At 34.4% G+C, this 144,179-nt stretch overlaps 2 protein-coding genes across 5 annotated transcripts; one reads left to right on the top strand and one right to left on the bottom strand.

Annotated features, from left to right (window-relative positions):
* Positions 1–30,232: 30,232 nt before the first annotated feature.
* Positions 30,233–95,143, bottom strand: LOC145263717 (dual specificity protein phosphatase 19-like). 4 transcript variants are annotated; one of them, XM_080120679.1, is made up of 4 exons: positions 95,066–95,137; positions 54,915–54,991; positions 43,782–44,006; positions 30,233–31,878 (listed from the first exon to the last, which is right to left on the bottom strand). In XM_080120679.1, exons 3-4 carry the CDS (start codon positions 43,996–43,998, stop codon positions 31,466–31,468), a joined length of 630 nt encoding a protein of 209 aa, XP_079976805.1. In that variant the 5' UTR covers positions 43,999–44,006; positions 54,915–54,991; positions 95,066–95,137; the 3' UTR covers positions 30,233–31,465. The 4 variants fall into 4 exon arrangements, with proteins under 4 accessions (XP_079976805.1, XP_079976804.1, XP_079976806.1 ...); XM_080120678.1 differs by lacking the exon at positions 54,915–54,991 and having other exon boundaries at positions 95,066–95,143; XM_080120680.1 differs by lacking the exons at positions 54,915–54,991; positions 95,066–95,137 and adding an exon at positions 92,813–93,065.
* A 21-nt stretch (positions 95,144–95,164) lies between these two features.
* LOC145263719 (uncharacterized) lies at positions 95,165–134,201 on the top strand. The gene is made up of 8 exons (XM_080120682.1): positions 95,165–95,401; positions 108,298–108,408; positions 120,775–120,844; positions 122,860–122,961; positions 126,254–126,343; positions 126,852–126,893; positions 128,971–128,995; positions 133,138–134,201. Exons 1-8 carry the CDS (start codon positions 95,388–95,390, stop codon positions 133,158–133,160), a joined length of 477 nt encoding a protein of 158 aa, XP_079976808.1. The 5' UTR covers positions 95,165–95,387; the 3' UTR covers positions 133,161–134,201.
* The last annotated feature ends 9,978 nt before the right edge of the window (positions 134,202–144,179 follow it).

Here is a 144,179-nt window from a genome sequence, read left to right as displayed (position 1 = left end):
TTACATCATAATTTAGGTCATAAAAGGTTAACCACTTAACTAACGTTATCTCCTGGGTGTTGTTGTTGTTAGGACATTGTTTTGGCAGTCGTCATTAGGTATATCGAAATGAAAGACAAGAAATCTCATTCTAACATTTAAAAACATCTGTATTGATTTTTACAGAGAAAGGGTTAGTATTGGGAAGAGTTCCTTGTTGAGACATAAATGAATAATTAGATAGGCTTGTTGAGAAAGAAGAGTTCATGTGTGTCTGTTGAAGTTATGGTCCACAGCCATAATGGATTGTTTGTCTACCAGTGGCTGGTCGTGCCTGGAGCTGTGGAACTGCAGCACTCCCAAGTCATTTCTACTCAATATTATCAATACACGTTAAAAAGAATATATATATATATATATATATATATATATATATATATATATATATATATAATTTAAAGGAGATTAGAACAATAGTCTAAAGAGCAGAGTGTATTTTAATGTAATAGTACAATTACTAGTTTAATTAAAATACAGGAAAGAAAAAGTGCTCGTTGTAATTTAGATATATAATAAGCTCGATAGGTAAATATCCTAGAGCTAATTTAATATTTAGTAATGTGATTGATAATTTAAAAATCAAATTATAATTAAATTAAAAATCCGTTTCATAAGAAGGAACAACAACAAAATCAATTATTTGTACGATTGTTTCAGAAAACAGTGTTTTTATTGTGGTAGACATCAAGTTACGGACAATAATTATTACATATAGTTTTTTAACAAACAAGGTTTCCTCATCAGCAGATATTGTAAAGGGTTTTTATTAAATGTAAAAGACACCATAAATAAACCTAGCATTAAAAGTAAGGCAGATGTATCTGGAAAAAATTGAAATAAAGGTATGGATTTAAACTTGATAAGAAAATTAATATGGGTTAGAGATAGAAATAAAATAGAGTAAAATATAAATTTGGTTTAAGTACAATATTATACATACATATATACAAAAATGCATACATGCATATATATGAAAAAATAGACACATATATACATATACATAGATATACAGATATATACATAAAAATATAGGTACAAATATTTACCTTTTAATTTTTCGCCTTTTGAAATCAGGAACTATGGTTAAAGTACTCATATAGATGCTTGCTATAGCTTTTCAGCTTATGAAATGATAACTTTTCAAAAAGAACGCCCGTGTAATAATTTATTTCCGTTAGCATACTTTTGATTTAAAGACACCACGGTTTATAATTCGAAAGAAATTGGAGGTTAATGTTATTTGTATAATTAAATAATGCAAGGGGGATAATTAGTCATATTTTCTTTAATTAAAGAATGTAAGGGGGATAATTAGTATCCCCCTTACATTCTTTAATTAAAGAAAATATGACTAATTATCCCCCTTGTATTATTTAATTATACAAATAACATTAACCTCCAATTTCTTTCGATTTATTAACCGTGGTGTCTTTAAATCAAAAGTATGCTAACGGAAATAAATTATTACACGGGCGTTCTTTTTGAAAAGTTATCATTTCATAAGCTGAAAAGCTATAGCAAGCATCTATATGAGTACTTTAACCATAGTTCCTGATTTCAAAAGGCGAAAAATTAAAAGGTAAATATTTGTACCTATATTTTTATGTATATATCTGTATATCTATGTATATGTATATATGTGTCTATTTTTTCATATATATGCATGTATGCATTTTTGTATATATGTATGTATAATATTGTACTTAAACCAAATTTATATTTTACTCTATTTTATTTCTATCTCTAACCCATATTAATTTTCTTATCAAGTTTAAATCCATACCTTTATTTCAATTTTTTCCAGATACATCTGCCTTACTTTTAATGCTAGGTTTATTTATGGTGTCTTTTACATTTAATAAAAACCCTTTACAATATCTGCTGATGAGGAAACCTTGTTTGTTAAAAAATTATATGTAATAATTATTGTCCGTAACTTGATGTCTACCACAATAAAAACAGTTTTCCGAAACGATCGTACAAATAATTGATTTTGTTGTTGTTCCTTCTTATGAAACGGATTTTTAATTTAATTATAATTTGATTTTTAAATTATCAATCACATTACTATATATAGAGATATTTACCTTTTAATTTTTCGCTTTTTGAAATCAGGAACTATGGTTAAAATACTCATTTAGATGTTTGCTATAGCTTTTTATCTTATTGAATGATGGATTTTAAAAGGGGGGGGGGCGCCCGTGCAATAAATTATTTCCGTTAGTGTATTTTTTATTTAAAGACGCTACGGTTTATATTTCGAATGTTGTTTGTACAATTACATGTTGTAAGGGGAGATAATTGTCATGTTTTCTTTACTTTATTTATTTGAAGGGTGTAAGGGAGATAATTAGTCTAACTTAATTTATTAAAAAAAAAAAAAATTGTAATCTATTTTTACTAATAAGTAATTTTTAATGATTTAAGGTGGTTTATATTTATTAAATTTTAACCAACATTTATGACTGCATGTAAATATAAGCTCCTGTCTTGAATTTAATAGTGTGGTTATATTTTTTATATCTTCATATTTTAAAATTTTTAGGGTCTCTTTTGTACATAGTGCATAAAATTTATCTCCTGGTTTATATGATTTGCAAGTCTCAATTATTCGGCATTTTAAGTTGAAAGAAATATTGCTATTTTTTAGTTGCCAAATATAGTTGGATAGAGTAGTTTGGTTTGACAGAGAATTATTTTTAAAAGAATGTTTGTGCGTTGAAATTCTATATATAAATTTTCTATATAAAATAAAATAAAATAAAAGTTGAAGTTATATTTTTGGATTTTACTGTCATTGGATTATTTATTTTTCACCAGACTATCCATTCACGTGTAATCACCTTTTTCTTCACCATATTCCCTCTGCTTCATTTTTGTTATCAAGTAAGATCTTTGGCCTACTTGTTGTTTCATCAAATACTTTTGTATGCAAAATCCGATCCCGCATTTTGCTAATTCCTACCCTCTGATGAGAAGGAAAGTATTTCTTCGAAACTCTGCAGATTACGGACTATCCACTTATCAAGTGTTTCCTTTTAAGATTAAATATGTTTTTAAGTCTTTTTCAAAGTGTTTTTTTAACATGTTTTATTAACTGTTTGCTCGTATTATAAGCTCTATCTCCTATTTGGTTTCATCGAGCTTTTAAATCTGGCTCAGATAACTTTATAAATATTAATTCTTTAATATTTATGATATACTTTAGTTTTACCATCTTGGATCATTTTGGTAAATTTAATTGTAATTTTTATTTTATTATAAACTCCCGCTTGATTGAGCTTTTTATTCTCTCCAGATATGTTTGAAAAGGAACACATTCCTCTGTCTGCCAAAAATATCCCTATTCCTATCCAACAACAATATATTCACAATTTTGTTCTCGCTTTGAACACTTTCCTAAAAAATATAAGGTGGAAGGCTTATCACCATGACTTAAGCATTAAAAATAAACTTAAAGCGCCTATTTCCTCTGAAGACCAACTTCACCCAGAAATCTTAACAAATGAACTCCCTATCAACTCTCATAAAGAACAAAAGAAATTCGAAAGAATTGCTGCCAAATTTTATGGATTAAAAACCACTGTCCACCCCAAATACAACCCTTACCTCGAGGAGTTTGAGAATTCCATGTTAAATTTAGTCAAAAAAATTAAATTTAAGAAACAAAAACACCATTATAATCCCTTTACTCAAAAAATAAATAATTTTGCCGAAAATATTCGTCCCTGCTGCTAAGACAAAAAATTATTATAAACTTGACTATCCTACATATAAAAAACTTTTGTATAAAGAACTTAATAAATCTTATCAAATAGTCCCTCCTAAGACTTCAGATTCCATTAATTCTGAAGCTAAACTTTTACTGACTTCTATGAATATTCATAAAAAGGGAATCGCCAAAAACTGATAGCTCAGACATTTGATAATGCAAATGTCATGAAAGGCAAAAAAGCTGGTGTTCAGGCGAAAATAAAAGCAGTTTATAGTAATGCACATTTCACTCACTGTTATGTGCATCAATTTAATTTAATAATGAGGAATGCAGCAAGCATTACACGAAATGCTAGAATATTTATCTCTAACATTTTGGCTCTTCCAACTTTCTTTTCTAGATTACCATAGCGTCTGTCCATTTTTCAAGAAGCATCTGGATGAAAGCATTCTATGTCTATCTTCCACAAGGTGGAACTTTAACATACATAAATAGAGTTCATGAAAATGTTCAAGCATTAAAAAACTGTCACTGAAATTCAGTCAACATCATATGTAGATGACACCATTGCAGAAGCGACAGGAATTCTGAAATATTTGAACGATGAAAATTTCATATTTTGATTTGAGCTATTTCATAAAATTATGTCTCATATTGAAATTATTTCTCGGGAAAATAGCATATATAAAGTCAATGAATACATAACAAATTTAAAAACTGCTATTTTAGAGATAAGAAACACCAAATACTGTGAAAATCCTTCACAAACACTCAAGGGCGAAGCTAAAGAACTGTATGGCTATATATCTGTTGATATAACGGACAGATATTCTTCAACTAAACATTTAATACTTGCTAAATTGTTTTACAAGATAAGCTTTGCTAGTTTTAAGAAAAAACTACCTACAGAAGAGATATCCTTGACAACTGAAGTATATCCCATGATTGACAAAGAAAAGTTTGAAACTGAGCTAGAAATATTTTATAGTAGGTCAGATATCCATGAGTATTGCAAAGTAATTGATCTCGTGAAATTTATTTTGGAAAACAATTTAAACGATGTTCTTAGTGAAATCACAAAATATTTCTGGAATATTATATAAAACATGTATTTCGTTATTTAACGAAAAAAATGATTTCGGCCATTGTTAAGTTTTTTACAGTTTTCAAAAATGAATTACCTCCCTCTGTGCTTTTTAAAACTTAAATTGCTAACTTCTTCGAAAACTATTTTCTTTAAAAATTTATTACCTCCTCCTGTGCTCTTTAAAACTTAAATTGCTAATTTCTTCGAAAACTATTTTCTTTAAAAATTTATTTTCTGTCTTATCATTTTTCCTAATTTTTGGATATGTTCATTACTGTGGCACGATAATTCAGTAGATACCATTGGTTTCACTTGAAATTCAATATTTCAATTTTTGAGTTTAGCTACAATTGTGGCACAATGGCTGAAAAACTTTTATATCAACCAGCTTTGACTGACAGTTATTTACAAAACTCGATTTTGGTTCAAAAATCTGAGACCCCAGAATTTGAGATGTCAAACCCAAAAGAAGTTGTCATCAGGGCCTACAAAAACTAAACAATGTCAAATGTTATGTATGCATGTCTTTCTCTCTCTCTCTCTCTCTCTCTTTCTCTCTCTCTCTCTTCTTTCACTCTCTTTCTCTTTCTTTAAGAGAGAAGAATTTAACTGTATTGAAAAACACAATGAATGTTAGCAGTTGAAACCTGCATGTGTTGGGTCTCTACAGGTCTTCATTAAAATGCTCCTGTGTTGTTAAAATAAATCTATAATAGCGGAAGGGGGGGGGTCCAGACATAAAATACGCTTAAATGTGATATTTTAATTTGTCCAGATTTTGTATATATTATTGTAGAGTCGTGATTTTAAAAGTAAAAAATAATGTATTTGGGCGCCATCAGCTAGAATCAAAACTGAAACTAAAGCATTCAAAGCTGGTGACGTTACCACTGTACCAACATGACACGCATATATACTGATTAAAAATTAAACTAAGATGAATGTACAGAATGTATAATGATTTTTTTCAATTTTGACCCATTTTTGACCCCTTAAAAACTATTTTAACCGACTAAAGACCCATAAAAGAAAAGGCCGTAAAAAATCCAATTGTTTGAGGCCCCTAGTGCCACTTTTAGTTTCGGAGGAGATAGAGTTTGAAAATATGGAGACAGACAGACAGACATATAGCTTTTTATATATTAGATATAAAAGATGTCTTGTTTGTTTATTCTATACAATTTTATTATACAGAGAAACAGTCCCTGCCATTTAATGTCAACGATGGATGCTGCCGGTAACGATGCAAAGAAGACTCGACAACAACCAGACCTGTCAGCCAATTATAATCAATGCCATATCGACCCTTTAATGTAAGGGGATGTGCTTATCATGTGATTGTGCCTAACACCTGGGGAGCTGGTGGCCATTCTAGAGACGTTCTTATGACATGGATAAACCAAGTGACTCTACCTGAGTTCACAACCTCTCGGATCACATATTTTATTATAAGAAGAACTTTTTTTCTTTTTTTTTTTTTTACATAGGCATCACCACATTATCAAGGCCAAGAGGCCACTCAAGGATAAGGGTTAAAGAGTGTACAGTAGAAATTGAACAATATAGTAATCATTAGTAATGAAAATTTGGTAAATTTGATAACTTATATGGAACGGCTCATCAAGAACTTATTTACGTTAGACTTGAAGACAACCATATTGTAGTCAGCCGGAAAGCAGGAAAACGGAAGACAATTCCACAGGCGTGCAGTTCTAAGAAAGAAGCTTTGTTCATGGAATCTACGTTTAGGTTTAGGCACAGATAGAGTGGGGGGGAATTATTGATAGTGTTTATAGCTAGACAAGTGTTTCTTGTGAAAGTTTGGCGAGGGGGGACCATAGATTGAAGCTCAGTCGAACACTTTTCATGAAAATAACGATACATCAGAGACAAACTCGCAACATCTCTTCTGTGAGATAGAGGTTGCAAGGAAGAGAAAAGGAAATCTCCTATGAAATTGTTTATAATTAGTGAAAGAATGAGAAGGGGAAAAATGAGATGTGGAACTAAATGATAGAGATCCTTAGTAAGTCTGACCTCCAATCTATGGTCCCCCTGTCCTGACTTTCATGAAAAACACTCGTCTAGCTGAAACCACTATCAATAATTTCCCCCACTCTTTATCTGTGCCTAATCCTAAACGTAGATTCCATGAACAAAGCTTCTTTCTTAGAACTGCACGCCTGTGGAATTGTCTTCCGTTTTCCTGCTTTCCGGCTGACTACAATATGGTTGTCTTCAAGTCCAACGTGAACAAATTCTTGATGAGCCATCCCCTTAAGTAATCCGATTGATCAAATTTCCACTACTAACGATGACACCTACATGTTCCCTTTGACCACTGTACATTCATTAACCTTTATCCTCGGGTGGCTTCCGGGCCTTGATAAGTAGTGACTCCTTTGTAAAAAAAAAAAAAAGAAAGATTTAGGAATCAAGATACGCAAACGTTTGCAGCTACTAAAAAACAAATGGGTCTAATTGCTTACCCTCTTTCTTTCTTAGCTTCATTTGGATTTGCTTTCTCCCTCCTTTCCTAAAGATTAACGTGTGAAGTGAAAGTATTTTCAACTGATGAAAATCGTTCCAAACCCTAAAAAGTAACACATCCATGTAAAAATAGTAAGCTGATACGAAGTTACAAAAACCTATAAATTTAGAGACTGAGAATTCTTAAGCTGTGAATGAAAGGAACCCAAGATCGTCTGCTGAACCCTATCCTTCTGTGCCTTTGAACTGGAAAAGGTGAAAAGGACTCAATGACTCACATACCAGCCTTATTCATCTTGCGCACACATTCCTACACACTAACAAGTGTTAGGCAAACAGAAACGAATTGCTACTCACAACTTGCAGTAGCAAGAACAAGGTAATCAATGGTTTCTTCTTACCAAACTTTCACAAAAACACCCGACTAACTACAACAACTATCAATAATTTCCCTCACTCTCTATCTGTGCCTAAATCTAAATGCAACTTCTATGAACTAAGCTTCTTTCCTAGAACTGCCCATCTTTGAAACAGTGTCCCACTGATTTGCTTCCCAATCAACTACAATATGGTAGCCTTCAAGTCCAATGTAAACAAGTTTTTGTTGAGCCATCTTCTTAAATAATCCAAATTCTATTCAATCTAACAATTACTACACTATCACCTTACATTTATTAACTCTTATTCTCGAGTGCCCTTTAGGCCTTGATAAGTGATGATTTCCTTGTAAAACAAAAAACGAAATAAACAACACACGCACACACACACAATTCCACGCTACTAAATACTCACATATGTATAAATAAATCAACAATCTTACATTTAAAAGGCGATAAAAACCGTGCATAGATTTGTTGAGATCCCATGGTCTTGTGGTAAAACATCAAACTATGTATCGAGCGGTGACGAGCTTGAGTCTCAACAAGTTTAGCTATACTGACGAGAAGTGATACTTTGAAACATGCGTGTCTATAGATAACTTAATTTTATGCACGTAAAAGTATTTAAATAATAAATTAATTACAGATAATACATCCCAAAATGTGGGGCGACTAGAATATAAACAAAGGGCAGATAACTCCTCTCTTTAAAGCACTCAGGGAGTGAAAATAAAGAAGAAAAAATACCACAGAATCTCTAATAAAAAAAAAATAAATCAACAATCTCACAAATGTATATTACTTACAAATGTATATGCACACTATAAACATATTAACCTACACAATTCTTAGACTTGTGACCACTAATAATTCAGTACCAAACACATACTTGCACTATGAACATTTTCATGATTGAAAGTAACTTTTATATTCTTATCTCTTGTATAAAAATGTTTTGTTAGAAAATTTTGTTTTTCTCAGCTTTTCCATTTACCAAACTCTGTTTTAGGTAACACTTACTATCTGGTGACCCTTCTATTCTTTTAACATTTCATTTATTTTCATTTTATATGTATGTATTCTCATGTATATACCCTCCATCTTCTTCTTTTACTAAAACATCACATCAGTGTGGCATTTTGGCTATACACAAAGATGCTATCGACATCCAGAATGGCTTCTACCAAGTTCAAGGACCATGTCATGCATTATTGCTATCGTAGATGTGAAATCGAAAACTTTTGAGGGTTACCTATTTTAGGGTTTCTCCTTTGGGAAAGAAAAGATTTTTTTAGGAGAGCTAGTTTCAAAGAAACACTTTTAAGGAAAACATCAAATGTAAGAGGATAAGAGAATTTTTATATGATAAACACAAACGAAATAACGAGTATAACATTACATAACTTTTTTTAATGGGGTTGCTACATTTTAATGTACCCAACACGTTGTACACTCCGTCGCAAGGAAATTTGGGCCTTCTTCCCAGTTCTGATGGAGCACTTGGCACATTTGTCCAAACCAAACTTCATTCCAATATCTCTGGAGAAGGTATGTAGAACTGCAAGAGCTGGTTTAAGTCAGCGTCTGAGCTGGCATACAGCTTGAAGTCATCCATGAAGAGCAGGTGGTTGACTCTTTTGTTTGGGTCTTGTTGGTTGCTCTGGCTCAGATTGCAGGCATTCCAATTTTTGTTGAGCAGATTGCTTAATGGATCTATTAATGGATGTATTACTGGAGTTATTTAGCTGTAGCTCAGGTATTCCATAATTTTCAAAATGGTATAGTGAAGCACAGAGGAAATGGTGCATATGAAGATTTGTGTCTTATTAAAATTGGCAGACAGTGAATGTGAGTGAAGCGGTTCGTAGAAAAGGTCATTTCAAATAAATTCAGAAAATTCTCTGATTGGTCCAAAATATAATTTTTTTTTTTTATTAAGGATAGTGTATGCGCTGACAATGTGTGCACAAACAAGTTTATGGATTTTGATTTTGGACACTAAAGGATACTACAAATTGTTATATAAATAAGTTGACATAAAAACATCTGGAGTGAACATAACTTTTGTCAGATCTCAAGTTGGTTGCAATGACAACATGGAATCTCACCTTAAAAAGGCAGTAATTTTTAAAGTTTCCAAGTGGAAAAGTTAAATTTTGGATATTCAGATCCTGAGCCAGATATTTTTCCAACCAATATGCATTATTGCTTGTACTTCTCCAAGCATTTTGTGTTGTATTTTTTTTTTTTACATCGTTTTACATGGGTGTTGGGTGTGTTAGAACTATTACAATTGATGTTATTTTAAAGTTTTTGTTCTCCTAGATAAGTTGTCATATCAGGAGTCCAGAATAAGGCTGCCCATTGCTCAATTGAGGTTTCGCAAAATTTCAGAAAATAAATTTGATTTTTTAAACGTTTCTGAATTTTTGAGATGAGGATTGGTTATTCGTATTATTTGGATTCATCGGACTACTGTTCTTATCTTCAGTGTGAAAATCACACTCAAGATGAGAACAATAGTCCATTATTGATATTTTAAGTCTGAAAAAAAAAAAGAAAGAATTCCTTCTTGGATTCATATGTCAAAAACAAGTAGCAATCAATTTTAATTTATATGCACTGACACAAGTTCTTTTGTTAAAAATCTTTATAAAAAATAAACAAGTTTTTTTTTAAATTTTAGTCAAATGAAAAAAATTCTGACCTACAAAAAGTTTGAAGAAAATAATTGTTTACTTTAACACCAGTTTTTTTTTTTATAGCACCCTTCCCTCCACCAAAAAAAAAAAAAAAAAAAAAAGCAAGAAGTATGATCAGTTCCTGGTGATCAAGTTGCTTCAATCATCTAGAGTTTATCGTACATTCTAAATTTAGTTGGACATTAAAAAATCGTGCCTTGACACGACTTAGTTGGACATAAGTCGTGTCAAGGCATGATTTTAAACAAACGACAACAACAACAACATTATGCCAGCGTGACTAAATTAAAATTCATTACTTCTTAAGAATCCCAGAAAGAATTAATTAAAAAAAATTGAGGGTTTATTTTTGAGATTTTGCCAAATATCAATTAACTATAAAGAATAGTTATTTACTTGCCTCCACACAAGGGAAGAGTTAGACACAACGTTGGTTTTAAATGTGAGGAAAATCCAGTTCGCCAGAAGGGGCACACTGGATTAGAAAAAAAATTGCCTTAGTTTTTAAGGATTTTGTAAATATAAATACTTGTGTTTATAATTGTTACAAAAATTTCTACTTCTAATTTTGAGCAATACAGGTTTAAACTTCATTTTGTGTTTGTCTCTTTACTTCCTAGGTGGGAAGGGTCAGGCGATCATGCAACTGCGATTTTTTTACTAGACGAGATATAAACTTTCTTAGATAATTGATAAAGAAAAAATAGATATAGGCGAGATATGTAATGGTGGTGTTAAAAGAAAATCTTACTTTTTTCCTACATTTCAGATATTTCAATGGTCGTGTTATTGCTAAAATAAAAAAAAAAAAAACAACAAAAAAACAAAGTGAAACTTTTTTCTCCTACAAATTGAACACTCTGTTACAAAAAAATAAATTAAAGATATTTTTAACAAAAAAAAAAAAAGGTTATTCTATGGTTGCCACTTTTATTCCCTTGCTATTTATTATATCAATAGATGAAAAATTCAGGTAATCATGCAACTGGAAACTCGGTGCTTCTTCGTTATTAAAGCAAAATTAAAATATCGAAATATTGAATTTCAAGTAAAACCAATGGTATCTTCTTAATTGTCAGATAGCAGTAGTGAACATACCCAAAAATTATGAAAAACGATAAGGTAGAAAATTAATTATTAATGAAAAGAGTTTTCGAAGACAATTAGCAAAAATTGAGTTTTCCTAAATCGACCTAAGATTTCAGATAATAATTACTTCTCTTGTTACGATTCAAACTCTCCCGTTCATTTTATTTTCTTTTGAAAAATTAAATTTTTGCTAACTGTCTTCAAAAACTATTTCCATTAATTAATTTTCTCCCTCATCGTTTTTCGTAATTCTTGGATATGCTCATTACTGTGACATAACAATGAAGTACCATTGTTTTTTTTCGTTTTTTTTGTTTGTTTTTTTTGTTTTTTAAATATTATTGGTTTCATATGAAATTCTATATTTCATTTTCTGAATTTTGCTCTTATAAAAAAGAAGCATTCAATTTGTTTTTTTTTTTACTGGAGGCAACGTGAATTTTCTGAGATAATTGAAATAGGGAAAACTACATACAGACAAGATCCGCAATTGTTGTATTGCTTCTAAAATTTAAAAAAAAAAAAAAAAAAGAAGCTTACTTTTCCTACTTTTCAGATTCTACAATTGTTGCTAAAATTTAAAAGGAAACCTTTTTTTCTTCTACAAATTACAAAGGTCTTCAATTACAAAAACAAACAAACAAAAAATAGATAAAAAATATTTTCCATTAAATTTTAAAAAAAAAATTAGCTATTAATGTCAATTAAGAAAATATATTTACATTTTCCTACGCTCTTTACAACCTTTATTGCCTCTTAATGGACATCCTCCAGTAAAAATGACCCCCCACCCCAAAAAAAAACAAACAATTATGCTTCCCCAGTGTTCACATTTGTTATTAATCTAAATCAGTGGTTCTTAACCGGGGTCCACATGGACCCTAGGGGTCCATGGAATATTTCTGGGGGTCCACAGGCAAAACATAAAATTATCATAATTATTATAGTTGTTGTAGAATACTTTATTTGCATTAAATTAGTTTTCATTTAAAAATAAAGCTTAATTATATAATATTTCTTAGATTATTAAAACCTCAAAATCTATATTAGTGAAAAATAGAAGATTGTCTTATGACCAATAGTTATGAAGGGGTCCACCAAGATAAAAAGAAGGCAAAAGGGGTCCATGAGTAAAAAAAGGTTGAGAACCACTGATCTAGATAGATAAATAAATCTAATATATAAATGGCTATATGTCTGTCTGTCTGTCTCCATATTTTCAAACTCCATCTCCTCTGAAACTAAATTGGAATTTTTACAGACCGTTCTTTTATGAGTCTTTAGCAAGTTAAAATAATTTCTAAGGGGTCAAAATTGAAAACATCGTTATACATTTTGTACATTCATCTTAGTTTATTTTTAATTTAAAGCAGTTCATATGCGTGTCACATTGGTACTGTAATAACAACACCACCTTTGGATGCTACAGTTTCGGTTTTGATTCTAAGTGATAGCACTTAAATACTTTTTTTTTAACTTTTGAAATCACAACTCTATAATAATATATACGAAATCTGAGCAAATTAAGATATCATATTTAAGCGTATTTTATGCCCAGGCCGGGCAAAGACCCCCCCCCCCACCGTTAATCATATATAAAATCATAGAATTATGTCAGCAATTGAATTTTGCATATATGACTTATTATCATTTCCAAAGGCTCAAAGAAAAAAACAAAAACAGTATCAGTTGACTTTTTTGGTTGTGAATAGAGGATTTCTATATGAATTCATTTCAGGGGGAGGTAAATCTAACTTTCTATTTGCGTTCTTGCTTTTTTTCTTGACTTGAAATTGATTCTGTCCGGTCAGAAAGAGTCATATTCTTTTCTATTTGTTAACTTTAGTGTGACAGCCAGAAAGTACACATATTTTTTATATATATATATTAGTTAGCATTGTCAACTTGCAAAGTTTCCCACTTGAAATGCTTGAAGCATTAATCTATATAAATAAAATAGTAGATGCATGTGTGTCTGTGTGAAAATATTTAACCGATAAACTCTTAAACTACTGGTCAGAAAACACTGAAATTAACAGGAAATAGTAATCATACACCAAGGATGATTTATAACGAGTAAAATCTTTGTTTGGATGGATGATTAATGTATACAGAAATGTCGGCAAGTTAAAATTAAAAATGTTCATTTCAGCTTGCCAACATATTTTTATTAGTTTTACGCATGTGCAAATTTATTCATAGCTCAAAGTGGTTTAATCTTTCTTATTTATTGATAGCTCAAATGGTAGGGAATGTGGCTGGTGCGTTAAATGTTTATTTTTTTAATTCTAGCTGATGATAGCCAAGTCATTTAAAAAATTTTTTTAAATCTATATAATACGGCTTAGCATCTGTGTGTGTGTCTGTCTGTCTGTACATGAATAGGCTTCTATATGGTTTACTATTATACTAAATGGACCATACTGATAGAAGTAGTATCAAGGAATAAAAATGGGCATGATAAAGTCACCCCCACCCCTCACCAACGAGGGTGGGGCCCCAGGGAGGAAACCTTATTCACGCTCATAGCGTTTCACATAGAGCTATCAAATATGGCAGTTTAACTCAACATGGAGAGGGGAAGGCTTTGATGAGTTACAGTGCTCATCCCTACCAGGGGTGTCACTTACAAATGGGACCCTATGCACACTCGCACCGTTTGATGTAGAGCTACCGAACTTGCCATGATAACCCCACCATGAGAAATGGGAGGTTTTTATAGGTTACATCACTCACTCCAACCAATGGAGATGGGACTCCATGGAGGTTATTTATAATTGGAAACCCGAATTAATGTGCATACATTTGTGTCAATAAAGATTCCAACTAATGCCCCCTCATGTTCATTTGAAGGGGTTGATTGGCTTTAATACCCCAAAAGTTTGAAGCTATCGCTATACCCACACTCCCTTTTTATAACCTTTTAAACTTTCATAAATCAGAGTCCATTTTTTGAAGACTCTTTTTTTAATCCAGTCAACAATGGATACTTTTGCTAGTCAGTACTATATATTAGGTACAATATAATGTCCAGTAGAGAATTGACTCTAATAATAAATATGAAATTTGCACGGATTAAAATATACTTAAGCATATTTTATGACTGGGCAAGGCTGGGTGCCCCCTGCTAGTTTAAAATAATAAACATTTCATCCATAACTTCTTTGTAAACACAAAACTAAATCCTTCTTATTTATTCATTAACGGCTTGGTAATTTTGATGCAATTTTAAAAAATTTTGAATGTGACCACAAAGAAAAGAAAAAAAAAAAGGAGAAATAAAAGAAGAAATCAAAAATTGCAAAAAACAGATCACAACTTGTTAAGATCTAAACAAATTTGAACACAAATGCTAAATATTTGTTGAGGAAATAAAAACATAGTGTAAAATAAAATTATTTGTAAGATTAAAATCGAAATAATTGAATAAAAAAAACAGTAACAAATAAAAAAAAAAGAGCAAAAATGTATCTGCAGTATGATTGACCCCAACTCTTTCTTCTCTGCAACCTCTCTCTCTCTCAAACGTGATGTTACTAATCGCAGTCCTTTCTACAAATACTATTATGTTATGCCTTCTTCAAAATTGTCTGATCTATTCCCTGCTTCTTTTGTTTCAGCTCGTTTGGTCTAGTGGTCTCCATCAATTTGCTGTTTTAATACCTCATTGTAATAACTGCAAGCTGGTGAAACTCTCTTCCAGCTGACTGTTTTCCTCCTACTTACAGCCTTGGTCTTTTCAAAATGGAGATCACTATGCATCTCTTGTGTGGGGATTCATAAACTCCCAACCGGATGTTTACCCGTTGACTCTCACAGACAAAGTGTTTAAATGCATCACTACGCATAGGCTCAACACACTCATCTGGTCAAAAAGAAAAAAATAATAAAAATTAATTAGCCAATGGGAGTGGAATACGGTAAAAATAAATTTAACAACCAACGTGTCTGTTGGAGCCGGTTAAAAAGAGATAAAAAAAAAAGCCCAGCATTTTTGTAAAACGAGAGAGAAGGGAAACAAGCACTAAGAGAACAACATACAGGCACAGTCAGGAGAGAAGTCAGCCCGTTTTCGATGTTTAAGCCAGTAAACACTCTGCTTTTAGAGAGCTACAAAACCAACAAAAAGGAACAAGGAATAAGTACACTTTATGAACATTCTTTTTCTTCATTTATTCTAACGGATAATTTTGTACTATTTTAAAAGCTGATGACACTTAAAAATGAACCTTTTTGAATATGCACATTCAATCTAGTCTTTTGTTGATGATAAAAGTTATTCAAACCATAAATGTTCATAGTTTGTTTTGTGTTAAATGGAGTTCTATTTGATGGTTTACTTATGTTATGATAAACACTAATAAAACTTATACTTGTTTTGTGGCAATCATTTTTCATTCTTGTTAGTTTCTTTACATAAACTAGCTTCATACTTTGTCTGGAGCAATTTTGATTAAAAAAAAAATTAATCAACAATGTCTTTTTTTCCAAACCAATATGCAAATTAGTTAACCTTAAGGTTGATATCACATATATATTAGCAGTATATAAAAAAAGATGGTGTGTCTATTGTGTAAAGTTGAATTAACTTGAAATAGAGCAATTCGATTTTGTTGTTAGCGGGCCCAACTTTCACATTTATTCATTTTGATAAATATAAAAATACACATTGACCTTTATTATATAGTGGAAAATATGTTGCATGCAAAATAGAAAACATCTTTTCACATATTTCAAACCTAAAGTGCAAATTTAAAATTAACTAAAACCTTCTTAAATAAGTAGCTGTATTTACCTGGTGTGACCTGAATGGAGACATATTCCCAAGTAGATGGTTTAGAGAAAACTAATTAAAAATATAATAATACTTCTACTACTTATGTAACATAATCATTAATATGTAGGGACCCAATATGTTGTAGACTCCGTCGCAAGGAAACAGAAGAAAGAACAAAATTTGACATCCTTTTTCTTTCTTTAACAAAGACTTTATATTAGGTATTTCTAATAACGCATATTTTTCTAAATATTTAAGCAGTTCATTTCTCCTTTCCACGTCTTAAAAACCCACTTCTTGGAACACTTGTGCCTTGAACACGTCCCTTTCTCGCTCTTATATCTCAAACACGTCTTGAACACATCTGTAGCAGCCGACACTCGCTACAAATAAGCAGAAGCTAATTCTCACGATTCGAGATTTGAAATCCATTCCCTCCTGGCTTGTCCAATCACGAACCAGCTCTCAATCACGTGACAGAGTATATAAAAGGCAAAATTTGAAACTCTCAATCCTCTTTGATCCTGACCCTAATGAGCAGCGGACATTAGCCTGAGGCGAAAGCCGCAGGTGGAACGTGAGTACTACAAGCTAACAATGGCTCTCTTCAAACTCACATTTATTTCCACGTGCTGTACCCAAATGAACATTCTTCATCATGCTAAAGAACTGTTCCCATTTATACACCAAAACACACACACACACTTTGTCCTGTTTCTACTATTGGACGCATGCTCCCACAACAACATGTCAACACACTGAATACCTTTTCCCTTTCTTTCTCCTTTAATCAGCTTCCTTTGTCCCGGCAACTACTAGCTATAAACACGTGTGGACTGAGTTGTTCTCTCCTCAACAAGCCGGAAATATATTAATTCTATCTTTACACAAGAACACATCAACCTACTAACCTGTTTCTCTCTCATCTACTAACGCTACGAACGAATATAACAAATAAAGTTGTTCATTAATACAGAATGAAACTCCATTTCGTTGTCTCTTCATCTCTATACATTTTTTTCCGATCTCTTGTGTCTTGAACACGTTTCAAATCCTGTCTTGAACACGTCTCGAATACTTGCTTCTCTGAACACACGTGTGTCCTTTTTATCTCTACTGTGACGTCACATTATGCAGCCGGCTTGGTCATTTGCCTATGACTGCTGCTGCTGCTAACCCTGTGCCACTGGCTCTGTTACATTTATTCATGTGTGCACACCAAAGCATAAAGCCACTGAACTCAGATACAAAAATAAAAATCTTGATCTTCGATAAGAGCAAAAGACTACATCTAATATATAAGCGGCTATATGTCTGTCTGTCTGTCTCCATATTTTCAAACTCTATCTCCTCTGAAACTACAACTCGCAGAGTGGCACTAGTGGCCTCAAATATGTGAATTCTTTACGGACTGTTCTTTTATGAGTCTTTAACCAGTTAAAATTGTTTTTAAGGAGTAAAAAATGGGTAAAAATTGGAAAAAAATCGTTAAACATTTTGTACATTCATCTTAGTTCATTTTTCATTTTTAATCACTTTATATTTGGGGTATGTTGTACAGTGGTAACATCACCAGCTTTGAATGCTACAGTTTTGGTTTCGATTCTAACTGATGGCATCTAAATACTTTTTTTTTTTTTACATTTGTAATCATGACTATAATTATATATACGAAATTTAGACAAATTAAAATATCATATTTAAGTGTATTTTACGACCGGGTAAAGCCCCCCCCCCCTCCGCTAGCATGGCTATATAACATGTTGTGTAAAACAAAAAAAAGAAAAAATATTGTCTGTATTTTCCTGATAAAGACTCTTATATTGGTCAGAAATTAAAATCTATATATTAATACCGTATTACCTTTAACAGATTATGTACGTATGTCATGGTTTCCTAAAAATTATTCGATCAGGAGATCCTATTTATTAAAAAGAAGGATAGAAGATAACATATTACGAACATTAAATTAGTATATAGTCATGCTAATTTAATGTTTGTAGTATGTTATCACTTTTTATCCTCCTTTTTAATAAATGAAATCTTCTGATCACCGAAGATGCAATGTAAAAATAAAAAAAAATTAAATAAAAATAAATGATGTCGCTTTTGGGCCATACATGAAACTAAAATATACCTTCTAAGAGTAGTATCTGTTCTGTCTAAAGATGATATCGTGGGGTTTCTGTTCATGCCGGGCGTCCACACAATGGAAATATATCACAGACTCCTTTAAGAATAGTAAGGATAAACCGTAATAACCAGATATATTCTGACACTACATTAACCTGATTACTTAGATAAATACGTTTACTGTTTTAACAAAAAGGCTACAACAATATCGCAGGGTGTCCATTCACGGTGAACGTTCACAGGATGCCTAGCAACAATATATTACATATGAAAGATGCCGCTGTGGAATTTCCAAAGCCTTCCGGACAATATCACAGTGTAGTATCTGTTCTTCAGATGCTGCACTTCAATTTCTTGTTCTCTGTCAGTGGAGGAGAAATCCTTCACGACTGAGACAATTTTTATTTTTGTTCCTATTCTCCACGTAAAAAAACGACCCTGGTGTCTAACTCTGTCCCGTGGGGAGGCATTGTAAATAGGAATAAGTAAATATTTATTTCTTAGAAAAAAAAATTAGCATTTTGATTGGTCTTTAACCATTATATTTTTTCGAATTTCAACGTATTCAAACAGTGGAAATACTTTTACTACTTACTCACATGTAAACACGAAGGTACAAAGCTACTGGACTTGAACATAAAAAATCTGGATCTTCAATAAGAACAGAAGATTGTGTATAGCTATATAACATGTCATGCTAAAGAGAAAACAAAGAAAAAATATTGTCTGTATTTTTCAAATGAAGACTCTTATTATGCGTCAAAAATTAGAATTTAAATAAATATGTTTATTTTTTTTTAAATCTGCATTTTGATTGGTCTCTGAACTGTTACATATATTTTTTTTAATACTTTCATTTTTTTTAATAAGATTTAAAAAGTTCATTTAGTTTTTGATTTTATTTTTCATTTCAATAAATATTCAATTAATAGTAAATAACAAAAAATAATTCAATGTATATTTTTCCGGATTACATACAGGTGAGACGTGCAACTATGCCTGTGCCTCTGATGGACCTCCTTACCGCATATGCATGATCCATCGTTGTTGGTCTTCATCTTCTAATAGAATCTGTTCAAATGCTTATTGCATCAGTCGCTAGAATACGAAGACATAGTTAACAGTTTACATAGATAAAAAACAAAACAAAAAAAAACAGCACATACATACAGATATTGTATACAAGTTAGGAGTCAGACATGGGCGTGTGTGTGAGTGTCATTGGATTTTGCCATTAGTGTATCCATGTCCAAGCTAAACTCTCATTTCTCACCTTCCAAATCTCAGCTAAGACTAACTCTGCAACCATTCTCTATCCCTCACAGCCATCGTTCTCCCTCTAAAAGCCACTATCTCCCAAATATATCCGCTTTCCCTTTCCTGACATCCATTTCCTTCATCAGCTTGTTTCTGCAGGAAGTTAGAGGCGTCCATTTTTTTTCTTGGCTTACTTTCGCAGGAAGCTACAGAAATTCTTTTCTTTTCTGACTTATTTTCGCAGGAAGCTAGAGATGTCCATTTCTTTCTTTGGTTTGTTTGCGCAGGAGGCTAGAAATGTCTGTTTATTTCTTGGCTTACTTTTGTCAGAAGCTAGAGACGTTCACTTCTTTCTCGACTTACTTTTGCAGGAAACTATAGATGTTAGTTTAACTCTTTAGCTTGTTTTCGCAGGAGGCTAGAGACATTTATTTCTTTCTCGACTTACTTTTGCAGGGAGCTAGAGACATCTATTTCTTTCTCAGCTTGCTTTTATAGGAAATTACAAATGTCCATTTCTTTCTCAGCTTATTTTCACAGAAAGTTAGAGATGTCTATTTCTTTCTCAGCTTGCTTTCGTAGGAAACTACTGACATCCATTTCTTTTTTGTCTTTCTTAATTCTTTATCTTCATCCTTATGTTATTTGTAGTGGCCAAAACTCGCTACAATCACAGGCAGGAGCTAATTCTCGTGGCTCGAGATTTGAAATCCATTTTCTCCCTGGCTTGTCCAATCACAAACCAGCTCTCAATAACGTGACCGAGTACATAAAAGGCGAAATCTGAAACTCTTACTCCTCTTTTCTCCTGGCTTCAGCTGGCAGCAGACATTAGCCTGTGATTGTAGCGAGTTTTGGCCACTACAAATAACATAAGGATGAAGATAAAGAATTAAGAAAGACAAAAAAGAAATGAATGTCGGTAGTTTCCTGCGAAAGCAAGCTGAGAAAGAAATAGACATCTCTAACTTTCTATGAAAATAAGCTGAGAAAGAAATGGACATTTGTAATTTCCTATAAAAGCAAGCTGAGAAAGAAAGTAAGAAGTTAGTTAGTGTGTGTATGTGTGTGTGCGTGTGTGTGTGTGCAAAGAGAGAGCAGCAAAAAAAAAAAAAAATATTTTCCACAAATGACTCCAACAGAAAGACATCAAGTGTGCAATGTAGAAGGAAAAGAGACAGGAAGTCATTCTTTGATAAATCAACAGCTATCTAACTCCCATTATCAATCATTGTCTGCTTTGGTCCCAGGCAGAACAGGAGTACAACAAGCTAACATGACGACTTTCTAACTCCCATTTATCATGCTACAGAATTGCTCTTGTCGATGCATCGATACACCCACACCCATGACAACACATAAATACACTTAAGACTTCGCCCTTTCTTTCTTCTTTAACCAGCCTCTTCATCCCAACAACTACTAGCTATAAACATGTGTAAACGGAACTATTCTCTTCTTAAGGAGCTGGCAAAGTATTAAATCTATCTTTACACACAAGAACACTTCCATCTATTAACCCATTTCTCTTATGTACACATCTACTAACGAAGATGACAAATAAAGTTGCTTTTGAATATAGAATGAAATTCCATTTCATTGTTTCTTATTCTATATATTAATGACTGATTGTCATCATATTATTTTTATTTAAATATTTTTTATTATCATTCATTTTCTAGCTAATTTCTCTCAATGGTCTCTGTTTTGGAGGGGGGGGGAAGGATCATTCTATAATATCACAGAGAAACATGCAGATACAGTGACACAGAAGATCTTGTCAGAGAGTTTTTTTTTTTTTTCTTTATTGATGCAAAAAAAATTAAAGATCAGATTTGGGTAACAGCTTAGACTTTGAAGTGGCTGGTAGCAACAAGCTGCAGTAATCATGTATAAGATGATACAAAGTAAGATGGGGTGAAGTGTTGAACACTCAGACAAAATATACAGAATATCTTTTTATATACAATGAAGCACCAGAGTTTTTTGTTGTTAAATCTCAGAATCGGTTATAATTGCATGCAATATATGGCATGCACAAAGGAATTTTTTCAAAATTAAAAAAAAAAAAAAAAAAGCAATCCTTTTAGCTAATGCCACCACCTCTTCTGCAATCAAGATTAATTTCTCAAACTAGGTTGGCCACAGCCTCTCTATAGTTAGTTAGTTAGTTAGTGTGTGTGTGCAAAGAGAGAGCAGCAAAAAAAAAAACATTTTCCCCAAATTACTTCAACAGAAAGACACCAAGTGTGCAATGTAGAAGGAAAAGAGACAGGAAGTCATTCTTTGATAAATCAACAGCTATCTAACTCCCATTATCAATCATTTGAATTCTTAGCCTTCCCAGCAAAATTAATATTTTCAGTGAAGTGTTAGCCACTGAAACACAATATACAAAATATCCTTGTATATACAATAAATGTTTGTTTCTATAAAGCGCTATAGTTTTTCATTTATTTATTTTTTTTTTTTTGATAAATCTGTTATAATCTCATGTAATATATCGCAAGTGACAAGGAGTTTTCTCAAAATCCTTCTAACTAATACCCTCTGAAATCAACATGAATTTCCCAACTTATTTGACTTTATAGCCTTCCTGGTAAAAATAACATTTTCGGTTTTAAGAGAAACCTGTCATAAAAGGTGGAAAAGAAGGTAAGAGAAAACAAGAAAGAGAAAGAGTAAAAAAAAAAAAGAAAGAAAAAGTGAAGAAGAAAAAGAAAAAATCCAACTGAATAGTGACAAAAAAAAAAAAAAAAAAAGAAGGCATTATGGCTTTAACAACGATTTGGCAGACATCAACTTTTTTTTTTTTATATATATATAAAAAGTAGATTTTGACCAAAGTGGAGAACTCCCATTTAACGATTTAAGCAGAAATTCATTTTTTCCACATATAAAAAAAAAAAAAAAAAATGGAATTGCATTAAAAATCAGAGATCTTACATACTTGCCCTTCACAACTTAAAAGGTAAATTATATAATAACTATTATTGGATCATATTGACATTTTATATGACTAAACTAAATATATAGTAAATTTTTTAAACTATAAACAAAAGCCAGACGCGTATATTGTTGTAAATAATGTTTCAGGAAGCAAACATACAGCAGGTATTCCATCATTTTTTTTTTTTTTTTTACAAAGAAGTCACCACTTGTCAAGGCCTGGAGGCTACTCGAGGATAAGGGTTAATAAGTGTACAATGGTCAATGGGACAATGACATAATTGTTAGTAGTGAAAATTTGGTAAATTGGATTACTTAAGGGGAATGGCTCATCAAGAACTTCTTTACATTGGACTTGAAGACGACCATATTATAATCAGCTGAAAAGCAGGCAAAAGGAAGAGAGTTCCACAGAAAGAAACTTTGTTCATGGAATCTACAATTAAGTTTAGGCACAGATAAAGAGTGGGGGAAATTATTAATCGTGTTTTCAGCTAGAGGAGTGTTTCTCGTGAAAGTTTGGCGAGGGGAGACCATAGATTGGAGCTCAGACGAGCACTTGCTATGAAAATAACGATAAAACAGAAATAGGCTCACAATATCTCTTCTGTGAGAAAGAGGTTGAAGGAAAAAGTAAAGAGATTCCCCCACTAGGCTATGAAGTCTGTTTTGAACTCTGTCAAAGCAGGATAAGATCTTTCTAACAGCTCCTGCCCAAATGTGGCAACAGTACTCCATCCTTGGACATACCTGGCTCTTATATAGGTAGAGAATTGCATCAGCAGTGAGATATCTACTGGATCGATAGAAGGATCCCACCATTTTCCCAGCGTTCTTGGTAACAGATTTGATGTACGTGTTCCATTTCAGATCAGGAGTAATGGCCAAACCCAGGATCTATGAATGATGCTCAACATTATAGGCATAGAAACATCCCAATAAGATGCAAAACAAACAAAAAAATGTGAAAACAGCCTATAAAAATGCAACTAAAATATATGGTAATGTTCAACAATGAAGTAATTAAAACACATGGAAAATGTCAGAAAAATAAGAATGGAAATATTCCAAAAAATATGCAAAGCGGAAAAAATTGTGTGGAAATGAAAAAAAAAAAAAGAAAAAAGAGAAAAAGGTGCTTCTACATATCAGAACGAAATTTTGGAAATTGTAATACTGGATTTCACATGAAAACAATGGAATCTAGGTATTCCTTATATTTTTAAGATGATTATATTAAAAAATTACGAAAATCGATAAGGTAGAAAATTATTTATTAAAGAAGATAGAAAATAGAATTAAAAAAGAAAAACGATCATATTTGTTTATGTAAGACACATAAGAGTTCAAAATGGAGGCAATTTTCTGTTTCGATTTATTTTATTGAAACAAGATGGCCGCAATTTTTCATCTGCTAATATGATTAAAGTTGTTTTTCTTAATACTTCAGTAATATTCAGATAATTTCAATGTCATAATTTGGAAGATAACATTGTAATATATTAGAATTGACAAAAAAAAACAGTAGAAACCATTGTTTTTTATTTGAAAATTTATCGACTACAAAATTTTGTTCTAATAGTGTAGAAGTGGCAAAAAAAAGTTAGAAATATCTTCAAAAGATGCATTTAAATTACATGGAAAACTCTAAGAATCTTTTCTTAGAGTTTTCGATTAATTTAAAGATGTTTTCATGCATGTTAGTTGCATATTTTGTAGACATTTCCAACTATTTTAGTGTTTTTTTTTTCCCCTCATTTTTCTTTTTGCATATTTAAGACAATATTTCCATATATAAAAATGTTGCAAGACATTTAATTAAGATGCTTAGGAACATCCCAAAAGGATGCAACTAAAATTTATGGAAACGTCTTAAAAAAAGATGCAACTAAAATACATGGAAACGCAACAAAAAGATGTATGGAAATGAAAATAAAACAATTTTCTGATAAAAAATATAGGCGCAGCTACAATTCAAGGGAGACAAATTTTCACTAAAAAAACTTCTGATTATTCTAGAGGTTTATTATTTTAAGAAAGCAATTTGTAAGATATGTTTGAAAAAGTATTACACCCAGTCACTGTCCAATTTATCTGGAGAAAGTCATATTAGAAAAAGGGAAAGAAACAAAATCAAAAAGATTAGCATGTTTTCCCATGAAAAGAAGAGTCTATCAAACATGCGTACACAGTGTGATGATGCATGAAAATGAAACCTGGTTAGTGAGGGTAGAGGACATGTGTTGCATGGAGAGATAAATGATATGAGAATGATATGATAGATATGTAATGCAAGTCTAAAAGGCAGGCTTAGACCTGATAATTTTAGTGAAACACTAGTAGGCCGCCTGGCGTTGCCCGGTCGTAAGATATGTTTAAATATGATATTTTAATTCATGCAGATTATGTATTTATTATTATAGAGGCAATTCTCTATTGATTATTATATTGAACCTAATATATAGTAGTGAGATCAAAACTAAAATTATTTATATATATGACTTAGGAGAATCAAAATCAAAACATACAACTCTCCACCCTCATTCATAAGCCTCTGAGCACGTCCATACGCATATGCCCTTCTTTTAATGTCTCTAATATATATGTCACATGACCCCTCTCCCTCTGTCTTTAATTTTATAATATTTTAAATAAATTAAACTGTTTTTTTTTTTTCTTCATTTGAGGACTGGTTTCTTCTGTGGAAAGTAACCATTTAATAAGTTGTTTGGCAAGGACTTCTGGTTTTAATTGACCATTTGTCTTAAACGTTAGCATGTCCAGTGTTGCGACCATGTAAATTTGTTTATATTAATAAAAAATATATTTTGCTCTACTTTTGTTAGCACTCTTAATAACCTTGTTAAATTCATTCTTGAATACCTTTAACATGGTATATATATAAAATTCACCTGCCATCTTTTTTTAAAGATGGAATCGCCCAATTGTTGAAAACAAGATTCAAGCAAGCAAGGATGGCCGGACAATCCACAGAGTTTTAGAATTATATAGATTAAATCTGAACAGTTTTGGGGGATATGTACAAAACAGGAAACGTTGGTGTTATTGCTAGGTTAAAAGAATGTATGAGAGTTTTTGGATTAGTAGACGTAGAATAATTGACATACACTGCTGATCCAAAATTTAAGACTACTTAAAAATCTTTAAAAAGAAACCTTTTTTTTTTTAAGGATAGATTTTAACTCTTCCGACTTAAGGTTACTACTACGACAATCTAAAAGTTTATGGCAACAAAAAGGTACATTCCAAAAATTTTATTTAAAAATTTGCATTTTTATTAAATTATGTTTTTTACACATGATCAAAATTATAAGACCAAGGGTATAAATTGTTAGATTTATGGTAATTCTAATGTTTTTAGTTCAGTTAGACATTAGCAATCACTGTGTGAAGCTGTTATCATACCTAAAGCAAGAAAACTAACCGAAGTTGACCACTCTCGAATTCTAGGATTCCATAAGCAAGGTTTGTCACAGCGAGCGATAGCAGCTAAGGTAAATTGCAGTAAAACTGTTATTTGCAACTTTCTAAAGAAAACTGAGAAAAGCAAAATCCTTTGGTAGGCCCCGCAAAATTTCTCCTGCATTGAATCAGATGGGTTGTTATGAATGACAGAGGACTTTCTTCTAGTCCAATTAAGGCAGTTACAGATGCTGATTGCAGTCCAATAACAATCAGACGACACTTACAACAAAAAGGCATGGTAAATAAAAAGCAAACAAAATTCCTCGATTGCTTCCATGTCACAAAGTGGACCACTTAAAATTTGGTCGTGAATATCAAACCTGGGACGTTGAAAAGTGGAAGAAAGTCCTGTTTTCTGATGAGAAAAAAATCAATTTAGATAGTCCTGATGGCTTCCAGCGATATTGGCATGACAAAAACATGCCCCTTGAAATTTTTTCCACGTCATAGTTGTGGAGGGTCTGTAATGATATGGGGTGTCTTACAGAGGGGCGATAGAGCTCCAGGTGGTGCAGGGTCATCAGACAGCAGCTACAAAAAGCATCTTTGATGATGGAGGGTCATCGTTTGTGTGGGATGGATGGTTATTCCAATAGAATAATGCTGCAATCCACACTGCAAGATGGACCTTGAGCTTTCTACAAGAAAATGGAGCCATCTCTTGGGACATCCTGCATGGTCACCGGACTTGAACCCAATTGAAAATGTTTGGGGATGGATGACAAGAGAGGTTTATCGAAATTAACTTCGTGAAGCCATCTTCAGAAACTGGAGCAGGATCCCCAGCACCTTAATGGTGAAACCCTTATTTCTAGCATACCCCCAAAATTTTGAAGTCATCAAAAGCAGTGAAGGTAGAACTCATGATTAAGTTTGATTGTTGAATGTTTTCATACACTTTTCATACACTTTTTGTACAGTTTAATAGAATTTTTGTCGCTGGTCTTATAATTTTGATCATGTGTAAAAAGCCTAATCTCTATATAAATAAAATGAACTCATTTTTTCACGTCTGATTTTGACCTTAATAGGATTAAAAACCAAGATATTTCATGCAAATATAATATGCACAAACGGCAGAACAATATCTGAGGTTTGTTATAGGCTTATTATTTCTCAAATTCCTCGATAATCTTAGATTTCTATACTTTTTCTGCTGAGAAGTCACGGCCAAAATCGGTTAAGATCAATGGAAGTGGTAAAATATTTTCTCTCTTATAAATTCCTCCTCCCCCTGCCACCACTTAACACCGTTTGGGGATCGTTCACAAGGAACAGTTGAGAAGAGAACACCGGTTTGGCTTCGTAGTTCTTTCATGTGAAGTTATTTAAAATCACTAAACTAAGCTGCAGTGCTCTGTGACGTAGTGGTTAGCGTGCTGGACAATTCTCATTATATTTTCACGTTCGCGCCGACCTACCGTATTCGTTTTTTTTTTTTTTTTTTTTTTTTTCCTAAACAACTGGAATAGTGGAATGGACTTTTTTTGGTGGCCGAACTGTTAATGTTGCAGATGTTTTTTTTTTTTTTTTTTCACACTTTATTTTCCTACTTTTACTCATGACTCCGGGTTTGATCCTACCTACCATAACATTTTTTAAACCCCCCCCCCGTCCCGGAAACAAACACTCGGGCAACGCCGGGTACCCCCGCTAGTTTAATATAAATGTCAATTTTAAAAATAAATCTTTGGAATGTAGCTTTTTGTTTTCCATAACATTTTAAATTGTAGTATTGGTAACCTTTAGTCGGAAGAGTTTAAAATCTACCCTTAAAAAAACTTTTCTGTAAAAAGATTTTTAAGTGGTCTTAAATTTTTGATCAGCAGTGTAGCAGAATCAATTTACAGGGAAAGGTCAAGGAAAAGATAAGTATGCACTCGAAAGCAAAATGAATAAATGAAAGATTTAACCAGAGAAAGGTTTATAAGATAATTTTTAAAAGCTGTCTAGCACATGCCAACATGTAAAACAGACAAACTGAACATTATGAAAGAATAGCTAAGAGTGCCTGGATTAGTAGATCTAGAACAGTTGCAGTAGCAAAATCTGTGCTTATTTATTAAACAATAGTCGACAAATTGATTTATTAAATATGTCGTTTTAAGCACAAACAATATTAACTGTCATGTCGAAAATAGTGATATATCCAACAATTACGAAAATTCATCAAGTAAAACAACTGCTATTGCATTTTTAGTAAAAAGAAGTCAATCACTATAGGCAAAAACTATTGCAGCCATGACACAAGTAATCTAAAATATTCTTTTCGGAGTTATGTCCCCTGCATTTAGTCCCCTACAGCCTACTTTAGAACGGCTAAGAAAAATGTGGTTTTATCCAATTTTCCGTAAAATTTACTTTTGACAAGAAATAAATTTCGACAGACCTGTACGAGAGTGCCCACCCCCTAAAAATGTGTTTTACACCTTTTTTAAAAGTTTTTTTTCCAACGGTTATCATAGATTACAGACTTAAGTATCATATTAGCAGAAAAAATTTTGAAAAAAATAAAATTAATTACTTTTAAGAAGGGGTTTTACTTTCTTGTTATAACGTTCTACTTCATTGCTACCTGACTTACTGTCCATTTCTTTACCGACATGTCACATGATTAGAACGTTATAACGAGAAAGTGAACCCCCTTCTTAAAAGTCATTAAATTTTTTTGTTTTTTCAAATTTTTTCCCGCTAATGTATTAAGTCTGTAATCTATGATAATCGTCGGGAAAAAAAACTTTAAAAAAAAAAAGGTGAAAAACATGCATTTTTTAGGGGGTAGGCACTCTCGTACAGGTCCGCCTAAATTTCTATTCTGTGATTTTCCTAATTTTTGGATATATTACTAGTTTGACAATTAAGTACGTAATATTGTTTGTGCTTAAAACAACATTTTTAAAAAAATCGATCTGTCGACTGTATCTTAACAAGCACTGCAAAATCATTTGACAGGAGAAAGTTAAGGAAGACATGGGAAGGAGTGATACAGATGGATTTGAGAAAAAGAGGAATAAAGACATGACTTAGTTTAGCGGTCAATTTTTGAAAGCTGTCCAACACATGCCAGCATGTATAACAGGCATTAAAATAAATACAATGATGAAAGAAATGTATGAGAATGCTTGGATTAGTAGATATAGAACAGGGTTAGTTGGTAAGGTTGATTCAACCATTTGCAGCTGGAGTCTCTCCTGCCTGAGCATTGGTATGGAGAAGTTGAGTTGCCCAAATATCAATATCCTTCTCACTGATCTCACTCGTGCACTCCAGGGGAAGGGTGGGACCAGTAGATCTGGGACCAGCTCAATTGCAGTATCTGCCAGAAATAGTAGGAAATGACCTACCTGTGGGGCAACACTCCAAATTTTCTATAGGGGTTGTTTTTAATTAATAGAATGCTGTGAAAATTTTCTCACTGCACAGCGTTTGTAGTAATAACCTATCCTTTTGTTAATTATGCTTCAGGATACAAGTTCTTGTACCCCCTTGATGTAAATATTCCCCAACAAACCAAACAAGCAGCAAAGTCCCACCTCTACACAGTAGAGATCCCTAGATATAACAAAGCCTTCTACTCTAATAGTTTATTCCCCAGAACTGCTAGACTTTGGAATTGCCTTCCAAGTTCCTGCTTCCCCAACTGTACTGACATGCAGAAGTTCAAGTTTAATGTGAACAGACATCTTGCTGCTCAACTCCCTACATAGTATCCCTGTCACTTATGTCCCTGATAGTAGCCCCCTATATCAAAGTGGCACTATGCCTTGTTTAGGGTGAAAATGTAATAAAAAAATAAATAAATAAATAAAATATATATTTTGTCGTAGAATCTCGGGTTTCCATCTTAAAGTGTTATTTTTTCTTTTGCATTGATCACTATAGAATAACATTCTTAAATAATGACATTCTGATAAAGAAAAATCTTTAAAAGCATTTAGAACCGTAAAAAAAAAATGTTTCCATTTTGGGTTACAGTGGAGACCATTCCTATAACAAGCTGAGAGAGCCAACATTTGGGTTCTTTTACTGGGAGAAAGATTTCCAATCAGTCAGTATATATCTTTTTAGCTGTTTATTCATATTGCACTGAGAAAATTGTATTCTGAAAGGAAATTCTAACTCATTAAATTTAGTTTAGCTGAGATTCTATATTATATCGTAAATTACATTTTGATTATATGATTGATTTTACGACATACCAACCTATGTGGTCATTTAATGCCCGAGTCTTTTTTTTTTATATACATTAATAGTTATAAGTTTTATGTATGTATCTGCTGTTCAGTGTCTATGTTTATATAGTTAGATAGGGTATTGTTTTTCTTTTTCTTTTAAATTTTGTTGAATAACCCTGTTATCTCCAGATACTTGAGAAGGGTAGTTGATCTATATGAGTGAATATGTCCTTTACAGTTTTTTATTATATAGATTCAGTCGGTTTGTTTTCAAGTCTGGCTTTTTGATTATAAGTTTGTGAGTATATTGTAAAAAAATCAAAACTGAATTTTATTGAGAACTTTTGTTTGCTTTTGATACGAGGATTGAGTATTTATATTACTTGAATTAATCAGACAACCATTCCCATCTTGAGTGTCATTTTCACAATGTTTCGGTCAATGTAACCTCCAACTTTCCTCGATTGTATAGTATTGAACTCAGGGATGTTTCTATCAAACTCGGGAATTTGGACAGCATTTCAAACGGAACCATTTATTTACTTCACTGGAGTAGCATGTTCTCGTTCTGTCAGCCATGACGCAAGGACCTGTGGTGCAGTGGTTAGAAGATTCAGAAAAATCAATTGCAAAAAGTGATATTCTCCTGAAGATTGAAGGTTCAATTATCAGTGTGGGTGACCGAAAAATACAATCACAAATTACTTAGGACCTCTATCCAGTCATGGTTGACAGAACGAGAGCATGCTTTCCCTGTGAAGTAAATAAAGGATTCTGGTCGAAATTCCATCAAAATTCTTGAGTTCGACAGAAACATTCTTGAGTTCACACAAGCTATACCTGAAGAAGGTCAGAAGTTACATTAACCGAAACGTTGTAAAAATGACACTCAAAATGAGAACAATAGTCTGAGGAATCCAAATAATATAAATATTTTTTCGCCATTAATTAAAAAAATTAAAACAGTAGTTCATACTGTTTTAATTTCTGAAGTTAAATTCGGTGGTTTGGTTTTATATATTTTGTAAAAGTTTCACGTCATAAAATATTTTAATATTTTCTTTTCATGTGGACAGTGTTGTTTATTCTAACAACATTTGAAGTGAGGAGGGGATAAAATCTAAGGAAGATATCTCCAGAGTGCTGCTGAAACAAACTTTTCTGTCCCCCCTCCCCTTTAGCAAGTTTAAGAGGTTTGTAGTGCCGGATTTTGGAATAAGTATGTTTCGTAATCTCTCAACTGGTCAACGAAACCAGCGTTTGGATGAACCACTGGCCGTTTGCCCTTTACGAACCAAAAACTATCCGAAAAACTCATTTTCTCAGTCTTCATGAGATAGCCGATTACAATCGACGCTGCCCTAGAGATGCCGGCATTGCAGTGGACAAGAACACAGCCTGACTTCCGACCTTCATCAATAAACTGGAACGCGTTGTCAAATGCTGCCGTGATGTTTGTGTCTGGAACATCGTAAAGTTTAATGTTTTTATAAATTATTTTGTCTGGGTAGAGGTTCTCAACACCAGTAGCGACGTTCAAGACATGAGTGACACCATATTTTTCCAGAGTTTCCAAAGACTGCGCCACATCCTGGGAACCTACAAAAAAGAAAAATACTTTTAATAATCAGCATGGCATTATTTATGTATGACATAATCATGTTAGATCACCAAAGTTAAGCAATGTGGAACCTGGCTAATACTAAATGGGTGACCATTTAAGAATGCTAAGAACAGTATGTCATCTTCCCATGACCAGGACCTGCTCCTTATTTACCATATAAGAGTAGAAAGTGGATCTTCGATTTACTTTTGTCAGCTGCATAACTCTTGCTTCCCTTTTTTTTGTCCTTTAGTCCTCACATTCTAGGAGCGATGTTTCTGACAAAGAGGGAAGAATTGTTGTTTTCTGGGTCAGCATCTATTTCATCTAATACTTACCGTTGGCAAGTTTTTGACCTTGAAGTACTTCCGTTTTTTTAAAGTTTCTTGTATAAAGTGGCTCTAGATCTTGTCTGGAGTGTGTGGGAGTTGAACACTCTCAGCCTAGATCGATTATCGCCCTTTAACTCAGAAGAGCGACCTAGCTACGTCACTTCCTGTTCTCATATTTCACCCTCTTTTCTGCTGAACGCTTGACCAATCAAGATGTGACGAACACCGCTCCGGTGGAGCTATGAGCCACCACCGCGTTCCTGACTAGCCAGTCAACCGCAAGTAACGTTACTTATCTCTCAACGAACTCTCATTCTTTCTATCCTCTTTCCTGTACATTTATGCAAATAAATTGCATTTGTTTCGTTGATATTTAACAGTATATTTTCGTCTTCATTATGCGACCTTTAGTCTTTTTAATTCCTCTACCATTAAATACACCCATTCACCATTACCTACATAGGGACGGGATCGTCTAACACCAGGGCAGACCGTCCTGTCCCCAACAAGTGATTTCCAGAAAAAAAATATGGTGTGAAGCCCACTTAAGAACTCATACAGATACGCAACTCTCACAAAAAAAAAAAAATAAATAAATAAATAAATAAAAAATAAAAAAATAAAATCAGCACTTTACTTGATGTTGAAAGCCTATTTACAAATGTACTAGTATACGAAACAATTGCACCTCCCATCACATAAGAATGTAGAGCATCAATATGTATACCAAAAGGAGGCTGTACTTTATGGTGTAGATAAATCCTGCAATTTTATTCTGTAAGGGGATTCTGACCAATAAAATTTATTTAAGCTGAGATTCCTGTATCTGTATAAGCACCAAGTATATCCTAAAATGGAGTACTGTTGCCACATCTGGGCAGGAGCTACTTGGCATACCCTATCCTGCCTTGATAGAGATCAAATCCGGCTTCGAAACCTAGTAGGTGATGCCTTTTTCTCTTCCCTCTCACCCCTTTCCCACAGAAGAAATTTGCTCTATCGTTATCGTTATTTTCATAGTAAATGCTCATTTGAGCTCCAATCTATGGTCCTTCCTTGCCGGACTTTCACAAAAAATACTCGACTAGCTACAACCACTATCAACAATTTCCCCCACTCTCTATCTGTGCCTAAATCTAAACGCAGGTTCTATGAACAATGCTTCTTTCCTAGAACTGCCTGCCTGTGGGACACTGTTCTGCTGGTCTGCTTCCTGGTTGACTACAATATTGTAGCCTTCAAGTCCAATGTAAGCAAGTTCTTGTTGAACCGTCCCCCTTAAATAATCAAATTCCACCAAACTTACATCATTAATGATTACTACACTACCACCTAACACTCATTAACCCTTATCCTCAAGTGGCCTTCAGGTCTTGATAAGTGGTGACTCCTTCGCAAAAAAACAAACAAAAAAAAACAAGAAAGAAGATTTTGTATTGTATCATAAATTAGGATTATGAGTATGCGAATATATCGTAAATAGTCAAAATCTAAATTTATTGAGAAGAATAGTTAAGGAATGTTTATAGGTTTATCTACCACTGACAATTGAAAATTGAATGTCAATGACACAGACTTAAATGGGAATGGACATATAACAGTCATTACTGTACATTAATTGACCACGGTTCCACTTGATTCAGTAGATAGTGACAGATATATCAACAAGAGTCTAACAGTGCAACTGACCATTTAAGGTCCCTACTTTTCGAATGGGGCTCTTGTTGAAATCCTTGCAGTAAATTATCCAGTGTTTCTTGATGAGTGGGAAGTACACATTCTTTTTTGTTACATATACGTGTCTTCTGGCAACCAAATGACTAGCTGCAAGGAGGCAGTGCTCGATAACGGAGGCTGCACACTGGTACAATCTGCCAACCCACACTGCATCTGTAAATAGAATATACCACTAAACAGCCTGGAAACGAGGCATTGATAAAACAGTTTAGCTAGAACAGAAGAAGAGTCAACCACTTATAACAAAAAACAGAATAAACATTTTTTTGTATTTCTGAATTTTTGAGATGAGGATTGATAATACGAATTATTTGAACTACTGTTTTCATCTTGAGTGTTATTTTCACGTTTCGATCGATGTAACATTCGAGCTTCTTCAAGTTTATCTTGTCGAACTCTAGAATCTTTCTGTCTGCAAGGACTCGTGGGATAATAGATAAAGTACTTGGTAAAATTCAATTGTAAGTGACACTCTTCTAGAAGTTTATGGTTAAATTATAAGTCTACAATTATGAAATATTTAGGAATTCTACCTGATCATGGCTGACAGAACAAGAGCATGCTACCGCTGTGGATTAAATAACATTCCATACAAATTCCCAAGTTCAACAGAAAGATTCCCATGTCACAAGTCAATTGCAACAATTGCAATACCACATGAACTGCACTTAGAATTGCTTCTACACCAACCCTATTCTCCAGTTTTGATTCTAGAATCTACTGGCTGTTCGCAGACCCCAAAAGATTCTCAGGAGAAAGATTTGGCTGCAATAAAGAATTAATATTGGAAAATCGTTTTAACTTCCCGTCTGTGGAACACATTACCAGAGGACTGCTTCCTTGCAGATTGCAACGTGGTCATCTTCAAATCCAATATCAAGATTCCTGTCATGCTGATGCCTCTGTTCAATCTCAAGCGATAATGGATACCCCCTGTAAAGGTAGCTGCATAAGTAATTGTGAGGTAAGAGTTGTGTAATCCCCAACCACACCGCTCCTGAATTAACAGTGCTTAAGTCCGGTGGCAAGGAGAAGTCCTAGATGACTGGAAACAATGCCGAGATAAGCGGAGTGCACATACAGCACCTGGAATTCCTAAATGGTCACCCATTTTAGAATTGATCAGGCTCAATGATGCTTAACTTTGTTGATCTAATGGGAACTGATGTGTCAACGTGATTATGCTGTATATAACCTTTATATAATATATTCCTGCCACGAAAAATCCCCAGAAATATTCAAACTTGGATCATTCTATTAATCCTCTCATAAGTTTTCTTCATCTCTCAATTGACAATCATTTCATCTCATTAGCTCTCATCCTTGAGTAGCTAGGAACAAGGTGCTGTATCTGTTCTGATGTTGCCCTTCATCTTTCTGTCCTTGGTCAGTGAGGAAATGCTTCAAGACTGAGGCAATTTTTATTTTTGTTCCAATCCAGAATGCTCTCTTCTTTTTGGAGAGCTGGATTTTCCTCCGCATTAAAAACCGATCTTGTATCTAACTGTCCCCCATGGGAATGCAAGTTAACGAGGAACCCTTGTCCTTGGGTGGCTTTTGGCCTTGGTAAGTGATGATTCATTAGCAAAAGAAAAAAAAAACGAAAAAAAAAAAAAAAACAAAAAAAAACCTTTAACCATGTGTTTCCATTGATTATCAATTCATTTCTCTATATCGTTATAGAATATTTGTATTTCTATTCCAAAAATAAATTTCAATAATTCAGTGTATTGATTTAACAATCATCACAAGTGAGATGTGCATGTATCCAATAATGTATCTTTGCAATTGAGGACACAAAATAAGTGACTCATATAATACAAAAATGTGCATAGTTTATCATTTTAGTTGAATGTTTTTACCAAACTTCAAAAAAGGGGCGAAGTTTGTAGATGTTAGCTATTTAAAAGGAAAATTGGGTTCCAATTAACCTGAATTGGGTTAACTTGGTGGGAGGATCTGGTTGAAAAATCAGAAACTCTTAATGATCCCAGAAATATAAAAATCACTCATTAGTACAACTAAGAACCAATCTTTGTCTTGCTGTTGTATCTTCGGCCGGTGTATAAACAGCGTCTATTTAACAGATATCTCTTTAACGTTGTGATATATACAATGTGATGTCTAATGGTAAAAATGTTCTTATTTAACAGATGTCTCTTTAATATTGTAATATATAGTCATATATACAGTGTTATGGCTAATGGTTAAAATGTTCTTCTATTTAACAGATGTCTCTTTAATATTATAATATATAGTCATATATACAGTGTTATGGCTAATGGTTAAAATGTTCTTCTATTTAATAGATGTCTCTTTAATATTATAATATATAGTCATACATACAGTGTGATGGCTAATGGTTAAAACGTTCTTCTATTTAACAGATGTCTCTTTAATATTGTAATATATAGTCATATATACAATGTTATGGCTAATGGTTAAAATGTTCTTCTATTTAATAGATGTCTCTTTAATATTATAATATATAGTCATATATACAGTGTGATGGCTAATGGTTAAAATGTTCTTCTATTTAACAGATGTCTCTTTAATATTGTAATATATAGTCATATATACAGTGTTATGTCTAATGGTTAAAATGTTCTTCTATTTAACAGATGTCTCTTTAATATTGTAATATATAGTCATATATACAGTGTTATGTCTAATGGTTAAAATGTGCTTCTATTTAACAGATGTCTCTTTAATATTGTAATATATAGTCATATATACAGTGTTATGTCTAATGGTTAAAACGTTCTTCTATTAAACAGATGTCTCTTTAATATTGTAATATATAGTCATATATACAGTGTTATGTTTAATGGTTAAAATGTGCTTCTATTTAACAGATGTCTCTTTAATATTGTAATATATAGTCATATATACAGTGTTATGTCTAATGGTTAAAATGTTCTTCTATTTAACAGATGTCTCTTTAATATTGTAATATATAGTCATATATACAGTGTGATGGCTAATGGTTAAAATGTTCTTCTATTTAACAGATGTCTCTTTAATATTGTAATATATAGTCATATATACAGTGTTATGTCTAATGGTTAAAACGTTCTTCTATTTAACAGATGTCTCTTTAATATTGTAATATATAGTCATATATACAGTGTTATGTCTAATGGTTAAAACGTTCTTCTATTTAACAGATGTCTCTTTAATATTGTAATATATAGTCATATATACAGTGTTATGTCTAATGGTTAAAATGTTCTTCTATTTAACAGATGTCTCTTTAATATTGTAATATATAGTCATATATACAGTGTTATGTCTAATGGTTAAAACGTTCTTCTATTTAACAGATGTCTCTTTAATATTGTAATATATAGTCATATATACAATGTTATGTCTAATGGTTAAAATGTTCTTCTATTTAACAGATGTCTCTTTAATATTGTAATATATAGTCATATATACAGTGTGATGGCTAATGGTTAAAATGTTCTTCTATTTAACAGATGTCTCTTTAATATTGTAATATATAGTCATATATACAGTGTTATGTCTAATGGTTAAAATGTGCTTCTATTTAACAGATGTCTCTTTAATATTGTAATATATAGTCATATATACAGTGTTATGTCTAATGGTTAAAATGTTCTTCTATTTAACAGATGTCTCTTTAATATTGTAATATATAGTCATATATACAGTGTTATGGCTAATGGTTAAAATGTGCTTCTATTTAACAGATTTCTCTTTAATATTGTAATATATAGTCATATATACAGTGTTATGTCTAATGGTTAAAATGTGCTTCTATTTAACAGATGTCTCTTTAATATTGTAATATATAGTCATATATACAGTGTTATGTCTAATGGTTAAAACGTTCTTCTATTTAACAGATGTCTCTTTAATATTGTAATATATAGTCATATATACAGTGTTATGTCTAATGGTTAAAACGTTCTTCTATTTAACAGATGTCTCTTTAATATTGTAATATATAGTCATATATACAGTGTTATGTCTAATGGTTAAAACGTTCTTCTATTTAACAGATGTCTCTTTAATATTGTAATATATAGTCATATATACAATGTTATGTCTAATGGTTAAAATGTGCTTCTATTTAACAGATGTCTCTTTAATATTGTAATATATAGTCATATATACAATGTTATGTCTAATGGTTAAAATGTGCTTCTATTTAACAGATGTCTTTTTAATATTGTAATATATAGTCATATATACAGTGTTATGTCTAATGGTTAAAATGTTCTTCTATTTAACAGATGTCTCTTTAATATTGTAATATATAGTCATATATACAGTGTTATGTCTAATGGTTAAAATGTTCTTCTATTTAACAGATGTCTCTTTAATATTGTAATATATAGTCATATATACAGTGTTATGTCTAATGGTTAAAATGTTCTTCTATTTAACAGATGTCTCTTTAATATTGTAATATATAGTCATATATACAGTGTTATGTCTAATGGTTAAAACGTTCTTCTATTTAACAGATGTCTCTTTAATATTGTAATATATAGTCATATATACAATGTTATGTCTAATGGTTAAAATGTGCTTCTATTTAACAGATGTCTCTTTAATATTGTAATATATAGTCATATATACAATGTTATGTCTAATGGTTAAAATGTGCTTCTATTTAACAGATGTCTTTTTAATATTGTAATATATAGTCATATATACAGTGTTATGTCTAATGGTTAAAATGTTCTTCTATTTAACAGATGTCTCTTTAATATTGTAATATATAGTCATATATACAGTGTTATGTCTAATGGTTAAAAAGTTCTTCTATTTAACAGATGTCTCTTTAATATTGTAATATATAGTCATATATACAGTGTTATGTCTAATGGTTAAAACGTTCTTCTATTTAACAGATGTCTCTTTAATATTGTAATATATAGTCATATATACAGTGTTATGTCTAATGGTTAAAATGTTCTTCTATTTAACAGATGTCTCTTTAATATTGTAATATATAGTCATATATACAGTGTTATGTCTAATGGTTAAAATGTGCTTCTATTTAACAGATGTCTCTTTAATATTGTAATATATAGTCATATATACAGTGTTATGTCTAATGGTTAAAACGTTCTTCTATTTAACAGATGTCTCTTTAATATTGTAATATATAGTCATATATACAATGTTATGTCTAATGGTTAAAATGTTCTTCTATTGGTGTGTATACGTGTGGGTGTTTCACATATAATAAAACAGCTTATTAACATCAGTTTGTGATAACACACAGGCAAAGAACATGCCTTCACTTTGTTGTGTCTTTGTCTCTTCTCATTATTCAAGTTCATCTCCCTCCAAAGGAAACCAAACAACAATAGGTTATACATTTGATATAACTTTATTCTTTACTTCCTATCGATGCTGCAAGACATTGTAATTTTCTACATTATGCTAAAGTTGCATTTCTCCCAGCTTCCAAAACATGGAGACGATATCTTATGTTGTTGTTGTTGGGTTAGTGTCCACCATGGGTCAGTTGAGCTGGCTCCTTCAACTGAATTCTCTGTCTCTCGTATAAACACCTCTGAGGCATGTCGGTTTGAAGCTGCAGTCGATATCAAGTCAAGCCATTTGCACACTCTGTAGAGACGAGAACACAGGATCAGATCTGCATCTTACTTCACTTCACCATGCTGAGGCAGATTATCAGCTTACCACCGCATCGTTTCTTCCAACCCTATCTTTTGTGTTAACTTGTCCCACATTTCCAGTCTGAGTTCAAGCTCTAAACTAAGTTGAGTTTAAACCTTTATTTAAAGTTAAAATATTCGTGAACTGAACTGCTGAATGTATCAGGATATTTCAGTGGCAGTGAGACGTCGGTAGAAATGCTGGTCGGGAATTGATATGAACTCAGTGATGATCTGGTGTTATTGTCAGGCTGAGGCAGGGGTGGCGATGACAGGAATGTGGCTTAAGTGTTCTGGTGTCTGGAATACGGGCGCCGTGGTGGCAGCAACAGGAATGTGACTTAGGTGGTTTGGTATCTGGAATACGGGTGCAGTGGCGGCAGCAAAGAAGGAGCAATCTTAAAAGCTGCTGTCCGGTAGCACAAGGAGGTTGGCGGCAATATCGGAAGAGAAGTAATCTTAATAGCTGCTGTCGCTGATGGAGTGTTGGTGATGGTGGCTGCTACTATTGGCGGGACAAACCTTGCTGTCTGACGAGCTGTAGTGATCTGGTGGCAGCGGCGGCGGTGGCAGAAGAGGGGTAGTCTTCAAGGTTGTTGTCCAGTATCACAAGTGGGATGACGGTGGTGCGACAACGGTGGGAGCATAGTAATTTTAGTAGCTGTTGTTGCTGGCGAAAGGTTAATGGCTGCTGGCTGGTGAGGGAACGAGGTTCACAGCTTGACACGCTGAGCAAATCTGCCTGCTTGTCGAACAAGCTGTCATATTTATACTCATGTTGCGGACATAGTTGTATTTTGTATTTTGATTTTTCTTTGATGTATGGCTTCCTCTGGCGGTTTTCTTTGTTGAGGTGAGTTGTGAGTTATTATGTTGATGTGTGTACATAAAAAAATGGCCTTTGATGTTGTTGTGTGTGTTTAGTGTGTTCATTTGCGTTGTATCGACAAACAGAGTTTGTCTTAGCATCACCATCATTATCACCGTCACTGTTCCTGCTGGTTTCTGGTTTATTCATGTAAATATGGAGGGATATGCAATATAACACTATCAGAATGGCAGAGTTAGAGTTGCAGATTTTGGATTAACTAACTGCAAGAGAGATTAGAACAACAGCACTTAAAAAGATGGTTCTCTTTCTTTCTCTCTCTCTTATTTTTCTGGTAGGATGCCCATCCCCAGAAAAGACAAAAAGAAAAGGAAGAAAAAAAGAGAGAAAAGCAATTGCAGAAGACCGTTGCTTCAGGCCCTCAAAACAGAAAAGATCCAGGAACATACAACATTACAAAAATCAACTTTATATTCATTACACTAATAATATCATACTTGTTGTTGCTATCTTTGATAAGTTGAAATATTCTATTTGAGCTCAAAGTTTTTGTGAGAAATAGGAGATGTAAGTGAACCCATGCAAAGACAAATTTTACCCTCTCTTTTTTTTTTTTTTTACACAGTGATCACCACTTATCAAGGCCCGGAAGCCACTCAGGGATAAGGGTTATTGCAAGTACATTACGTTAGTGTGGAGATTTGATGAAGTGTTTAATTAAAGGGGCGGTTCATTAGGAATTTGTTAACATTGGACTTGAAGACATCCAAATTGTAGTCCGGAGGGAAGCATGCAGACGGAACAGAGTTCCACAGGCATGCAGTTCTAAGAAAGAAGCTTTGTTCATGGAATCCGCGTTTTGATTTAGGCACAGATATAGAATGGGGGAAATTTTTCACAGTGGATTCAGCTAGATGGGTGTTTTTTGCGAAAGATTGGCGAGGGGGGACCAGAGATTGGAGTTCAGATGAGCACCTGCCATGGAAATAACGATAAAACAAGGATAGGCTTGCAACGTCTCTTCTGTGGGAGAGAGGTTGCAGGATAGAGAAAAGGGCATCCCTCACTAAGCCACGAAGTCTATTTTGTACTCTGTCAAGGCAGGATAGGCTGTTTTTAGCAGCTCCTGCTCAGATATGGCAACAGTATTCCATCCTTAGACGTACTTGGCTTTTATATAGATAGAGAATTGCATCAGTAGTGAGATATCTTCTGGAGCGGTAGAAGGATCCCACCATCTTTCCAGCGACCTTGGCAACAGACTTGATGTATGTATTCCATTTCAGATCAGGAGTAATGGTCAAACCCACAAGCTTGTCAAAACACGGGGCCTCACCCAGACGAGAGACATCCATCACAATTGATGCCAGATGGGGATCAGAGCGTTGATGATGTAAGGATAGGAGTTTGGCTTTGTATGCATTAAAGGTAACCAGCCACATCTTCCCCCACTGAACCACGCGCTCGAGATCAGAGGAGAGAGAATCAGAGAGAACTTTGTCATTTACAGCCTTTGATGTGTTGCCGTAGATGGTCGTGTCATCAGCATAGATGTCAACGAATGATTTAAGTATGTGTTTAGGAAGGTCATTGATGTAGATCAGGAAGAGAGTTTTCTCGAGATAATAAACAAAATGGTTAAAAAAATACAAAAAACCCTGAAGATTTTGTGTTTCTTGGTGGCTCAATCGTTCTAGAATCCTCATCTGACATTAGCAGATGAATAAAAATAGCAACTTCTACAGTTGGACATCTCAATGAAAAGACACAGAAAGGAGCATATCAATGCCTCTGAAGTTAAGCGGAGACATTTTAAAGAGGACACTTTGCTGCTTCGGCCACGTTGCGCACTACAACCCAGGAGAGTTCATCCATGAAGCAATAGCTCTAGAACTACTCCAAGATTGGTGAAGATGTCTGGGAGGCCAACTGAAGACATGCTTACACACCATCAAAGCCAATGTTGAACCTAGCTTTGGTCCACAGGTATACAGTGTTCACCACTGGTTCCAGGACTGGCTGTCTATCACTATCTTAGCCGCTGTGGACCGTCATGCATGATCTGCATTCATCCAGGATGCTGAGTGTTCTATAGGAGAAACCGTCTCAACTCATCCTTGGTGAATGTCACTTTAAATCAAAGTCAAGTGAAGTTAAAACTTTGCAATGCATTGATAATTTCTATTGTTGTATATGCAAGCGAAACATGGACACCAGTTTTGATTCTAGAATCTACTGGCTGTTCGCAGACCCCCAAAAAATTCTCAAGAGAAAGATTTGGCTGCAATGAAGAATTAATATTGGAAAATCGTTTTAACTTCCCGTCTGTGGAACACATTACCAGAGGACTGCTTCCCTGCAGATTGCAACGTGGTCATCTTCAAATCCAATATCAAGATTCCTGTCATGCTGATGCCTCTGTTCAATCTCAAGCATTAGAAGAAACTTAAAATCTTTGAAATGAAATCTTTAAGAACTATTCTTGGAATAACTTTGCGAGAGTGACCAAGAAATGCAGAGATCAGAAAGAGGCTTAATATTAACAAATCCATCAACAACATTATTCAGAAAAGAATTTAACGTGATTTGGACATATTTCCTGGCTACCAGACTCCAACTATGTAAGGCAATCATATAAAGAAAATTTAATTCAAGAAAGATGAAGAGGATGATTATCAAAGGAATGAGCCAATCAAACAAGAGTTGAAACTGGCATGCTGCTCTTAACAGCCGAACGACTGTGATAAGTGGCAGGCTTTTGTTTTCAAGCATGTGGCGAAACTCTTTGAAGTACGCACACAATTCAAGTCAAGTTTTATGTTTTGCTCCGTCCAGTTAGATCAGCTTGTGCACTGGCATAAGCATTCATATGACAGTTTTATGAGCCTTACTCCTTCTGTGCTGGCTGATGGCAAATTGGAAGCAGGTGTTTTGTTTATGACAGCATCATTAAAAGGTGAAAATTAAATGTTTAAGAACTACACTTGAAGTTATTTAGCAAGCCAGATGAAGAAATGCAGATACCCAAAAAAAGGCTTAATATTAACAGATCCATTAACTTTATTCGAAAAAAAACAAAACAAAATAAAGATTAACATGATTTGAGCATGTTTCCTAGCTACCAAAGTCCAGCTATCAACACTGGTGCTTAGCTCTCTACTAATATTTATTATGTTACTGCTGTCTTTGATAAGTCGAAGCTGTCTTTTGAGAAAGTGAACCCAAACAAATACAAATCTTGTACATCAAGAAACTTCATATTCTTTGTCCCTCTCGAGATAGCCAGTGTTATATGTAACAATGTAATAGTGCTAGTAATAATAAAAACACGTGTGACATACCCAATACGAGACCCGATCGTATTTCTCCCACCTGTAAATCTCGTCTGAGATCACCAACAAAACCCCAACGAGACTCATTCATATTAGTTGTAACCAATCGTCCAGACTCATCCTTTTTCTCAAGCAACGTCTGACCTCCAGGTGTGGTGATGCGGGTTTCCGTTTTCTTTAGCTTGCATTTGCTGAACTTCATCACTTCCTTGTTCAGATCTTCCATATTTGAATCTGAAAAATCAAAATTTTGTTAGAATTAAATTAACATCAAAATCATCTTTATACTCAACTAATGATGTCACTGGGGAAGCAATGAATTCATTTTAATTTTTAGTTTTATTTGTTTGCACATTTTTAAAGTTAAGGTAGACAACTCTGAGTATATTCTTCCATTTAAAATGAGTTATTTCTTTTGTTGATTTTTAATTTTAGGTGATTATTTAAAAATGTTTCATACTAGCAGTCCTCTGGGCCAGAGTTTGGTGGTTTTGTTTTATAGCATATCAACACTTTTCAGATTATTTAATGCCAAATCCAGTAATTTTGGCAAAAAAGTTTTATGCAGAAAATTCTTTATATCTTCAAATATTTATTCATGGTGTTTGGTTTGGTTGTTTTGTAGTAGAAAATTATTGTTTTTGTTTTTGATTTTGGGGAACATGATTGAATTTTGTAAAGGGAACAGGAAAAAGACAATATTAATATCTGGTGCATTTTAAGCCAGGAAGCCAGTATCTTCAAACAGCCTGATATGGTAGCACCAGAAGTGCCATAGTGATTTTTTAAATAAATTTTTTTTCTTTTTTTTTTTTCACATAGGAGTCACCACTTATCAAGGCCCGGAGGCCACTCGAGGATAAGAGTTAATGGGTATACATTTGTCAATGTGATTATAGCACAGTAAACATAGGTAGTGGAATTTTTGTAAGTTGGATTACTTAGGGGGACGGTTCATCATGAACTTGTTTAGGTTAGACTTAAAGACAATCATACTGCAGTCAGCTGAAGAGAGTTCCAGAGGCATGCAGTTCTAAGAAAGAAGCTTTGTTCATGGAATCTACATTTAGGTTAAGGCACAGATAAAGAATGTGGGATAGTGGTTTTGGCTAGATGAGTGTTTTCATGAAAGTTTGGTGGTGGGGGGCACATACTGAAGCTCAGACAAGCACTTGCCATGAATAAAACAAAGCAGAGACAGGCTCGCAATGTCTCTTCTGTGTGAAAGAGATTGCAGAAAAGAGAAAAGGGCATCCCTCACTAAGCTATGAAGTCTATTTTGAACTCTATCAAGGCAGGATAAGCTGCTTCTAGCAGCTCCTGCCCAGATGTGGCAACAGTACTCCATCATTGGCTGTACCTGACTTTTATTTAGGTAGAGAATTGCATCAGGAGTGAGATATCTACTGGAGTGGTAGAAGGATCCTACCATTTTTCCAGCGACCTTGGCAACGGATTTGATATGTGTGTTAATATTATGGTACATCATAATTATACTGGGTTAAACTTGTGTTTTACATAATGGAATGTGTTTGATGTTTTAATGAATAATTGAGCTAGAATTTAACAAATCACATATTTTTATCAGTTGTAATTTGAAAGTATTTTGCCTGTTTTATTTATTTTTTTATTTTTGACCAGACAGTCTGTGAGGAAAGAGAAAGAAAAGACTTTGTACTAAGAAAAAAAAGGTATGTGCCATATCCTGTGAACCCCCTCCTTATTTTCACCCTGAGTTGATGCACGTTGTGACTTTAGTTAAAAATACTTGTCACCTGTCAACAATTTTGATCGCATATCCAATTAACCTATCTCTGGCCAGGTATTTATTCCTCTTTCTCTCAAGTCATCCTTATCACTTTCTCCCATGTTTTCCTTGACCATCCATTATGAACCGACCCTGCTACCTCAACTGTTCTACATCTATTAACTCAAAAAATTCTTATCCATTCTTTCAACATAGCCATACCATTAACCCTGGCCAGTGAGGGTTGAGGACATGCATTGCATGGGGAGAAATGATATGAGAATAATAGATGTGCAATGTGCGTTTTAAAGACAAGTTTATATCTGGTGACCTTACAGGAAATTGAATCTTGATAGTATAGAGGGATGTGTACAGAACAGGAGACTTCAATGGAATGGTCACATTGAAAGAATAAGTCAATAGATGTAGAATAATTGAGGTAGAAGGTCCAGTCCACAGGGGAAGGTTAAGGAAAACATGGAAAGAAGTGATAAGAATGGGCTTGAGAGAAAAAGAGATAAATAAAGATTGGAGATAAGTTAAAAAATCAATTTTTTTAAAGTCGTCCAACACATGCCACATTTAAAATGGACACTATAATATCTAATATGATAATATCTAAAACACAAAAAATGTCACTTTAGAAAAAGCATGAAGTCACCTGATGAAAAGTGAAAGGAGATAAAAGAAATATTATTTCAGGCCAACAATAAATGTTTGAGATTCCAACCTAGAAAACAGAAACTCTTCCTCCTTTGTCAGAAACATCACTTATGGGAGCTCAGTGAATACTCGGTGGATGGCAGTGATCAGGCTGGTTTTGGTGTTGTCGGAGGTCATGTTGGTGATGTTCTCCACATATGACCAAACGAAGTAGTCCAGTGAGTTCAGGTCAGGGGAGGAGGCAGGCCAGTGAGAGAAGGGTACAAAGTCCTAGCATTCCTTCTGAAGCCAAGCCTGGGTCTCTTTGGACTTGTCAGCCTGCACCGTCCTGCTGCCACACTAGGGTTGGCCATCAGCACCTGATTGCACCAGAGGACCACCACTCTTCAGCACATCCAAGTACACTTTGGTGTTGATTTTAAAGTCGACTTCAAAAATGTGAGGTGGCATGATGTGGCTCTCACTTAAAACCACACCAAAGACCATAACTATGGCTGGAAACATTGTTTTCATCACCCTGGCCATGTTGCTGTTATTCGTGGCAATCCAACGATGCATTTTGAAGGTGCTGACAATGGTCCTGTTGTAATAACTAAGATTGGTAGATAGCACGAGTTGTGATATATAATCTATCCCGGATTAGGCCAGAATGTTGAAAATTGTAATTTTTGCTGTGCAGGTTGGTTAGTGCAAAAAGAGTTCAAAAGATTATGATTGTAGCTAGAGTCGACGATGTCACCTGAAATGTCATTCGGTTTGTGTGAAAGAAAACGTGGAAAGAAAGAAGGAGAGCATAAAAGAAAGAAAGATATTTTTTTGCTCGCATGCAAGTGCAGTTTGGCTTCCGATTTTGTGCGAAATAGACATGTTAGGTCAGATGCAAAAATGCATCGTTGAAGAAAGAAACACAAAAAAGAAGTGAGAACAATGTGATGGCTCCCCCCCCTCCAGTTCACTTATAGATGAATAAAGTAATCCATGCCAGAAAAAAAAATCAAGCAGAAATATACCCGGTGAACCAAGTGCAAGAGAGATTTAAACTTAAAGAGATGATTAGAAACTTAAAATGATCTCTGGGTTGGAATATATGAGATAGCAAGTGAATGTCTGACATCTGGTAGGATACTCCATCCCCATCGAAAATAAAATAAAAAAAAATTGAAAAAAAACAAAAGAAACAAGTGAAGCATTCATGATCCCCCATGAGTGCACAGTGAACGACACATAAAAAACTTTTCAGATAGTTTTTTAAAAACCCAAGGCATTAATTTTTTTGATAAGCACAAAAGTGTCAATTTTAGCCATTTTAACCTGAAAGGCCTCCCTAGGGGAACAACAAGAATTTTCCCGGAAAATTCGTTCTGTCGCTTTTTTACTCATATCATGTTTAATGTTTGTGCAAAATTTCAAAAAATTTCAAGACGTAGTTATTGAGAAAAGTGCGGACAGACAAACAAACAAACGGACAAGGGTGAATTTACAGTTCCACCCTCCTTTTGTTTTAATAGACATATCTTATTTTAGGGATGTTCAACTTAGTTTATTTGCATTTTTGACTTTTTTTGGTGAAGATTGGTGATTTGTATTTGGATTCTTTGGACTACTATTCTTATCTTGAGTGTTTTTTTTCACAATGTTTTGATCAATGTAATCTTTGACCTTCTTCAGGTGTATCTTGTTGAACTCAGGAATCTTTCTGTCAAACTCAAGAATCTACATGGAATTGTAACTGACAATAATTCCACTTCATCAACTCTTATCCTTAAGCGGCTTTGAACTTTGATAAGTGGTGACTCATCAGTAAAAAAAAACAACTACAATTTTAAGAACATAAAAGCCAAACAAACGAAGCATTCTTTTTAAATAAAGTATTTATTTCAAACTTTTTCTCTTTTTAAAAATCTTAGTCTAAAAGGCCTTATTTCTAAAAAAACTTACCACCATAAAAGGCCTTATTTTTAAAAAACTTATCATAAAAGCCTTATTTCTAAAAAAACTTATCATAAGAGGCCTTATTTTTTAAAAACACTAATCATCATAAAAGTCCTTATTCATAAAAATAAACATGAAGCGAAAGTTGAAAAAAATCAAAAGTCAAATTGTATTAACAATTCCTCAAAACACGATGACGTCAACTCTATCTTTTCTCTTTTTCTCTCTTATCAGGTGTATCTTGTTAAACTCTGAGAATCTTTCTGTCAAACTTGGAATTTCAAACAGAACCCATTACTTAACCCACGCAGGGGGGGGGTAACATGCTCTCGTTCTGTCATTCATGATTGAGTAGAATTCACAATTGTATTCTGAATATCACCTGAAGTATAATTCATAATTGTATTCTGAATATCACTAAGGATTGAACCTTCAACCTCCAGAAGACTGTCACTTACAATTAAATTTTACCAAGTATGTCACAAGCCTTTGTGGACGGAGTTCGACAAGATACACCTAAAGAAAGTTGGAGGTTACATCGGCTGAAACATTGTGAAAATAACACTCAAATTGAGAATAGTAATCCAACGAATCCAAATAATACGAATTAGTTTATTTGTGTTTGAAATAGTATCTACCTACCAAGGGTTGAACCGACTCCATCCATTCTCATGACGGTGTCTCTAACGAAGGCTGATGACTCAATAATTGGATGATCTCTAGCTGCTCACTGTTTCAACAATGAACTCTGTAGAAACAGGCCAGGTTGGTTTCCATGTCAGTTTTAATTGTCATCAACCAGTTCTTCATCATCCACCACATTGTTTTTTTCAAGATTGTTGGGAAGTGGGGACAATTGTTTCATAGACTGATTCTCCTGGTTGATGATAAAAGGTATGAGTCAACCACTGAGTGGTCTTGTGAGAATGACTTGTTGGAGGGAGTTGATTTGATTGTAAGCATCTCTATAAAAGGTTCTAGCATCTCTATAAAAGTATTGCTCTTTCGTTTCAGTAACTTTTATATAGACTCTTTCGTTCCGGTTTCTTGATCTAACTTTTGTATGCACTCACGCATGCGCATAGCAATCTATTAATAAAGCGGGACACCATTATTCAGTTCCTTTCTTACCAACCAGATACACGTGTTCCAAGTTTCATCATTACACATCCATGCACAACACAGCATGACATGGTGCCAAGCGGTATTATCAACAACACATAATCTTATAACGTCATGGACAAAAAAAGGGGGGAAAAAAAGTGTAAAGCAGTGAGTAAAAAAAAAAAAAAAAAAAAAAGCGATTTTTTTCTCTTCCCTTGCTGCATGCTGAACGAATTACCGCACATTCGTTTTTTTTTTTTAATTTCTTTTTTTTCCTAACCTCCCACGCCACACAGATTGTCTGTACTTTTTTCACACTTTCATATCATAGTGTCCACAGTTTTGTTGCAAGTCCCTAGTTTTGATTGGGGCTCAACATGTATTGGCGAATCGTTCAAACTATTTCAACAACGAATGGAACTTTATTTCACCATCAAAGCTACGAAACACGAGGATAAAGTCCCTCTAATTCTTCTCACAACTGGCAGAGAAGGTTTACGCCGCTATAACAGTTGGTCGATGTCAGATGATGATTGCAAGGATCCACAAATGATATTCGCTGCATTTTTGGAGCAGCTAGAACCGGCAACAAATCACAGCGTTTGTAGACTGGAACTCAGAAAATACTAGCAGAAACCAAATGAAACAGCAGACATCTTCATCAACAGATGTCGACTGTTGGCAAAGAAATGTGATTTCAGTGCCGACGAATTAAACGAATGTCTCGTAGAGTTACTAATTGCAAGCACACCCATACCCGAACTGCAAAAGGAACTGTTAAACAAACCGAAGGGTTACAGAATTGAGGAAGCTGTTAGATTAGCCGGTTCACACGAGGCATCAGCAGTTTATGTCAACCAGCTCTACCAGTTACAGGGATTACCACAGATAGCTGCAATAAACTGTGGTACACACCAATAGCAAGGGATTGACCAAAAACACGGACAAACTTGCAAAAATTGCGGATGCAGTCACTGTTTTGGCAAAGAATACTGTCCTGCCAAAAATGACATATGCCACACATGCGGCAAAACAGGCCACTGGGCTACAGTTTGCATCTTAGGAAAGCACAAAACCAAGAGACAACAAGGAAGGCCCTGGCATAACAGTCATAACCAACAATGGGAGTTTGGCAGGAAAATAAACAGCCTCACCAAACATGATGACCAAGCCATGACTGACATAGAACCTCACCTTTAGCTCCATCACAACTAACAGCAGAAAATCAGCAAACATGAAATATCCTCGAAATGAGGCATTTGTCGATCTAAGCATCAAGCTGAAGGACCACCCAGACACTCATACCTTCAACCTGAAGGTAGATACAGGGGCACAAGCAAATACATTGCCTATCCACATATTCTGCAACATGTACCCCAGCAGTATAGACAAAGCTGGAAACCCAATGCCCGGATCACTCACCTCAACACAATGTCTACTAACAGTCTACAACAATACCAGAATAAACTGTTATGGCACCACAACTATTAGGTGCAAGTATAAAAACTCCCCATGGCTGGATACCTAATTCTATGTGGTTGATGTACCAGGAGCAGCCATATTGGGCATGCCAACATCAGTAGCTCTTAGGGAGTGACAATGAACTGTGCTATCTCAGCCCAGCACCAACCCATCAATAGTGTAGCTGACCTAATGCATCTCTACCCTGACAGATTCGACCGTATTGGTGAATTTTGGAACACTCACAAGCTTGTTGTCAACTCCAATGTACCATGCTACATAGACCCACCGAGAAGGATACCTATAGTCATGCACGGAAAAATCAAATCGGAACTTGACAAGATGGAATTGCAAGGAGTCATTTGCCGCATCAACGAACCCACAAACTGAGTAAGATCTCTCACTTATGTCACCAAACGTGACAACACAATTAGGGTTTGCTTAGACCCATGAGCACTAAACAAAGCTCTCATACGGCCATACCACCAAATTCCGACTGTTGAAGAGCTCAAACACACCGATTTGCAGGAGCAAAATTCTTCTTAAAGTTGGATGCTAAGTCTGGGTACTAGTCTATAAAGCTCGACCCTGAAAGCCAACCACTAACAACTTTCCAAACGCCATTTGGAAGATATTGTTTTGAACGACTGCCATTCGGTTTGTGTGTCAGTCAGGACATCTACCAACTCGAGATGGACAGAATACTCGAGAAATGCACTGGTGCTTGTGGCATAGCTGATGATATCACCATATATGGGTCGACAGAGCAGGAACATGATGAAAACCTAAGACGTTATTGGAGGTCACTACCGAAGAAGGCCTTACTTATACTCGGAGAAGTGCAAGATCAAACGCCAAGAAATAATCTTCTTCGGAAACCTGTACACACACACTGGATTAAAACCAGATCCGGCGAAGGTACATGACTTACAGAAGATGCCTGAACTGCATAACAAAACGGAACTACAACAATTCTTGGGTATGATGACATCTCGTTTTGTTAAGGACTTCAGCTGCAAGACTGTAGTGTTGCGTGACCTATTATGCAAGAACTCTGCTTTCCAGTGGGAACCAAACCATCAGGAAGCTTTCAAAAAAATAAAAAGTGAAGTATCTGAAACGTCCCTGCTTCACTATTCCAACCCCAAAAACCAATATACATGCACTGTGATGCAAGTTTACATGGAATCGGTGCAGCTCTGCTACACCCAGATGAGGATGGCAATCACAGACAGAACAGAGATACGCATGTATCGAACGTGAGCTACTGGCCATCGTATTTGGCACACAGAAGTTCCACACATACTTTTATGGCTACCATTTCCAAGTCGTCACCAACCACAAACCCCTCACTATGATCATCGACAAACCGCTCACCTCAGCCCTGACACGTCTGCAAAGAATGTTAATAAAACTCCAAGGATACAACTTCAGGCTCACATATAAGGGATCTGACAACATCTTGGCTGATGGACTATCGCGCCTACCACCACCTTGTAATGCGGACCCTATCGAGCTTGGTGCTCGGGTTGATACAGTTCATTTTTCCACTGATCGCATCGAACAGCTGAGACAGTGTACAACAGCGAGATCCTCTGCTTAACTAGCTGAGAAATACCATCATTACGGGATGGCCAGAGACAATCAAGCAGCTGCCCACTGACATCAGAGTGTTCTGGGATCTAAGAGATCAGCTCTCAATTGATGATGGTCTTATCCTCAAAGGACAACAAATTGTCATCCCCCAGACACTTCAAAAGGACATACTAGAACAACTTCATGCTGCTCATTTACGACAGGAGAAAACAAAACTCCTTGCCAAGGACACTGTTTATTGGGTAAACATAAACAAAGACATCAAACAGTTCACAAAGTCATGCAGTATCTGTCAACAGCATCAGCCCTCCCAAATACAAGTGCCACTTATGCAACATGATATCCCAACAAAACCATGCGACGTAGTTGACACAGACCTGTTTGATCTCCATGGAAGTCAATGGTTGATCATAGCTAACTATTACTCAAAGTATCCTATAGTCAAACGCCTACCTGATCACTCACCAAGCAGTGTCATAGTGAACATTACATGCAAAATCTTCTCAGAGTTTGGCATACCATCAAAGATAGTCAGCGATAATGGACCACACTTTTCAAGTCATCTCTACCGCAAATTCGCCAAATAATGGGGTTTCCATCATGAGACCACAACACCCCGGAGACCACAAGGGAATGGCTTCATAGAACATCAAATAAGGACTATCAAGACCATTCTCAAGAAAGCCAAACAGTCGGGAACAACTTCTGAGATTGCACTGGCGCTGCACCCCAATTTCAAGTGTCATACCAAGCCCTGCACAACTACTCATGGGTAGATGAATCCAGTCTCCACTGATCACCAAAATCAGAAATGACAACCATGATTAGGATCTGATATACAGCGCATTCCAACGTCAGCAGAACCAAAAGAGGTATTTTGACCGACATACACTCAAGGAAGATCTACCAGCCCTATACCATGGCCAACGGGTAAGGGTACAGAATCCCGCGTCTGGAAGCTGGGACCCAGCGACTGTAACATCCCAGGCAGATGGTCACCACTCCTATCTCTTGAAGAGTGTCAATGGGCATGTGCTGCGAAGAAACTGACAACACATAAGTATTCCAGTGATGCCTACCCAACAAATGTTGCAAAACCTCCCCAACACAGCTCCACAAAAATGTACAACGTCTGTGGATCCACTTGTGTGTGCAGCCCCAAACATGCCAAATGACACTCAAAAATGTACCCGTAGTGGTAGGGTGGTACGACCACCATCAAAAATGAACTTATGATGAGCACACACCATAACCTCCCAGCAAGCATCTCATGGGGCAGAATAATCACCTGCTTCGCTGCAGCTGTTCAGGCAGTCTACCCTGAACCAGCTTTTCCATTTTCTTTGTTTTGTTTTACATGCCTAAGTCATCTTTGTTTTCAGAGAAAAGGAGATGTAATGATATCGTTGCTCTTTCGTTTTAGTAACTTGTGAGAATGACTTGTTGGAGGGAGTTGATTTGATTGTAAGCATCTCTATAAAAGGTTCTAGCATCTCTCTAAAAGTATTGCTCTTTCGTTTCAGTAACTTTTATATAGACTCTTTTGTCCCGGTTTCTTGATCTAACTTTTGTATGCACTCACGCATGCGCATAGCAATCTATTAATAAAGCGGGACACCATTATTCAGTTCCTTTCTTGCCAACTAGACACACATGTTCCAAGTCTCATTATTACACATCCATGCACAACACAGCACAACACTATAAAAGGTTGAAGCCATCAATAGGTCATAACACCATCTTTAAGTTTCAAATAGCATTATTACTAGGGCTATGACAACAGAATATTCGTATTGTTTTGACTCTCGAGTATATATCCGACACAGTCAGACACAGTTAATCAATCGAGAACCACATCACTCTATATAAAAGCATATAAGATATCAATGAGTACACACTCGAAAGTCAAAACAATGAAAAGAATATGCTGTTGTTCTAGCCATAATTATTACCAATAGATTTTTCCTTTTTTATCCATTACACCACAGACCTTTGCAGACCGAGTTCAACAAGATACACCTGCAGATGGTTGGAGGTTACATTGTCTGAAACATTGTGAGAATTACACTCAAGATGTGTTTGAAATAGTATTTACCTAAGGTCGAATAAACTGGCTCTATCCATTCTTGCCACTGTGTTTCTCACAAAGTCTGATCAACTCAATGATTGGATTATCTCTAGATGCTCACTGTTTCAACAACAAACTGCAGAAACAGAAACCTAGGTTGCGTTCCATGTCAGTTTTGTCATCAGCTAGTTTTTTATTGTGAACCACATCGCTTTTTCCAAGCTTGTTGGGGAGTGGGGACAATTGCTTCATACAAACTCAAACAGACAAACTCTCCTGGTTGATGGTAAAAGGCGTGAACCAACCACTGAATGGATTTATTGGAGGGAGCTGATTTGATTGTAAGCTTTCTAAGCATCTCTATAAAATGTACTATCCATAAATAGGTCACAACACCATCCTTAAGTTTCAAATAGTATTTTTTAAAATACTTTTACTTTTTTTTTTATCAGTTACGCCATGAACATTTGCAGAACTGAGTTCGACAAGATACACCTGAAGAAGGTTGGAGGTTACATTATGCAAAACATTATGAAAATAACACTCAAGATGTGTTTGAAATAGCATTTACCTCGGCTGGATTGAACTGGCTCTATCCCTTCTCACCACTGCGTCTCTCATGAAGTCTGACCATCATCCACCACATCGCTTTTTCCAAGTTTGTTGCACAAGGGAGAGAGAGCGCCAGAAAAAAAAAAATCTATATATATATTTATTTTCACAAGTGACGGCACGGTCCTTAACAAATTCGTCCACGCAATTCCGAATACTACCACCGAATCGACATGCCACACCACAAACAATATCATTGAATCGACACATATGTTCCCAAGCAGCACCGAACAATCTCGACGAATCGACATACCACGATACGAAATGCAATAACATGAGACACGTTATCAAAGCAGTGTATTTCAACCGCCGAATCACTTACTGACTTGTTTTTCATAGCCGCTGGGCGAAACTAAATCATCGCTTTGGGGTAAGATGGGTGTAGTTCATTAGTAGATTTGATTTGTAATTGAAAGGTTCCGGGTTCGCTTTTCACCGCAGGTAGGCCCGACTCATACGTTTGTGAGCTCCCGGGCATGCTCGGAATAGCTGGGACAATTGCTTTATAGACTAATTATCCTGGTTGATGGTGAAAGGCATGAGCCAACCACTGAGTGGTCTTGTGAGAATGACTTGTTTGATTGTAAGCTTTCTAAGCATCTCTATAAAAGGTTCTAGCCATCAATAGGTCACAACACCATCTTTAAGTTTCAAGTAACATTTTTACCAATAGATTTTTACTTTCTTTTCTTCTTTTAAAGAAAGGGATGCAGTTTAACTCAGAATAAAGATAAATTAATTTTTTTTTTCTTGTCTCCGAGAAAAGTATGTTGTTTAATGTAAAATGAAACACTAAAAGTTAGAAACTAAAAAGGCAGTACTTATGCAGGGTTTCCAATAGATTTGACTTGATTTTGGGCAGTATTCACCTATGATAGGTTAAGCTGGATCCTTCCATAGAATACACAGCAACCTTAATGAATGCAGACCATATACGATGGTTTACAGTAAGATAGTTATGGGCAGCCAGTCCTGAAACTGACGGCGAACATCGTAAATCAGACATAGGTTTAACATCAGCTTCCAACAGATAAAAGAGTGGTGTGAAAAACGATGTTTCAAATAACATATTTTTCAAATAGACTTTTCTTTTTGGAAAAGCATGCTGTTTAATTTGGAACAGAGACAAATTTATTATTTATTTTTTGGGGGGTGGGGGAGAGGCCGGAAGGTTTAATTCCTGGAAAAACGTAACTTAAAATGAAAAACTAAAGATTAGAAACTAAAAAGGTGGTACTTGTGCAGGGTTTCCAACAGACGAAAGAGGGGCGATGAAAAACAAATAGACAATAAATTAGTTACTTTGGTAGCTGTTGTTTAATCTGGACAGTATAGAGGGATGTGTGCAGAAAGGAGACTTTAATGGTATGGTCACATTGAAAGAATGAGTCAGTAGATATAGAATGATCAAGGTAGATGGTCAAATTTCAAGATGCTGGTGTGCCTCAAAGATCCATCCTGGGTCTTTCTTTCTTATCTTCATCAATAATCTCCCAAATCACATTTTAAGTTCATTTATTGACATATATGCAGGCGACACTACCATCTATGGCAGTACCGCAAAGGCCATATTCATCATAAGTTACTGTTACCAAAGGCAATAAAAGTTACAGTACTTATGATGATGAATATGGACCGTGCTATTCTTTAGATAAGATATTCAAGTTCAATTTTCATGGTACCTTTTGTTTATTGAATTGTTAGGTGAAAGTACAGAATAGTTACAAAACGTAAATTTTTGGAATGCGATATTTTTGTTTTGTCACAGGTACGTACATGATACAGATTATTCTTTATTTTTGTTTTTTTTTTAATATAGGAAGAATTCTGGACAAGAACATAATATTTCAACACAGTCGATACTCTGCGAAAGTATCAAAAACACAAGTGCATGCTTGTTTTAACAAAACTTTATAACAATATTTCTCACCAATGTAAAACAAATCAAATAAATAACTGGATTCCACTAATCATTATTATTACTATTATTATTATTATTTTATTATTATTATTATTATTTTATCATCATTATTATATACTAATAACTCACCGTTTATCAAGGTTTAAAGAAAACTCTACATGGTTCTACAGACAAATTTATCTATAGTTGACCTTTGACAACAAAATATTTTCATTTACTAGCCAAACCCACGTGATTTTTGGAATATGACATCTTTGTTCCGTGATGAGTACATACATCATAAAGATTTTTCTGTATTTTTTTTTTAATTTTTAAAAACATGTAATTCTAAATATGCACCAAATTTTATGTTGAGACTTGAATGTATTAACATTCAAATTTCTTCAGATAATTTTTTTTTTAAATAGCCTTTGTTAAAAAAAAAAAAAAGAATATATTGTCCTATTAAACTTTTATTATTTAAATAATTAGACTTTGCTCGTTTTATTTAAAAAAAAATTTAAAAAAAGTAAACATTGAAAAAGCATTTTTCACTCAGTAATGAGCTTTGGAAGATTGTAAAAAAAACAAAACAAAAAAACCCCTAAAAAACTCAACACAACCTCCAAAAGATAAGCGTTTTATTATTTCTAGTCGCCACTTTGAAAAATCACTCACAAATGCGACTGTTTAACTCGCAACGTAAAGCCTTGCTCTAAGATAAGGATTAATGAGATTCTCAGTTGTCAATGAACATCTTTGAGGAGATAGGAAACAATGACTTAAATGGCTCAAAATTTGATTGTTAAAGTGGGCGGGGTCAACAAGAAACTTAACATACGATTTAAAAACGACCATAATGGACTCTCTTCTACCGAACTGTCGTTAAAATAATAATAATAATAATAGTAATAATAATAATAATAATAATAATAATAATTAGAAAAGCGTTACTTATGCAGAATACGGATCGTGCTATTTTTTTAGATAGAATTTTAAAGTTAAATTCAATACATGGTTAGCTGAAAGTATATAATGATTATAAAACGCCCTCCCTTTCCAATGTTAAGAATGAGTTTCTAAATAATAACGTTATTATTTCAGCATGGTCCGTATCCTGCATAAATACTAAAAAGGCAAGTGTATGCTGGTTTTAACAAATCTTCATAACAATCTGTACAATACATGAAGTATAAAGCTGTTGAATTTTCACTATCCTACCAATTATTTTTTTAATGCTAATGACTCATGAGTTATCAAGTTTCAAAGGACTCTCTAAGATAAGGGTTGTAACGAAACGATCGGGCACGCGTTTTTTAGTTGCAGCCGGATCCAGCCCTTATTGAAGTACGTCGGGGTAACAGCTCGCATCGATGCCAAGTGTCTGCTCGATCTCAACGAAGGATTTTTTGTCTACAACATGGAGCTGCCGTTCCCCAGGGAGGAAAGAATGATTTTCCTGGCAATCCTAGCTGTAGCGCGTATGGTGATCTGGATCACGCGCCTCAAGTTGGTCCGCGAAGGGACATCTGTTCTGGATCAGGATCTGATCGTTTACTTTAAACATTTGCTTAAAGTAAAGATCAGATGCGATTGGAGGAGGTTGCCTAGAGTGGAATTTGACAAGAGGTGGGTGCACAGCACTAGTCTGTGCATCCGTCGAGGAGCCAAGTTTCAATACGTGTTCCCTCCTTAAGCATGGCACGGGCGGTGCTGGGTCCTTCGGAACCCATCCCGCCTAGTTTTAGCATAGTTCAGTAAAGGGACTCTTGACTGGTGGTACAAAAGAGATCCCGCTCCTGATATTATTTTTTGGTGCTAGAGAACCCCTGAGTCTACCCACTCCCCTTTATCACATATTTGTTTTGGATAAATCCCGATCCTCTCCCACCACTCAGAGGTAACCGACCGACCTCTCCACCCACTGCTTTGTTTTCTCCCACTCCTAGTAAGGCTTCTCCCCCCCCCCTTAGGGATTGTCCTGCTTGTTTTCGGTTCCCCGGAAAACAGTGAGGGATCTAGCCGCTAGAATAGTACAGGGGGGTGAATACTAACAACCCAGTAGGATTTATATTTTATGTTTGAATTGAACTTTTTTCATTAGCTTTCCCCACTCCACGAGCTTATACACTCTTAATTCAAAATCTTTATTTTACCAATGAAATTGGACTTTTTTGTCACCTCACAAATGCACATACACACATTATATTTGTTTAAGAAAAAAAAAAAAAAAAAAAATGCATACACATACATACAGATAAGCCTTTACAAATTGTATATATGTTTTTTATTCTCAACGCTTGGGATTTACTAGTTAGATTAAGATCCATAGAGTGAATGAGGTATTATGGTAAATGTTGCCAGTCAAGAGTAAGACTCCAAGCTATCATTGTTTTCCTAGTCACAAAGACCCTGTACCCTTCCCCTCCCCAATTTCTTATAGGGCCTTGTGCCTAATTTTGTTGTTTTGAAATTTTTGGTTGTACTTTTTTTTTATTTTTTATTTTTTCTTTAAACAATAAAATATATAAATAAGATAAGGGTTGTAAGATTGTAAGTTATCAACGAACATCTTTGAGATGATTGGAAACAATGGCTTAAATGGTCAGAATTTGATTGTTAATGTGGACGGGTCAACAAGAAACTATTAATATTCGATTTAAAAACGACCATGATATACTCTCCTCTACTGGACTATTGTAAAAGAAAAAAATTAAACTAAAAATGTGTTGTTTATGCAGAATATGGACCATGATATTTCTTTTTTTTTTTTTTTTTTTTTATAAGATTTTCAATTTCAATTCACTAAATTGTTAGGTGAAAGTACAGAATAGTTACAAAACGCCCTCTCCAATCCCATGTTAAGAATGGGTTTCTAAATAATAACATTATTATTTCAGTACGGTCCGTATCTTGCATAAGAACCAAAAAGACAAATGCATGCTGGTTTTTAGCAAAAATATTTATAACAATCTGTACAACAAATAAAGTTGTGGAATTATTTATTTATTTATTTTCAATGTTCCTATTTACAATGCCTCCCCACGGGACAGAGTTAGACACCAGGGTCGTTTTTTAATGTGGAGAAAAGGAACAAAAATAAAAATTGTCTCAGTCGTGAAGGATTTCTCCTCCACTGACAGAGAACAAGAAATCGAAGTACAGCATCTGAAGAACAGATACTACACTTTGATCTTTGTATTTATTTGCTTCCCCACTGAGCAAATTAGGCACAAGGCCGTTTTTTAATGTGGAGAGAGAGGGAGGGGGGAGGGAAAGGGGGATCCAGCTCCTGAGAGGTGGGAAATGGGAGCTGGATAGTAACTGTGGTCGTAGGGTGATCCCTACCTTGACCAAGTTCAGATATGTGGGGTTACCCCCACATATGGTCTTTGCTAGTCATAGCTGGTCTTTGCTAGTCTTAGCTTTGCAGCATCTGCCGGAACAGATGGTATTTATTTGCTCCCCCACCGAGCAAATTAGGCACAAGGCCGATTTTTAATGTGAGGAGTGAAGGGAGGGGGAAGGGAAAAAGGGGACCAGCTCCCGAGAGATGGGAAATGGGAGCTGGTTAAAGGTCAGGCATGTGGGGTCGCCCCCACATCTGGTCTTTGCTAGTCATAGCTTGTAGTATCTGCCGGAACAGATGGTATTTATTTGCTCCCCCACCGAGCAAATTAGGCACAAGGCCAATTTTTAATGTGAGGAGTGAAGGGAGGGGGAAGGGAAAAGGGGACCAGCTCCCGAGAGGTGGGAAATGGGAGCTGGTTAAAGGTCAGGCATGTGGGGTCGCCCCCACATCTGGTCTTTGCTAGTCATAGCTTGTAGTATCTGCCGGAACAGATGGTATTTATTTGCTCCCCCACCGAGCAAATTAGGCACAAGGCCAATTTTTAATGTGAGGAGTGAAGGGAGGGGGAAGGGAAAAGGGGACCAGCTCCCGAGAGGTGGGAAATGGGAGCTGGTTAAAGGTCAGGCATGTGGGGTTGCCCCCACATCTGGTCTTTGCTAGTCATAGCTAGTCCTAGCTAGTCATAGCTTGCAGTATCTGCCGGAACAGATACTACACTTTGATCTTGTCCCGAAGGCTATTTATTTTTAATGTTAATGACTTATGAGTTATCAAGCCTCAAAAGACACTTTAAGATAAAGGTTAGTGATATTGTAAATTTTCAATGAACAGCATCTACAAGACGATTGGAAACATTAGCTTAAATGGTCAGAATCTGATTGTTAAAGTGGGCGGGTCGACAAGAATTTAACATTAGATTTCAAAATTTTAACATTAGATTTCTACTGGACTATGATAAAACAAAACAAAACAAAAAAAAAAAACTAAATTAAAAAGGTGTGCTTTATGCAGACTACAAACTATAATATTTTTTAGATAGTATTTTCAAGTTAAATTCAATTTTTATGGTACCTTTTATTTATTAAATTGTTAGGTGAAAGTACAGAATAGTTACAAAACGCTCTCCCCTACTAATATTATGAATGGGTTTCTAAATAACAGTGTTAACATTGGATTCTTGTTTAGAATTTCCCCTATATTAAAAAACAAAAATAAAGAAATATCTGTATGTATGCACCAGTGACGAAATGAAAATATTGTATTCCAAAAACATCTAAATTGATCAAGCAGTTTTATTTAAAAAAAAAAAAATTCAAATTTTATGAGTAACCGAAGAAAGACTGTCTTGCCCCTTATTTTAAAAACAAGGTAAAAAAAAGCAAAGGAAGATATCTCAATATGATTTAAACTTGTGAGATTTTTTGTTGCAATGCTTACGAATTCCCATTAATCACTTCATAATTTTCTTTACAAAAAGAAAATGTAATTACATAATTTTTGGAATATGTTATTTTTGTTTGGTCATGGATACGTACATCATACATATTTTCCTTTATTTTTGTTTTTTTAATATAGGAAGAAATCTGTACAAGAACATAATATTTCAGGAAAGTATATAATAGTTATAAAACGCTCTCCCTTTCCCATGTTAAGAATGAATTTCTAAATAATAACGTTATTATTTCAGCATGGTCCGTATCCTGCATAAATACTAAAAAGGCAAGTGTATGCTGGTTTTAACAAATCTTCATAACAATCTGTACAATACATCAAATATAAAATTGTTGAATTTTCACTATCCTACCAATTATTTTTTTAATGCTAATGACTCATGAGTTATCAAGTTTCAAACGACACAGTTGTAAGATTATCAACCGACATCTTTGAGATGATTGGAAATAATAGCTTAATTGGTCAGAATTTGATTGTTAAAGGGGGCGGGTCGACAAGAAACTTAATATTCTATATAAAAATGGCTACGATGTACTCAGTAAAATTATTTTCATGGGGACTTTTCTGAAATTTACATGCAATTTTTATCAAAGTATCTTTTGAACATTAAAACTAACGGAATGAACTTGTTTAAACGTGAAACTTTAAGCAGAAACATTTGCATGCCAAACAACACAGAAGGCATATTGAACTAATCGTGAGTTAATATTAGAACTGCACGCCTGTGGAATTGTCTTCCGTTTTCCTGCTTTCCGGCTGACTACAATATGGTTGTGTTCAAGTCTAAAGTAAATAAGTTCTTGATGAGCCGTTCCGTATAAGTTATCAAATTTACCAAATTTTCATTACTAATGATTACTATATTGTCCAATTTCTACTGTACACTCTTTAACCCTTATCCTTGAGTGGCCTCTGGGCCTTGATAATGTGGTGATGCCTATGTAAAAAAAAAAAAAAAAATCTCCGTTTGTTTCATTGAAGATTTTTATTCTATATATTTTAATAACAAAAAAAAAAAAAAAAAAAAAAACTACATGCTAAAATATTCCTTTGTTTTGGGATTAAGTTCTGTTGAAAAATAAAACCATTCAGACAAAAACTGAAATTGACTTACCAACTCAAATGTTTTACTGTGTTTCAGTCTGTTACTGTCACCAACTCTCACTCTATATGGTTTTACCTCCAGTTCTAGTTTTATATATTGCCTATTCACTCTCATTTTTGTGATTCGCTCTGTTTATTATTTACTAAAAGTATTAAAGATGACTATAAATAGACATCACAAGCCAGCCAGTTTAATGTGCAACAATGGATATAATTCTCTTCAATTTTCAACTTTGAATAAAGAAAGCAAAATAACTATTATAATATGATAGTGTGTGTGTGTGTGTGTGTGTGTGTGATATTTTGCGTGTCATGCTTACATCTTTTTTCTTCTAAGTGGCTGCCGTTTAACTGTTATGATCTTTCATTTCTTGTAATAAATAATTTTAACAAGAATTCTTCAGAAGTTTTGGTTTCAGTTTCGATTATAGCTGATGGCACCCAAGTCATCTATTATTTTATAAAAAAATTTTATCAAGAATTTCTCATAAGTTTTGGTTTTAGTTTCGATTATAGATGATGGCAGTCAAGTCATCTATTTTTTTTTTTATGAATAATTTTACCAAGAATTCTTTATAAGTTTTGGTTTAGGTTTCAATTCAAGCTGATGTACTCAAGACATATAGATATATTTCTTTATTTTTGTAAATCACAACTTTTCAATTTCAATTCACTAAATTGTTAGGTGAAAGTACAGAATAGTTACAAAACGCCCTCTCCATTCCCATGTTAAGAATGGATTTCTAAATAATAACATTATTTCAGTATGGTCTGTATCCTGTATAAGTACCAAAAAGGCAAATGCATGCTGGTTTTAGCAAAAATATTTATAACAATCTGTACAACAAATAAAGTTGTGGAATTTTCACTAGCATACCAATTATTATCATTTTTTTTAATGTTAATCTATAAGAATCCATAGAAAATTGACTCTATAATAATATATACAAAATCTGCATGAATTAAAATATCATATTTAAGCATATTTTACAATCGAACAATGCCGGGCATCCCTGCTAGTAAATATTATTAGATTTCACAAACTGGGCCAGTTTAGTATCAATGCTGCTGTTCCTCAGGGCTCTATTCAAGGTCCAACACTGTTTCTACACTATATAAATGACCTTTCAGAGAATATTAATCAGGAAGTTAACACCATTCTCTATTCTGGTATTGCTTCGCGCCCATCTTTCTCGTATCAGTTGAAATATGCACTTGATCTAGAAGTTGATCTGGGTTCAGTTATGGATTGGGGTAAGAAATGGCTTGTTTTGTTTAATCCAGTTAAGACTCAGCTATTGTATTTTAATCACAGATGTGTCCTTTTCCTTCCTAAGATTCTTATGGACGGTTCAGCTCTTGATGAGAAATCGACTTTAAAACTTCTTGGTCTTTCTTTCTTTCTCATCCAATCTTTCTTGGAGTCCATAAATTTTCCATTGGATTTTCCATTGCTCTTTCTGCTGTGCTGCTCGTAAAATCGGTTGTCTATCGATCTAAACACTTTCTCACACTGGAGGCTATTCTTTATCAAATCTAATATCAAACCATGTATGGAATATTGGTGAATAAACAAGAAATTGCCAAAAGAAATTATCGTATTTTTAGCAAAATGCGCAGTTATTTATCGATTGATGCAAAATTTGCTTTAATTTCAAGTTTGATTCGATGTTCCCTTCAATCTCGAAAGACAAAGGATACCCCTGTAAGGGCAGCTGCGCGTGTAATTATGAAGCAAGGGTTGTGCAATCCCCAACCACACCTCTCCTGAATTGGCACTGCTTGAGTCGAGTGGCAAAGAGAAGTCCAGGATGACTGGAAACAATGCTGAGATAAGCGGAGAGCACATACAGCACCTAGAAGTCCCAAATGGTCACCTATTTAACTTTGGTGATCCAGTGGGAACCAGTGTGTCAACTTGAATACAGAAAGCAAAACAAACATTATTATGGAACTAAATACAATACTTTGTTTTTTTGTTTTAAAAAAAGAGTAGAAAAAGGTATTGCGGATACATTTTTCGACAGCCCAGAAACGCTCACCTCCTCCGTTTTGCCCTTCAGTCCTCGTCTCCAACGAATTAGTAATGTTTCTGACAAAGGGGGAAGAAAAGCTACCTACTTGGTAGACAGTTTTTGTGTGGCAAGTAGCTAGAGATGACTAAATTGTTTCTATTCTATTTTTGTAGACATGCCACGAATAAGGGTGCTGGTAGCAAACGTTTTTCTGGGCTGATGGTCTCCGTCTGATTGTCAGCGACCCAAATCTTGAATTAACTCCTAAGGAGGCCATCCTATCAGCAGGTGCATAATACCGGGCCTTCTGCATTGCCATTTGGTGAATGGCGTTTGGACTATGCAGTAGTTTCTGGTGGGGCCTCTCGATGCCATATTAGTGGGAACTGTTATGGCTTTTCCCTTTAATTAGCATACAAAAGTCTTCCTTCTTCACTTTCTTCTCATTCCCTAATCTCTCTCACTTCCCATCAGCCTTGCTTTAAATCTGTTGACCTCTTCCACAGACCCTTCAACCTAACCATGAAAAATTCAAACAATCAAAACATGAGAAAACCAGAACCACAACTTCCAATGTAGACTTCTATTACAAGGTCTCCTTATGTGAACGCCAGGTAGAAAGCATTTATTCAGTTATCAGTTTATCTATCCATCTAATTGTCTATCTATCTAGCAGAGTAAACAATAGATTGAATTGTGGTAAACAATAAAGTTGAGGGATGTGCAAGTGAAGAAAGGGTCAAGGGTAATGTTATGACAGGTATCAAACTGGGTGACTGATCAAGTTGTACCGGAATATCTGAATGGGTTCCAGAAGTGACATGTCAAGGGTTCCGGTTTGAATAAGCCGAGGTAATTTTAGTGAGTTGGGTTTTGAGACGCTAAAGAGACAAGATGGGTTAAACAGGTCTCCCTCTAAGGAGGCAACGGTTTCCAAATGGATGCAGAGAAACCACAAGCCAAAGATTGTCATTCACTCCAGTTCTGCTGTGACAAAATATCTGGAAGCAAATAAAAATATATATAAAAAACACTCAGTCGTTCTGGGTCCGTCTTGAAAGTGTCTTTGTTAAAACAGGTTCCAGCTCTCCAAAAAATGATCGACAAATCTCCCAGAGGCACCAGGTATGTAGTCAATGTTTCGTGTATTATATAGGTTCTGACACACATGCACCCACACACAGACACAGACCAGTCACGGCCTGATAAAAAGAGTTGGTAAATGTTACCTTATGCTACCAGCGCTATCCCTGCCACCCCGCACCCCCTCCCCAATGTAAACAGACTTTTTGTGAAATGTTAAACGATATTCTACTCGGTAAATGCCGGCACATTATTTACAGAAAAATGGTTAATTAAACTGCAGAAGCACCTGTTAAACTACACAAGTTCTACCCCCCCTCCCCCAAAAAAGAACAAAAGACATAAAAATGTTTTTGTAAACCGCTTGTGGAAACTTTATTTGTTAGATCAATTAAAAAGCATTAAAAACTACATAAGACAAAAAAAAAAAACACAAATGAACCACATATTTATTTATTTTTTAAAAACTTTCTTATTTCAAATGGTCGCTTAAAGATTCCTCCACGATGTGATAAGACACTTCACTACGCCTATTCGCATGCAAACGTATCATGTAAGAAAAACGCTACCGAAGACGGTGATATGGCGCAAAATAGTCCCAATGTCCAGGGGTTCATACAATGCAAATGGTAAATTTGCGATGGGTTTGATTATCAGATTCATTGTCAGTGACCTTGAATACCCCCCCCCCAAAAAAAACAAATTAGAGTGGTCGGGGTTCTGTTGTAGCGTAAGGTAACATTTACCAAAGAGTTAAATAAGACCGTTAATCAAACTGTTAAATAATAGAAATAAACACACAAATAGATAAGAAAAAGACTATCGTTTATACATAACATCCTTCTTTAATGCCAGGGATTGTGTTCCAATCTTCAAGAGGTTGAAATACAATTATAGGAGACCAAATCTGACCGGTTGTTCTTGTATGAAACTGGCATTAACTGAACTGTCAAAATTTATGAAAGGAGGTTGTCTCTATCTTTTATTTGAGCGACTTTTATGTTATAAAATTTTTTTTTTTTTTTTTTTTTTTTTTTACAAAGGCATCACCACATTATCAAGGCCCAGAGGCCACTCAAGGATAAGGGTTGAAGAGTGTACAGTAGAAATTGGTCAATATAGTAATCATTAGTAATGAAAATTTGGTAAATTTAATAACTTATATGGAACGGCTCATCAAGAACTTATTTACTTTAGACTTGAACACAACTTGTTTGGCTTTTTTGTATAAAAAAAGCGAAACTGAATCAGGAGCAAATGCGTCTAACTGGCACTCATGCCAGGGACGTTCAGAAAAGCAGTAAGCTTTGATCAATGTCGGGAAAACCCTTCATATCAGATAATTGCTAATCATTTGGACACTCCCCTTTTTGTAATGAGCTGGTTTTTCCCAATATAGTGGGGAAACAAATACGCAGAAATCTTAAAGCCAAAGTTAAGTGCGTGATCTCATATGCACCTGTGTGAACTCATTCACTTAACTTTTTAATCGTTTAATTTCAACCATTCTCACTTTTCACTATTAGCGTCGCAGTAACATATCACGTTTTCTTTCACTTTCTTTTCTGCCTTCGCCTCAAGGCTTCGGGTTCAAGCCTACCTGCCTACTAACACTTTTTTCCCTACACACACACACATTGATAAACACCCGGGCAATACTGGGTACCCTCGCTAGTATATATATAAATCTCACCTGTCTGTTTAAATGTATGTATGTATGTATGTATGTATGTATGTATGTATGTCTGCCTAAAACTTTTGACAGAGGCGACGGATTTTCACGAGATCGTTATCATTTTGAAGCTCGACCCTTCGGACGACAGATGGAATGAAAGTGGCAATATGGTGTTTGTGTCATTTTTTATGTGTTCTGAACCAAATCTTGCCTGACTTTACATGCCTGACTTCTGAGCTTGTTGCTTTTGGTGTCAGGGACAAATATGAAATCTGCATGAATTAAAATATATTTAAAGGTATTTTACAATCCAGCAAGGCAGAGTGCATGCCCCCATTAATTATTATAATTAAGTATCAAATTTAAAATATCATATATCATTCAATATCCCCTCCCCACACACACACATATCCATTATCATATGTATTATCACCATATCTTACCATTAATCAACCCAAATAAAACTTACATCCCAACTCCTGTAAATTCTAAATAAAAACAAAAAATAAATTTATGTTGGATATTTGGCAAGTTACCCTGTAAAGAGAGGCATTCGATTGGTTGCACACAAGCAAATTAATTTCATTTGAAGAATAAGAGGCTTACTACCATTGTCTGTTGAAATGAATAATTTGACCAGAAATATGTGAGAGAAATATCGGTCAAAGAAGTAGAACAATAGACAATGGGAAATATTAAGTATTCCAGAATGAAAGAATGTTTATATAAATCGACAACAGAAAGAGAACTGTTAAGTGTTGAGACATTATGTTGAACAAAGATGACGGTAGTAAATCAAATCAGTAAAGAACAATGCAGTCACGATCTTGTATGTTGAGTAATTCTTAATCACAAAGATGGCAGCGAAGAATCAATGCAGTCACGATCTCAAGTGTTGATTAATTCTTAATCTTAATAAAGATGGCGGTGAAGAATCAATGCAGTCATGATTCAGTCATTTCAAGACAAAGGTAGACAGTGAACTGATTGACTCCAAAATTCGATAGTTTTATAATAAGGTTGGAGACTTCCCATTGGTTCATTGTCTTAACCGTAAGTTATGAATAAGATCATCGAAATCATTGGGATCATACCTTCATTATTAATCAAAAACATTTTAACCCTCCCCCCTTTTTTGATATAATGAAAAAGTCCTTTTGGACTCAATTTGGTTTGATAGTGTAAAAAAAAAATAAAAAATAAAAATTACAAAAAATATTTATTTTCTTATTTTTCTTTTGTTTTATTTATTTTTGGATCAAAAAATATATTGGTATAATGTGTGCAAAAAGAAGACATTTTTAATCACTTTAAGTTTTTTTTAGTACATATAAAAATACAGATATACATGCTTTTCAAATATATATATATATATATATATATATATATATATATATATATATATATATATATATATATAGCCAGTAGAGTTTAGTCCTAGAAGTACATCCAATGAAACAACATGTGTCTACCAAAATAGTGCTCAATGAGTGAACAGAGCAGGTATATTAATTTTATTTATACAAACATTAATGGCTACATATGTGCATACATGTTTCTGTAATCCCCCAACGTGGGTGATTACAGAAACATGTATGCACATATGTAGCCATTAATGTTTGTATAAATAAAATTAATATATATATATATATATATATACACAAATATTTTATAAATGTTTATTTTTGAAATATTGTTAATTTCAATGTATACCGTTTTTGTTTAACGGGTGGAGACTGTTATGATAAAAACTGAATCACCGTTAATTTCGAGTGAAGCTCAATGTATCTATTTTATAGGTGCAGAGCATATATAGTACAAAATTTTGTTGAAATTCAAAGACTTACATTTTTTCTTTTTTATAACTTTTGTTTATTTCATCTTGGATTTCTTCATTACAGCCGTTTCGTTAATGGGATGGCAATTTTAAACAAAATTTATAAAAAAAGAAAAAATGTAAGTCTTTGAATTTCAACAAAGTTTTGTACTATGTACACAAATATATATAGATATACATACTTTTCAAACATATATACATTGAAATACAGATATACACATTTTTTCAAATATGCAGACTATTTTTTTTTTTGTTGTTAAACAAAAACTCGAAACATTCTGTTAGATATTTCAATTTGTTAATTTTGTTAGGAAGACAAGAAAAAAATGGTCATAGTTTAGCATTGTACCTGGGACAATTTACAATCTATTATTATTAATTTTTTTTTTGTGGTTTTTGACTTGTCATTTTTGATTTCTGAAAATAGATTTATTCATGACTAAATTCCAAAAAGTTTAATGATAAAATGTTTTAATCTTATCTTTTTTATAGGTTTAGTCAAAATGTCAGCTATATTATTACATAATTAAGGGTAATAGATTTTTTACAAATTTAATTCCTTATGAAATGATATCCGATATCAATATACTTCGACCTTTGATGAATCAGAATTATTTGCTAATAAGATACTATTCTGGTTATTACAATGAATTACTATCGGTTTTTAACTTAGATCTGGTTTTAAAATAGACTTTAGAAGGGTGTTTAGAAAAACTGCTTCCTATGCTGAGTGCATAAGTGCAACAAACTCTGCCTTACATGTAGAAAGGGCAACAATTTGTTGCTTTTTACTTTTCCAGGAGATCATAGGCCCAGTCTTTGACAGTCTAAAACAGTATTCCATTATACTTTTTTGATCCTCAGAGTTACCCCAATTGTAATCTGAAAAGCCTTCTAAATTTAGGGAATATGTCGACTTTTTAAATACTAAAGATTGTTCCTTGGTTCCTTTTAGATAATGAAGGACATGCTTTGCACAAGTCCTTAATTGTCGGTTTTGATAAGTTTTGAGATAGCTTTGTTACAGTGTAACATATATCAGGCCTAGTGGTTACCATCAAATAGATTAGACTTCCAATAATTTCTCTGTATAATCAATTGTCTATTAATTTAGTTTTGGCCTCTATATTCTTATTTATATTAATCCAAGGAGAGTTATACATGGTTTGCAATCTTGCATTCCAAACTTTAGCAGAATTTTTTTCAATGTACTGTGATTGGTTGATTCATTTGTACAGGCAAACTTTATACCAAAGAACCATGACAATTGTCCTAGATCAGCCATTTAAAATTTTTTTTATTTAATTTATTTTTAACATCTTTTAAAGTGTTGTCACAATTTGAGACGAATAATACATCGTCAACCTAAAAAACTAAAATCAACAATTTATTACCTATATTTCTGATATACATGCATGCGTCTATGGGACACTGCCTGAATTCTTATTCTATTAAATAATTATAGAGTGTTAAATCCCAATTGTGAGCACTTTGTTTTAGACCGTACAGTGACTTATTCAGTTTCCATACAAAATTTTTATTTTTCATTTTAAGTCCCTCGGAGGGGGGGGGAGGGGAGGGGAGGTAAATATAAATCTCACAGTCAATCGGAGCATTTAAATAAGCATTTTTTTTTATATCTATTTGATGTATTTTTAAATTGCATTGAGTGGTAAGTTACAATAAAATTCTAATTGTTGTTAATTTTTGTCATTGGTGAGAATCTGGTAAAATATTCGACTCCAGAAATTTGTGAAAAACCTTTTGCAATAAATCTTGCTTTAAAAGTTTCATTGCCAGAAACTGTCATTTTTTGGGAGAAAATCCAGTGAGAAGAAATTATAATCTTATCCTTTGGTTTTGCCACCATTTCATATGTATTATTTTCAGATAAAGCTTTCAATTCGGATTTCATAGCTTTTTTCCATTCTTGGTGACTTTCTGAGTTAATCGCCTCATTATAACTTTCTGATGTGCTTTTCAACGAGAAACAGTAATCCATTATGTAGTCTTGTAGCTTTTCAATTTTTAAGAAGTTTGGCCTTTTTCGATCCCTTATCAAGTATCAACATGTTGGGTTAATATTTATGTCAGTAGTTTTACTGCAACTGTCGTCAGTATTAATATTTTCGTTGTGATCAATGAAAATACTAGGTAATATTTCCTCAAGTTTTTCATTCACTGATTCATCATTTTTAAATTAAATGTATCATTGAAGTTTACACATCTAACTTTTTTATGGCATTCTGGTCAAGAAAGTAGATTAAATAAGCTGGACTGCTTTTATTGTAACCTATGAAAATACCGTTTTCACTTTTAATATTTAGTTTACACAAATTTTCTATGAATGTGTTATACCAGCCTTCCTTGAACAGGGGAATTTACACCGATTAGCACTATAAATAGTGCTAGTATTTCCAACACTGGTGAGAGAGATGCGACTGCACTTCAACTACTAGCTGAGTGCCCAGCAGATATACGCGCTTTCCTATCTTTATGCATTATTGTTATTATACTTGTTCCTTAACCAAACCTCGACTTGATTGTTCTTATTTTCATTATTGTTCCACGACACAGCAGATTGGCAACAAGGAATCAAAACGACCGTCACTGCAGAGAATCACCAAAAGTGATTGGAATAAAGATTCGTAAAATCTTTACGACAGAACACCTTCGTCATTTCAACAAATATTTGAATACGCAAGGATTAACAGCGAATTAATTACTACAATAGTAATTTGGCGACGGGAAAAAACTTGCTACCAAAATCTATAGCGAAAAAGGCGAATGTTGTTAATTATTTAATAATTGAACACATCAAGTGTTTTAGAAAGGGAAAAAGGGTTCATTTTTTTCTTCACTAGAAGCCATTTTTCCTATGGTAAGAATTTTCTTTTGCAAAGTTAAATGTCTAAAACCAACTAGCAAATACCGTGTAAGCTTATCGTTATTTCGATAACATCTGGGATTTGAAAAAAGAAAAAAAAAACATGCTTGACTTTGTCAAGAGAAAAAGAGACAGATCATGAAAAATAATTATTCGCGTACGTCATTTGTGCTTAGCAAACACGTAAAGATTCAAGCCATTTTTTGAAAAAGGCAAAGAGGGTAAAAAAAAACCAAAAAAAACCCCTAAAAATTTCCCATGCGAATTCGTCGGATATTTAAAACGACGAATTTTATTTTTGCTACGTAAAAACGTGTGCAAATAAAAAAATGTTAAACAAATGTTATTTCGCTGCATTGTTTCTAGTAAGACTAGAAATATAGCGTGCAACAAATTAAGTTACAAAAGAACTGCTAAACTGTTATTCTTCAAACAAAAGAATTGGGAAAGAAAACTTGGTTGATTTTTTTTTTTTTACTAAGGAATATTTATTTAATACAAGCGTAAATTGTAAACTTCATATGAGGGATGCAAAATTCAAAAATTCACTGTTGGAATTGGAACAATTCCAGGCAGAGCAAAATCTCCCGTTGCAAAAGCAGCAAATTCAACAACAAGTAGAAAGAGAAGAGAGATTCAAATAAGCATTTGAAGAAAAAATTCTTCAACAACAGAAACGCTTCGAGGAAATATTGATGAAAACGCAGAAGAAACAAAAAAAATTCTGGAGGTGACACAGTTAACTAAAGCGGACGATAATCATAACGCATTTTCTCAAACAGCTGTGTGGGCCGCTATTGAAAATTTCAATTACAATCCAGAAGACGATGTCACTTTTGTTCAGTACTATAGACGATATGAGGATATTTTTATATCGGATGGTGGTACCTGGTCAGTGCAAAAAAAGTTAGGCTTTTGTTAAGGAAATTGGGAACAGCCGAGCATACAAAGTTCATGAATTTTATTCTCCCAAAAAAGACCAATGAGTTGAGCTTCGAAGAAGCAGTTACGCTACTTACAGAACTGTTTTCTGCAAAAACGTCTCTTTTCCATAGGCGATACAAATGTATGAATGTTACTAGAAGAGAGGAAGACGACTACACTACTTATGCAAGTATAGTGAACAAGCATTGCGACGATTTTACACTGGAGGAATTATGAGCAGATAATTTTAAATGTTTAATATTTGTGCAAGGGCTGGTCTTAAATAAAGACGCTGAAATCAGGCGTCGTGTTTTAAATAAACTCAAAAACGAACCAAATTTAAAACTACAAAACTTAGCGGAAGACTATGAACCATTTATTGTGTTGAAACAAGACAGTCGTGACATAGAGAAAAGCGGAGTGTTGCATATTAAAAAAGATCCATCAAAAGAAAAATTCGACTTCAAAAAATAACCAGAGAAAGAAACAGGGAAAAGATCCACCTTGACCATGTTGGAGGTGTGGAAATAAACATTGGTACAATGAGTGTCCCTACAAATTCAAACAATGTGACAACTGCCACTAAAAAGGGCATAAAGTATCACAGTGTAGAAAAAAATCTGGTAGAAAGACATCCATTAAACTTACAAAAATTGAGCCCGAGGAACAAAATATCTGGAAATATGTACAGGTCAAAATGTTTAAAAGGAAAGTAAGGCTACAGCTTGATAGTGGGTCTGACATTTCTATTATTAATGTACAGACATGGAAGAGGCTTGGGAGACCCACTATGATAAATCACATAAAATGGCGAGAAGCGTCAGTGGCGAAAAAATTACCTTCGAAGGAGAATTATTGATGAATATTTTTTTTCCAGAACAGGGCCGAAAAAGCAAGAATTTTTGTCATGCGAAAATCAAACAACCTCTTTGGAACTGATCTGTTTGAAAAGTTTAGACTATGGGATCTGCCTTCAATCTCATTTTGCCAAAAGGTTGAAGATTCGAATGTGGAGGGAGAAAAACTTAAGAGGGAGTTAAAAGAGAATTTCTCAGACATATTTTCAGGCAGTTTGGGAAGGTGTACAAAAGCGGTAGCAAAATTTGACGTAAAAGTAAATGAACAGCCAGTGTTCAGAAAGAAAAGAAATGTTCCATACGCTGCTATAGAACAGATAGATGGTGAATTAGAAAACATGGGTGTCATCAAAAAAATTGATCACAGCACCAACAGTTTACATAAAAAAAAAGTGTAAGGAGATTCAGGTTTGCGCAGACTTCACGAGAGGCTTAAACAGGGCATTACAAGATCACCATTATCCTCTTCCAAGCCCTGAAGAGATATTTGCAAAACTGAGTGGAGGGAAATATTTTTCTAAAATCAACCTCAGTGATGCATACTTACAAGTTCCAGTCAATGAGGAGTGTTCAAAGCTGCTATGTATTAATACCCATAAGGGATTGTACAAGTTTAACAGACTTCCTTTTGGGGTCAAAGTCACCCCTGCGATTTTTCAGCAAATTATGGACATTATGTTAAATGGGTTGGATTTTGCAGTAGGGTACCTGGACGATGTGTTAATGAAAAGCGCTAGCAAAGAACATACAAAGCTCATGTAAACCAAGTATTCAAAAGGATCCAGGATTATGGATTTTAAGTAAAACAGGAAAAATGTACATTTTTCATGGAGAAAATAAAATACTTGGGGCAAATCATTGATAAACATGGAAGAAGGGTGGATCCAGATAGATCGAGTGCAATAAAGAATATGCCTGCTCCAGAAAATATTGTGTCTTTACAAAGTTTCTTAGGTTTGGCAAATTACTACAATCTATTTGTGCCAAATATGCATAAACTAAGGTCGCCTTTAAATGAACTGTTAAGGAAAGACCAAAAATGGGTCTGGACGCAAGAGTGTGAAGAAGCATTTCGGGAAATTAAAGAGACTTTAACGTCTGACTTGTTTCTGGCACATTATAATCTCAAGCGTGAAATTATAGTTGCAAGCGATGCCAGCTCCTAAGCATAGGAGCATGCATTTTACACAAAATGGATGATGGAAAAGTGAAACCCATAGCACATTCATCCCAATCACTTTTGCCAGCTGAAAAGAACTACTCACAAATTGAAAAAGAGACGCTAAGCATTATATTCGCAGTAAAGAAATTTCATTGTTTCCTGCACGGTAGGCAATTTCTGTTACAAACAGAGCACAAACCATTATTACCGATTTTCGGATCGAAAAAAGGACTACCACAACATACGGCGAATAGACTCCAAAGATGGGGTACCATGCTTCTGAATTACAATTTTCAAATGGAGTATGTACCATCTAAAAAATTTGGTCATGCAGACAGGTTATCGAGATTAATACCTAAGCAGACAGAACCATTCAAGCGGAAGTTGAAGTAAAAAACACGTTATGTGACACAATAAGAGAAGTTCCATTAACGCTTGATGAGATTAAGAGTAAGGCAGAGGTGGACGAATTTATTATACGCACGAAAGAAATGATAAACAATAATGAACTGGATGAAGAAATTTATTCAATTTGCGATAACGTCCTGTTATATAGCGACAGGGTTGTAATTCCTGCGATATTACAGAAAAGAATACTCAAGGAATTCCATGTAGGACATCCAGGTATATCAAGAACGAAAAGCCTTATGCACTCTTTCGTTTATTGGCCAAACATGGATAAGGATATAGAAGGAAAAATCAGGGAGTGTAGAGGATGCGCATTAGCTATGAAAGCTCCTCCGGCTCAATTTGGATCATGGGCAAAACTGGACCGACCCATGTCTAGGATTCATTTAGATTTTGCAGGACCACTAGATGAGTTCTACTATCTCATTGTTGTAGACAGCCTATGTAAATGGTTGGAAGTATTAAAATGTAAGAATCCCACATCCGAGGTAACTATCAACTTCCTGTATGAACTATTCACTAGGTTTGGAGTAGTAGACTGCATTTTTACAGACAATGGAACGCAATTTACGTCTACTGAATTTAAACATTTTTTGCGATGATTATCTAATCGAGTATATAAACATTCCGTCATACTACCCAAGAAGTAATGGACAAGCAGAGAAATTCATTAACACATTCAAGAGAGCCCTGAAAAAAGCTAGTGGGTCGCCGATGGATAAGTCAATCCAACAGTTTTTACAAGTCTACAGAGTCACTTCGAATGCAAACATTGAAATGTCGAAGACACCTGCTGAGGTTATGTTTGGACGTAAGGTTAGATCGATTTTTCACAAGTTGTTACCAAACCAGGATAGGCTAAACCTCAAAAAACCGATAACAAAAAAAACGGTATAAAGTTGGTGAAAGAGTCTTCTACAAGATTCACAAAAATAATAAGACTTTCCGGGAGTCCGGCAGTGTTGAGAAACAAATAAGCAACATCGTCTACATGATTAAGGAACCTGACTTTGTGAACAAACGTCACACTGACCAAATTCGGAAAAGATACTCGAACAGTGAGGTGACCAGATCGCCCGAGGACATCATGGACACAGTGTTTGATACTTTTCAGGTGTCCATACCAGAGACAGCTCCGGAGAACAGAGGATCAAACAGAAAACTGAAATGAACAGAATTGATTAGAGTGAACCCAAAACAAAAATGTTATTAATCCCAGATGGGATATTTTCAAAGGGGGGTGTTATACCGGCCTTCCTTGAACAGAGGAATTTACACCAATTAGCACTATAAATAGCGCTAGTAATTCCAACACCGGTGAGAGAGATGCGACTGCACTTCAACTGCTAGCCGAGTGCCCAGCAGATATACACGCTTTCTTATCTTTGTACATTATTGTTAATACACTTGTTCCTTAACCGAACTTCGACTTGATTGTTCTTATTTTCACTGTTTTTCCACGATACAACAGAATGCAAAGCGATTTGAACCAAATATATGCATTCAATTCAGTTTGGGTTTACACCGCAAAATGCTTCATACGGGGTTTTGCCCGATCTTTTATTGAACGATCTATTTCTGATATATACTGCCTCCATTAAAGTGTACATCCATAAACTATGGGCTAATTTCCATTCGATAAGTAGACATCTGGTCATCTCGAAAAGGGTCCACCATACTCTTTCAGCGGTGCCATTTTGAAATGAGGAATAAGGCACTAATTTCTTGTATTTAATATGGTGGTTAATTAGTAAAAGTTCAAAGTCTTTACTAGTAAATTCACTTCCATTGTCTGAGCAAATACATTTTACTGAGCCATGTCAGCCAAATATTTCTTAGTGGCGAGGATAGTGTCGAATTTGTTTTTTAAGAAATAAACCATGATTAAATCTGAATAATCGTCAACAAAATTTAATGCATACCTGAATTTATCTCTTCCCATTGGGTTTATTGGGCCTGCCAAGTCACAGTGCACAAGTGAGAGAATTTTTGTAGCCTTTTTGTCTGGTGTTTTGCTTATATATTTTGTCATTTTCCCTTGTGCACAAACATCACAATTTGGAAGATGAGGTATTATTTTCATATCTTCGACTACATTTGGTAATTTTTTTTAAATCAGCAGTATTGCAATGTCCCGGAATTTTATGCCAGGTTTCCAAGTTGTAACAGGCAGTTTTTCAGGGAAACATACTTTTTAAATAATATAGTCAGCCATTTTCTTTAATGTCAAATACAGTTTCATTTGGGTATATCAATTTTTACTTGTTGACTTTATATGCGTGCCTTGTTTGATGGCAACCTGTATGGAAAATATGTCTTGCTTAAATGTAGGTATGAAAAGAGCATTTTTAAGAATACAGTTACAAACTTCGCCTTTATTACTTTTTAATGATATTTTAGCATTGTCTCATTTCAAGACTATATCATTTATTTGACTACCGTTGGACAGTTCGACAAAATAACTGTGGATTAAAGTTTGAATCAAAATTAATAAAATCAGATTCCTTGATGATAACGTGTGCTGTAGCGCCACAGTTTACAAGAAGATTTTTACCGTTTGTCGTATTGCCAAAGTTATATGTGAATAGAAATGTATGTTGTTCATGAAAATTCTCAACATTTTTGATGGAGTCCATTTTTGAGCTTTTATATCGACATTGGAAACTTTTGTCCACAATCATAGCAGATAATTTTATTCTTTTTCTTGTGAAAATTACTTTTGGGGAAAACATTGCGGTGAGATGTGTAATTTGGCTGTGTCAGTTTTCGAGAAGTATTTTTGAACTTCATGATATTGTTAGAGTTATTATTGTCCACGAGCGTCCGATTCATCTCTTTGTAACTTCACAATACCACTTTAAATTCACTGAAAGTTATGGGTTTATCTTTTTGCGTTATAACAGTTGTAAAAGGTTTTAAATTGGCTGTAAGTCCCTTGAGTGTTATTGAAGGCTATCACTTATTATTTCACCCGCGAGTTTTAATGCATTTGCTGTTGATTCTGTCCTTATAACATAGTCAGTAATCGTCTTGTCTTCCATATGTTTTAGAGATGTTAGTTCTGTATACAGGGATATAATTTTCGGTTTCCCTTTTTAATATGTTCAACGCTTTACGTCCATTATTTAAGGCATCTCTTATAATCAGAGACAGACTTCTATCATCTAAGCATTGAATCAGTTCTGCAAAAACAGTTGCGTTCTTTTCAATAAATTTGGGGTCGTAAGGATTTCCTGGTGGAGATTGAATAACTTTGTGTAGTTTTCATATCCTTAAATACCCCAGAAATTTCACCTGCTACAATTTGAAGTTAGATTCCGATCCGTAAAGCAAACTCGATGGCTGGGCGCATAACCTGTTAAGTGTTGAGACATTATGTTGAACAAAGATGGCGGTAATAAATCAAATCAGCAAAGAATCAATGCAGTCACGATCTCGTATGTAGAGTAATTCTTAATAACAAAGATGGTGGTGGAGAATCAATGCGGTCATGATCTCGAGTGTAACAAAGATGGTAGTGAAGAATCAGTATGGCCATAATTCAGTTGTTTCAAGATGGATGTTGATAGCACACTAACTTGAATCCAAAATTCGATATTTTTATAAGGTTGGAAGCTTTTCGTTGGTTGATTGTCCTAACCGTAAATTTATAAATAAGATCGTTGAAATCATTGGGGTCATACCCTCATTATTAATCAAAAACATTTTATTTAATGTAACAAAATTTTATAACATTAATAACAAAAAATATAAGCTTTAACATTACAAAAAAGAACATAATTTTTTTTGACGTTTCTGAATTTTTGAGATGAGGATTGGTTATTCGTATTATTTGGATTCATCAGACTACTGTTCTCATCTTGAGTGTGACTTTCACAACGTTTCAGTCGATATAACCTCCGACCTTCTTCAGGTGTATCTTGTCGAACTCGTGAATGTTTCTGTCGAATTCAGGAATTTGGATGGAATTTCCAGCGTAACCCTTTATTTACTTTACGAGGGTAGTATGGTCTTATTCCATCAGCCATGATTGGATAGAGTTCCTAAGTACTTTGCAATTGTATTTAAAAAAAAAAAATTTTTTTATAACATTTTCACCCCAAACAAGGCACATTGCCACTTTGGTGTGGGGGCTACTATCAGAGGCAACAACTACTAGGGTACTATGTTGGGATTTGGGCAGCAAGATGTCGGTTCACATTACACTTGAACTTCTGCATGTCAGTACGGTTGGGGAAGCAGGGACCTGGAATGGAATTCTAGAGTCTAGCGGTTCTGGGGAAGAAACTACTGGATCTTTTACATCTAAGGATCTCTACAGTGTGGAGGTGAGATTTAGCTGCCTGTCAGGTTTGTTGAGGGTGTTCACGTCGTGGGGGCACAAGTGCTTGGAGTTCGTTAGAGCATTCACCATTAAAATACTTGTAGAACAGGCAAAGGGATGCAACATTTCGTCGATGGGACAGAGGCTGAAGCTTAGATGCCAGTTCAGGGCCTATCAGATTGGCGACTCTCTTTTGAACCTTGTCAAGGCGCAAGAGACTAGTAGCAGATGCACCAGCCAAAATGTAACAGCAATACTCCATACATGGGTGAATGGTGGCCTTATAGAGGTACAGGATACTTTCGGGTGTTAGTAGTTTTCTAGCACGGTAGAGAGAGAGCCCACCTTCCTTGCAGCAGCCCTGGCAATGCTTTCAATGTAATTGTTCTAACTCATATTTCCTGTGAACATTAGGCCAAGCAGTTTGAAAGACGTACTCTTAGATAAAGAGTCACTGGCCATTGCTATAGGTGGTAGAGAAGGTTTCTTGTAATTATTGAATGAGACTAGTTTTTAGTCTTGGCAGCATTGAATGTAACCATCCATTTTTGTCCACATTCCGCTACAGATTGGAGGTCATCCTCTAGTGTTTCTGCCATTTCTTTAGATATGTGTTCATTTGTTTTCCTGTCGTGACTGTTATAGAGTGTGGTTTCATCAGCATATATACCCATCTCAGAGGCAATTTTGTCAGGGAGGTCATTTATGAATATCAGGAACAGTAGAAGTCCAAGGATAGGCCCTTGGGGCACTCCCGCATTTATATCATATTGTTTAGATGTACGACCGTTGAGGACAACCTGGATTTTTCTCTTATCTAAGATGGATTTAATTATGTTAAGTATTCTACCAGTGATACCGTATGATCTAATTTTCCTGAGGAGACCCTCATGCCATACCCTGTCAAAAGCCTTAGATATATCTAGAGCTACCGCTCTGCCCCCCCCCACCCGCTTTGTCCAGTGAATGGTATATACGTTCAGATTACAGTTAGGATGTCTGCTGTGGAACGGGCTTGTCTAAATCCATATTGTTAGTCAGTCAGAAGTTTAGCATCTGTAAGATGATGAACTAGAGCATGGTTAATTAAGGTCTCAAATATTTTGGCAAAAAGTGGGAGGAGGCTAATGGGGCGATAATTTAATGGGTCAGTTCTTTTGTCAGAATTCTTGAATACTGGTACCACAGAAGAAGTTTTCCAACAGCCCGGAAAGCAAGATTCATTAAGGCATTTGTTGTAGAGTTTGGAGAGAACTGGAGCTACTTTGGCTGAGTACTTTTTTATTAGCACAGCTGGGATGAGATCAGGTCCACATGCTTTTGAAGTGTCAAGGTTTTTTATGATAGCATGCACCTGAGCAGGGGTGATTTTTAGATTATCTAGCGTGGCGTCTGTCCGCATAGGTAAGTTAGGTAGGGGGTGGTTGGAAGGATCCAGTGTGGAGTTTGAGGCAAACCGACTGGCAAGCATGTTAGCCTTCGCGGTTGCTGAGCAAACAACCTTGTGCTTGTTGGTTAGTGGAGGAATTGTTGATTGCCCATTATTTACTACACTGTTGTAGATTTTCCAGAAGTCATGATTTCCTAGTTTTTGTGCTTCGATGCGTTTTTTAGTGGTTTCCGTAAATTCTCTCTTAGCTGTCGCTATTTCTTTCTTAACGTTACTTCTAAATCCAATGTAATTTAATGAAGTAGAAATCCTTCTAGACAGAGTTATTTTTGTTATGTTGCTTAAGCATTGGTTGTTAAGTCAAGAAATGATGCCTGGGAATAAAAATCAATGTACAAAAGCATGAAAAGAATGTTAATAAATCCTATAACCAGTGTTTCTGGTGTGTTGTAATGCTTAAAACATCCTTCTAGACGGAGACATTTATTTTTCTTATGACGTGGTCTAGAAGGTAAGTAATGAATCCCCGCTAATTAAATGAATTGTAAACAACAAAATTGAAAACTGTAAGGCAAATAATAATCCTTAAGATGAACGTAACCATAATAAAAAAAATAGTAATCTATATATCTATAAAAGTGAACGTGTCTGTCTGTGTAAATTTCCCAATGCAATAACTCTGTCAATTTTAAGTCCACAGACTCGAAATTTGATATACAGGGTACTGAGATTTGGGAAAATCTTTGTGATCTGTTTCTGGCCAGAAATCTGGCTGTTAAGTGGTCAAAGTTCAACGATTTGATCTTTGAGAACTCTACCAAACTCCTCTGCCAATTTTGGGTATAAACAATTGAAATTTTAGATATAGGTACCTTGGACATGGATCTAACTTAATAACTTGATTTGAGCCCAAAACAATAAATTTTAAGGGGTTATAATAGGAGTCAAAGTTTTAAAAAATTTGACCCCTGCGGTCTCTACCAAATTACTCAGACAATTTCTGGTCTAAACATTTGAAATTTTACATAAAGGGTATTTAGAGATGGGCAAGCTTTTTAATCAGTTTGGGTCCAAAATTTTTAGTTACCAATATATAAATGTATGTATGTATGTATGTTTGCATATCTGCCTAAAACTTTCGACAGAGGCAACAGATTTTACCTAGATCAGTATCGTTTTGAAGTTTGACCTTTCATATCACAAATATCGAAAAATTGGCTAAAAACATTAATATCTTCACCTTCAACTGGGCACTTTTCTACAGGGGTGTATCACTTTTTTCGTCAATATTTTTGAAAGTCATCCTCAACTTTCAATTGTCTAGCCTTAATTTAAACATAAGTCACTTCCGGTTTGGCAGTGATCATAACAGCAAAGACGTCAGGTTTTTTTTTCCCGTTCTTTTCCTCTTTCACAGCATGGGTTCAGGCCTGCCTTCCTACTACCATTTTTTTTTTTTGCTCACCATACACATCCAAACACCCGGGCAACGCCGTGCTGAAATGTTAGTAATGGAATAAAAAGAATAATAAGTATACTATTAATACTACCACCATTAGTACTACAAATGCAACCTATCAAGAATGAAAAAGTTGAGAAAGTTAAACGATCTCTGAAAGCTAAAAGCGGAAAGATGTAATAACTTAAAAGTGTAAAGAAAGAATTTTTTGTTTATTTCAGACAATTTACTTTTGATGCAACAGTTTAAAAGATTCAAATCCATTTTCTGTTCTGCAGATTAAGTTGAAAAAAACAAAACAAAAACAAGTGAAGCATGAATGGTTCCCCGTGAGTGCACAGTGAAAAAAAATGACTAAGTTCAGCATTGCCCCCCCCCCCCCCCCCGCATTTAGCCCCAGGGGACGCCAAATCCTGGTGAAAATGAATAAACGGTGCAACAAAACCCAACAGCCAACCATGGTTCTCCCCAGAATGTGCTGCTGCTATCGCGCACAGAAATCACTTTTTCCATAACTACCAATGTAATAGATGCACCAAGACTAAAGCTGCTTTCAGGAATGCCAGTAACCACTGTAAAAGAGTAATAAAAAATGCAAGAGAACTACATGTCCAGTCTGTTAAATCCAAAGTAGCTGATCAGCGGCTTGGTTCCCACCAGTTTTGGCAAATAACAAATAGGATCCTGAACAGAAGTGTGCGTTCTATCCCAACCATTATCAATGGACCAGAGGTCATCTCGTCAGCATCAGACAAAGCCAAACTATTTGCCAAGAACATTGCAGCTAATTCTACTCTATGCGACGAAGGCCATCAACTTCCCATATTTCCTCCTATAACACAGAACACGCTAGGTAACATACAAATATCTGTGCATGAGGTCGCCAAACTAATCAAGAACCTTGATTCCAGTAAAGCAACTGGCCCTGATGGCATCCCAATTATAGTGTTAAAAAAGCTTCAACCAGAACTTGCTCTCATACTTATGAAACTGTTTAAGTGTTGCCTTAAGGAGAAGTGCTTTCCGACTCCCTGGAAAATCTCATCAGTATGCCCTGTATTTAAGAATTCAGGTGATGTCATCTCCCTCTCAGTAGAGACCAATAAGTCTCCTGTGTGTTATGAGTAAGTTGCTGGAATCCATATTAAATGGAGGAGTAGTCAACCACCTCAGCAGAAATAACCTTCTTAGTGACATGCAATATGGTTTCCGTTCTGCAAGATCTACCGCAGATGTGCTAACGGTTATATCTCACAGGATTAGTGAATCTTTTGAAAAAGGCTTCCTTTTTAGGGCAATTGCTCTTGACATATCAAAGGCCTTCAACAAGGTATGGCATAAGGGTCTACTTCACAAGGTTTCCGGCTCATAAGAGTAGTGGTCGATGGACAAAAATCAGAGGCCTGCAGTATTAAGGTTGGAGTTCCTCAAGGGTCAATCCTGGGCCCAACTCTCTTCCTGATCTACATCAATGACCTCCCTAAGCAGATACTTAAATCATTTGTTGACATCTATGCTGATGACACGACCATCTACGGCAACACATCAAAGGCTGTAAACGACAAAGTTCTCTCTGATTCTCTCTCCTCTGATCTCGAGCGCGTGGTTCAGTGGGGGAAGACGTGGCTGGTTACCTTTAATGCATCCAAAACCAAACTCCTATCCTTACATCACAACGCTCTGATCCCCATCTGGCATCAATTGAAATGGATGGCTCTCGTCTAGGAGAAGCCCCGTGTTTTGACAAGCTTCTGGGTTTGTCCTTTACTCCTGATCTGAAATGGAAACCGTACATCAAGTCTGTTGCTAAGGTCGCTGGAAAGATGGTGGGATCCTTCTACCGCTCCAGAAGATATCTCACTACTGATGCAATTCTCTATCTATATAAAAGCCAAGTACGTCCAAGGATGGAATACTGCTGCCATATCTGGGCAGAAGCTGCTAAAAACAGCTTATCCTGCCTTGACAGAGTACAAAATAGACTTCATGGTTTAGTGGGGGATGCCCTTTTCTCTACCCTGCAACCTCTCTCACACAGAAGAGACGTTGTTTTATCGTTATTTCTATGGCAGGTGCTCGTCTGAACTCCAATCTCTGGTCCCCCCTCTCCAATCTTTAATGAAAAACACCCGTCTAGCTGAATCCACTGTGAAAAATGTCCCCCACTCTTTATCTGTGCCTAAATCAAAACGTGGATTCCATGAACAAAGCTTCTTTCTTAGAACTGCACCCTATAGAACTCTGTTCCGTCTGCCTGCTTCCCACCTGACTACAACTTGGATGTCTTCAAGTCCAACGTTAACAAATTCCTAATGAATCTCCATCAAATCTCCACACTAACGTACTGTACTTGCAATAACCCTCATCCATGGGTGGCTTCCGCACCTTTGATAAGTGGTGACCACCGTGAAAAAAAAAAAAAAAAAGTTTTAAGCTTTAACATATATAAATTTGAGTTCTGCACCATGCAAAAAAAGAGATGACTAAGTCCATCATTTGAACCGCCCCCTCCACACGCACATTTAGCCCCAAAAGTCCCAAGAGCCGTCAAATCCTGGTGAAAATAAACAAACGATGCCGTTTTAGGCCTTAACATATGTAAATTTGAGTTCTGAACCATCCAAAAAAGAGATGACTAAGTCCATCACCCCCCCCCTCCGCCCCGTTCATTTAACCCCAAAAGTCACAAATTTTGGACAAATATGATATAAAATAGTCCCAAAAATGGAGTGTTTTTATTAGCCATAAAAGAGACCCTGGGGTACACCCAAGAGTTATCACGAAGAATAGACAAACAAAATTATATAGAAATCAGTTAGTTCAACTTTTCAGAAAATTATATAAAAATCCAAGACATCAACTTTTTTAATAAGCACAAAAGTGTCAATTTTACGCCATTTTAAACCGAAAGGCACCCTTAGGGAGGCAACCAGAATTTTCCTGGAAAATCCGCTCTGTTACTTTTTTACTCATGTTGAATGTTTGTACAAAATTTCAAAAAATTCCAAGGCGTAGTTATTAAAAAAAGTGCGGACAGATAAACGGACAAAGGTGAATTTACAGGTCCACCCTCCTTTTGCTGGTGGGCTAAAAAGAAGAAATTGTAAATAAACTGTGTTCATGTTTTTATTTTTAATTGAATATGAAGCCATTTAAACTGCCAAACTAAATGTAATTCCTGATTTAAATAATCTTAAAGTGAGCATCTTATTGTATCCTAATGCATATTAATGTGAAACTCCAATCTCTGGTCCCCCCTTACCAATTTTTCACGATAAACATCCGTCTAACTGAAACCACTGTCAATAATTTTAACACTCTTTATCTGTGCCAAAATCAAAATGTAGATTCCATGAACAAAGTTTCTTTCTTAGAAGTGCACACCTGTGGATCTCTCTTCCGTTTGCCTGCTTCCCACCTGACTACAACTTGGATGTCTTCAAGTCCAACATAAACAAGTTCCTGTTGAACCGCCTCCTTAAGTAAGACATTTTATCAAATCTCCAATACTAATGAATACTGCAACACTATCCCATTCATTACTGTACACAAAATAAGCCTTATCCCCGAGTGGCTTCTGGGCCTTGATAAATGGTGACCTCCATAAAAAAAAAAAAAATTGTTTTCAGCACTCTCCAAAACCTATAAAAGTCGTCATTGTAAAGTTTTTTTTTTGTTTTTTTTTTTAGTTGGAAAGAATCTTAAAAAAACTTATTCATCTCGGTAGAAGAGTAACTTAGACGGTACCTTCAATAAGTTTCCAGACTTTTTTGTATGGGCATTTTTATTGATAGTACCATGACTCTTATAATAATGATGATGAATATTATAAATTACATGAAATAAAAATCCCCTTTGAAGTAATCTCTGGTTGCAATGCACTTGTTATACCGTTCCAACAACTTCTGGAAGTCCTTTTGTATGAGCGTGACTGCATCATCACAGTCTCTTTCATCCCCTCAATTGTCTCATAACAACAGCTTTGAAGGTTTTCCTTGAGCTTAGGGAATAACCAAAAGTCACAGGGAGCAAGGTCTGCACTATAGGGAGAGTGAGGAATTGCCTTGATGCCCATCTTGAGCAAATAGTCTGTGACAAGGATGGAGTAATGGACTGGTGCATTGTCCTGGTGGAAATGCTGCTAACCAGATTTAAAGAGTGCTAGCCTCTTCTGACAGAGTCTCTTCTTGAAATCCCTTAAAACTACAACATAGTATTCCTTGTTGACTGTTTGTCCAGTGAACACCCAGTGGATGTAGATCATGCCCATACTGTCAAATAAAAGGATCATCATAAGTTTCTGAGTGGAATTTTTTCTGTCTGGCCTTCTTGGGTCTGGAAGAGTCAGCCTTCTTCCACTAAGAACTCTGTCTGTTGGTCCCTGGTTCATAGCAGTAGATCTAGCTTTCATTGCAGATCACTAGAGCATGAAGAACTGCGGGATCTGAATTGATCAGCTCGACCATCTCCCTGTTGTCAAGACAATGTCTTTCTTTTTGATCTTCTCTGAGCACCCTTGAAACAAGCTTTGCACAAATCTTCCGCATCCTCAGTTCCTCATGAATAATTGTGTGTACAGTTTCCACACTGACATCAAACTATGCACTTATTGTCTCTTATAGACACACGATGGTCTTTATCCATGAAATTCTTTATTTGGCCAATCAACTCTGGTGCTTTGACTTCCTTACTCCTCCCACAACCCTCATCATCCCTCACAGACTCCCTGCCTTCCTTGAATTTCTTATGCCACTCAAAATCTGATGCTCAATTCATGCAAGATGGTTCAAAAGTAGTCTGAAACTTTTCATACATTTCTGTGGCATTTTTATTCCAATTTAAAACAGAATTTTATTGCATATCGTTTTTCTAAAGTGTCCTCATGCCCAGATTGTATTTTTGAAATTCATCAGCTGTGACAATCAGGCTTTAGTAGGGTGTATTCCAATTCCTGCTGTAGCTGTTCATTTGACCTTGAAATCATAAAAGTTGCTCAGTGCATCAGTCAGCTGTATAGCAATAACATACTGAATTTTCAAGAGTCTACGACAATTTTAAATGCTTGTGCAAAAAAAGTCTGGAAACTTATTTAAGGTACCTTGTATCTTGCCTTTGATAACATCTATTTGCTATATATTTGAATTTTTTTACCATTTTTTCGAATCTCTCTGGATTGTAAAACATACCCCAGGTTCGTAATTTAGTACTTTTTATTATGCCTACTTCAATCACAATCAAGGATTTGTTTCATATAATACAAATTAAACAATTGCAATCATTCACTTGTCTTGAATATTGAAAATAAAGATTTTTAAAAACAGTGCTCATTTTTACATTTATTTTGAATATCGACTTTACCATTTTTTTACGGTTAATTTAATTCATTATTTTTACTTTTCAAATTAGACTTTAAGTGTGGTATCTATATTATACTTTATCTGTTATCTTAGTTAGTGAAGGAGAAATCCTTCTTGCCTGCGGTAATTTTTATTGGTCCCCCAACAAAAGGAGGGTGGACCTGTAAATTCACCCTTGTCCGTTTGGTATTATGATCAACCTTTCCATAATGTTGGTCAGAGCTTTTCTCGGGGATTATGACATCATTGTGGGCTTCAGTGGCCCCAGGCTCACCTTGCTCTCTCTAACAAAAGAAATGAAAAAATTTGTAATTGTTTTGTTTTACATGTTAAAATAAGACGGCATAAAACTGGAATTTACTTTAATACTATTGGTGGAAGAATTAAAAAGAAGAGGAAGATTTGAACAACAAACGGAAGCAGCCACTGATTTTGATCACTCTAAACAGTGAAAAACTAAAACTTCTGTTTTTACTTTCTATTATTCTTTTAATAGACCATTTTTCATAATTTTATAATTTCATACTGATTTACACATTCCTTTAATTGCTTTTCTTAGATTCAAACAGTTCCTGCAGTTTATCGCCCCAAACCAGCACTAATCACCAGTGAAAGTCAGATTATTTCATTTTGGCCACAGCCGCAATTGTTCAGGGACGGCAGTGGTCATCAACAACAACTGTAGTTTACTTTTTTGCGAGGGGGGGGGGGTTCCACTGGGCAATGCCGGTTAACAGATCCTGCTAGTTAAAATGATGATGATTTGTTTCTCCTATACAAAACAATATTATAGCTTCAGAAATGAAGATGCCACATAAAAATTCAATACGGTTCCACTACTCACCATTATCTGATGTAGGTTTTGCGCTTACTACCAGTCGCTTTCATTTGTTATCATAAATTATTAAATTAATTCACAGGAGAGTAAATTTCATTCACATATCATCTTTACAGGTGGTAGCATGATGATTACTCTCTCATTATTTACTACTCTTCCTCTCCTCAAAATGACTAGAAATGTTACTACATTTGCTACATCTTTTTTTCTACAGCACCATCCATGTTTGCTTTTTCTACAAATACATTTGACATTAGTTTTTTTCATTGTCAAATGATGATTGCTCTCTCCATAAAGCCTGGTTACTTCCATTGGCTGTCTGTTTGCATTTCTCAGAGTAAGGAAATTTCGAATGGGCAAACACTATACAAGATGGTGTCAGTCACTGCACAAAACAAATTCAGCTACTTCTTTCATGCTAAATAACAAATCCAACATTTTTGCTATCTTAAACTACGACAATCCTAGCCCATTTGCAGAGAGGTAAACACCTTAGGATATCGTTGCATACGCTTTAACTGTATATATGCTTAGCCTTTCTTTAGACATGTGCATCACTACCCAAATATTCGCTTCCCCTATGGATGCACATGAATAGTCTGCTTTTTCTCTTTTGGTTTGCTTACATTCATAAAACATTGTAAATCTCATTTTGTGGCGATTATTGCCTACCATACATGCTTGCTATGCAGACTGCCTAAGGCAATGATTTACTACAGACACATTGGCAATAAATAGGACACTTTTACTATTTTCTCAGTTAACTCATCTTTTATCGATATCTTTGACTTTTTTCCTCGCAATTATGAAATAATTTTGCCCATTCAGCCTTCTTTTTTTTTTTTTTTTTTTAAACAAGGAAATCATCACTTATCAAGGCCTGAAACAAGAGCCATCCATACACCATTTAAAAGTGGTACAGAGAAATAGTTTTCATGATATGAAGAAATTGCTTTTTCAAAAAGTGGGGATCACTTTTCTATATAAATTTAACATAAAATAAGCACTCACTTTCTGGCCACCTAGTGATAGTTTTTTTTTGTTTTTGGGGCTGCCTGAAAGCTTTTTTGGTAAATTTTTACTTACTTTCCACATTAACAAACTTTTAAAATGATAACTTTTATAGGTTTTCAGGTATGCCGAAAAAACGAATATCGCATTTAAATTTGCCGCAAACAAGTAGTTTTCCGGATATTAAGCTATGTGTTATATTGCAAAAATGAATGTATGTAAGCAAGAAGGACAAATGAAGAAGTTTAGTTTAAACATTTATTCAGGGTCAATGTGATTGTAGCAGGTGCTGTTGTTATTATCAGGATGTGCCGGTGATGTTGGCAACAGGGACATCGATCAGCTGCTTGGAGTAAGGATAGTGGTTGGTTGACAGGCTCTTGGGCGTCAGTGGCAAAGAAGGGTTAGTCTGGACAGCTGCTGCAGGTGTCGTCTGAGATGAGGTTGACAACGGCTGGCTGCTGATGATAACTGTGGCTTGAGGCTTTGCTGATGTTATTTTAGGTGAGGTTGACAACGGCTGGCTGCTGCTGATGCTATGGGTTGGGCTGCTGCTGATGTTGTTTTAGGTGAGGTTGACGACGGCTGGCTGCTGTGGCTTGGGCTGCTGCTGATACTGTTTTAGGTGAGGTTGACGGCTAGCTGCTGCTGATGCTATGGCTTGGGCTGCTGCTGATGTTGTTTTAGGTGAGGTTGACGGCTGGCTGCTGCTGATGTTGTAGCTTGGGCTGCTGCTGGGATGGTCGCGTTGACGGACAACATCACGGCTCGGTGAACTAGCCTATTCTGCCCCGTTGTCAAAAACCAGCTGTATTTATACTGGGTCTGCAGACGTAGTTGAAGACATGCTCGCTCCAGGCATTGATGTGTCATTTTTGTTTTAAAGTTGTGTTAGTTTCCACGTCTTAATATACTGTAGGGAGTTATCTGTTTGAGGAGTATGTTCACTTGTCTATATCAGATTGATACGGATAAACTCGTGGATATATTCGAGTAATGTTCCATGGTTTAATTATTTGTGTTGGCTTCAAACTTACTTCTTTTTTTTTGTTGAGTGGTTCCCCCTAATAGTTTTCTTATTGAGATGACTTGCTAATTATGTCGTTGATGTAGACACAGAAAAAAACAGGCTCTGACACTCTTGTGTGCGTTTAGTATGTATGCATAGTTTGTGTCGATGAACAGGGTTTGTCTCAGCGCCGCAATTGTTGTCACTATCACTACTCCTGCTGGTTTCGTTTTGTTTATGTAAATCTGGAGGGATATGTGATATAAATGTAATTCTTTATAGTATAAGTATTAATCCACTTTTAAGAAGCACGATGACAATGGAATTTAAAATGTGAGGTTAGAAAGAATGATCACATGTGAATTTGTATTTTTTAAATAAACAGATATTTATTTATTTAAATTTTCAAATTTTCGACTTATAAAAAAGCCTTCATCAGGATTTTTTTAAAAAACAATTATATATATATATATATATATATATTTCCTTTTCATGGCACGTACGAAAAGAAAAAATGAAAAAAAAAAATATTGTATTGTTTTTTTTTTAAAAATCCTGATGAAGGCTTTTTTATAAGCCAAAAATTTGAAACTTTAAATAAATAAATATCTGTTTATTTAAAAAAATACAAATTCGCCCGTGATCGTTCTTTCTAACCTTACATTGTAATTCTTTATGTTATCAGTGGTGGCTGTTTCTGTACGCGCATATTTTTGACATTTTGAAATAAGGTGGAAAGTAAGTAAAAATTTACAAAAAATGCTTTCAAGCATGCCATAAAAAACAAACAAAAATTATCACTAGATGGCCAGAAAGTGGGTGCTCATTTTAAAATGTTATATTCGTTTTCAGCACCCCCGAGAACCTATAAAAGTCATTATTGTAAAGGTTTTTTTGGAGTTGGAAAGAATCTTGACATTGACTGTTTTTAAATCCTCACATTGTGAAGAATAATTGAGGAAATCACATTCTGCAATAAAACTGCAGCTCTTATATTTGCAGACTTCAACAAAGTGTTCGACCCAATTCAACCGTGAGACTATGTTCGAAATTCTTGAACTCTATGGCATGCCAGTAGAAATCATTGAAGCAACAAAAGTATTGTATACAAAACACACCGGCCATTGTCCTGGCCCCAGATAGTGAAACAGGACCTTTTGACATTCTGGCTGGTATTCTGCAAGGTGATACACATTCACCTTTCCTTTTTATCAATCGACTACATCATGCGTATCTCTGTGCATACAATCAATGCCAATGGACTGATGTATCAACCGAGAAGAAGCTCATGTAATCCTGCACTACATCATTGATGCGGATTTTGCTGATGACACTGTGCTGTTGTCTGCCAACCTCATTAATGCCCAGGCACTACTATCTTCTCTTGAATCAGTAGCAAACTGTACAGGGCTTCACCTGAATGCTACCAAGACTGAGTGTATGCCATTTAACATTCGCAAAATCCACAAAATTAAAACCCTCACAAATAACATCCTCAAATGTGTTGAAGACTACAAGTATCAAGCATCACACATCAGGAACTCTGAGAAAGACTTTAACATTATAAAGATCATGGCATGGACTGCTTCTAATAAAATGAATAAGATCTGGAAATCCAATCTTGCTTGCGAATTCAAAATCCAAGTTTTCCGCATACTTATTGAGCCAATCTTACTCTATGGATCTGAAACTTGAACTCTTTCAGCAAAACAACAGCGTTGTTTGGATGGATGTTACACACGTCTTTTGAGAAGAGTACTCAATCACTCATGGCAAAATCACCCAATTTTAGAAATTATATATGAAGACTTACCGAGAGTATCAACGTCAGTTTGCAAGAGACGTGTTCAGTTTGCTGGGAATTATGCACGTGCCACAGATGAACTTGTTTCATCATTTGTACTATGGAGGCATCGATCGATCACGAAAGTTAACTTTTCCAGATTGTATACAATGAGATACATTTATCTCCAAGGAATCTCTTTTGGGTGCTATGACAGATCGGGAATACTGGAAGGGTGTAGTGAGTTCTATCTCGGCTGAGGCTGCAGGATGGTGATGATAAATCATTTTAAAACGTTTATTTGCTTCAAAAAACATATAGTGTCCAGCATCAGGTGAGAAAAACAAAACAAATCACAGCGAATTGACATCTAAATATTTAAAGTCTTGAAAATTACTTAAAAATAAAACGAAATTCTGTTAGAAAACCACCAAATATATGTTAGCATGGCATTGTGAGAAATTCCTGTTACAATGCCATTTTCATGTTTTAAGCCACCCATGCACATTTCTTGTAGGCAGCCTGTGATTGGTTAATTTGTATGGGCTGAAATAATTACTTTGCGCCTTTTTTGTAAACATCCATTTTTTTTTTAATCTACAAAACGTCTGGCAAGAGCGAGACTCATCAAAAGTCAGCTCCGAGGAGAATGCCTTATTGAGAATGAAGCCGCAATAATTTCTTCATGTTTAAATCATCTAAATGTTTGGTGAAAAAGGACTTAAAATCTCTACAAGCAGAGACACCTTTATATTATGCCGAAGATATCCCAATTAGAGGATGGCATCATTTGAACATTTTCATCATGTTTATATCACCTAAATGTTTGAACGTTTTTCAATTCAATTAGGGTCCCAAGGGACTCGATTTATGCCTAATTAAAGGCACCAGAACTCTTGCGGAGAACACCATGAATTATCATGGACTTTTTCGAAGGAAAACCACACTAACACTCCAACAAAAGGAGTTAACTACTGGCTCCCAATTTTGGAGGCAAAACTGACCCACCGTTTTGCAAGAACTGTACCCGGACCAATAACCTTTCTTTGATGTTATAACTGAATAAAATTTAAGTTTAAAGGTATGGTTTTGTAATTGTGGAATTATTTTTGCCTCAGCCAGGGAGTATTGAGTTTGTGAGATTAATTTCTCACAGCATTTATGGAGTGGGTTTGGGTTTCTATCAGTATTTTTTTTTATTTGCTATATAATTTAATTTTTGACCACTTTTTCGAATCTCTGTTGGTTGTAAAATATACCCTGAACTTCCTTAGAGTTGTTTACAAAGAAAGCGACTATATTTTCACGTGTGTGAGGAAACTTTCTATAACTTAGTTTTTTTTTTTAATTTGTTTCTTATTAAAAACCGGGGCCAATGTGCACTGGTTGTCCATTGTCCAACCTCCAAAGGATGTTTATTCTGAAAGCCGTTCTTAAAATGGCGAGGTTGAGGGAGTGTTTGTTCCGAAAGCCGTTCTAAACATGGGGCGGTTAGGATTGTTTATTCCGAAAGGCATTTTCTTATTTTCAACCTCCCCGTAACTAAAGGTAAGTCTTCGAGTGGTCCCCCAGTGCACTTTCACTAAAACCGGTTTAAGTAAAAAGTATTTGGTACTAGTGCCCTTATTGATCGGTGCTGCTGAAATAATAACGTAATTATTTAGAAATCCATTCTTAATATGGGGAGGTGAGGTGAGGGTGTTTTGTACCTATTCTGTAATCTTACCATTTAATAAAAACAGATATTGTAAAAATTTAATTAAACTTGAAAATACTATTTAAAAAAAATAGCGCGAGTCAACGCACTAGCACCAACTATTTTTTAAATTTCACGCGAAATAATTTACGTGACTGAAATAGGAATTTACGTATTTGAATCTAATTGTCAAAATAAATATAAATAATTAGAAATGATTGACGGGGCGTTAACAAGAGAAAAAAAACTTTGAATAAAAGTTCAAATTATTAGATTTAAAAAATCAAAATCAAGTTTATTTCAAGAAATATTATTTAAGAGCAATTTTATCCAAAAGTTTTGTGAAATGGGAGCAAAATCGTTCGATTCTACAATTCAACCCATTTTTAAATATTAAAAATTTTATAAACTTTAAATTAAAAAAACAATTCGATTAATTATAAAAATATAAAGTCATCAGATTCATAGAAAAGTGTCACTGTGCTAGAATTATTCGGAGAAAAGTTATAACTTAGAATTACTAAGTAAAAACTTTACTTTCAAATAACAGGTAAATTACACAAGGAAAAGAATGAAGTTTTTTTTACCTAAATTTTCGTTTCGAAGAAATCTGTATGACCGGAAGTAAATGGAAGTAGTGTTTTACCGAAGGAAGGGGGGCCATTCAGCAGTTTATTAATTTCCTTCGTTTCCATTGGTTAATATTCAACGATCGTCTAAATTTTAAATTATTGATTTTAAAAGCAATAAGTAATCCATAAAACTTTACCACAGAAAATATACGATATTTATTTTTGTTTTAAAAGCGTATTTTGTGACATACTTGAATTCGCGGTTTCTGTCCCGAGAAATATTACTTCGTGAATAAGCACGTGCGACAGCGACCCCGCACATGGTGCAGTATTAAAAATGTCGGGAAAGCGGTAAGTTATGATCACTATCTGCTGCTTATTACCGTGTTTTATCCATTTAAATTGATAAATTTAACATGTTTTTTGTTTGAAAGATGTAATTCATACTTTATATTAAGTAATGTGACCGATTGTAAATTTATCGTTATATCATCTGTATGCAAATCGTTCCCATCAATAGCGGGCGAAAATGAGATTTTTTTTTTGTCTTTCGAATGTTCCAGTAAATAATTCTGTATTTGAGTCATTTTCGCCGGTTTTGTTATATATCTATATGAATATTTTAAAGTTATTTTCTTTTTGTATATTTTCATCCAAAAATATTTTATCAAATTGTATAGTCTGGTGTAATCACACTGTAATATAATATTAATTTCTACCCCCCTCATCCCTATTTTTTTTCATTTTTTTTTTTTTTTTTATATAAACCTCTTTACTCTCCTTTCGTACGGTTTCGGGTATCGTTTTAAGCAGTAACTAATTAATTGCGTATTGATAACCCATTAAACAATGTCGTTATTGTCTTGGATTTTTTGGTTACTTTCACAGTATTTGAACATAACTCATTTTTCCCCCCTAAACTAAACCAGTTTTTGGGTTTAGTTCAGCAAAATTTGGTTCGGTTCAAGTTTTGTAGAAGCATCGTAATTTTTTTTTTTTTTCTATTTAAATTTTTTTTAATAATTAAAAAACTGATAATGTGGGTACTTGGAATCCTTATCAGTTCCGGGTATTAAGTGATAATCTTTAGTAAGTTCCAGAAATAATTGTTTACTATATTAAAGCCGGGTAATATGGGCCGTGCTGAAATAACATTTTTAAAAAAGCCATTCTTAACATAGAGGGGACAGCTTTTTAACTATTCTGTACTTTCTCGCTTAACAATTAAAACATTGAAATTTACATTTCCAATTTACTTTCCGCCAATTGAGAACAATGTTAAAAGTAAAATCCAAGCCGCAATATATATATATATATATATATATATATATATATATATATTATATTACCACAGTGTAGAAAGATTTCATGGATAGAATTATATGGTGGAAGTTTGAGTCATTTTGCTGCTTAAGATACATCGAAGAAATAGTCTAAAAATAAATGTTACCAAAGCTAAGACTAGTTGCTCTTTTACCTACCTGGATAAGTTACTTTTATTTACTTTGAAACAAAAGTAGTGTCGCGTCTTAAGTTAGAATAAAGGGTACTAGTGCAGTGCAGTGGCTGCAGTGCACTTATTGATCCGTGCTGAAATAATAACGTTATTATTTAAAAGGCCATTCTTAACATGGGGAGGAGGGGGTGTTTAGTACCTATTCTATACTTTAACCTTACAATTGAATAATTAAAAAAAAAAAAAAAAAACAGCATAAAACTTTAATTAAACGTGGAAATACGATTTAAAAAATAGCGCGGATCAGTAAGTGCACTAGCACCGAATTAAGAATGGCTAACATTAGATGGTCATCTCGATAATCGTTCGAAAATTGAAGAACATTACGTTTACACACGATTGGTGACCTCAGTATTTTTCTTTTGGTAAAGTTTTACTTGGTTTCCACCATAACATTTTCCTTTTAAAATTACGACTTTTATAGGTTTTCGAGTATGCTGAAATCGAATATCGTATTTAAAATGGGCTCAAATAAGTAGCTTTCCATATATCAAGCAATGTAATTCTTTGTTAAAAGTTGTGGCCATTATTGTACGCGCAAGCGCTTTTTTTTTTTTTAATCGAGATTCCCAAGAATGTCGGACATTTTTTTTCGGTATTATTATACAAACACCGTGACAGCGTTAGGGTTAGGATTAGGGTTAGGTTTAGGGTTTAGGGTTAGGGTTTAGGGGTAGGGTTAATTCGCTGTCACGGTGTTTGTATAGTTTTACCTTTTTTTCTTATTCTTAAAACTCGGCGCTACTTGTTTCAAAGTGAATGAACGCTATAAAAAAAATCTTATGTAGACAGAAGAGTAACATTTATTTGTGTCTTTATTTTTTTTTATCACTTTTTCGCCTTGTCTTAACTGCAAAATGCCCGGCAGTTTTAAAGCTTGTTTTATTCTGTATAAATTAAATAAATTGATTTCTTTATTTTTAAAGAAATTAACTTTTTCTTGTTTAAAAGAATGAATTTTAATATTTACTTTTTTTTGTTCATTAAATTATCAGGAGAGTAGAAGAAAGTGAACCTTGGGTTTAATTTCGACAACCTCGTAACTCTTGCTTTCCTTATTTTGTCCTTTAGTTCTCACATTCCATGAGCGATGTTTCTGACAAAGGAGGAGAATTGCTGCTTTCTGAGTCAAAATATATTCTAACATTTAACGTTGTCGAATTCTTGACCTTGAAGTACTATTCTTGGTACTCATGCATCCGTGCTGAAATAATAACGTTATTATTTAAAAAGCCATTCTTAACATGAGGAGGTTGTACCTATTCTGTACTTTAACCTTACACGTGAATAATAAAAAAAAACAAAAAAACTTTAAACTTGGAAATACGATTCAAAAAATAGCGCGGATCAGTAAGTGCATTAACACGCTATTTTTATTTAATTCAAAAAATCAAAAAAAATTTTTTAGCTCCTTACATCAAGTAGCTTCATGCTTTGTGCAAATCGATTTCCATAAATTATTAAAACTGAAATCTTCAATATAACCTCGTTAAATAATTCGTTTATTTATTTCGTTTGTGTACATTTTCAGCGTCCGAAATGGTCTTTTCAAAAGGTGGACCTCAGTTCGAATACCATTAATCGATATTTTTTAAAAGATATAAGGAAGCAATAAAATATTCAGTTAAGTTTAATGTAATATCTATTTTTAAAGAGTATTTTTCTAACTTTTAGAAAAGTCAATGGGGGCCGGGAGGGGTAGAACTGTTAACCGTATGTCGCAGAAACAGGGAAGTAGATCTCGAATGGAAAGTGTTTTTTTAAATTTTGTATGCTGGAAACGTATACAACTGTTTAATTAAAAAAACAAAAAAAAACAATTAGTGCTTATTTAGAAATATACTTAATTAAAAATACGGAAAAATCTTTCATGTATGTACTCGTTAGGAAAAAAAAGATGTCATGTTTTAAAAATTAGGTAAATTCAACTAGTCTGGCGTAATGTAAAAAGAACTGTCCTGGTGCGAGTAAAATCCGGTGTAAGGTGAAAATCTCATATCGGCCTTTTTAGTTAAGTAAATCTGTACTAGTGCAAGTGCACTTATTGATCCGTGCTGAAATAATGTTATTATTTAAAGTCATTCTTAATATGGAGAGGGAAGGTGTTTTGTACTTTAATTGAATAAAAAAAAAAAACATACGATTAAAAAAATAGCGCGGATCCGGATCAGTAAGTGTGCACTGTGCACTACTGCAGTAACTGCACTGCACTCCACTGCACTAGCACCGATTTTTGGAGTGTGACTGTATGACTTGATGACATCTCCAAACCAAACAATTTAGTCCTAAATAATTTTCGTTTATTGGTTCGTTTCTATTTTACAGGATTTGATTTCAGAATCTTCGGCGGACCTGGACGAGCCCCCCATTTCGTCGATAACAGACTTAACTTTCATATTAGCAGGACATTTTCGTACTCATGCAGAGAGTGATCATCCGTGCTGAATTAATAACGTTATTTAAAAAGCCATTCTTAACATGGGGTGGGGGGTGTTTTGTACCTATTCTGTACTTACAATTAAATAAAAGGTATTTTTTTTAGATTAGGTCCACCTCCACAATTTTCTTTTAAATGACCACTTGTATAAGTTTTCGACTATGCTGAATACGAAAATCGAATTGAAATTTTGCAGAAATAAGTATTTATCGAGATATAAAAAGTTTTATGCATTGTATTCTTTGGCGGCCATCTTTGTTACGCACGTAGATTTGTTTATTGCGCGTAAAAAAGATGGCCGCCAAAGTATACAATGCATAATACAACTTTTTATATCTCGATAAATACTTATTTCTGCAAATTTTCAATGCGATTTCCGTATTCAGCATAGTCGAAAACCTATAAGTCGTTATTTAAAAGAAAATTGTGGAGGTGGAGTGTGGACCTAATCTAAAAATTTACCGAATAAAAAAAACAAAACTTTAATTAAACGTGGAAATACGATTTAAAAAATAGCGCGGATCAGTCTCTGCATTTAGCACCGAAATTTTTTTTTTTTTTTTTTTTTTGAAAAGTTTATCTAATGATTTTTAACGTGGGGGGGGATCACTTTTAAATTATAACGTTCTATTAAATTTTTCTTTTCCACCACAAAAATAGCTAAAGGAGAGTTTTTGCTGATTGACGAAAAAGTGGAGTATCAATTTAATAGAAGTGATCCCCCCACGTTAAGTCATTAAATAAACTTAATTTTTTTCCTGCTAATATGAAAGTTAAGTCTGTTATCGACGATAATCCACAGAAAAAAAAAAAAAAAAACGAGAAAAGGAATTAATTTTACGAGGGGTGTGTCTCGTTTAGGTCCGCCAAAATAAAAAAAAAAAAAAATGTTTCCTAAAAATGTAATGGAGTTGAAAAAATTCATTTTAAACATTACATTTTTTTTCTAGAACACACGTGGTTTCATTGTAGAGCCCCCCCCCCCCCCTTAAAAAAAATCAGGGATCATTTTTATGCTCGCTTCTGACAACCGGTGTCCGCCACAAATCGCCATCAAGGATTTGTCTCGCGTGCCTCAAATTAACTAATCAATCGCAACCATTTAAAGAGAATCGTCTGCCTTCAATATAAGTCCGTGCTTATTTTACGCCCCCCCCCTCTTGAATATTGGTCGACTTTACAATATTTTAACTTTTCAAAAGTAGAATTAACGTTAAAGTGTAGTATCTGTTCTGATACTATACTTTCTTTTCTCTCCTTGATCAGTAAAGGAGAAATCTTTCTAAGCTGATGCAATTTTATTTTTCTCCTTGTTTAGGAGATAGATTGTGTCCAAAATGCGCAGTGCAGAATAATTAACAATAGGGAAATAGTTAAATTAAGAAAACAAAAAATGCGGCAAAATCTCGCCCTCCCCCAAAAGGCACAATGATCAGAAACATTTTTGATCCGATTCTCTATACCTTTTTCCCCCAAGTTAAATAGTTTTTTCTAGAAAAAGCTCAATAGGGTCATTATCGGATATTCAGTTTGGAGAAAAGTTTATAGGAGGGTCAGGGTCATTGACCCTGACCCTCCTATAAACTGAGGGTCATATCAGTCATTACAGAACCTGCTAAACATTTTCGAAAGTCCCTTCATCAAGAAGGGTCCACACTCCACCACGTGGTATTTTAGGGGTCGAGAGGTCTCGTCTGAAATCGTTGATTTCGTTCGACGCCCCCCCCCCTTAATTTTTTTCTTTTTTCCGGTTGTGTGGTGTTGGTGTAACCTTAAAACTATTCAGTTTAAAAAGATGCATCAGGCGTCATTTAAAAAAAAAAAAAAAAAAGTTTTTTTTATTTTTAATATAAATTTACGTGTGTCGCCATGGTGCTTAAAGTAGAACTATGGGCAGCCGAAAACGCTCGGTATTCCCGAAACCGGTTTTTCACATGAAATATCTTTTTTTGTACAAACATGTCACCACTTGTTAAGTTTTCTTAGAAATCTAAAAATAATTCCTAGTTATCGAAATAAACTGCGATTCAGATTAGGATCACAGTGTCTTCCCTTCCTCCAGATTGGCTTGCTTGTTTTCGGTTCCAAACAAACCTGAAAACAATAGGCGGCTTATTTAGAAAGGTTTCGGAGGGGGTCGGACTAACCATTTTTTTTATACTTTGTTCTCCACGCTAATGAAATGATTATATTTGTTAATTATTTTATTAATAAATAAAAAAAAAGATTTTTGAAATTTAAGTAGGACGGCCCCTGGAGTAAATGTGGTATTATGGTGATTGATGATACTAGCTAAGAGTAAGAGACATTTTTAGTTATGGTAATAAAAAAAAAATGACCAACGGCACCATTATCCCACACTTTCTAATAGCCATGTGCCTAATTTGTTTTAAAATGTTTCAAATGTAAATTTTTTTATTTATTTCTTGCAAATAAGTAATGACGTCAATTGCACGCTAAAGATAATTAAATTAAAATAAAAATCAGGCTTTATTCAAGCAAAGTCAAAACTCCCCACCCAACCAACTGTTGCTGCGGGCCTGCTTGACTAATCTGTTCATCACCAACTTTTTGGGGCGGACCTTTACGAGAGTGCCCACTCCCTAAAAATGGGCTGTTTTCACATTTTTTAATTTAAAAAAAAAAAAAAAAAAAAAATTTCCGGAGAACGAATTTTTGTAGTCGATAAACGGCGTTTTCAGATACTACTGATTTTTTTGTTGTCAATTCTAATAAATTACAATGTTAGCTTCTAAATTAAAGCCGAAATTACCTAAATATTACTGAATTATTTAAAAAATAAAAAATTAATCGTGTTAGCAGGTGAAAAATTGCGGCCGTCTTGTTTTTATAAAATAAATCGAAACGGAAAATTACGTCCCCTTTTTAACCCTCCTGTGTCTTACATAAGCAAATACAATCGTTGGGTTTGTATTACTGTACACATAAATTCGAAAAAGTTGTCAAACAAATACATAAATAAATGTTATCAAAGGCAAGATAAGTTACTTTTCTACCTAACTAGATAATTTTCTAGTGTTTTTGTTTAATGTAACATGTTTATTCAGCTTGAAAAACGCAGTGTTTACCGATGTATTGGAAAATTTAAAATGGCGTCCGACTCTCTCTTTGACACGGTAAATTTGGGAAAAGGAGTTATAAAAAAAAAAAAAAAACTAGACAAAATACTGTTAGAAACTCGCTCAATATGTTACCGTAACATAGGCTGACATATATTCGGTGGGTTTTTAACAGTATGTTGTCTAGTTTTTTATTTATATCCCCTTTTCTCAAACTTACCGTGTCAAAGAGAGTCGGGCGCCATTTTTAAATTTTCCAATACATCGGTAAACTGTTTTTCGAGCTGAATAAACATGTTACATTAAATAAAAACACTAGAAAATTATCCAGTTAGGTAGAAAAGTAACTTATCTTGCCTTTGATAACATTTATTTGTTATGTATTTGTTTTTTGACGACTGTGTACAGTAATACAAACCCCAATCATTTTCTTCAAATTCTATTTTCTTTAATAATTTTCTACTTTATCGATTTTCGTAATTTTTGGATATAATCATCTTATATATTCGAGGAATACGAAGATACCGTTGTTTTCATGTGAAATTCAGTATTACGATTTTCGAAATTTTCGTTTTGATAGTGTAGAAGCCTCGTTTTCTCCGACAATTATCATAAATTACAGACTTAAGTATCATATTAGCAGAAAAAATTTTGAGAAAAAAAAAGATGACTTTTAAGGGGTTCACTTTCTCGTTACAACATTCTAATCACGTGACACGTCGGTAAAGAAATGGACAGTAAGTCAGGTAGCAATGAAGTAGAACGTTATAACGAGAAAGTGACCCCTCTCCCCCACCATAAGTCATTATTTATTTTTTTTTTCTGCTAATATAATACTGTAATCTGATAATCGTCGGAAAAAAGTTTTTTAAAAAAAAAGTGTAAAACACGCATTTCGGAGGGGAGGGGACACTATCGTATCCCCCCCCCCCGACATTTTTCTATGGACCAAATTTTTTTTTTATCTTTCTGTGTAGTAGCTATCATGTTGCTAGAGAATTTGATCATTTTTTCCCCCCTGATCAATGATAGGTAATTAATACACAAACACAAAAGGAACAAAAAATGATCCATTAAAAGAGTTAATATTGTATTACGAACAAGTGCTGAAACTTGTAATATTTGTTGTGCAAAAAAAATGTTTTTTTTTTTTTTTTTTACGACCAGCCCCAGCGTGATATAGGCACTCCCAACCACCCCATGTTAAGAACGGTTTTCGGACCCCTCCTCCCCCCAATCTCTCCATGCTTTCGATGTTGGAGATGTTTATTCCGAAAGTCTTTCTTAACATGGGGAGGTTGGGGTGTTTATAATACGCTGGGGCACGTCGTAAAAATTGCCCCCCCCCCCCCAAAAAAAAAATGAATGAAATATTAAGTTTTCAACGAAACGAAAGTTTATTTTAAAACAATGAAATAGTTCAAAAAAAAAATTATCATAAAGTTATTTTTTTAATCAATTTATTTTTCTAATAAATATCTGTAATGCATGTTGACAACTTTTCCTTTTTTAATTAGAATTTAAAAAAATTTGTTTTAATTTTCTCTAATTTTATTTTTGATTTCGGTACTTCTATAGTTTATAGACTGTGCTGAAATAACGTTTAGAAATCCATTCTTAACATAGCTTTCTAAACTATTTTGTGTTTGCATCTAACAATTTAATAAACAAGATAATGTAAAAATTGAGTTTTTTTTTTGTTTTTTTTTTTTACAATAACCAATAAAACAAGTGTTGAAAAAACATAGGAAATATTACCAAAGGCAAGATAAGTTACTCTTCTACCTACCTGGATAAGATTTATATTTTAACTTATTTAAAGCATTTATTTACTTTTAAACAAAAGTGGTGTTGAGTTAGAATGAAAAAAAATAGTGGTTTCATTAATCACTTCTATCTTCGATGATTGCATTGTCGTAGAAACTTGTTTTGGCTGACCTGCTTTTAACCCTGATTATCTTGCGCTCTAACCATGTGATCACAGCTAGCTGCTTCGGCCACCTAGATGGGGCAAGTCAGCTAAATAGCTGTCAAACTGCTCAATGCAATCTGGATAGTTCAATGAAATGCTCCTCCAGGTACTTCTGAAATCCTTGCAAATCTAACAAGTCAGTTTGGGTAAATCTCTTTCCAGGTTACGAGTGCAGCTATCCAAACCCCAATATAAAGTAGCTTTGTGGTCAGCAGCATCAAATGTTCACAGCTTCATTATCTCTAACTATCTAACCTTAATATTAATAGTGTTCATTATCCAAATTATTGTAGCCCCCTCTTAGTGCTGCAGTTAGAAAATCGCCTCTGTCAACAATCCCTAAATGTTTTTCTACCTTAGCATTATCTAGAGCAAGGTGCTGGGCATGTTGGATAGCAAAGTGGCTAACTTAGATCTCAAAAGGTTAATAGTGTTTAATCTATACTGCCTCTGACGAATTCTGCAGGTCCACTGGCATCGTTTTGTCTCTAATACAAATCATAGCGCAATGTAATATCATTCCTCTTAAAGCAAGCTCCTTTTAAAGAGGAGACTTTGTTGGTTCAGCCACATCGCACAAGCCAAATTAGGGGAATTCGTTCACAAAGCAATAACACCAGAACTATTCCCAAAATTGGTGAGGACATCCAGGAGATCAGCTGAGGACATGATTATACACCATCAAAGCTAAACATAGCTCTGGTCATTGCTAATCCCAGAACTGGCTGCCTATCACTATCTTGGCCACTGCAGATTGTTGTATGCAGTCTGTGTTTGTCCAGGAGGCTGTGTTTTGTATGGGAGGATCTGGCTTAACCCATTATGGGTAAATGTTACCTCGAGTCAAGTAAAGTCTTGGTGTTAATCCAACCCCCAACTCCTCCTAAACCAGATTGCTGGCAAAGTGGTAATAAGCTTTCTTTGTCCATCAGGTATCCTCAGTAATGAAATATTCAAGTTCAGACAGGCCACAACAAATTTTCTTAATAGGCGATGCTCAAAATGTATAAACATTTTGGCCTCTCCCTTTACTTAAAAATTCACCAAAAATCAAGGAATTAACCAATGAAATTTTCAGTATTTATCAAATAATGATTGCGGAATATAATGAACTAATTATTTTTATTTAAATCTGAATGAAAATGTATTATTTTGTTTAAACAAAAAATACCTTTACTAAAGTTATGGTTTTCAATGGTAAATAAATGCAAGAATTTATTTATCTTTTATATAAATAAAGCATCGTAATTTGTAACAAAAAAAAAAATTTTTTTTTACAGGAACATTACGAAAAACGCCCCTAAAATCCGTATTAATGAATTCGATATAACTCGAAGAAAAATGAATTTCTCGAACTACCAATATTACTGTTGAATTAAGCATTGTTTATTTAATATTTTCACACAAAAAAAATTATAATAGCAAAAATATTTCTACTTTTTTTAAATTACAAATTTTGCATAATTTTTATATGCAAGATTTTAATAATTTCCTTGCTCGCAAGAATGTGAAACTTTCGGCGTAACATAATTTTTATATAATCTCGAACAATAATTAAAAAAAATTAATTTAAAAATAGGAACATAAAAATAAATTTAAAAAATGATAAAAATTGACACAAACGTTCAGAATAGGAATGTATGGATGCACGTCTGGGGAATAAAAAAGAAATCTGACATCCTACCTCCTTTTACTATCATGACTTCATTTTGAAACAGCGTTTTGATTGGCTGAAATTTTGGGCTTCCTTATATTTGTGTTTTGCTGAACGGCATAATTACTTGCTTTTTGAGGGCTAATTAAGTTGTATTTTGTATGAACAAGGTGTTTTTTTTTTTATTATTATTATTTTTTTTTTTTTTTTTAAATTTATTTAATTCAATATCTTAGGACTTTACTAATTATCTTTGAAATAGACCCAGAAAACTAATATTTATCTTTTTAAAGGATTTTTACAATGAATTTATTTAACTCCAAAATTTAGCTGATTTGGTTAGCTCGCCGTGAAAACATTTTCATAACTTTTTTTTTTTTTTTTTTTTTTTTTTCACATGTACAAATATTTTTTTCCTTTAGGAAATTAACTTTAGTCTTTAATCTTTCAAATACAACCAAAAAGTAGTCGGAAACCTACAAAAAAACTATCATAAATCGGCTTTCAAAACTAGGTCCCCCTATTTTTGCCCGTACCTAGCGATTAGATTTTGAACACTTTGAGAAAGAAAATTATTTTTAAATTTGTAAATGTATAGTTTGATGTATAAATTTAACGTAAAATGGTCCCCACTTCCAGGACATTCTTGCAGTTTAGTTTAAGCGACAAAACCTTTGTAAAATTTTGCATAATTCCCTAAAAATGTACCTCCTTCCTCAGAAAAAAAAAAAAAATCAGTGCACAGGATTTATCTCCTATAGATAGAAACAAAGAAATGGTTAACTGTCCTTAAATGCTAGGTTGGCATTAAAATGGGACATTTTATGTTCTCATTTTAAATTCTAATATGTATATTTCTTTTAACCATGTAATCACCTTTTTAAAAAAAGGAAAAAAGTTGAATATCATTTTATTAGGGGGAGGGGATTGAAGGAGTACAATATCAGAAGAAATATATTTGCTAATATTAAATATTCTTTCTTTCTTTCTTCCCCTCATCCATGATAAAATCCGTATGAAACATTTTAAGAATAGAAGTTTGAACAATAGATTATCGATCCTCTAAAAATTTTGAAAAATGAAATATTTTTAATAAGGCCCAGAGACTACTCGAGGATAAGGGTTATTGAGTATACAGTAGTCAATGGGATAATACAGTAATCGTTAGTAGTGGAAATTTGGTAAATTGGATTACTTAAGGGGATGGTTGATCAAGAAAATGTTTACCTTGGACTTGTATTCAGCTGGAAAGCGGAAGAGCCTTCCACAGGCGTGCACTTCTAAGAAAAGAAGCTTTGTTCATGGAATCTATGTTTTGGTTTAGCACAGATATCGAGTGGGGAAATAATTGACAGTGATTTTGGCTAGACGAGTATTTTCTGTGAAAGTTTGTCGGGGGGGGGCATAGATCGGAGCTCAGACGGGCACTTGCCATGAAAATAACGATAAAGCAGAGACAGGCTCGCAACGTCTCTTCTGTGGGAAAAAGACTGCAAGGGAGAGAAAAGGGGATCCTCCACTAAGCTACGAAGTCTATTTTGAATTCTGTCAAGACATAAGCTGCTTCTAGCAGCTCCTGCCCAGACGTGACAACAGTACTCCAACCCTGGACATACTTGGCTCTTATATAGATAGAGAATTGCATCGGCAGTGAGACATCTACTGGAGCAGTAGAAGGATCCCACCGTTTTTCCAGTGACCTTGTCAACAGATTTGATGTATGTGTTCCATTTCAGATCAGGAGTAAAGGTCAAGCCCAGAAGCTTGTCAAAATATGGAGCCTCCTCAAGAGGAGAGCCATTCATTTTAATCCATTGTAATAGTATTGCCAGTTATTCAGACAAAGGACTGGACAATGGAGGTCAATAAGAGTTAGTTTAGGAGAGACAATGAGTTTTGCGATGGTTAGGAACCGTTTACGGATCATCTTTGGTCTACGATAGTTCAGGGCAGTTGCCAGTTTGATATACAGTAGAACTGCGAGATATGGCATTAAAAATTAGTAACAAAATACAGTACAGTATATAATACACATGTATATAATGAAATAACATAATAAATAACACTAAGGCGGGGCAAATACCGTAACCAGGGGCCGGAAAAACATTGTATTTCACATCATAACCTGAAAAAAAGTATCCTAAAGCCACTGTATCCCGGGGTTTTACTGTATATAGAATGTATTTCCTGTGAGTTTTTTCTTCAGCAGTTTCTGATGTGTAAGACAATACTTCCAGAAGTGATAAGAGATCATGAAAACAGCATAGGGGTCAGCGGTTGTCGAGTGAGGGAGCACTTTATTAGAATAAAAACAATTATAAAGTAATTTTCATTATACAATCACTAGACTTTTCTCAAAATTAGTAAGGTTTACTTTTAATATGAAAAAACAAAACAAAAAAGCATTATGTCTTACTCTGATATTTTTTTCCAAAGTCCAGATTATGTTGAGATTGAAATTTGATCAGTGCCCATATGTATTTTGTTTGTTGGTTTGTATTGTTTATTTTGATAAACAATCATTTGATTTTGTAAAGATGGACGCTTTTCCTCTATTTTAGATGGATTTTTTTTTTCTTTAATTGCAGGAATCCTCCAGTTTTATGGGCCCAGAGAAAAGACAAATTATTTGTCACCATTAGTGTAGAAGATTGTAAAGATCCAAAGGTAGAACTTGACAATGAGAAGTTATTCTTCACGTAAGTAATCTTTTAGTATATTTGCAATGAAATTTACATGGCTTGATTTGTGTTTTTGATTTGGCAAAAAAATTAGAAATGATGTAGTGTAGTTAAATCAAAAATAAGGAAGGTACAAATAACTTACATCAAATGATAGATTCTTTTTTTTTTTTTTTTTCATATTTGGATTCTTTGGACTACTGTTCTCACCTTGAGTGTTATTTTCACATTTCAGTCAATGTAAACTCTTTCTTTAGGTGTATCTTGTTGAAATCTGGAATCTGCATAGATAGAACCCTTTTATTTAATCCACTGAGGTAGCATGCTCTCATTCTGTCAGCTGGTGCTACCAGATCAGGCTGTCTATTGGCGTCCTGAGACAAAATGCACCTACATTGATGTTCCTTTTTGTTTTTCTATCCTTTTTTGTAAAACTTATGTTCTACAAAACCAAAAACAACAGCCCTCTTCCCTCCATGCCCCTTTTTTCTTCCCCTACTTCCCAACTGGCCCTGTCGGTGGGGCATTAGAATATGTAAAAGTCTCTCAATGGGGTCTAAGGACGGGATCCTGGTGGTTGAGCAGATCATGTTCAAGGTCCTATTAGGACATGAGGTGCAACACGCCACTTTGGCCCTTACTTGGGTTAAGATAGGCGGTTGGATAGGCCCGATCCAATCAATCGGTTCATCATGACTAGCACTAAATCAGACAAACACAAGAAAATGCGCTCACGCTCCCCATATTAGGCAAAAAACTGATTCAGTAAGCGGTGGCTGGAGGGTCAATCAAGTTACTGAAGAATGGATAAAACACGGCTGGAAAACCAACATCTTTTCTAGAAATGAGGCCATTAGAAAGGACGAAGGAAACATGGGTGCTTGAGTCCATCAACAGGAAGAGTATACTTCTGTATCCTTGTTGTGTTGGGGCGAAAGGCCCCCCCCCTCCCCCAACACTTCCCAAATAGGGTTCCGAGGTGGGTGGGGAGCAGGAGAAATGAAAAATTCAAAATACTTAAATGGCAAATAAAAAGCTTAAAAAAAGAAACCATTGTGAAGTTTCAGACAAATCTAGTTCAGATTCAGAAACAGAATCACAAAACCAAAATCTCGTTCAAAATCTACCTTTTTCATAATTATTGAAGCAACCGAAGGAGAACCAATAAAAAAAGTGTCTCCCTTCAATATAAAGAAAATTTTCTCAAGTATCAAACCAAAAATGTTCAAAAAACTAAATAACGGCATACTACTAGTGGAAGTAGAAAGCCAAAAACATATCGCAGAAATCTTTTAAATGGAGACTTTTTAATAACCAAAAAGTAAAAATTTATCCCCACCAAACGTTGAATACTAGTAAAGGAGTAATCAGGAGTTCAGAACTATCAGTGTTCCTTGGAAGAAATTAAAATTAACCTAAAAAATCAAAATGTTATCGATGTAAAAAGGATCCAAATTAAAAAATATAGTGAAACCATAGCTACAAACTCTTTTAATACCCATCAAATTCCAAGTAACATTAAAATAGGATTCGAAAAAATAAATATACAACCATATATACCAAACCCTCTCAGATGCTATAATTGTCAAAGGTACGGACACCATCGAGACCGGTGCACATGCATGAGGTGTGGAAAAAATGAGACCCATACAGATTGCCAAAAAGAGCCCAGATGTATTAACTGCCAAAAAGGCCATAGTGCAAATTCAAAAGAATGTGATAAATGAAAGAAAGAAAAAGAAATTAAAATAAAATATACAAAAAATATAACCTTCCAAGAAGCTCGTAACCTAGCTGGAAATATAAAATAATCAGAAATAACAAAAAAAAAAAACATACAGCATACCACCGGACCAAATAACCAAACAACAAAAGCAGACCTATTAAACGTTATACCAGAAGACATGAAATTACTCAACCAAGTAAGGGAACTAATGGAAGAATTAAAAAAAACAAAAACTATAAAACAAATCAACAACGAAAATAAATATTACAAAACTGAACAAAACTCACAAATCAAAAAAACGGAACCAAAAAACTCAAATTAAATCAAACAAAGAAAAAAAAAAAAACTCACCAAATGAAAACAACCCTCATAAACAAACCAAACTAAACATCACCATTATCACCCAATAAAATGAAAACTAAAGGAAAAACAATTAAAAACCCCAGATCTAGATCCCAATCAACCTCAAGGGGATGAAACAAAATAGGAACACTGGAGGAGATGGAGGTAGAAGATAAAACATCCCCAGACAAATAAAAAAGCCGACAGAAACAACAAAACACACAGAAGAATGATAACACAAAACTTAAAACCAACCATGGGAAAAAAATAATCCAATGAAACTCTTGTGGTTTGAAAGCAAATATGAATGAACTACAACTATTAATAACACAGAAACAACCTACAATAATCTGTCTTCAAGAAACCTTTCTGAAACATGACAGCATCAACATCAAGAACTTTCAATCCTTCAATTACATCCATAATTCTAGTGGCAGAGCCTCGAGGGTGTGTCGATTCTGATCCGAAACAACACATCCCACACAGTAAAATAAATATCACTACAAATATCCAAGCAATTGCCATCAAGGCCTCTCTGCACAAAACTATAACAGTATGCTCTACATATGTCCCACCAAACGAAGATATAGACAAAGACGAATTGAAAAAAACTAATCGATCAACTGCCCAAACCCTTCATCCTGTTAGGTGACTTTAATAGCCACAATATATTATGGGGGTGTAAGGACTTTTACAAAAAAGGCAGAACAAGAGAAGAAATTATTAATATGGGAAATGATCCGAAAAATTGCAGGTAAACAATCCATACCAAACACCTCGTCATAAATAACTCCAGCACAACTGATGAAAAAATATAGCAGACTTACTAGCTGAAACTTTTTCACAAAATTCTTCTAACCAAACTACAGTACAAAATTTACAACAATCAAACAAAATGCAGAGAAATATAAACTCAACTTCAAATGAAAAATCCTTGAAAACTATAATAAACTCCTTTCACTAACTGAACTAGAAAATACCATCAGAAGATCCCATAACACTGCTGTAGGACCAGATGAAATCCCTACGTATAACTGAGACAACTACCTACTGAAACACTAAAACTCCTATTAAAAATCTTTAACAAAATATGAATAGAAGGCGAATTCCCAGATACATGGAGATTAACCACAGTAATAGCAATCCCCAAACCAGGAAAAGAAAACTCAAACCGGCAAAACCAATTTCACAAACCAGTTGTTTGTGTAAAACAATGGAGAGAATAGTCAACGACAGACTAGTGTGGTACTTAGAATCCAACAACATTATCTCTAACCTACAGTGCGGCTTCTGTAACAAAAGAAGTACAATCGATCACCTGATTCACCTAGAAACAGCTGTAAGAGAAGCATTTATAAGGAACGAACACCTCTCAGCAATCTTCTTTGACTTGGAGAAAGCATATGACTCTACCTGGAAATTTGGAATAATGAGAAATCTTAACAACCGCAATCTAAAAGACAACTACAATTTATAAAGGATTTCTTATCAGATCGCAAATTTAAAGTCCACATCAGATCGCAACCTATTCAGTACCAACATCCAAGAAGGAGTCCCACAAGGTAGTATTCTATCTGTAACCTTGTTTAGCATTAAAGTAAACAACATAACAAAGTGTCTAACTCCCAGTGTTGACGAATCTTTATATGTGGATGACCTCCTGATATATTGCAAGTCAAAATATATACATACCATAGAACGCAAGCTTCAACAATGCCTAAATAGATTAAAAACGTGGTCAATAGAAAATGAATTTAAATTCTCTGAAACAAAAGCCAAATGAGCAAACTCCATAACGACCCTCGTTTGAAACTTGAAAATACAGAAATTCCCATTGTAGACGAATATAAATTCGTAGGTTTGACTTTTGATAAAAAACTGACATTCATCCCCCCCCCCCACCCCCACCTGACGAACCTGAAAACAAACTGCAATAAAAGACTGCAGCTGCTGCGCATTAGAGCCCACACAGAATGGGATGCAGATCAAAAAACCCTTCTGAAATTATACAAGTCATTGGTCAGGTCAAAACTTGACTATGGATGTTTCATTTATCGGTCGGCCAGAAGAACTTACTTAAAGACACTAGACCTGATCTACCACGGAGGGCTGAGTCTGGTACTGGGAGCCTTCAGAACATCCCCAGTGGAAAGTCTACACATAGAGGCCAATGAAATACCAACAGATATAAGGAGCCATAAATTAGCAACCCAATACTATACTAAACTAAAATCATGTCCAAACAACCCTGCATACAATGACACATTTCACTCAAGACAAAGTAAACTATTTGAAGCAAAAGAAAAAGCTACAAAACCCTTCAGCCTACGAATGAAAACGATATTACAAGAATCAGAGATAACAACCCAAAATATCCATGATCATACACTGTCTGAAATCCCACCTTGGATACTCAAAAAACCCAAAATGATCTTCGAACTAAGTAAACTCCCCAAAGCAAAAACCCACCCTAATACCACGACATACTTCAAGATTACCCCGAATATCTGCACATCTACACAGATGGCTCTAAGGTCCACAACAGGACAGCATGTGCAGCTGTTCTGAATGGAACAACTTGCCGGAAGGCACTACCAACTAAAAGCTCCATTTTCACTGCAGAAGTTTGTGCTATTGACATTGCTCTCAACATTCTAACAAAAAAACAAACACAAGAAGTTTATACTTTTCTCAGATTCACTCTCTGTTCTATCATCATTAAACAATGTAAAGCTTGAGAACCCACTAATCACCAAACTATTGAATAGACTAAACTCGATGACTACCCACAAAGAGGTAATCATGTGCTGGATTCCAAACCATATTGGAGTGAAAGGTAATGAAAGAGCAGACTTAGCAGCCAAATCAGCTTTAAACCTAAACCCGGAACTCCTCAATATTCCTTACACAGACTTAAAATACAAAATCAAACTGTTCTATGCAAAATGGCAACGGCGCTGGAATAATAACACAAATAGCAAGCTCTTCCAGATTAAACCCACCTTGGGAGAATGGAGACCATCTCCACAAAAATCAAGAAAAGAACCAGTGGTTATAGCCAGAACATATATTGGGCACACAAACCTTACTCACTCCTACATACTCAGGCAAGAGCAACCACCACAATGCCTAACATGCCAGAAGACCAACACAATAAAACATCTTAGTGGAATATGGAGCCTACGCTACCACGAGAAATCGCTACCTAAAAACTAACAATATGAAAGACATTTTTAAAAACACCTGCACAGACAACATTCTCTCATTTCTGATAGATACAACTATACCCAAAAATATAACATCAAGTCCTTACAAAAAAAAAACAAAAAAACTTCAAACTAAAACAGATAAAACTCGCCCCCCCCCCCTCCGCCCCCAAAGTACTAAACAAACAAACACTATGGAAAAAATGAACCAAAATGATCGTCAGCATTAAATGACCCAATGAAGGTTGATATGCTGGTTAAATAAATAAACAAACCAACCAACCAACATTCTGTCAGCCATGACTGGGTAGAATTTCTAAGTAATTTGTAATTGTATTTTGAGTGTTGCCGGCACTGAGGATTAAATGTTCACTCTCCAGAAGAGTGTAACTTAACTGAATTTTATCAAATACTTTATCCACTATACCCCAGGACACTTACATCGACCAAAATGTAAAACTAATACTCAAGATGAGAACAGTAGTCCGAAGAATCTAAATCATACAAATAATCGATCTTCATCTCAAAAATTCAGAAGTGTAATAAATTTTCAATTTCTGCAAGTTTTTGTATAGTTTTTAACTTCTGAATCGGTAAGGTCATTATTGTTGTAGCCTTGCAGGCCAGTAGTAATCAAGGTGAACACAGTGGTATAGTTAACAGAAATGTGTATCAACAAATATAATACGGCACAATCACGTTGCCACACCAGTTCTCGCCAGATCACCGAAGTTAAGTGATGTTGAGCCTGGCCAGTACCAGATGGATTATCATTTGTGAAGGCGAGGCGCTGTATGTACTGCGAGGTAAAATACCAGGTTGAGAAACTGGCACAGTCTATCCTTCTCTCGGGGGTAGATGGGACTCTCTTAAGCTGTTGTAGGCACCCCATCTAGTGATGGCGTCACAATAAAAAGTACCCTTGATAACCCTGGCAAAGCATCAAGTATTCAGCTACTGACAAGATTTGAATTGCACTACAAACTCGTGTAGTGAATTCAATCTCGGCTGCGGCCGCGCTGGATGGAAGTATCAACAAAATTATCTTACAGAATGTATGTGATTGTTCTGGGGGTCATAACTGCCACAAATTATTATCTTTATGTTCTTCCCACCACAGGAAGATGTGACACAAGGTGGGGAAATTAAAGTCTGTGCTCTTAAAGGAGAAGCACTCTGGCTTATTAAAAATTGCCTCGAAAGACAGAAAACAAGGTCAGAGAAAGTGGACTTCCTAGGACTACTCGGGATGAATGCCTCAGCCATTCAGATAAAACGTCACTGAAATGACCTGGTCTCTGTTGGACTGATTGTCTAGGTCGGCACCTCGACTGGCAATCGCAATCTGACACCAAATGAATGATGCGGATTGCTGTTAACTATATTTATAGTCTCGGGGTATTATTCCAGAAATAGGTATATCTGTTTACTTCATAATGATTATTTCAAAATTAGTTTGTCAATCAAAAAATGGGAGATTTTTTTTTTTTTTTTTTTTTGTTCACCTAATATCGAGCTTAAACGATAATTTAAAAAAAAAAAAAAAAAAAAATTACTCTAAACTGGTTCGAAAGCACCCCTGGATTTAAGTTTGGTTGGTAGTTGTAAACATTTACTATCTTTTAAAATTAAACCTCTAACGATCACCTACAAAAAAAATAAATAAATGGTTTTGATTGATAAATTTAGCTAAGTGATAGTAACAATAAATTTGAAAAACAAAAAAAAGCTTTGTTTCAAAATTTAAAATGATGCAGGTTGATAGAAAAAATTTTCCATTTCATAAGTTATTTAATGATTTCTTTTATAAAAATAAAATTACTTGATCAATTTATATGACTTTTGGAATATGATATTTTTGTTTCGTCATGGGTATGTACAGACTTCTCTTTATTTTTGTTTTTTAATATAGGCGGAAATTCAAATTTTATCAAAACATTTATTTTTATTATTCATTGTATTCATATATTTAATACTGGCAGTGTACACTCGGCTCCATCTGTATGGAGATATATAGCTGGTTGGAAATATGTTAATTTTTAGAATTTTTGCTCTAAAATGTTCCAAGATTTGGGGGACTAAAGAAAAAGAAAACTTATTAAAAATTAATAAATAGAAAGAAAAAATCGTTTTTGCTGATAGTTGTCCCTAGCGACCTCAAATGGAATAAGGAAATTTTACTGGTGTCTTGATATTCCTTGAAAAAATTAGCCCTTATTTACATTTTTGGTTAGCATAGCGATTTCTTATTAAAAATTGCCTCGAAATTAATGCTTGGATTCTCCAATTATAAAATAAAGCTGATTTGATAGCAAGGGAGGGCAAGAAAAATCTCATTTATCTGAAGTAGTTGCATTTCTCTATAATAAACCTGTCAAACAGACGATAGTACTTGTCTTGACATTTACCTTTAAGCGGTCTGGCCGGCTCCATCAAGAGAATTTGCCACATCCTGAACGAATGCTGACCATGTGTAACGATTCACCACAGTAACAGATATGTGTTGGCCAATCATGATTCCAGCGATGTACCTCATAGAGGCAAATGCCCAGAATCAGCTCGATATTATGTTTAACTATTCTGAGCCAGCTTTTCAGCTGACCTTGCATCGATATTTTTTTTTTTTTTTTCCCCCCCAACCCTATAGAGGATCTTGTTCAATGACCTTGTAGATGAAATCATCTGAAAATGATGAAGAATGTGATTAGACCAACGAAGATGTCTTTGGAGAAGAGCTTTCTGGAGAGAGAATATGTTGTGACGAAAATGAACAATGGCATTTGAGATGAACTGCTGCCAAAGAACATAAAGGATGCGACGAATGATTGAACACCTTAAGCTTTAGTAGGTCATGTCGGCCAGGTTTCACATCTGTTCAATAGAATGGTATGGACGAAAGCTTTATAGGTTCGAAATCAGATGGGCAGTGCCCGCACAAGTATCGCGGGCCAGTTTCGTCTGGTGGTGTATTGTGGGCCAGTTGTGGTTAGAGAGGTTAATATACGAACGATGATGAAACGGTCGAGACAATTTGCACGTGGCAGAAGTGGAAGCAAATGCTCCTGAAGAAGCTCCACTTCTGCTAAGTAGTACCCAACAAAAACAACCATCACCAGGACACTGCCTGTGATTATGAGATCAGGGAGGGTGGTGTGTGCAGTCATTGACACTTGAACTCGAAACCTGACCAAGAGTAAATGAAAGGGTGACATGAAAATTAGGACTCTATCAAATTTGAGCATATAAAAAGCCAGTATTTCTTTCATTCATAGAAGATTGTTGACTCTAAGTCGTTTTGAACGCACAGTTAATTCATGTGTTGGTGGGGAGAAAGAAAGACAAATTTTCTACGAACGTCAAAATGGGAAGAGAAAAAGGATTGTTGTTTATGTGTGTGTGTGTGTGTGTGTGTTTTGAACGTTGCAAGCTGAAGAAAACTTTACTTTTGCATAAACATTTAATGGCTTTTGGAAGTTAAAAGGAAAACTTTAATTTCTACACTAGACGATTTTAATGCCGAATTTGATTTTAAATCTAGACCAAAGCTGAGATTGAAGACTGCAGAAAACGATGTGTATTGCTGATGCAATTATTGATATCCTCATCTCCTAGACACCTGTTGCGGTTATGATAGTAAAGGTATTTGAAATGATCAACCTCTTCAAGGATTTCCTTGTCACGGACAATTGGTTGATTTTCATTTGGAAGGAAACCAGCAATAAGGAGTTTGGTCTTTTGAGCATTGATCTGAATGCCAATCTTATAGGCATAAACTGTATCTCGTCTATAGATTAGATGTCAACAAAACTTTTACCTAGTATGGCAATATTGTCTGTATAGTAAAGAGTTGGAAATCACGAACCCTCAGTGGCACCGGAAAAGTTTATGGTATAATTTTTTTTTTTATATACAGAAGCTATATATATATAGCAGGAGACTTTGATGATATGGCCACAGTTACAGAATGGATAAGTTGCTGTGTTAGTAGATAAAGAACAGTCGATGTAGAAAATTCATTTCACAGGGAAATGCCAAGGAAAACATGAGGAAATGATAAAAATGGACTTAAGTAAAGACGTGGCCAAAGATGTGTTGTTTTGGAAGTTGATTTCTGGAAGCTGTCTAACACATACTTTTGTCTTAAACCGAATATTATGATATTTTAGTTAGGATAGTTAGAGAAAAATTTAAAATATTATTTGTAATTGATTCTTGATATTAAAAATTTTACTTTTCCTGTGGGTGGGTGGAAGGAGTTTAAAGTGATGGATCATTTGGCATAATGGTAAGTGTTTGCTCATATGCTTGCTAAAGACTGGAGCAAAATCTGTGGTTGAATCCTACTAAAGATTAAAAAAATAGTGCTTGATACCCCCTTAAATATAAGCGGAGTAATCATGGGGGTGGAGTTTCACGCTTCCTACATTTCAGTTTAGTAACTAATGAAAAGGAGGCCTTCTCATCATCTTTATGGGTGACTGGAATTCTACCAAATTCCAAACATTCACCTGCTAATTCAGATATTCCAACCGATATATCTTTTTAAGATTCTGATCATCCCTTTAGATACAATTATTTGTATTTGGGCAGAAATCAGAGGCCCACAGTATTAATGCTGGAGTCCCTCAGGGGTCCATCCTGGGCTCAACCCTCTTCCTGATCAACATCAATGATCTCCCAAAACACATACTTAAATCATTCGTTGACATCTATGCTGATGACACGACCATCTATGGCAACACATCAAAGGCCGTAAATGACAAAATTCTCTCTGATTCTCTCTCCTCTGATCTTGAGCACGTGGTACAGTGGGGGAAGAGGTGGCTGGTTACTTTAATGCATCTAAAACCAAGCTCCTATCTTTACGCCATCAATGCTCTGATCCCCATCTGGCATCAACTGAAATGGATGGCTCTCATCTTGGGGAGGCTCCATGTTTTGACAAGCTTCTGGGTTTGACCTTTACTCCTGATCTGAAATGGAACACATACATCAGGTCTGTTGCCAAGGTCGCTGGGAGGATGATGGGATCCTTTTACCGCTCCAGAAGATATCTCACTACTGATGCAATTCTCTATCTATATAAAAGCCAAGTACGTCCAAGGATGGAATACTGCTGCCACATCTTGCCGGAGCTGCTAAAAACAGCCTATCCTACCATGACAGAGTACAAAATAGACTTTGTGGCTTAGTGGGGGATGCCCTTTTCTCTGCCCTGCAGCCTCTTTCCCACAGAAGACGTTACGAGCCTGTCTTTGTTTTATCGTTATTTTCATGGCAAGTGCTTGTCTGAACTCCAATCTCTGGTCCCCCCTCGCCAATCTTTTCACGAAAAACATCTGTCTGGCTGAAACCACTATCAATAATTTTCCCCACTCTTTATCTGTGCCTAAATCCAAACGTAGATTCCATGAACAAAGCTTCTTTCTTAGAAGTGCACGACTGTGGAACTCTCTTCCGATTGCCTGTTTCCCACCTACTACAACTTCGATGTCTTCAAGTCCAACATAAACAAATTCTTGACAAACCGCCCCCTTAAGTAAGACACTTTGCCGAATCTCCAATGCTGACGATTACGACTATACTATCTCATTGATTACTGTACATGCAATAACCCTTATCCCCGAGTGGCTTCTGGGCCTTAATAAGTGGTGACCTCCATGTAAAAAAAAAATCTTCTTGCACTTGCTTTATTGGGTATACTTGCCAGGTACATCTTGAAATTCTTTTTCATGAGTCTAGTTGCTCCTATAATTACTGGAAGGATACGTCTTGTGTGCATATATATTCAGAATGTGAGAGACGATATAATTATTTCCAGTCAAACAATGTCGCAGCTCACAGCCCACAAACCGGAAGTCCAAGACTCGAGTCTTGTGAGCTACGATGTTGTTTAACTGGAAATAATTATATATTTATACATACATACATACACACACGCACGCAAGTCAATGTTTTTTGTGTTATAGAAATCGATATGTTAACAGAACGTTCAGAGATGGATTAAATTTTTCAAAGAATCTAAAGCCACCCATAAAATTTTCTTTTGATTCAATCTGAAGTTGTTAAAAGCAATTATTAGCTAGGTCCACAAAATTAACTGAAATATTAGAACATAAAGAAGTAAGTGTCAATTTTAAAAATAGATTTTTAAAAAAATGTTTATAAAACAATTAAATATCATTGACAATGTATAAAAAAAAAAGGTTGGAACATTTAAATTTTATTAAGATTATAAATAATTTGCTTTGATTAAGTGAAACATTTGCCATGTTACAACTTTTTTTAGAACTAGTTTTTAAGAAAACACAGTACTTGTACAGTTTAGTCAAGACATAAAAAAAATGAAAATATCGAAAAAGGTTATATTGTACATATCTGTTTTGGACTGAAGATCTCTGAAAAAAATTTCATTTAATTTGATTGAGTAGTTTTTATTTTACAGCAGAAAAACACGTTTTTATTAGAGACCGTTGAAGTCAGCCATTACAAAATTTGTTAAACACGCCAAAGGGAGATAACTCCAGTTAAAGCGCCTACACTCCCTCCCCATCTTTATTACTAGCTTTTCTTCCTAAAAATCGAACCTTTTGCTCGGTATTATAACATTGTTTTTTCGTTGTAAAATAAAAACTACTTGATGAAATTAAGCTTGACTAAACTGTATAAGCGCCGAAAACACCACTGACTTTATCTCGTATTGCAAATGTAAAAACATTTTAAGATAAAGATAATAAGCATAACTGTTTGGAATTTTCAATCATTAATATATCTCCACAGGCCAACAACAGGTAAATACCACAAATGTTTTTTGATTTTGTGTTTTCATTGCTTGTTTGAACTTGAAAACAAAATTGGTTTAGAATTGTTTGTATTCTACTTGTAATATTTAAATACTTTCCGCTTTTAAACAACTATTTTTTTTCTATTTCATGAATCTAGAATGTTAAAAAATAATAATTTCATGAATCTAGAATGTTAAAAAATAATATAAGAATGAAATAGATGAATGACTCCATATGATTGTAGCATTTTCAGTAGATTTGTTTAGTTGTGAGAAAGTTAAAATAAACATATTGTAATTAATTTTACTGTCTCCTTTTCTTTCAGGGGTGAAGGGGGTGCAGAAAAAAAAGCATATGAAATAACTATCCCTTTCTGCAAAGCTATCATTCCAGAGGTTTGTTTTAGTTTTTCTTTTTTTAATTTTGTTTTTGTAAAACTAGCTAGAGTTGGCTGCATCTGAAGTGTAATGCAATTCAAGCAAGAGTTCTGTCTCTCGATTAATTTTATCACTTGAGACAGGGATGTGTGTTATCCATTCTTTAGAGGAATTCTGCTTTTTTTTATCATCCAGAAAAAAAGCTGATTTCTGCTTAAATTGCACAGGTTATTTCTCTGCTCTTTGGTCAAAATCCATTTTTTTCCCCAACTCAACCTTTTTACACATTTGATATTTTTCTCTCTTCCTTTCTATCCCTTATAACCTTAGGATTCCATTTGATAACTTTATTCAGTGTTAAATAATTAGGTACGGGCAAAAATGGGCAGGTAAAAAGGGAGGACTTAATTTTGAAAGCCGATTTATAAGTTTTTTGTAGGTTTCCAACTACTTTTTGATTGTATTTGAAAGCTTAGACTAGAGTTAATTTCCTAAAGGAAAAAAATATTCAGCTAAATTTTGAAGTTAAATAAATTTATTGTAAAAATCCTTTAAAAGATAAATATTAGTTTTCTGGGTCTATTTCAAAGATAATTAGTAAAGTCCTAAGATATTGAATTAAATAAAAATAAAAAACACCTTGTTTGTGGAAAAATAACTTAATTAGCCCTCAAAAAGCAAGTAATTTACCATTCACCTAAAATGCAACAAATAAACACAATTATAAGGAAGCCCAAAATTTCAGCCAATCGAAGCGCTGTTTCAAAATGAAGTCATGATAGTAAAAGGAGATAGAGGTGTCAGATTTCCTTTTTTTTTGCCAGACGTGCATCCATACATTCCTATTCTGAACATTTGTATCAATTTTTATCATTTTGGAGCTTTTTTTTTTTTTCATATTACTCAAAAACTTGATATGTATGTCTATATAGTAGTTTTCCATGGTGCTGAATTCAAATATACGTCTTAAGGTGTGTAACTGCACTGTTTGTTCATTTTCACTGGGATTCGGCATTCCCAGGAGCTCAAAAGGAGTTACAAATGCCACCAAATTGCAAAAAATAACACTTTTTACCCCATCTATTAGGTTTTTCTGAAACTTGACAAAAAATGTGAAGGCAATTCACTATTTTTTTGAAGAGTTATCTCACATGCAGCACCAGGGGGAATCACACACACACGGCTTGTTACTCTTAAATTAGTTTGATTTGGAATAGGAATTATAATGAATTAATGAATTCCTATAAATACACGGTAAACTGAAAAAAAAATGGCATTTCCTGATAAACAATGCTGTCAATATGAAAAACTATGACAGAACTTTTACAATTATAAAACTAACTAACAAATTGGACTTAAGAATTTTAAACCGTATGAATTACTGTTTTAATATTTTAAATTCATAATCCCAGATTTATTTTTTTTTTTAACCACTCACAAACTTATAATCCAAAAGTACTTGAAGTACAGCTGAAATAAATTTGAAGGTTTATAATCCCCTTTTCAGAATAAATTTTCTCTTGAAAATCTTGTCTTTAGTAAATGACCCCCTATGGTTAGATCTTGGCCTGTTATAGGAATGGCCTTGGCAATAACTATATACATATGGATTTTTTCCATTTCGTACAATGCTCATCACAGGCGGAGAGGATAAGAGTAAGTAAAATAATTTAAAGAATAGATTTCAAATGAAAGGCTTGTAAAGGTCTTTCCTGATCCTTTATTGAGGCCATTGTTTTCATATTTTTGAAAATGCTTGGTAAATTTGATAAGATCCTAAGATTTGAATCCAGGAAAACTTAAATAGGCTAGATTAATATTTTTAATTTATTTTATTTATTTATTTTTTTTTTACTAACATTTTACCCATCTCGTTTCCCATAACAAAAATGTTTTGGTTAACTGCCTTAAAAAGCCCTAAACCTTAAGTTCCTTTAACTTCAGCTTTTTTTTCCTCTCCTCTCCATTTATTATTCACTTTTTTTATATACATGTTACATAGTAATTCGATTTCCAAAAATGTTTGTTTTCAGGAGTCCAAACAATCCCTTGGTGCCAGAGAGCTTTATTTTGTGATAAAGAAAAAGGAAGAAATCTGGTGGCCGACATTATTAAAAGAACAAGGCAAGGGCAAGGTAAATCTGAAAAACAAAAATTCTTTTCTATTTGGAGTTTTTTTTTTTTTTTTTAAGCCAGGGATGTGCAATTCTTTTTAGGATTTGTACAAAAGGTTTCTTAAAACTGACCATGTGAGTCTGATCCCCCTCACTCTATGCGACTTTACAATATGACTTGTATAAATTAAAAAAAATTTAACAAATAATCAAGATCAAATAGATGCATACTTTTATTCAGGCAACATTTCTTATTTGAAACATGTCTACATTGACATCACAAAAACGTAAAAGTTAACAATCTGCTTAATATTCCAGTGATAAGTGTTCTGAATCTTCCCGGAGTTGCAGGATTTCAGATGTTAGTATATGGGGTGGGGTGGGGTGGTATAATTGAAAACTTTAACATGAAAGAGAAAAGAAGCTGACGAAAATAGAAAATAATAAAAACTGCTACTTAAACTAAAATAACAATTTGCCAACTTAACAAGCTTGAGTCAGTTTTGTCACACTGTTTCACTCTGAATTGTCCACTATTTAGTGGACAACTGGGAAAGCTAACTCCTTGCTTCTAACTCCTACACAGGGTGTTTTTTTTTTTTTGTTTTTTTTTTCTCAATTTTGAAACACATTAGTTAATCTTTAATATGAAATTGTTGACTTTTACTCGTGAGCGCAATCTTTTGACACTTGTTTTGAACTTGTTGACTGACTTTCAAACGGATCTCAGTTTTTCTGTATCCCAACTTGAGCCACAGACGATGAACATCACTGTTTCAACAATCATAAAATATAATTATTTGCAGACTATTATCCTCATCTTCTAGTTGTTGTTTCACAATGCTTTGGCCAACTATTGCTCTACCTTTCGTTAGGTGGTTAACAGCGATGGGATAGGAATGCCGAATCTCCTAACTGCATCCTCGGCAATTACTGTCGTCCGTGGTTGTTGTTGTCTCATCATGGTTTGCCCAACTAATCCTCTGACCAGCTTTGGGTGGGATTGAAACAGCTATCTTCAGATAATGCTCACCTAGAACCATATATATTCCGCACCTCTATCCAATGTGCCACAGGCCCCGAAGAGCAATAATGGTTTGATTTTTTGGTCTTATAAATCCATTTTTATTTGTTCTTCCATTGTCAAGTCCATACTGAATGGTATATTATTGAATTAATTTTAATACTTTTGAAATGAGTAAATTTGTATAATTTTTATTTAATTATTTGTGGATTATTATCCTCATCTTCATGTTCTGTCACGTTTCGGCCAACTGGCCTTCGTCAGAGGATTAGTTGGCCAAACCGTGGTGAGACAACCACAAAAGGCAGTAATTGCTTAGGATGCAGTTAGGAGATTCAGCATTCCTATCCCGTCGCTGTTAACTACCTGACGAAGGCCAGAGGAATAGTTGGCTGAAACAACTAGGAAATGCGGATAATAGTCCGCAAATAATTAAATAAAAATTATGCAAATTACTCATCTCAAAAGTAATTCCAAATTAATTCAATAATCATAAAATACTTCATTTTAACAATTTCTGCTTATTTTAAATTGTGATGAAAGTGTTCTGAATTTCGGGGACTTCAGATGTTTGCATACAAGAAACAATCAAAGACTACAAATTGAAAGAGCAAAGAAGCTGAAGAAAAAGCAGAAGACTTGAAGATCAAAGAAACCTTTGCAAAATCAACTAAAATAGTTCATCAATTAGTACAAAACCTAAAAAAAGAAAATTAAGTAGCGAAAATGAAAATTGTTAATCTACTACTTAAAGAAGTTTTAAATTTAAAGAAAAAAAGTGAAACATATATTTACATTTTTTATTCCAAAATCGTAATTTGATAAACAAATATTTTTCAAAATTTTATTTTCTAGTTCCAGTGATCATGTTACAAACTATTTTACTTGTTATTGCTGTGCAAACATTAATTTAAAAAAAAAAAAAAAAAAAAAAAAGAAAAAAAAAGTTAACGTAGAGGTGTCCGCCTTGCTTTAATAATTATATTTTCAAATTTTTACTTCTCTAATTATAGGGACCTACGATCCCAAATTCTAGTATGTTAAATATTAAGTTGTTGTTTATGCCAATATGTGGTTAAAAATTTTTTAATGCAGTTAAAATAAAATATTAAAATAATTTTCAACATTATTTATTGATGATGTTTAAATTCACATTTTTTTATCACTTGTTTAAATTCACATTTTTTTATCACTTGTTTAAATTCACATTTTTTTATCACTTGTTTAAATTCACATTTTTTTATCACTTGTTTAAATTCACATTTTTTTATCACTTGTTTAAATTCACATTTTTTTATCACTTGTTTAAATTCACATTTTAAAACATGAGAGAAATCATAAATCTATGCTATCATGCCAAAACTGTTTTGAGATAATGTTTTAAGCTCTATAAGTCCAAATAGCTCAGTTTAAGACTAAAGATCTCAAAGTTTTAGTTTAAATTTCTTGTTATGGTATACCCTCAGAGAGATCAACTTGATTTGTCTAAATTGCAAGTGAAGAAACACTGATTTTTTAAAAAATGTTTTAGTCTCTCTAAATAAAACATCTAATTAATTCCTGTTATACTCACAATAATATTAATAACAAGGGATGATTTTTTTTTTTGTCTATTAAAAATGAAATTTATTTTCTGTTAGCAGTTAAAATTAAACCTGCCTTATTTTCCTCTATAGATTTTGTTATAAATTTTTTTTCTGTTTAAACAATATGCATACATTGCAAATTTTGTCTCATTTGAAAAGAAAAAAAAAGTTAAATACTTTCAGAAATGGAAAATATTGTAATGATAGTAAATAACTTTCAAACAAATAACTTGAAATATAACATTTTGACTTTACCATTACTGCAAGAAATGGGCTAAACTTTTTCAAGTTATTCATTTAGATGATATTCATATATGTATTCATTTCATAAAAAATTGAAAGCTCGTACTACTAGAATCCACCACAGCAATCTATTTTATGTCTGGTAGTGGCAATTTCACATAATTACTACTTTAATATACCAATAGAATTATTTAAACTGTCATTTTCATATGATATTTTAGTTTGAAAAACGAATGTCACTTTTTGAAATGCATTTATTTGAAACTATACTCTTTTAATAGATGGGATAACAATTTATGTTGGGAACAATTAATTTAAAAATGGGTAGTTGGAATTGTGTACCTTAACCTCTGATTCTATATCTGATGTTTTTTTTGTGTGTGCGAAAGGTGATGTACATAGAAGCATGAAATGCTTTGGTATATTATAGATATTAAAAAAAAATTACTTTTTTAATCAGATACATTGGTTGAAAACAGATTTTAGTAAATGGAGGGATGAAGATGACTCTGATCCTGAAGATGTTGCAGATGACTTGAATCTTAATGAAGTAAGTTTTTATTTTATTTTTTGGACTTTGTTTGAAATTTATTAATTACATTGAATCTTAATTTTCGTAAATTTAAATTTGAAAGGTGTTGCAGTGCTTCTCACCATCCACCTATCAAGATTCTAAACCGGATTTTTTTTTGTCAGGGTTTTCTCCCTTTGCCTTTCCCAAGGCATCCATGAGGCTGGGGAGTTATTTTTCTATAGTTGGTGAAAATTTGAAAATAACAGATCCTCATTATGGTTGTAATCAAAATAAAAGTGAAATCCTTGAAATAACACTGGAATAAAGAACAACTAGTAACATATCTTCTGTAGGAAAGAGACTGCTTAGAAGAGGACCCCCCCCCCCTCCATGTTTCAACTCCATTTATCCATTCACGTTTTTTTTTTTCTCTCTTCTCCCTATTCTTATCTTTGCTTGATACTACTATTCTCATGTTATTCCTACAATAATTTTGCATTTATTATATCACTTAATTTCATAATTGCTTAATCTTTACTTTCAGATGATGACGAAAATGGGCGGAGTTGGCGAAGGCCCTGAAGAGGTAAAGTCTAATTTCTGGCCTCTTTTTGGATAGAATTTGTCAAGTAGGAAAATTTGGGGTGCCGTTTTCTTTGTCTCCAACTAGGCGTGGTCAAATCAATATGTGGGTGGGGTGGGAGGATCAAATGTCTGATTCTGAATGCGAGAAAAGGAGGCTTAAAAAAAAAAAATAAATGGTGTGAACAGGGAACTAGCTAAAAGTGATTACGATCAATCATACCTGGAGAAAATGATATAATTTTAATCATGTCCGACAAGACATTTGAACCAAACTTTTGGAGACAAAGAACAAATTGTTTGAATTGTCATATTTGTCTTAACGTCTCTTTTGCATACCCGCATATGTTGAATGACTTTTAGAAATTAACTTCCTACTGTCTCAGACCAAGTCTTTATTTATCCCTCTTTCTTTCAAATCCATTTTTATCACTTTTACCATGTTTTCTTTGGCCTTCAATAATTCTATGAAAACTCTGTATCCAACAATCTCGTAACATTTCAAAACTTTTTATCGTGTTCATTTGTTGCTAACACATCATTTTTATTTCAAATGCATTTCTTTATAACATCCATATTTGCCTTTGCCATCTGTTTAGCAGTTCTGAATACTTCGTTCATTTGATCATCCTTTTGTACTATATCTGGAAACTTAGTCTGCTCAGCCTCCGCCTTGCCTTTATAGATTCCTCTTCTAGCCATCATCTTTGTCATCAGACATGCATATTTATTCAATCATTCCATCATAATTTTAACATTGACCAAACATTTTGATTCTGTTGGACATACATAACTGTATTAACTAGTAGTGTGATTTTGACCATTATATGTCGAAAGTAAATAGCTTCCACCATGACTGATCTTTGTTCCAAATTTGACAATTGATCCAGCAATGTGGATGCTAGACTGTATATAAACATTGACAAACTCTGCTGTGTTGGCAGAGTTAACTATATGTAAGAACATTTTGTAAAGAAAGAAATGCGATTTCATTCCTCCTAAGTTTGTCAATGTGAAAACCTCTTTAAACATTTGACAAAGATGGAGAGGGAGTGTTGGCACTTTAAACGTGAGTTATCTCCCCGTAGCATGTTCAAAAAATTCAAAGATGGCTACCTTCAGCACACTGTCATAAAAACGCGGTTTTCGCTGTAAAAAAAAAAAAACTACTCGATCAAATTAAGTGATTTTTTTTTTTTTTTTTTTTTTTTTTGAGATCTTTAGTCCAAAACAGATACGTACAATATAACTTTTTTTTTTTTTTTTTGATATTTTTATTTTTTAATGTCTTCATTAAACTATACAAGTACCTTAGTTTCTATTGGAAGTAAGCTGAGAGCAAATGAGTATTTATGATTTAAGCTGTAAGTATATTAGTAACTGGCTGTTGTGGGGGAGAGTGATCTCTGCAAAAGACGCAAAAGGATCGGATAGCTGAATAAGTCTTAGGTGAGAGTTGGCCATAATCGAGAGACACTAGCCATAAGTCCTACACACCTATTGTTGTTTGCATACCAGATCGGTGTTGTTTTTGTTCTGTATATAAGCTGTGAACTTTTGCTTTCATGCCCATCAGTTGCCAAAACTAGAATCTTGACATGTCCAATAAGATGAAGAACTATGGCATGTGCATTTTGGGTCAGGCGATCAGTTTTGGACGCTGGCATAACCGTACATGTGAAACTAATGAAAGCTATTCATATCATATTTGAGGATATTCAGAATTTGCAGCATATAAAACTCCCTTGAAGGAGTTATATTGTAAAAACAAATTCCCCATCAACTTGTTTACATCAGTTGTGTATAATTTTTTTTTTTTTTTTTTTTTTTAAATATTTTTGTCTGCCCTTGCTCCAAATATGAATTGATTCTATTAGCGAGTCTTCACTGCCATTATTTGAGAAAATACTCTCAATGTGTGTTCTCAGCTTGCCAAGTTCGTAGGACAACTGATGTTTGAAATACAGGCATTTTTAAATTTGGTAAATTGGAAAAGATTTTTATGAACTTTTAAATCCTATTTTGTGAAATATTGAATAAAACCAAGAATTTAATTTCTTTTCTTTTTTTTTTTTTTCCAGAGTGAGGAAGACAGTGATGATGAAAGTGAGTATTTTCTTTTTTCTTTTTGAATTTTTTTCTATTTAATTGCATCCTCATGAAGGTTAGACGAAAGATCATTTTTTACATAGGACCTCGCAAAAAAGAAAAACCCGGATTTGTACACAAGTTAAAATTGTCTCCGATTAAAAGGATTTCTTTTTCACCTGCCAAGGACTCTACAAATAAAGTGTAGTATCAAAATAAATACAGTTTCATTCTAGCGAAAAGATCAGGATTGTTAATTCTGCTTGATCTTTCCCTCTTTCATATGTGCATACCATGGAAAAATAGAATCTTTGTAAATAGATTATAATTGTTAGAATCTGCGTGCATGTTTAGAAATTAGTGATGGGTTGATTTCAATGTTTTCCTCCCCGATTCTAATACAATTACAGATTCTGATTCCAATAAATATGCCAAAATTATTTTGAACAAAATCAGCTAACATCGTTAGTTTACATGTTTTTTTGTAACTATACCTGTTGGCCACCTCTCGTAAGTTTGTTTGACAATGCCAAAGAAATGGACAAAAGTTCAATTAAAAAAATTATTTTGCATTTTACTTTTCATTATTAATGATGTTTGTCAGTTCTTTTAAACATTTTTTTGGAACCTTGTAAATCGATTAATTGTTCCAACACTATTAAAGATATTTTATGAAAATTGCTGTCTTTAAGATTATAGCATTATGAAATGGCTACCATTTTGATGGTTATTTCCATCAAGCATACAAAATATCAAACATAAAAATAATGCATAAAGATGATTCCAAGTCATATTATTAGCTGGTTGGTTGGTTATGCACACCCACACATCTTGGAAGTTTTTTTTAACCTTTTATAAAGAAAAAAGAAAATTTAATCCCAAGTCATTTGTTGGAAAAATTCCTTTACTTTCAAATAATCTGTTCTAATCACTGTTTTGGTTAGCTTCCAAGAATTTTAAAACAAAACAGCGTTTTTTCCTCGTGGTTCTCCAGCAGTGTTAATCAGACAACACCTCCCTTAAACAAGAGTAAAAAGAAAAACCTTTTGGATATCATATATACTTTTTAAAAAATTTTTTTTATTCAGGTCAACTCCCCTTTCACTATTTTGTTGCAAATATTTCTTTATATAATTATTAGAATACGTGTTGCAGGGTGAGTAAAATGAATTCCCAAACCAAACACATTTGCCACTTTTATGCCTTTCCCCCTTTAAGAAAAGACAATAACAAAATTATGGAAAAATGAGCCATGTTCTTTCTATTTTTTTTTTTTTTCAACTGAGAGGTTGTGCCCATATACCCACTTAAATCCCTTTAAAATACTCCCTGGATTTTGGGTAATACTTATTGATAGCTAATTAATTACCTTGGTTAAAAATTCACAAAAATCATAGATATATGAATTTTCATAATTAATACTCTATGGCATAAAATCAAATATAGGGAACATTTAAGACATCTCAAAAGTATCCCAAAATTAGCCAGAGTCGATTTTCTCACACTGCTTTATCATGAATGTAGCTACCATTTAGTGAACAATTAGAAGAGCTGACTCAATTCTTTTTCTATTGACTTTTTTTTTTTTCACCTTGAAGTGTTTTTGAATTTTCAAATGTTGGATATTAAATGAGCCTCATTCAGGGACTTAAAAAGTTAGTTTCTGTCTAGTTATAGTGCAAGATTCTTTCCCTTGAAATCGAACCCTCTTAGAAACTTACGTGCACTGTAAAGATAAATCTTCTATTTTATATAAACGGAAATTGTATGTTTGTATGTCCATCTAAGACTTTAAAAAAAAAAAAAAAAAATACACAATAAATTCCAGAAAAATACTATCTAAAATTTAAAAAAGAAAAAAAAAAAAGGAGCTTCTTTTTGGGATCAAGTAGCCATTTGCATTATTGAATATCAAAAATTAAACACGATTTTTAATGTTATGTATTATGACCCAGGTAATGAGTTAGCATTTTTTTAAATTGAAAGATGCTAATTCTGGATTCAATTTGTTAACTGTCATTTCTCCACAAAGGGAATGTTGGCTTAATTTTACTAGTGATCTGGAGGCATCTTTGGTTTTATTTGATGCTTTCAGTAAATCCCTTGAAAGCCTCCCAAGTTTTATTTTTTCAACCCTCACAAAAAATAAAAATAAAAAATCTCTTCTGAAGGAGTGGGAGAAACTTAACGTTATCTAACATCTTCTATTTAGTTTTTTATGGCCCATGGCAACTCAGTACCTCTGCTAGTATATATTTCTTATTTGTTTCTACTGTTGTATTCAAGAGCATTGACTAATATGTTGAATTTTAAGTTGGTGGCTGACAGGTCAGCTGTAAATAGCCACCCTGATTTCTCTTAATGAAAATGAAACATGGATGTAAATAATATTAAGTAAAAAAAAAAAAAAATATGTTTCTCGCCCAAAAATTAAAGAAAAATTTGTACAATTTTTAATACCTGTAGTGAAACAAAAATAGTATATTGATAAAATCACAAATTGATCAAGTAGTTTTTATTTTTATAACGAATACCACTTTTAAGCGATTAATTGGAATTCGTAGACATTACAATCTAGTAAGTATAGACCCCCTCCCTCCATTAAAAAAAAAAATTGGTACTTGCACAGTTTAATGAAGACATTAAAAAATGAAAATATCGAAAAAAGTTTGAATTATACATATCCGTTATGGAATGAAGTTCTCTGAAAAAAATTTCACTTAATTTCATCAAGTAGTTTGTTGTTTTTTACTTTTTACAGCGAAAAAACAATTTATAATACCGAGCAAAAGGTTCAATTTTTAGGAAGAATAGCTAGTATTAAAGATGGGCAGGGAGTGTCGGCGCTTTAAGTGGAGTTATCTCCCCTTTGGCATGTTAAAAAAATTCCAAGATGGCTATCTTTTTGAGACCTTTCAGTCCAACACGGATATGTACAATTTCTTTTTTTCGATATGTCCATTTTTTTAAATGCCTTGATTAAATTGTACAAGTGTCAAAAAATTATTTTTGAAAATGGCAGATGAGACCATCACTACTCTGATACTCATAAGATTTGATTTTCTTTATAAAAATAACACTACCTGCTCAATTTACATGATTTATGAAATATATTTTTGTTTCATCACTGATATCTACATCATACAGATTTTTCATTATTTTTGTATTTTTCTATAGGGGGAATTTTGGACAAAAACTAAAATTATAGGACTTTGTAAAAGTTGGCATAATTTTGTTATATTTGTGACTAAATTAATTGAATATAGTAGCTTTTTTCGATTTGTTCAAATTTTAAAAACTTATCTAAAGGCATCTAGTCTGACAATAATATACGAACAATATAAAAAAAAAATTCAAGATTCAGACTATTCTCATTTTGCATGTTATTCTTGCAGTTTTTTGGACAATGTAACCTACAACCTTTTTCGGGGTATGTCTTATTGAACCTTTATCGTTTATTAAACCAAGTCTATGAGAGGTAGATTGCTCTAGTTCCATCAGCCATAGCCAGGTAGTATTGCCTGTATTAAGGATTGAACTTTCAACTCCCAGAAGACTGGGTTGATGTGCCGTTAAACAAAAACTTACCTACCTACCTACCCAGAAGACTACAACTGGTTATTATCTAGCTGTTATATCCACTGTGCCACAAATGGGATGAAGGATGATGTGTTGAATTGTAAAGCAAGGGTTGTGCAATTCCTTACTACTCTTTTCCCGGGGTCAACACTGCTTGATCCAGTGGCAAGAATTCCAGGACAGCTGAAAACAATGTCGAGATAAGCAGGGAGCACATACAACACCTGGTATTCTGAAATAATCACTAATTTTAGTATTGAATAAACTTAGCGATACTTTGATCTAACAGGAATTGGTGTATTGGCGTGATTATGCTATACTAGCTTTGTCTGGGTTGACATGAAGTTCCATTTGAAATACACCTGTATACTAATTATCAGATTTTTCGAATTCCGATTAATCGTCCCAATTGGCTGAAATGTGAGAATAACATCCAAAATGAGAACAGTTTGAACATATTTATCCTCATCCGAAAAGATTCTGTAATTTTTTTTTTTTTTTTTTTTTTTTTTTTTTTTTATTCTTGTGACTTGTTAAATTTTCATTGTTAAATCCTTTTCAATATTTTTATTATTTTGCAGGTCTTCCTGACTTAGAAGATTAAGCTTAGCAATGTTGCATGTCTGAGAGCTGACTGGGAGGGGGGTGGTCCAGCTTCTACCTTGCTACTGTTGCGGGCCCCCCAAAAAAGTAGCAGCAGCTTTGGCAATAAATCTTGGAGGGAGAAGTGAAAACCAGTTGACCATCATTTGTTTCGCTTTCATCTTCATCTTATCTTTCCCTCCCTCCCTCTCTTCCCCCACTTCCTTCTTTTCACACTCGTTTTTCAATCCTTTCAACATATATGATCTAAATTTTTCCAACTTAAGAAATTAAAAAAAAAAAAAAAAAAAAATACACAAAGAAAAATTTTGTTGCCAGTCAAGTTGTAGTCTTAACATAATATAGAACGTGGGTGTTGTATTCTGGTTCCACGGTTTGGCATTATCTTCTCCCAGAAAAGTATGCTTGTTGGAGGAGTGCCAAAGTATTGCAACTAAAAAAAAAAAAATTCACTGAGAAATGGGTTGGTGGGGTCAGGTCAGATAATTGACTGCTGCTGATTTATTTTCAAAAAAGAAAGGGAAAATTTTTTTTAAAATAATCCTTTTGTCCCACCACTTGCTCGGCTCTTATTTCAAAATGGTCTTCAATTTAAAAACTTTGGATGGGGAGGGGGGGGGGGCTGTGTGTGCATGCATTATTATTTTTATTTTTTTTTAAGCTCTGAATTGTTGGATTTTCCCAGCAGATGAATAATTAAAAGAAAAAAAAGGTTTGGCTGATTAACTAAGTACAGCAGCAGTCTACTACACCCATATCCCAATCTACCCATACCCAAACTCTTTTTGAATAGATGAAGAGAGAAACAAATGCTTAGATCTTCTTGTTGATGTCAACCTTTACTCCCCCCTCCCCCTCCCACTGCTTTTTTTTTTTTTTTAAATTTTTGGTGGAGTGGGGTGAGGAGACTCCATGTCCCCCCTGGCATTTTATAATTTTTTTTTTTGTATCATTTCATTAAAAAAATTTTTTTCTCCTGCCTCTTTTGGGTTTCTTTCTGTTCAGTTATCCAAATAAAATATGTAAAAGAGACAAAAAAAAATTAGTTTGTCGTTTTTGTTAAAAGGTTATCTAGGACATTGTTCACTGTGATTGTCCAATGGTGGTCTCCTGTTTTAGTCTTTTGGGTTGTGTGCATGTAAACTGGCTCTTTGTTGGCTTAGATCGACATTTTCGCTCTCATTTTCTGAATTTAAAAAAAAAAAAAATTTTTTTTTTTTTTTTTTTTTTTTTTTCTCTGAACAATATAAATCTGATTAGATCAGCCATTCTCAACCTTTCCTCCATTATTGAACCCACCCTAGCTTTATGTATTTCTCCATTTATCCCCGACTCCCATACCAAAAAATGCAGTCATCATAAAGTGACAGAAAAATAAGTCAAAAAGTAATCTTTTTATTTAGGATTTTAGGTTTTGTATAAAAATAGTATTATACATTCATATCACAAAAATAAAGAAAGACCTTTTCTAAATAGAAAATCATGAAGTTAATTTGTATTACAAAAAATAATGAACAGAAATGCCAGAAGCATTATCAGTGGAAACACTGCTGATTCATTGAGTCAATCAGTTTGTTGTTTCTGACAAGGCTAATTTCATCATCGGTTTTCAAGCGGTTTCTGGTCGTTGTCTTTATTGCTACTAAACCTGAGAATCCTAATTCACATGAGTATTTTTAAATTATCAGCTACTTCAATTATTTACCCCTTACTATAGAATTTTTAAAAAATTATTTCCCAGCAGTAAATTTACCCCTGGTTGAGAACCTGGATTAGATGAATTTGTGATGTGAAATATGACCAAACCAAAGACGTACCTATAACAGGTCGAGAGATCTAACATTTGGATTCTTTCAATAAAAATCAATTGTTAAAAAAAATCTTTGTTACAATCATTGTTGGTAATCATTGCTAATTTTTTTTTTTTTTTAATACCGTTGGGAAATTTGTCAAAAACAGTTGTTGCTTTATCTACTTATTTGTGCCCTATTTGCAATAAAGATTGATATTTCAAAGAAGTTTAAATCCATTTATTTTACCACAAATGAGTAAACTAATTAATAATCAAAATGGCTGAACATGGATTATTTTACTTAATCACTAGTTACATTTAAATTGCTTGAAAAAAACTTTAACAGAAATCTTTCACAAATTAGCAGGTTAAGTAAAAGAAATTATTTTTGATCAGTTTCGCAACTTTTAAAATTATTTATATTGCCAATAAATAGTTGCGATTTATTTTAATGATTTTTTTTTTTTTTTTTAAGTATACAATTGATTTTTATTTACAGAAGCAACAAAACTTTTTATATACTTAATTTTGTGTTTCATTGTTTAGCATTTTTTTTTTATTTGTTCATTAATATTGTCTTGTATTTTTACTACTATGACAACAGAATATTCTTTTCATTCTTTTGACTCTCAAGTATATATCCGACACAGTTAGGCACACTTAATCAACTGAGAACCACATTACTCTATATAAAGGCATATAAGATATCAACGGATACACACTTGAGGGTCAAAACAATGAAAAGAATATGCGTTTGTCACAGCCCTACTAAGAAGCGTATGGTAAGAAAAAAGAAACATACAGGATCAATCATTTATTTTCTAATATTTAAACAAAATTGCTCAGTTTATTAAACATGTTATTTTAATTTATGACTTTGACGATAACAGTAGCATAGTTGTCGGACTTCACCTACTCTCCGTGATAAAAACAAAAGTATTGATGAATCATATTTTCATTGTTGCTTTGAAGAAAATATTGGAAAATTTGTACAAAGAAATGCTTACAATTTTGACACTATGTTCGATTGAGTGCTGGGGGTGGGAAAGTACAAAAACTAAATAACAGAAAAGTAGGTGTAGTGAGTAACAACAGATGTGCTTACAGTTATATCTCATAGGATTAGCGAATCTCTCTAGGGCAATTGCTCTTGACATATCAAAGGCCTTTTGATAGGGTATAGCATAAAGGTCTACTCAACAAAATCGCCACCTACAGTATAACTGGAAATGTCTTCTCAATTATTAAATCATTTCTCTCTGATAGGTTCATAAGCGTAGTGGTTGATGGGCAGAAGCTCACATTATAATTGCTGGAGTACCTTGAGGGAGGGGGGGTTCATCCTGGGCTCAACTCTGATCTACAGCAATGATCTCCCAAATCACATCCTAAATCATTCATAGACTGCTGACAACACTACCATCTATGGCAACACTGCAAAGGCCGTAAACGACCAAGTTCTCTCTCTTCTCTGATCTTGATCACATGGTACAATGGGAAAGAGGTGGCTGGTTAATTTTGATGCATCTAAAACTAAGCTTCTATCTTTACATCATCAAAACTCAGATCCCCATCTGGCATTAATTGAAATGAATGACTCTTTTCTTGGAGAGGCTCCATGTTTTGATAAGCTTCTAGGTCTGACCGTTACTCCTTATCTGAGATAGAACATGTACATCAAATTTCCACTACTAACGATTACTATGATATTGTCTGATTGACTACCGTATACTCATTAACTCTTATCCTTAATTGCCTCTCGGCCTTGATAAGTTATGACTCCAAAAAAAATCAATAGTAATTTGTTCTTAACGCAAACCAAGAGAAATTAGGGTAGGATTTTAATTCTGGTTTTGACTGGGTGACTGATCGAAAGAGAACAATGGGCCAGTCGGCATTTTGGTGGGAGGGTTACTGTGAGTCAAGGGAACAATAGAAACAGCACGTGGCGGAGTGGGTCAGTTGAACGCTTAGTTCATTGAGGCCTGAACTCCGAAATTCCAGAAGGAGATGAACTGATGGCAATAGACCCACCCAGTCTCAACAGGACGTAGATGTTGGTCTTAGCGTGTAGAAAGTTGATGAAGACACATATTTATAGTCCAACCGACATATGTGAAGCATCGGCTCCTGTGTTTTTTATTTTTGGTCCTCCAACAAAGGAGGAATTGGCCCTAGTAATTCACTTGGGTTTGCTTGTTCGCACTTTTCTCAATAACTATGCCTTGGATTTTTTTGCATAAACATTAGTCATGGTAAAAGTAAATCTTTCACAATCTAATATTTTGTGGACCTAAACTAATTTGATGAGGGTTGATTATTATTGTCTGCTCGGTAATATTTCTTGGTGGATAATGTCATCTATGATAACGATGACAGTACGTTGTCATTGATGATTGAGAACCAGTGGTCCAATGGCCGGTGTTAATTTGGGTTGTTAGCTCGTGTCTGGGTAGTCTGTTATGATTGACACTGTAATCCATTTAGCAAACTGATACTACTATTCTCTGTTTATCTATATTTAACCAGTGTTCACACAGGCTTGTAAAGGCCTTGAACTTTGAGTTTTTTCTTGAAAAGGCCTTATTTTTATTATTGCCTTAAAAATATGGAAAAGGGCTTGAAAATTGTATTCTTGATGTCCAGTAAAAATTTGTCAGAGTATCAAAAATAAAATCGAAATAAATACAGTCTTCTGAAATTGCATCATATTATTATTCCTGGTATTGTCAATAACGAGTTACGTTCCATTATCACAAAACTTCAGAGATAAATGAAAGTGACTTTTCCTTTTGTCAATTAGTTTTTTGCTTGATTATATATCAAACTTTGTCCGGAAAAGACATTGAAAATCTGTATGACCCTGCTACCAGGTGCTCGGCTCCCAGGATGATTGTTGGATCATAATAACCAATCAAAATAAGTATTTTACATTTTTTTTCTGCTCTTATTATTGTTCCTATTTACTTGCCTCCCCACGAAGGGCAGAGTTAGACACAAAGTTGGTTTTTAATATGGGGAAAATCCAGTTCCCCAACAAGGGGCAATCTGGATAAGAACAAAAGTAAAAATTGACTCCGTCACAAAGGATTACACCTCCATTGACCGAGGATAGAAAAGGGTGAAGTGTATTGGAACAGATACTACGCTGTGATCTTGTATATTTAATATATTTATACATTGAAAAAGTACAATTTAAAGTAAGAATACAATAATCTGTAATTTACAATAACAAACTTAGGTATGAAGCTCTAATAAGAATAGGGATGGGAGTGGGGGGGGGGTCGAGGGTCTTTGTACTGTCTATGAATCCTGTGATTTTAGTCGGCACCTTTCACCACAATACTGCGTTCACACCATGGAAATAATCCTACTTAATGAATCCACAAAAATAAAGTAAATATGTGTGTATATATGTGTCCATGTATAATTATTTTTTTTTATATTATACTAGCATTTCAGCTCGGTGTTTAGAGGTGTATGTTGAGCAAAAAAAAAAGTGGTCAATTTTTTAAACTTTTCTCCCCTATTATTATGACCCTGTTGGTGTCATGAATGCATGCAGCGAGGTGCATATTGCGTGAGAGGAGGTGTTTGACCAGACAGGATAGAGGAAGAGGGGGGTGTTGATGTCTGATTGGGACAAAACAAATGTCTATGGGATTTTGTCAGAAAGAGAAAAAACAAATAATAATTGTTTTTTATCTCATTGTCGTTATATATCTGTTAAGATGAAAGATTTTTAAAACCTCTGTTGAGAGGTATGAAGAGATCCAGAGATGCTTAGCTGATTAAGGCTGACAACTTATAAAGGGGGTCAAGGGTAAGGGTCGCCGCCAAGCAATGTTCGATCTGGAATGACTAATCACTTCTAATTTGATAATAAGTAAAAACCTCAGTGCAAATGAGGGTTAAAATGTGGTAGAGATAAGCTCTAAGAGGAAGAAAGAAATGGTGTTTGTAACCACTCTCTAAAGGAGAGGTGGGGAAAAGGGGTTGGATTTAGAAAAAACAATTCTAAAAAGAGTTGTAGCCCGCAAACTGAACGGCTGGGCTGGTCAAGCGCTCCCGATTTGGGAGCCCTCAGGGCCAAATGTTATGATGTTAACTAGCCTGTGTTAATGGGAAATCTGTGACTTTACTGGCCTGGTCTTACATCGTTTCACTGCTATAGTCAGTCACCTCAATTTAGACAGTAGCTGTTATGAAGTAATGAAATTAATAAATAGTTTGTTATTGTTATAAACCGGAGTTTTGTTTGTTTGTGGTGAGGACTTCATTTTGCAGCAAGCCGCAAGGACCAGTGGAGACTACCTATACAGGGTAGGGGACGATTCGATCGAGAGGCAAAGCGCCCCACCATGAAAACACAGTGGGTGAAGACGATCAACAGGCCACTTGTGACGGGACAATGTATGATTGAAAGAACACCTGTCATATCGGGTGGAATCCGATGAGATTAAGGACACCCGGTGTGGTTGGTGCAGTATCGGTCTCATTATATTATGACCCCTTAACATTTATTGTTTGGGACTCAAATCAAGTTATTAAGTTAGATCCATGTCCAAGGAACCTATATCTAAAATTTCAAGTGTTTAGACCCAAAATTGTCGGAGTTTGGTAAAGTTCTCAAAGGGCAAATTGTTGAACTTTGACCCCTTAACAGACAAATTTCTGGGTGAAAACCGATCAAAGATTTTCCCAAATTTCAGTACCCTGTATATCAAATTTCGAGTCTGTAGACTTAAAATTGGCAGTTATTGGGTAGGGAAATGTACACACACGCAGACACGTTCACTTTTATAGATATATAGATAAATCAAATGTGTGACATGAAAAAAGTTCATGGGTAAATAAAGTCTTAAATTTAATGGAATAAAGTTTGATGAATGTATGTACAATGAATGATGGGAAGTTGGAAGATCTAGAAAAAATCCCCCCAAATATATGTATAAACCAAATAAAATGCCTATTGGGGTATGCTAGTAGTGCCCCTCCCCACCCTTGTCTAGATATTAGAACTACTGTTTTTTGGGAAACTGAAAACAAGCAGAACATTCTCTAATTGGGAGTGGCTAATAGGGGTATGCAAAAATTGAGAATAAACAAACAGGAGGGGGAGTTGGAAGGTGACCTCTGAGAAACAATAACTGTGAGGGAAGACCGGGGGCATAAAAAATGTGGGGGTTGGGCATATTTGGAAGCTCTCTAGCACCAAAAAACAAAATGGGACCAGGATCTCACTTCTACCACCGACTAAGAGTGTTTTTACAACTATGCTAGACTGATTCTAAGGGATGGGTTCCAAAGAACCCAAGACTGCGTATGCCATGCTCACAGAGGAAACACATTCATACCTGGCTCTTCTACGGATGCACAGACGGATGTGTCTTGCACCTACCTCTTATCGAAATCCACTCCGCCAATCACATCTTATTTTCACTTTAAATAGATGTTTAAAATAAACATAATTTGAGGCATGTAATACATGTCACCATTCTTGCTACTGCCAGAATAGCTAGAAAAAACATTCTTTTCTCCCTAGACAGCGGCAAATCAGTAGTGTCGAGGAACAACGGGTGTTTTCCTGAAAAATCCGTCCTGTTGCTTTTTTACTCACATCATGTTTAATGTTTGTGCAAAATTTCAAAAAATTCCAAGACGTAGTTATTGAGAAAAGTGCTGATGGACAAACGGACAAGGGTGAATTTACAGGTCACCCTCCTTTTGTCGGGGGGGGGGGGATCAAAATAATTTCAAGGACAACCTAGCACAATTAGTTTTTCTCTGCTCTCTCAAAATCAACTTTCCCCACCTTCCATTTACCTCAGCTGATCCTCATATGCTAATTAGTTGCAACTAGAAACGGCTACATCTGTGAAGAGAAGTCCTCTCCCACCTCAGCAGATAGAAATCCACGACATGCAAAGCATCACACTCTCTTCTTAGTCAATATGTGCTTCCCTTTATTGTAAGAAAATTTCATAGACTGCACTTATCACTAGTACAAAGGTATAGGAAGTTCTTCATCAAGGCACACAAAGGAAAGTTAGAATAGGATTGTTAATCAAGGTGTGACAGTGATTACAACAATAGACCGGATAATAGAGGTCAATATATTTACAGTTAGTTCACAGACAGTTTTCAGAGTGGTAATGAGTTTTGTAACATTTTATGACAGGAAGAGTTCAGATTTGTGACAGTTGAGTATAATTTTACAATTCGACACAGTTGAACGCAAGTCATGGCAGATCCAGATGAGCTGAAGACAACTGACGAACATAACCTCAACAGAAGATATAGATCTGGACCTTCATGCTTAGAGGGTGGTTTCCTGCAATGATCACACATGCGTCCAGACCCAACCAATAGACACAGAATGTGTTGGAGCCATGTTTCTCTGGAGTTGTTTAATTTTTTATACTTGTGGACTAGTGTGCACCTCCTGGCAGCCACCAATGTGAGAGATGACAAAACGTCCAGAATAGAAGATGAAAGAGATGAAGACCATAGAAATAGCATTGGAATTGGTGTTTGTTATCGAGCAAAGGGGCACATGTTCTCACACACTGACTCAATCTATATCTATAAAAGTGAGAATGTGTGGATGTGTATTACGACTGTTCTCAACGAATTTTTAATCTACAGACTTGAAATTTAGTATATAGGATATTCAGACATGTAGAAAACTTCTTAAACTATTTTCATCCAGAAAAAGGGCTGCTAAAGCATCAAAATTTAAAAATTTGTACGGGGGAGGGTAATCGGATTTTTATGTTTGCTAACTGTTTTATGAATGTGCATGTGTGAATAGTTCACATAACAGATTAACATAAGATGTTAAGTAGTTTGAAAATACGTTTTAAAGATCATATAAAGCTGGTGTAATGGTTATCGTCCTTGACTCATTGCCTCTGGGCTTTGGTTTTGATGTCAGTATTTTTTCTTTTTTTGTTACAAGAAGTGATCAGTTTAGAAAAAAAAACGGTATTTTTTTAGACTAGGTCCACCTCCACAATTTTCTTTTAAATGACAGCTTATATAGGTTTTCGACTCTGCTGAATACGAAAAAGTTGTATTAGGCATGGTATTCTTTGGCGACCATCTTTTTTACGCGCGTGCAGTGTCAGTCATAGATGAGTAGATTTGTTTATGGTGCGCGCATAAAAAAGATGGCCGCAAAAGAATGCAATGCATAATACAACTTTTTATATCTCGATAACTATTTATTTCTGCAAAATTTCAATGCGATTTTCGTATTCAGCATAGTCGAAAAGAGTAAAAGTCGTCATTTAAAAGAAAATTGTGGAGGTGGACCTAATCTGAAAATTTACCAAAAAAAAAAAAACTAATATTCACATGGACATGTCTCAGTTTCTGTATAAATTAAAATATAATATATATGCATATTTTCAACCAGGTAATGCCGAGCGACCTGCTAGTATTAAAGAAAAAAGAAAAATTTACTTTTTGTCAAGGTATATGAGAATCATCTGTGGTAGTTTCAGTATCATGATAACAAAACCATCGAACGATGCAGTTCCAAAATGGCAAGTCATCACATGGAAAGTGGTTCTTGAAACTATGCAAGTCAAAGTGCTCTTATCACCAGAAAATAAAGTAGTTGATGCTGCAAATGTGGGGGAGATAATTATTTTATTTGTTAAAACCTGACAAAACTAGGAAATACGAGGTACTTTAAATAAGTTTCCAAACATTTTATACAGGCATTTAAAATTGTCGTAGACTCTTGAAAATTAAGTATGTTATTACTATTCATCTTATGAGATGATTAACCAATTTTTATGATTTCAGGTTCAAATGAACAACTACAGCAGGAATTGGAATACACCTTACTAAAGCCTAATTGTCACAGTTAGTGAATTTCAAAAATGCAATCTGGATGTGAGGACACATTAGAATAATGATATTCAATAAAATTCTGTTTTAAATTTGGAAAAAATGCCACAGAAACGTATGGAATGCTTCAGACTGCTTTTGGAAAATCTTGCATGAATCGAGCATCAGCTTTTGAGTGGCATAAGAGATTCAAGGAAGGCATGAAGTCTGTGAGGGATAATGAGAGGTGTGGGAGGAGTAAAGAAGCCAGAACACCAGAGTTGATTGGCCAAATAAAGAATTTCATGGATAAAAATCGTTGTGTGTCTATAGAGACAATAAGTGCATAGTTTGATGTCAGTGTGGAAACTGTACACACAATTATTCGCATGGAACTGAAGATGTGAAAGATTTGTGCGATGTTTTTCCCAAGGAAGCTCAGAGAAGATCAGAAAGAAAGATGTTGTCATGACCCAGATGGGCATCAAGACAATTCCTCGCCCTCCCTATAGTCCAGATTTTGCTCCCTGTGACTTTTCAGTGGAAATGTGCTACAGTACCTGTGTATCGATATGTAAAGTTAAATATATGCCTGTTGTTTTGGCAACCAAATCACTAATGTTAAGGGATTACGTTTACAAGAGACTAGCCCTTTCGTCATTTAACTGCAACACCTTTAATGCAGTTTACCTTTAGGTGTTGCAATTAAATGACAAAAGAGCTAGTCTCTTGTAAGTCAGTTGCCTGCATATATAACATAACATGGACGCAAATGCATGCGAAATGACGTCACTGGTAGGGAAAAATAATGGCTTTAAAAAGAAAATCACGTTAGAGACAGGGAGAATGCTCGAGATCATGTTAGAGGCATGGATGATGTTTGATAGATGATCACGTGATGGACGTCACAGCAATAACAAGAGAATGAGGAAATAAATGTCGTACAACAAAAAAAGAAAGTTGAGTTTTTTCTATTTTTTGTCTACTTTACGACTGAGGCAACAATGTGTTGGTCCCCGGACAACGTTATATGTAAAGTCAGATAAAAATACTATTGTTTTTCGTTTTCTTATCTTGTCTCTATTTAAGTGCCCCCCCCCCACATACACATACAAACACAACGGTAGAATTATACTCATGGTCAGTTTATAATGTGGGGATAATCTAACGCTCCAAAAAAAAAAAAGAAAGGTACTTTGGATTGAAACAAAAATTAAAATTTACTTAGTCTAGAAGCATTTCTTCTTCACTGGTAGAGGACAGAAAGGATCAAGTGTAGTATCAGAACAGATACTACACTTTGATCCTAGCTAAAGTGCAGCAGAATTTTACTTATTATTTCAACAAATCTTTTTACCATTATTTAAAAAAAAAAACATAATAATCTAA

Source organism: Euprymna scolopes, chromosome 39, assembly GCF_053919585.1.
Source record: "Euprymna scolopes isolate OS-2025 chromosome 39, ASM5391958v1, whole genome shotgun sequence".
NCBI classification, from domain to species: domain Eukaryota; kingdom Metazoa; phylum Mollusca; class Cephalopoda; order Sepiida; family Sepiolidae; genus Euprymna; species Euprymna scolopes.
This window is presented reverse-complemented; position numbering and strand designations above follow the sequence as displayed.

What these genes read in the sequence shown, in the direction of transcription:
- LOC145263717 (XM_080120678.1), bottom strand. Translation starts at nt 43,998, where the DNA reads ATGGAAGATCTGAACAAGGAAGTGATGAAGTTCAGCAAATGCAAGCTA. An exon ending in ACGATCGGGTCTCGTATTGG is followed by an intron (nt 31,879 to 43,781) that starts GTATGTCACACG and finishes TCTTTTTTGTAG; the next exon opens with GTTCCCAGGATGTGGCGCAG.
- LOC145263719 (XM_080120682.1), top strand. An exon ending in TTGGCGAAGGCCCTGAAGAG is followed by an intron (nt 126,894 to 128,970) that starts GTAAAGTCTAAT and finishes TTTTTTTTCCAG; the next exon opens with AGTGAGGAAGACAGTGATGA. An exon ending in GGAAGACAGTGATGATGAAA is followed by an intron (nt 128,996 to 133,137) that starts GTGAGTATTTTC and finishes ATTATTTTGCAG; the next exon opens with GTCTTCCTGACTTAGAAGAT.